We start from the raw sequence: 132500 nt of genomic DNA, 5'->3' as shown, positions 1-132500 counted from the left end.
TGTGGGCTTAATAAACACAGATGCAAGCAAGCTACATAAAATATTAGGGTCATTATTTATGTAGAGTATAGTGGAAAGGTAAGTGAAGAGGTTAATAGGGATGAATAGCCTAATATCTTCAGGAGAAAAAAAAGTCCCCTTACCACTTATGCGGTGGAGAAAAACACGCCGTATAAACCAAAAACATCAAGATCGTCTTCAAAGCATTTTTTTTTGCAAAATAACGAAACAGTCACAGTTTAATGGCAAAACACTCCCAGCTACACTCCAACAGAAGAATTAGAGAAAAGTATTGATCGCATAACGACACTTCTTTAAATGGAGTGACTCGTCAAGTCATCCATGAAACACAGGTAGTATTTCATATCCAGAGCAAAGAGAATAACCCCTAATGGTGAATAAACGAAGCAAAGATTCAAAGATGTTTTGGCGTCTATCAATTCCCTTTTTGCACTTTCAAGTTCAGCACACACCAGGTGACCAGCAAGCAGGACAGAGAGAGGAGGTGCGTGAAGGTGAAAAGTGGATGACAGCAAAGGAAATATATAGTCTGCCTTGGCTCAGCTCAGACACGGTAGCACAAATATACAAACAAACAAACTAAATAAAATAAGTATAGAGGTGTTAACATACACTGATGATGTCAGAGACTCAGTTAAAGTTACAGATATGTAATCAGAGACTGTTCATCTATCTCGGTCTATGTGTGTTTGCCAATTGGTGTGGGTTATATAAACAAATAAATAAATAAGTCAATTCTAAATCCTCTGAAAGTATTTTGAGCTATGACAGAGTTTCATAAGCATATATGAAAGCCCATGAGAGCCCTGCTCCAGGCCAGCCTCTCTCACACTTGTATGTAAACGCATTCCAGGCCATATCTCACTGTAGGGGTACTGTACTGATACTGTAAGGGTGTGTGTGTGTGTGGGTTTGTGTGTGAGTGTGTGTGTGTGTGCCATATGGTTCAGCAGAGCCAGACTCCAAATCATCTTCTTTCCATCCCCTCCTGAGATACTACAGTCTGGCACTCAGGGATTTAAGGTCATGACCGATAACCCAAGAAACCCTGGTGATCAGCTGCCCCTGCTCCTGCCCCTGCCCCTACCCCTGCCTCTGCCCCTGCCCCTGCCCCAGCCCCTGCCCCAGCCCCTCCACCACTCATTCAACATCTTTCTGTATGTAAGGCTGTGTGTAAATGTGTGGCCGTGTCCACTGCAATTAAATAACCCCTGCTAAGTTCTGCTTTGGACACATGACGCAAGTACTGCCCAGTGCTTGTGTGTGTGTGTGTGTGTGTGTGTGTGTGTGTGTGTGTGTGTGTGTGTGTGTGTGTGTGGTGATTTGAGGGCTGGAGTGGGATTTTCCATCCCTTCCCCCACGGCCATCTGCCCAACTGACCAGCACAGGACTGACCCACTAATCCATGCCTGACGCACACACACACACAAACACACTCACACGCACTCGGCGTCCCGCAGTAAGATTTATATTATGATATCAGTGTGCTTGATTCTGAATGACAAATATGAAAAATTGTGTTTGTGTTCATTGGATTTCTGTTCATTGGTGTTTGTGAAGGTCTAAGTGTGTCTGTATACTCTTGTCGCTCTCTCTCTCTCTCTCTGTGTGTGTGTGTGTGTGTGTGTGTGTGTGCACTGTTGTCCCTGCCCTCTGCTCAGACTCTCCTATGAGCTCTCCAGCTCAGCCTGATCTGTCCCGAGAAACTGACCTCCCCGCTGCCCCCACAGGTGTGTTATTAAGGCCAGATCACTAACCTCAGTCTCAAAACACTCCTACACACACACACCATTGGGATGAAACAGCAAGAAACATGCAATTGCGCTATATTGCAATATATACACCATCCTCTGGCCTTAACACTGTTCTACACACGTGTGTGTGTCCATTTGTGCATCCTTGTGTGTGTGTGTTTATCTATGTGTGTGTTTCTGCTCAGACTCTGCTGTGAGTTCCACGGCTCAGCCTGATCTGACCCAAGCAACTGACCTCCCCACTACCCCCACAGGTGTGTCCTTAAGACCAGATCAACCATCTTCACATTCAATTATAAGGAATGGATACAAATTGAATTACAGTTTAAAGTTGAGTCTCAGTGGGTTTAACACCTTCAGGCGCACACACTGTAGTACACACATACACACGGTATTAGCCTGAGTGTGTATGTGTGTGTGTGTATCTGAGTGTGTGTGTGTGTGTGTGTGTGTGTGTGTGTGATTGAGCTTTTCATTATTCCTCTCTGCTCAGACTCTGCTGTGAGTTCCACAGCTAAGAGTGATCTGTCCCAAGAAACTGACCTCCCCGCTGCCCTCACAGGTTTGCCCTTAAGACAACATCACTATCCTGAGGCTTGAGCACCGACACACACACACACATCTTATAAGGAAAGACATAACATCTGTGCACTGTCCTCAGGTGTATACATATATACTTATGTTCATGTGTGTCTCTCTAAGTGTGTAAATAGCTGTTATTCCCCCCTGTTCAGGCTCTCCTGTGAGCTCTCCAGCTCAGCCTGATCTGACCCTAGTGACCGACCTCCCAGGTGTGTCCACAGGTGTGTCCTTAAGGCCAGATCACTAACCTCAGTCTCAAAACACTCCTACACACACACACCATTGGGATGAAACAACTTGTGTGTAAATATTACCTGTTACCTGAGGGCTGTTATTCCCCTCTGCTCAGGCTCTCCTGTGAGCTCTCCAGCTCAGCCTGATCTGACCCTAGTGACCGACCTCCCTGCTGCCCTTACAGGTGTGTCCTTAAGGCCACATCACCATCCTGATCTCACACAATGCGGCGCACACACACATCATTACATACACACTGATAGAGTAGAGAGAGTGGAGTAATGAGGTGCACACACTTCACATGCACGCCATGGTGTGTGTGTGTGTGTGTGTGTGTGTGTGTGTGTGTGTCAGACTTTGAAAACTTTAACCTCCTCCTTTCTGCTCAGACTCTGCTGTGAGTTCCACGGCTCAGCCTGATCTGACCCTAGTGACCGACCTCCCCGCTACCTTTACAGGTGTGTCCTTAAACCTCCCCGCTACCCCCACAGGTGTGTCCCTAAGACCAGATCACCTACACCACACCACTTGTTTGTTGCTGTGTCACTGTTCATGTGTGTACATGAGTTTGTTTGTGTGTGTGTGTATGTGTGTGTCAATATGCGTGTATGTGTGTGTGTGTGTGTGTGTGTGGGTCAATATGCTTGTATGTGGGTATGCATGCATTTCTGCGTCTCTTTCTCTGTATGTGAAAAGCATTTCTTCCCTCTCTCCACCCAGACCCTGGTTTGAGCTCGGTAGCTGAGCCTGATCCATCTCCAGTAACTGACACCACTCCCACACTCACAGGTGTGCTCTAAAGCGCTTCTGTAGCTAACTAGCTAACTTCTGTAGCTAACTAGCCCAGCCATAGACTCCATATAGTGGAGTACCCATAGAGAGCTGAGAACTTTTGAAGCTGAACTTTTTTTAAGCTTTCCTGTCTTACTTAAGTTACACGGGCACATGTAGATTTGTTTATCATATCTTAGAGGGGCTTGAATATCTGAATGACGTGCACAAACTTTGCAGCAGGACATAGGGAATTGGGCATCTCGGCATCTCAGGGATTGGAGTATTAGTCCTTTTATCCGAAAATAAAGTTCAGAAACTGCTACAAACTCCCTTTGTGTGACATTATGTCATAGTAGCTGGTATAGATTTGTTTGTATGTGCTTAAGTTGGTTTAAGATGGTGACGTAAAGGAAATGACCCTCTAAACCAATAAAACTTTCGCTATCATTTTCCCCTGAAGATGCACCAGAGACCCTCCCACCATCTACAGTTGCCCCCCCCACAGATCCAACCACAACCTCAGCCCCACCCCCCGAACCAACCACAGTAGCCGACACAGCCCCTCCCATAACTCAGCCTCCGCCCCCACCCCCTACGCCACCTCCATCTCCACCCCCAATGCCACCTCCACCTGCAACCACACTCCTTGCTACTGTGGCAACTACCACAACTGCCCCTAGTGAGGCTACCCCCATTGTCACAACAACCCCGGCCACCCCAGATGCCCCAGAGCCAGTGGTAACAGAGGCCCAAGGTAAGGCTAGACCATAGATAGGATTTAGCCCCTGAACATCAGCTGTAGTAAAGGTGTCAAATACAGTATGGTGTAGTAGGTTGATGCTTATGAAGATAGCCTGCTCTGGTTGCATCAGTTAGCCGGCATTAGATTAGACTTAGCAGGAGTTAATGGCTTTTAAATGTGCTGCTATGTAGAACTTGTGACATAAATAGTGTGTAGAAAAGATGTAAGTTTTAATCTGTCAACAGTCATAATGTTGATATCACAATACTTAGCATTAGAGTGCATTTTGGGTATCACTTTTCTATACCACAGTGCATTGAGGATGTGGGATCTCTGAGACATTGTAAGGAAAGCCATGCTCTGCTGTCCTTGATATGAAGCCAATGCAGAGGATGTCTTCCTGTCAAACAACAGTCTGCTCTGGTTTAGACTTAGAGGAATGCCAGCATGGCTGCCGAAGCCAAACATGTTAGCGTCATTACATGCACTTAGACTTGATCTATTGAAGATGTTATGTGTGATCACTGGCCATGTGATCAGCTCCCAGTGATATGCTGATGTGTGCTTGTTGCTGGTTAACAGGAGTTGGAGGGCGCAGCTCATGCCATCAGGGCGCAGCTCATGCCATCAGGGCCAGCACATGCCATCAGGGCCAGCTCGGTAGGGTGGAGCTCCAGGGCTTGGCAGTCTACTCGATTAGTTTAGAGTTTTTTTTTGTGGAGTGCCAGTCTCAAAGTCAACAACTCGACAGGGGGACTGTGTGTGACCTACGCGCTGGCAGCCTTTCCAGGCAGGCTCGATCACATGACTTACCTCAGCATCTGCACGACTCAGCTGTTGGAGCTGGTGGAACAATGACGCAGTTTCTTACAATAACGGGCACAATCCAGGCACTTGACACCACCATTCAGGAGTGTCTGTCTAAGCACCCACCGGGAGAGATGGGGTCGCTCTTGTTTGTCTATGGCTGCTGTCAATTTCTTACAGTAGTGTTTCTCAACCAACAGTTTTTTTTAATAAACTACACCTCGTTGTCCTTGTCCCTCCTGCCGTCGCAGTCTCTCTGCCGCCTCCTCTGTGGTGTGTGATCGATAGATTCGTGTCATGCAGATGCAGACCTTTTTTCAGCCCCCTATGACTGACACCCAGGGTAATACTGCCTGATATATGTATCTCAGCTGTCACGTCTTGCAAACAGTCCCAAGGGACTTATTCGCTGACAGGAGACATAAGGGAGCTGTCATGGTTACCAGAAATGTACATAGCTTACCAGATAGGAAATGACATCACTAATAAGGATGGAATGAGAGTGAGGGAAATGCACTGAATGTAATGCTTATTGCGGTGATTTGCTGAGGCTTGCCCATGAAGTACGCCATCAATTTACTTACCCACAATGCACCAGCAAGTGTTGGTGTGAGTAGTTGTGTGCTGTCAGCATTTGGATGCTTGGATATGCAGAGTACATTTCACTCCCTTTTTTTTGTGAACTCTGGATTTCCTAGCACCTCTGGATTCCCAAACATCAGCAACCGAGGATGCTGGGAAACAGGAGGAGAGTACACCAGAGACTGGAGGTACAGGCAGCTCTGTGTATAATAAGTTAGTTATGTTTGGATGTTTTTGTGATAACAGATGTTTGTTCATTTATGTGCAGACAGACCATTTGGAGCTAACACAGTATTGAAGCACAAGCAGAAACAAACACATCAGCAAGTCCATCATGTCCGGTTATGTGAACATGTGTGCAGGTCTAAGAGAAATTAATGTTTGTGTTGGGCTCGAGTGCACATTCAGGCATTCTCTGAAAGACACGTAGAGACATATGCCACAACAGCGTTAAACATCAATGGCAAGCTGAGCACTTCTGCAGACTAAAATGGGCCTTTGTACGGGGAAAAATGGCCGTATCACAAGAAGCACCTGCAGTGCAAATTGAGACACGTTTTATGAGTGTGCGTCACCCATTATCGGGATGCTACAGTCTGCTCTGTCAGCCTCTCTGCTCAGTTCTTTTAAATGACTCAGTCTTTTGCCTGTAACCCAGTCCTATACACACAAAAACCCAGTGCTGACGTGTGTGCACGCGTGTACACGCAGATAACAACCTCCCGGAACCTGAGAAAGATGGAGTGAGTGAGGGAGAGAAGAGTGTGGAGCCTGTGGTCTCGGAGGAGAAAAAAGAAGAGAAAGAGATGGAGAAAAGAGAAGAAGGTATGACTCCTGTAGAGTAGTGTCCAGCATAGAGTCCTGTAGAACAGTGTAGAGATAACATCTGTAGAGATTTGCTGTTCACTGTCGGACCAGCACCTCACCCTGTAGATTTAATGAGAGTTTTATCGTCCCGATACTCACGTCTTACTGGTGCTTTCTGGGGGCCCCAGTGGGTCCTTCATCCTCAGAGGAGAAACCTAAGGAAGAGGGAGAGGCCTCAAAGAAGAAGAACAATAAATTGATTAAGGAGTCGGAAGAGGACAAGCTCTACACAAAGAAAGGTATTACTAGTGCAATATAGGTAGGCCATAGGCAGTAGACGAGCACTGCCATAGTTATGGAATATGAAATGGTAGTGCCTGTCTGGAACTAGAATGCTCTCTAGCTCACTCTAGAACTAGAATGGAACTACAATGCCCTCTAGCTCACTCTCATGTAGTTTGCATCAGAAGGATGTTCTTTACATACTAGAGACATGTACATTGTGCTCTGTTAGGTGTAGTGGCTTGTTGTCAACATTTCAACTATCACTAAATACAGGGGCACAGACGTAGAAAAGTGGCTTCAACCCCAACTAGTAAACATCCCTTGACCACTTCAATAACCATACTTTTACCCAAGTATTTTGTGTGGGAGTGGCTGTGTTTTTGTGTGTGTGTGTGAAAATAAACGAGTTGTATGTGTCTGTCTGTAGCTATCTTAAAATTCCTGCTCACAGAAGGGCCTAAACCTAAATTACTCAAAGGAATCGTTTATGATGACTTTAAAGGTAAGGTGATGTGAGTTTTGCAATAGCTACTTCAGCTGTGGAGAGATTTTATGGCTAGCTCCTCTTATTTCATCATGACGCACCTTATAAAATCAGACTTTACTCTTCTCACCTGTCTGTCTTCTGTCATCCATTTATGTCTCTATCTATCCATGTGTTGTGTGTTCTGTCGATGTTGGAAGGTAAGGTCCTCTGTTTTCCGCTTTTTTTGAGTACTACACAAATTAAGTGTACACAAAAGATGGCTTACCTTTTTTTTATTCTTTCTTTCTCTACAGCAGACTGTGAATGCTATGGCCACTCAATCCGCTGTAGCTACATCGACTTCATTAACATTGTAACCTGTGTAAGCTGTAAACACAACACCCGCGGCCAAAACTGTCAGCACTGTCGGCTCGGATACTTCCGGAACGCCTCAGCGGAGCTGGATGATGAGAATGTTTGCATCGGTTAGTCAGTTATCTGTGTCTGTACCACTCACCTGTTGTCTCTTTTTAATAATGTTTATTTCCAAAAGACATTGAATATGTTCTCTCCTTATGCCCTTCACAAGGTTCATAGTAACCTTGTTATCAGTGCAAGTATGAATAACTTAAGAACAAGTTGTTGGCATATTTTAAGATGAACTGTCACAATAGGACAGTTATCAAAACTGTGACCCTCACAGGCACCATAGTCCGTGACATAAAGTGCACCCTAAAATGTGTTTTTTTTAGCTGTAAACTGAATGATATGAATGAACTGTGATGAAACACAGCAATGCTGGTGCTTTTATAAAAATCTGCATTTTATAAGTTGAAAATAGCTCAATACGCCACCTACTGTTTAAAATCATCCCGAACCGATGCTTACGACCATTTGGTACTAATCCACATCATAAAAGGGGCAAACCGCCCTCACAATTGACATTTTTCAAAATGATGCAGTGGGTGGAATTAGCCTCAGAGTTGGGGGTGAACTTACACTTCAAGTTATGTACTTTTTGTCCTGCCATGGTCTAGCTGCGTTGACAAGTCAGGAAACTTTTAAAGAGGCATCACAGCCTGCCAATTATTTGGAGTGTGCTCAGTGCCTTGACTGCAGGGTTTGGACCCCCATGGCTTGTGGTTGTCAACAATAAATGTTTAATTGCTTTGAAGCACATGAAAGTGTAATCAAAGTTGTCCAATGTTAATGCAGGCTGCCTGGGTTAATATCACTCTTCATGCGTGTTTTGCAGAGTGTAACTGCAATCAGCTGGGCTCTGTGCACGACCGCTGCAACGGCACGGGCTTCTGCCAGTGCAAGGAGGGCGCCGGGGGAGCCAAGTGCGACGAGTGTCTCCCAGGGTTCTACTGGAGACAGGGCTGCAACCGTGAGTGCACACAGACACACACTCAAACATGGACGGCATGTCCAGCATGTTCCTCTCAAACACAAGAGGCCCAAATTACTGGTCTGCATAGGCTACTTACCTAGATAGTAGGAACACTTAATTTTGTTCCCATTCAAGGCATGGTGGCAAAAGTGATCAATAGGAACAGATCATTATTAACAATCCCATTCTGTCAGAAAGTGAACATTTTTAAATACTGTAAGTTCCTGTTTAGTATGGCCCTCTCTATGCACTGCTCTGGATTGCTACGTCCTTGGTGTCAGTTCCGTCAGGGCTGACTGAAGTACCCAAGCCTGACTGGAGCATATCTAAACCACGGGCAAAATGGCTTGAGCAGATCCCACACGCAGCCAAAATGCAAAGAAAGTCTGAAATGTCAGAGGTTTGCGTCAGAAGCTGGCCAGATGGCGTGAGGGGGCGGGCTCTCATGCATCCTCAGGAGAATGGGTGATGATGTCAGCTGTCAGTCACGTGAGAGGGAGTGCAGCTGCAAGACAGGTCAGGTGATGAGCAGTCGGGACGCAGCGCCTCTGTGGTTGAGGACTTATTAGACCCCCTTTGTAGCAATACAAAAAACAATACCTGCTCTCACAGGTTTGTTGTTGGACCAATACTACAGTATATTGTTATCACCTGAAATGCTGCACATGAAATATGACTTCAAGGCATTGTTAGAATCAATTGTAGATCTAATATGAAGTTTTCCTCTCCAGTTGGATGTGATTCAATCCACAGGGTCTTATGTTGTGTCACTAGGTAGTTGGCGTACAAAAAAAAGTGTACTTTGGCATAAATGAAAACTAAACATGCTGCCCTTTCTCCCTCCCATTTCCACAGCAAATGTGTGCGACGACACGCTGCTCCCGTGTCAGAATGGCGGCACCTGTGTGCAGAACCAGCGGTGTGTGTGCCCGTCGGAGTTTAAGGGCGCGCTGTGTCAGCAGTCTGCTTGCGAGGGGAACAAGAAGTGCAGCGGCGCGCCCACTCTGACCCTGAGCCTGGCAGCCGTGCTGTGCACCCTGCTCTACCCACTGCTGGAGGCCGCGCACTTTGGGTCATGAGCAACACTCTCAGACAGACGTACACGGAGAGACAGAGAGAGAGAGACAAAGACAGAGAGAGAGACATAGACAGATAGAGAGAGAGACAGATACAGAGAGACACACACACACATAAACAATTCAGCTCAGAGATGAGTCGCTCCACATTTCAAAGCACTAGAAGAGTGTGGGCGCCCTCTACAGGACAGGACTGGTGTGTGGGAGAGCTTCTGTAAAGCGGTTGAAACCGACCATTTTTTTGTTTCGTTTTTTTAATGCTGCTTGTCGTTGTCACAGGCTGGTTGACTTAACAGGGGGCAGGGGCTGGGGCCTGTTCCCAGAGCTGGATTTAAACCAGGTTTACTTTTTTTACTGAGAAAAGAAAAAAATTACATATATCAAGTTTCCTCCTCTTCTGTGGCAGAGTTTTATATTCTATAGTATGTAAACTGTCAGTCACAGCCAACAAACCTAAAAAAAATACTGCAATATTTATAAACATTTATATTTTAGTCACTTACTTGGCAATAGGAGTGAATGTTACCTCTTTTGGTCAAAATCTATGTTGACAAACAATCGGGAAGCACACTAACATGAAATGTATTGACATCCAACTTAGAGAAGATCCCATCTGTGAAGGTAACACTTGTATTCATTTACTTTTCTTTTTGTTTGGATGTGTAATAAAGGCACCTTTGATTCTCATATAAACAACAGCAACCAGGACTCTAACTTTGGACTGGAGATTGCACACACACACTTTAAAGTGGCTTCCCCTCGACAGACATGTTGGCTCCAGCCACAAAACACAGCAAAGCACAAACATCTGCATTTTCACAGTTGCTCCCTATAATCCTCCAACATTTATTCATGAAGGGACTTTGGAAGAAACACACATAATAATATGGAAGATACATTTACTGACAGTAGGACTCGTTAGCTGGGGAAGCCAGGTGCTGAGCTGCAGATAATGCTGCATATTGCAACGTTGGTCATTTTCTAAGATTATCATCCACTGGTAATGTCACAGCTGATGGGTATTTACAATTTGTTTGACCATTTAAGAATTACTATATATATATATATTCTCTATATATTTTATTGCCTACTGCAGACATAGCTGTATTCTTCAAAGCTGCGCTGTTTTCTTCCTGAAATGACTGGCTTGACAGAGTGAATGAATATGGGCTGGTTCCCCCCCCAAAGCTAGTTCCTGATTCTACAGTGTACACTTAAACCTTCAGTGACAATCATTCATTCATTCATTGTTTAAAAGCTGCCTTCGTGGGTATCCATCGTCAGAAAAGCTTGTAATCTGTAACGTTCAACAGTGAAATCTTTCATAAAAGCATACGTAAATCGTCCAGATTTAGTTTTTGAAAAGCCAAGCGCAGACACATTCAGTCAGTCATCGACACGCCAAAGGGAATGAGGGGTTAAAAAAAAAAAAAAAAAAACTTCTGGGCCAAACCAGTAACGGTTTTTCTCCCTTATACACTGTAACGGTTTGTCTCCCTTATATACTGTAACATTCATTCCCGTCGAGGAGCTCAGGTGTACCCCATTGCTCAGTAAGGCACATCATGGTGTGTTTACAGGAAACACCTACACTGATGAGCAGTGTCAAGCAAAGGGCACAGACCCAAAACGGAACACATTAACAAAACCAACATGGCTGCTCAAGGAAAATGAGAAAATGCTTCAAGGTCGAGTTTGGTCCAGCCAAAGAACCTTGAAGCTTTTTCATACCGTGTACCTTAAAAAAAACACAAACCCATTGGTAAACCAAGGTCAACAAGACCACTTCAAGAAATGAGAACATTTTCAACATGTTAGAAAACTTTACATTATTTCTGACCTACTACCACAAGTCAAGTTACGCAAACCACTATGCATGCTCGGTCTTGGCAGGTCTAAGCAAGGGTCTAAGACTAAAGAAATCAGAAAAACTAAAAGTACGTACAAGAGCTGAAAGGGAACTTTCTGGTTTAGGAAGCTTCTTCTGACCTGGTCAAACTCTTAAAACCTCTGATCGGACTATTCTCCAAGGCTACAAGACCCCTAGCATACACACACCGAGACCCCAAAGCGTCCGGACAAAAATGGCAGTTGCTAGAATTAAAATGTACAAAGACTACAACACCACCCATTCAGATGCAAATATTTATGTACAAATCAAGCAAATTTTGTCTATAAAACTACTCCCTTCGTGTCCACTTCTATAAATCAGAAATTTCCATCAAAGAAACTAAAGAAGGCACCAATCCCAAGCTGAGGTTTAGTGCTCCTGAAGCCATGCAGTACTAAAGTACTATAAAATGTGCTTGCCAGTGAGGAGCACCAAGAACCAACATTAATTTACATGCATATTTATTATATTTGCTATACGTTTGCAACAGAACACAAGCCCCCGATAAAATGGGGCCTACAGGCACCCGTAGTGTACGTCCCTGTTGAACAGCCCTTCTGTTTGGACAGACAGAATCGGCCATTTTGTAAAAGATGAAAAAAAAGAACACAGCGACTACACAATTTTACAATTAAAAGGTAGATAAAAACAATAACAAAAGTTTGAGTTTTGCAAAGTATGTACAGTTCGTATATACACAGTAGTTCCAGTGTGTTTATAAAAAAAAAAAAGAACAGGAAAGAAACAAAACGACACACTAAAGCCGGCCCTTCCTCGAGTATGAAGGGGAGCTGCTTCTTCGGAACGTGGAACTTGATGAGCCTGACCGGGAAGAACCGCACCGTGCTGGTGGCGGACAGGGTCGTTGTCGGTCACGTTCGTACGAGCCACGCCTGTCCCTGCCTGTCATTTGAGGCTGAGGCCAGGAGGGGGCAGCGTTCGAGCTGCTGCCCTGCAGCCTTGGGTCTCTGGGGCGATCTGCGGGATTCTGTCCCCTGGCCGTGGTGGTCGAGGGAGCGACCCTGGAGGGAACCGCGTCTGAGGACGTGCTACCGGACCTTGGGTCTCGAGGGCGGTCTGCGGGATTCTGTCCCCTGGCTGTGGTGGAGGGAGTGGCCCTGGAGGGAACCACGTCGGAGGTCGTGCTACTGGACCTTCGGTCTCTGGAGCGTTCGGTGGGTTGCGGAGCCCTGGACATAGAGCTGGCCCTAGAGGGGTTTGGGAAGGGGGGCGTGCTGTTTGATCGGAGGAATTGGGCTCGGCCGGAGGGGTGCGGAGGCCTGTCCTGTGTCCTGTGCGGGGGAGGGGAGAGGGCGTCTCGCTTAAAGACCTTCCGTGCATCGTTTTTAAAATGCTGCTCCTTTGTGGTTATGATGGTCCCACGGCTCTCCGCGTCCTCGATTAAAGCTTTCCAGTCGCTGTGTTCCTAAACAGAAAATGTGGAAAATGTTCAGAAAAAAAAAATATTAATAAAAATACATGTACAGTGATTATTTTTACCAAATAAAATAAATAAAAAGTATGCAAGGAATGCCATTGTTGACAGTGAATAGGTGTGTTACCCTCAGAGTACGCAGGTTCCCCAAAACGAAAAGGCTGTATTTGGCTCTGGTGATTGTGACGTTCATTCGCTGACGATTCCCTAGAAAGCTAACACAAAGAACCACCAATCGACTTTAGAAACACGAAATGAAACCAAAAACAAACATTTATTTTGTCTAGACTCTATCTGGTAGGAGAAGCGTAGCAAAGTGACTAAAACAAATACATAATGTTGCAGATTAACCATGACATATTAAGCTAAATGTTCCAGGAAATGTCCAACTAATTTGCATATTCAAGTGCATTTATGAAAATTCACCAAAAATATGCAAAAGTTAACGGAAGAAGGAAGGAAAGAGTAAACGTGGCGTGTGAGTAAGTAGACTGAGAGGAAGACAGAAAAGTGGAGAGCTAGAGATGAAAAAAAAAATGAGTAAAGTATGGAAGCCCGTTTCCGCCACGTTAAAAAAAAAAAAAAGAAAAAAAAAAAAAAGACTCCTCATTATTTTGACATAGTATCTCAAAATAATGAGATGATCTCATTATGAGATTTCATCCATCGCCAATTACAGTCCTCTGGCCAACAACATGGCTACAGGTGGATACAACAGAAGTGGTGGATGGCAGGGACCACGGACAGAGACCGTTCGTCTCTTGCTGCGTCAAATGGATGGTGGTGGCGTGAATCTCCGTGCACGGCACCGTCTGAGACGTAGAGTCTATGTCAGTCGTGGCCCGAATTATGTGTGGCACATAGATGGATGAGACAAATTGAAGCCGTATGGGATATGCATCAGTGGTTGCATTGGATGGGGATGGGTGGGATGGGTTCTCGCGAAAGATGATCTGGCTAAACACCCACTCAACTAACAGCGCCCCACGTCTTATAGCGGGGTATTTCATTGATTCAGTAATGCAGCATGGTCGCCCATTGAAAGTGAGATTGGATCACAGGACGGAGAACACACACATTGCTGCAATGCAAAGTTTTCTGCACGGCAGTGAAAACGCCATTTCCCCAGACTGTGTCACTCTAGGTCCAAGCACAGGGAACCAACGTATTGAACGCTGGTGGTGTACGTTGCGGAGTGAGTGTACTCAGTTCAGGATGGACCATTTCGACCAGTTAAAGGCTCACGGTCTCTATGATGACAGCTTCATCGACAAGTCATTAGTCCAATTTTGCTTCCATCCATCTATGTGCCACACATCATTTGGGCCACGACTGACATAGACTCTACGTCTCAGACGGTGCCGTGCACGGAGATCCACGCCACCACCATCCATTTGACGCAGCAAGAGACGGACGGTCTCTCTGTCCGTGATGATCCCTGCCATCCAACACTTCTGTTGCATCCACCTGTAGCCATGTTGTTGGCCAGAGGACTAATTGGCGATGGATGAAATCGGCTACTTCTCCGATGTCCGCCTTATTGCGTCTTCGCCACAGCTGATTCCTCTGAAGCGCTCTTTCTAGAGTTCTTTTACTAATATTAATGTTGTGCTCCTGAGATAAGAGCTAAAATGTCAGCATTTGTATACCTACGTCCGAAATAATCTTCAATAATCGAGTCCATCAGCTTATCTACTGTAATAATAGGCTGTAGCGCCTATATGGATAGGCTACAATTAGTACAATGACTGGTCTGGTCCTGTTGAGAAGTTCTCAAAATAATGAGATAATTATGTCAAAATAATGAGTTGTGACCTGCACTTTTTTTTTTCTTTTACGTGGCGGAAACGGGCTTCCATACCTAAAAAGTATAAAGTTTAGAAAAATGAAAAAGCTGACGTGTCCTTTACAAGACCTACGCAAACAAGTTACTACGTTAAGCGGTTTGAGCTGAATTAATTGCAGAAATTGGGAAGACGAAGAAAAGTTCGAATAACAATACAGGGCATTTCATGCACTGTAATAAATAAAAAGAAACCATGAATATGGCCAGAATTGCACGTTTCTATCCACCGTGTTGTGCAAATTAAAAAGAGACACTCTCCTAATCAAGGGAGGAGTTGTGAACAGCTGTGGGTTCAAAACTTGAGGTAGTCAGGGTAACGGCAATAATAATAAAATCCCAACAAATGCAATTTCCTGTGAATAAACCCGTTTCCAACAACCTTAGTTGCATCATACCCTGTGCAAATTGAGTTAATCCTCCCCCCTCTAGCAAATTGATTTCTTATTCAATTTAGAAGATTCTATGCCAGTTTCACCTCGGGATGTACTATTTGAATTGTAAAAATTAGCATTAAAAAGTTCAATGGAAATCCAGCCATTAATGTAAGTTATGTATCATGTTTTGAAAAGACAAAGTGTGCATATGTGCACAGATACAGCATACCTACAGAGCACAGCTAGTATGTGACCTAGATACATCAACGTTTAATCTCAGGCAGGTCATGCAGCATTGGGGAAAAAGATTATTCAAACTAGGTGCTAATGCTTTTGCATGAACATGTGCACACACTAACACACTCACCCAATAGAGCCCATCTCATTGCTGGCTCGCACGCAGGACACAATGATGCAGTCCATCTCTCGACCCTGAAAGCCATCGACTGTGTCCACAACCACCCTAAGGCAGCAGAAACAAAACAAAAAACAACAACAATTCAATGTAGATACACTAGAAAATACTCCCAAATCTTCAAAAAACCCAATATCCAAACATGTTGGGCAGTTTTTGGGATTGTGTGTGTGTGTGTGTGTGTGTGTGTGTGTGTGTGTGTGTGTGTGTGTGGCGGGTCTGACACCAACTTTGGTAGGTGGTTTTTTCTGAGGGCTTCGCGAATCCGAAACTTCTGCCCACTGTAGGGCGTGATGACCCCGATGACCCCACGAAGTGACTGGGAGTTAGGGCGGAGCTGGTACCTCTCCGTGACCAACTGAACCAACTCTATGGTCAGTTTCACTTCCTTCGGATTGAAATAGGAGCTGCCATGCACACACAGAATTTACAATATGAATCTACGCAACATATGATTCTTTTATTAAAATATTTCTTTTAAAAGGTGATGGCTTACTCTTTCTCCCTCATCTCCTGTCCATCAGTCACATCAAACAGCCTGTAGGACTCACAGGCCCAGTCACTGGAACAGCGATTCTGAGCGATCATTCTGAAAGTCAAACACACACACACAAACATTCAGTCTATTATTATTATTATTATTATTATTATTATTATTAAACAAATACAGTGTATGGACCAAAAACTGAACTACGACTGTGCTGTAAAATATGGTAAGATGCCAATGCAATCATTCATGAGTAGTCCACACTAAACTCTGTAGTATTACTGACCATTTAAAAGGCACTTTTTACAATTTCCTGAGGCATGTTGCTGGAGCTAGTTCGTTTTTAAATGACATTTATTCATTTTGAACACGTATGGTCACATGAAAGACTAATCGCCAGTCATTGCCACTAGCCGCTGAATCCTTTTCCAAAGTAATTTGCCGACATTGAAACATGTGCTTTAGGAGGACATGCTCTGACAGTATGGTGTGTGTGTGTGTGTGTGTGTGTGTGTCACCTGTCTGTCTTGAGTATGTTGTTGTAGATGTATTTGGAGGGGAAGGAACAGATGTCCGGGTGCATCCTGTATTGCTGACTCAGGAAGTGGATGCGTGGGGGGCTCAGTCGGTGTATACACTTGAAGAGCCGAGCCATCAGCGATTGGTCATACCCGAGCTCCTTCGCTTTCTGACAGACACACACACACCTTAAAATACCAACTGGCTTTTCCAAATATAAGGGTTAATCGAGTCACAAGGCAAAGGAGCAGGACAGCTATAACCAAAGTATAGGTGAATCTGTGTGGGGTGAGAGACTCCACTGATTTGCCAAATTACACCAAAGTCATTCTGTGTAAATAAAGGCATTTCTCAGATGAGTTAGTAAACAATACCTGGGATATGACTGTGGGCGGGAGCTGATCTGGATCTCCCACCAGGACAAGGGAGGGACAGCGGAACAGCAGTGGGATCAGAGTCTCCATCTCTTTGGCCTGACCTGCCTGTGACAGACAGACACAGACACAGACACAGACACAGACACAGACACAGACACAGACACAGACACAGACACAGACACAGACAGACACAGACACAGACACAGACAGACACAGACACAGACACAGAGTCAAACTGGGGACATGGCAGCAGTAGGCAGCCCAGAGCCAGTCCCTGGTCCTCACCTCATCGATGATGACGCAGTTGAATGGTACGCGTCCACGGCGACGGAAGGCCGACTCCAGGACGACGCTTCCGCTGGTGCTCAGGGTGCAGCAGATGATGTTGGCCTCTTGCAGTATGACGCGCTGCGTGTTCTGTTTCCCGCTTTTGCACTGCGAACAAGAGACGGAGCAGACATGCCTTGATCGGTTCAAAGCCAGCAGTGCTGGTCACAGACACACGGTGTGTTTGTTTGTTTACGAGTAGAGGCTTAGTATGTGTGACTCAAGTCTGTGACTTGGACTTGAGTCTCACTTGAGTAACCATCTCTGGCATGTACATGTCAATCATATCAGTGTGTGAGGTCAGTACATGTCAATCATATCAGTGTGTGAGGTCAGTACATGTCAATCATATCAGTGTGTGAGGTCAGTACATGTCAATCATATCAGTGTGTGAGGTCAGTACATGTCAATCATATCAGTGTGTGAGGTCAGTACATGTCAATCATATCCGTGTGTGAGGTCAGTACATGTCAATCATATCCGTGTGTGAGGTCAGTACATGTCAATCATATCAGTGTGTGAGGTCAGTACATGTCAATCATATCCGTGTGTGAGGTCAGTACATGTCAATCATATCAGTGTGTGAGGTCAGTACATGTCAATCATATCAGTGTGTGAGGTCAGTACATGTCAATCATATCAGTGTGTGAGGTTACCAGTTTCATTTGCTGACTGAGTCTCTCCCTCTCCTCATTCAGTTTTAGGTTTTTGTTCCGGAGTTGGGCAAGCTAGAGAGAAGCAGCAACAAGTTAGTGCTACGAATGAGGAACATGGTGATATGGAAAACCAACAGTAAGCAAAAACAGTCAAACACTTCCTAACCCTTGAGACACTGAATGAGTCTTGAAAATACCGCCGTTTACAGAGAACTGAACGAGAAGCGGGAAATTCCCTGTAGCTCAACCAGTGAAGCAAAGTGCTAACAGTACCAAGAACATGGCTTTGATTCCCCCAGTGAGCACACCCACAAAGTCGTTTTGGATAATACAAATAAATAAATACGTGTGTACTAAAGGAATAAATGTCATATAAATGTGAAATGTAACTGCAAGTAGTTGAATATTTGCTCAATATTTATGGTAGTTCAAACCAACCTGTGACCTACTGGAAAAGCAGAAGCACTTTATAGTAAGACCCATGTGAGGAGAGAATTGTTTAACATCATGGCTTAGGCAAGTCAGCGTCAGATGATTGAGTGAAAAACGTAATGTCTGTGGAAAGGTCCAGTGTATGTCCAACACTGGCATGTTCCAGTAAAAAATATTGCTTTTTTGGACCAAGGCCATGATGTGCTTTGTAGGACCAAGGCCATCATTTCCTGAGCTTCCTCCCCCCCTGTTTTCAAAGGGCTAGAAACTATTTGGTTTCTTAGTGGGAGTTACTCTTATCTGACTGTTGAAAACATCTCCTTTCTTGTTTGGAGGTGAGAGGAGTGGAGGTTTAAATCATTGGGTGAGGTCACTGCCTGATCTCAGCGATTTCTAGTCAGTTCTCTCTGAAACGGATAGAAAGACCAAACACACATCCCCTTACCTGCACCGGGTCTTTGGTCATGGCACACATATGGGTCAGGTTCTGCATGTTCTGCTCCAGTTCAGCAATCTTCTGCTCAATACCCTTCGCCTGATGTTGAGCTTTTTCTATACAAGAGAAGAGAGAAACATGTTGAAACAGAGCCAGGGCACTTTAGTTTGCAATGTGTGTAGTTCAGTGTGAGGAGCCTCACCTGTTCGACTCTTAGTTTGGCGGTCCAAACTGAAAGCCACCACTTCCGCACAGATGGTCCTTTCACTGCCCAGTCTCACTAGGTTAACATCTCCACAGTTACCTGCACAGACCAAGCAATGTTCATCACCTGTAAGGATATGCAGCCACACAATATGCAAGCAGCCTCGTGTGTGTGTGTGTGTGTGTGTGTGTGTGTGTGTGTGTGCAATGTGTACCTTTGGGTTTTCCATCTTTAATCTTTTCTTTGAAGAACACAATGATTTTTTTCATCAAATTGTCGACGGCAGAATTAGACGGGGCGCAGACGAGTGCGTGCAAATGTTTTTGGCCGGAGGGGTCCGCTGCACCAACCTACACACACACACACACAGTCATACACAAGGCTATTGGTCCGTGGCTGTAAACTGAGAGAGTCTGTCTGTATGTATACCAAGCATATAGGCACACTCACCTGTGACAGTCGGTGCAGCATGTTTACGATGGTGTCACTCTTGCCAGTTCCTGGGGGGCCGTGGATCAAACATATTTTGGGGGTCGGCTGCTTGCTCATCACCATGGAAACACCACAATCTATTGCCTTAGCCTGATCTACATTACATCCCTGAACCTAAGGAAAGATGCAAAAAAGAAACAAAGATTATAGATTCACATACACCTGCATGCATGTACCAAAACCTGAACGTATAGAAATGACGAGACGGATTCTTACCATGGATTCAGAGTCAAGCTGGGTGCTGGCAGGCAGGAAATTTGCATAGTACACAGTTGGTGCCAGAATTGTGCGCATTAGGGCCTTGTCATGCATGTGGCACAGGGTACTGAGCTCGCGCATGGCACTCAGCATACTGCCAATCACTTCGCACTTTACCAGCTGTTTGTTGATGGACAACACGTTGCCACATGTCTGTATTTTCAGTTTTAGCTCTCGCTTCGCACCTGTCCTCATACAACAGCCAAAAACAGAACATCACACTTACATTAACACGGGTCCAGCATCATCATACCTTTGGTGTGCTCTGCCTTGTCACACAGACAGACAGACAGACAGACAGACACACACCTACCTGCATAGATAACATTACTGCGGGCGACAACACCAAAGTGTGCTTGGCAATCTGGCCTGGGTTCATCGTTGAACATCACGTGACCGTATGAAGCAGTGTTTTGTGGGAGCCACAGGATCACAACGTCATCCTCTTTTGGGTATTGCTGTTGAGACTCCTCCTGGGGAGTCAGATTTGCTGTTTCAGACAAACAAACACAGAGTTCAAATCAACCAAACCTTTAGGCTCTGCCATTATTTCACAGACATTTGCAGACATTCAACCAACAACACTTGTTGGTGTGGCGATGCAAGGCAAACGCTGCACAGAAGTACATGCAGAATTAGATGCTTTAAAAAAAAAAAGGAGGCATTCAGTATTGATCAAATAAACAAAATTGAATTGAGTAGAGGGTGTTTTTACCAATGAAATTGGCATTGGTGACAGTGAAGAGGCCAGTATCCAAAGAACCGTAATCAACTGACTGAACTTTCAGATTCAATCTAATCCGGTCCTCCCTCAGCCACTCACTGGCCAGCTGTGAAGCAAAGCAGACAATACACTTTACAGAAGACACATTGCTTCATTGTAAAAAACATGAATCCCATTTTGTTTTACACATTCATGATGGCAATTATTACACACAAATCTTTGTGAATAAAGTTACCTATGAGTTATCTATGAGCGTGTAAATGGTTGGGCAATACATTTGAGGGGTCCATTTCAAACAATGTAATGCATCAATCCATGTAGAGATGGGTTTGTATAGGTAGTAATGCCAGAAATTGTAATTTTACAGTGACCGAGAGGACTAAGCAACTACAACAGGGAGAAGTTAAACCCTGTGTGGGAAACCTCTCTAATCAGGATCAAGGCCTAAAATCCAAGAATGATCAGTTAATTAACATCTTTCTGAAAGACAGTTCCACTTTATACTTTCACATTTGCTTTTCTGCACTTTCTGCAGGGTTGCTATGGTTTTGGGTACTGTTTCCAGAGTAATGAGCCATGGTGACAGATCACAAAAGCTTCTGGTTTACTCAAAATTACTTCCATTCTCTGGTTCAAACTAAATGCCTAAATGTTAAATCTGACCCTTTTGAGCTCCAAACTGTTCGTGGCAGTAACACTAATCTTGACATCAGTACATTTAAATCATTTAAATCTGAACCAGCAGATCAGCCTGGGACTATTTCAATCCATGAATCACAGATTGATGATGAATTATAGATTAGCATTATACTGCTATAACTAATCTTATTCCATGACTGAGAAACCAGCACTATAGATTAAGTACATTCTGAAGCCAACTCGAGATTCAGCCAACTGCAAACTCCTATCCAAGGCTACGTTTCTAAAAAGTATTGCTGAACTACGATGCTTTCCGGAAACACAGAGTTCAGGTACCACTCTAATTCAATCACACCTGATGCAACTAATCAGGCTCTCTTAAGAGATTTTAGATTTGAATACATATAGTATAGATGTTGCAAATATATGGACACAATATATGACAAACCTCTTCAAATGTGTTGGTAACCAGCAGGGGGAAAAATGTGTGGTAATAGTCCGGAAATGAATCGAAGGTCTTTGGCACATTCTTCAGTGGCAGATCACAGAGGTCCTCGGGGGGGCCAAACTGCTTGTAGTTTTGAAACCAGCTGTACTGCCACTTGAGAACTTTTGCCTTGAGTATGGATGCCTTCAAGTTGTGAGTGAATGGAGCCGGTCTGCCTGACGAGGTGGATGCTTCTGGACGAGGATACGTCTTATAGGTGGGGGCTGGCTGAGGAGCAGGCTTGGGGGGTGGCTGAGGAGCAGGCTTGTGGCATGGCTCGGTAATTTGAGGAGGGCGAGGTGGAGGTTTGGGTAGGGGAAGTAGCCTTAACTCAGGCTGAGCTGGTGGAAGTCGCTGAGGGGGTGGTGCAGGTGGCGGAGGCATCAGGGCTTTGTGGGCAACTTTTAACTTGGGAGTTGGGAGTTTCTCCATATCTTTAACCAGAGTGTCATTTCGTGAACTAGGGGTGTAGATCTTTGTGGTGGAAGGCCTAGCCCTCTTCTGACTCATAGGAGACATACCGGGCTTCAGGAACAATGAGTCATCACTTTGGTGCACGGTAGAGGGTGTCTGCACCATTGGAGGTTGGGGTAACGAGGGAAGCTGAATAGTCTGGTCTGGCTGGTCTCCAGGTAATGACTGCATTGTTGAAAGAGGCTCATCCTCATCAATGTCCATGTCCACAGGATCCCTCTGTGTGAGGAAGACCGACTGATCTTCATCATTCTCTTCATCAAACTGCTCCATCTGGGAGCACATCTCCATGTCTGTGGGATCCATTAGTGTCAGATTCCAGTTATAATCATCAAAATCATCATAATATTCCTCCTTATTATTATCGTTAGCCTCAGCAATGCCACCAATGGGGGTACCATCACCACCACCACCACCCTTAGATCTTTGGTCCAAGTCACAGCTCTGCATGTTTGCATCATCAGAATCACCCTTTTTCTCATCACCCTCAAGCTGGTCTGCCTCGCCGATACATGGTTTGGCTTTCTGGGCTTGTAGAGTTGGAGACAAGGGAGCGGAATGCTTAGTTGGAGAGGTTGCACTCGTTTTCTGTTGCTGATTACGGCTCTGTCTATGAAACTGCATCTCCTGGGATGCCAGCAGCTTTTGATTTTTCCCCTTTGCCTTGTGGGCGGGGGCAGGTTTGGCGGTACGAAGTCGTTTTACATTCTTTTCCACCTGCACAGTCTGGCCATAGCGGCGCAGCTGTCCCACACAGTCCAGGGAGCGCTGAGATAGGTCAAATGCCATCCTTTTTCGCTTTTTCAATCCCAGGCGCTCCACAGTCGACTCTGGTTCGGAGGCAGTTCGGACCTTCTTAGGAGGAACAATGGCAGGGGTGGAACTGTGAACACGGGAAGTGCTTGGTGCGTCAACTGTAGCTTCAACGTTTGGTACCTTCTTGGGAGGAACAATGGCAGGGGTGGAACTGTGAACACGGGAAGTGCTTGGTGCGTCAACTGTAGCTTCAACGTTTGGTACCTGGGCTACAGGGTGAGTGCCTCTATTCCATTTCTTTCGCAGAGGTTGTGCCTCAATGACAGGTGGTGGTAGTGGTTTCGATTTCTTTGAAGGAGCTTTTTGGGGTGCTTTTTGAGGTGCCGATTTGGGTTTGACAAACTCCGTTTCAAAGCCAGCACTTGAGGGGCTTTTGGAAGAACCTGCCTTGGGAATTGCAAACTCAAAGTGTGTGTCACCCCAAGCAGATGCAACGTCCTCCTGAGTCTCAAATTCAAAAACTTGCGATTCACTTAGATCTACATCAAAGTCACGGCCCGGGGACTCTACCATGTCCACCTGTTCCTTTTTAATCTCAAAGCCGGATGCCAGGTCATCTCCACTCTCTACACCATTTATAGAAGCCATGTCTTCATCTGAAATGACAATAACATTAACGTTGGATTCGTCCCAACTCTCTTCACCTTTCTCTTGTATTATGCGTCGCTGCATAACATTCAGGGGCACATAGTCGTCGTCGCTGCTGCTGTCCTCTTCTGGCCGGTGTGACTCCTGATAACTGTTGGAGGGTAAAGGACGAGGACTCTCCGGGTTTTTTTTCTCTCCTGAGTGTAGCACACGTGGAGCGACACCCTCCTCTCCTACCGGTTTCTTCTGCGCGATGGCCTGCATCTTGGGCAGGTTCTCATTGAGACAAGAACGAATAACCTGCAGTTTCCCAAGGTCAGGCTTCAGATTCTGAAATCCCACTGTTAGCTCATCTTTGATGGGTGTGGCATTAACAGTACAGTCCATGTCCCTCATAGGGGAACCACACAACACAGGATTTGACATTGGCTCCTTTTTGATGAAACTCAGAGGGTCTTGATTAGCAAATGGTGACTCCATTGCCACGGTCTCTGCTGGCGGCGTGGGCAAAGCAGACACAGTAGCTGGTGCTGTGGTGGCTTTTTTCTCTAAGGCTGCTACAAGCTGCTTAAGGCACTGCTGTAGTTCTTGCAGTTCAGGCACTGACAAACTCCACCCTTCTCTCCGTACAGAATCACGCAGATGTATGTTCAACTGGTTCAAGAAATAACGCGCACGAGGGTGTATATCAGAACCCAGACGGCCTCCCTCCTTTAGAACCAAGCGGATTACCTTCAAGCATGCTAGGTGGAGGATGCTGCTCATACTACTCAACGCTCCCCCTGCAGGTCGAGCAGAGCCCGTCATGGAGGAGGATGACACCGACAGTTCGCGTCTTCTGAATTCCCCTGCTCCGACATTGGCAAACACGGCACCTTTGCCAATAACTTTTACCCAGATGTTCGAGCAGGCGTGCAAAATCTTAATTTGTCCCTCAGTTAGAAGCATTTCCACCACATGGACAAGAAGGTAAGCAAAAAATACTGTGACCTTGTCCCAAACAGCATTCCTGGCAAACATTTGGCTGACTTGGTCACCCAAGTATTGCACCACCGGCTGTACATAGTGGATGCTAAGCTCATCCATGTTCATGACCGAACGCACAAAGGGAATGAACCACAGGAAGGTGCTGTTGTACAAGTGCATTTCCTGCCCCAGTTCCGTTTGAAGCACACCGACAAGGGATGCCATCCCTTTATACAATTGCTGGTCAAACTCCTCTGTTCGACCGCTCCTATGGGGCTGCAGAACAGAAAATGGAAGAGTTAGCCAGGAACGGAACTCTTGGTTAATGTATATACATCTATGCAGTCAGGTCAATATGACGTCTCATCTTGGTTGAAACTCTGCACTAATTTATTAGGGTGATAGATTATAGTCATCTCATCTAAGGTGTTGCACTTACCCGACTTAATTTTGGTTGAAGGAACGTTTCGTACACCATCTGACTACAGGAGACCTGGTGCTCATCATCTTGCTCTTCCTTCACGTTCACACAGCTGCGGCTAAGGCTAGGCAAGAAATTCACACATTCAAATTCACCAATTAATGATCCATTTAAACACTCGTTCATACATTCAGTTATTCATTTCATTTAAACATAAACCAAATCTTATAACTTGACCCATTTTCCCCACACCTGAATCCATGTCTTACTTTGATCTGATGGTTTGGATCTCTGATGTATAACTGGTGCTGTAGGTAATTGTATGGAGGGCTTTGATGGGTTCTATGTAACCCCAGATGTTAGGGCCCAGACGGTCTAGAATCACCATAAAACACTGAAGGGCTGGCCAGAAGGGGTCAGCAGAAGAGTCAAATTCTATAAAAAAACAAATAAAAATAAGAAAGTCTGTATTACTCTGAAGTGTGTGTTTGTTCAGACACAGAAAGTCGCTCTATTGATCCTGATAGCAATTTAGGCATCCAGTAGCTTAATATGACAATTAAATACATTTGCCTGTATAGATGAAGTAATACTAACTAACTAACTAAAATAAAAATAAGATGTTAAAGACTTAAGTAGAAGGTTCTGTACATAAAGCGATTGTTGATGCAGTAGATAAATAATCCCAGAGCCAATATAGCCAGTGAAATCAATCAAAAACAGAAAGCCCAGAATCAGTCCCAATATTCAACCGCTAGACTCCTTGGTACCGTGGTGGGAAACGCATTAATGAAAACCCAATAATTTGTTTGTCAAGAAAATCGACACATCAGTATAACCACCACAGTAGTCTGGCAAACTATTGAAATGATTTACACAACTGAAATGAATTAGATTATGCGCACTCTGTTTTAAATGTGTGTATAACATACATATTTGAGTAAAAGGTAGTAAATAAAAAAATAAAAAATGAGCTGGGCCTGGAGTTAAGTTACGAGGAAGTGTCCGGAAAGATTTAGTAAGATGGGAGGGATCTGTCGGATGCATAAAAAGGGAGTGTTCCACACTCTGCCCGACCTCTGAAATTCCTTTTTTTTTTTTCCCCCAGAGATTTTTCTTGGACTAGGTCAAGACTCTCTTTTTCAGATCTAGATAAAAATCACTTCGTTCTTAATGTTCAAGATCTACAAATTAGCCACTACAGTACATTTACCAATCTATACTAAACATGGATATCAGTGTGTGTGTGTGTGTATAAACAAACATAAGTACTTATAGAAGTGTGTACCTCTCCCTTCTCCCTCCATAGTATTGAGGATGCACTGCAGGATGTTGGTCTGTTTGTTTGGGCCTAAAAACAGCGAGTCCATTGCCTGCTTATCCAACACCGTTAACAACATGCATATACCTGATGAGGAAGATGGACAGACACACAAATGCACACCTCAGTTTTTCAGAGAAAGAACAATAAGGAAGACAAACAAACAAACAAACAAAACAAGAAATGTGCGTCAGGGAAGGGCTATGCTCTATACCCACCTAGCCAGTAGTTTTTCACATTGCTAGAGTCGTAGAGGTGCGAGGGCATGCGCAAGAGCTTGCCAACACAGGCTGAGGGTGGGTCAGAGTCCTCCAGAGAAAAAGAGATGCCCAGCTCAAGCACACAGAACATGCAGGCCAGAACCTCCTCCACGTCATAGAATTCATCACGGTCTACAGGACCCAACATCTGCGCTGTTCTGATTGCCCAGCTTCTGACCTAAAGAGAGAAATGAATTGTTACAAGGTTCCTCTAGGACACTGGGATTTAACTGGTTACCTGGCTGATCTATATAACGGACTACTGCTTAAATGCCATTTCTACAGACTTGTATTAAATTAATAATATTAAATGAATACTTGTACTTGCTCTTTGCACCAATAAGTAACTTCATTGTATATTTAGGTTGCTCATTAGTGCAGGTTATTGTGATGTTAAACACTGAACAGTTATGTTAGGTGGAAATTCACACTCCGTATAAGTATCTCTTTATTCAATATGCATATTGGGCTCACTCACATCTTAGCAGAAGAGAGAGAAGCAAAGTTAAAACATATCACAGAAGGTTTATATGGGCGGAAGTTGGCGTGACTTATGCCAACACACTATCTGGCTGAGATAACCACGCGGTGGGTTCCCATGTCCGAGGTCATCTTACTATGCTTATGGCAAACGTTTGGATGCAATGTTGCAATGTTCCAGATTTTTATGCACTGTTATGCAGCACATCTAATATCAATATTTATTGATCCCTTTGGTAATTGTAGACATGTTAAAGAAAGTATTAGTATATTTTATCATGAATGTTTTAGCTAAAAGGCTTGTTCAAAAATGTTGTGTGTAAAGTGTGTGTAGGTTGGATTTTGGAAAACACTTAGTGAGCCGAGAATGTGAAACCAGATGCCTCACGTGATGTTTTTCTGACATAAGGAGAAAGCTGGTTGTAAAATGACTCGTTGCTAGGCAGAAGTAGAATTCAGATGAACTGCACTAATCCTAAGTGTATCCCAGCATCCTGACTGTCATACTGTGTAAACATTGTGTTTGAATAAAAGGACTTGTTTTTAGCATGGCACATCAGACAGACTTAAGGTGTCTGTTCTCCGTCGGGGCCCTGTTCGTAAACAGTCCAGTTCACTTCCATGCTGGGTTGTGTCTTTAATCTGCTAACTAACTGTTGAGGGTCTTTTCCCTGACAAGACAATAAGTTAGATCACATACAGCCAGGGCCACACAGGGCCACTCTGCCTGTTTGTACGAGGAACTCATTAGGACAATGTTACCACAATGCCAGATTTAGAGAGTGAAAGGGTCCTCAAATTGACACTTCTGGATGGTGAGAGCAGATCGGCAATCACTATCCATTGGATAAGGGGGTTTGGGGATCAGGTATGCACATCAGAGATATCCCTAATGCCAATAATCAGTGGGGAGATCATCTAGAGGTGTGTGTGTGTGTGCACACGAGTATGTACCCTGTCATTGGGGTGCAGGTAAATGTCCTTAGTCTGCGTGCGTGCCTGTGTGTGTCTGCACGAGTATGTACCTTGTCGTTGGGGTGCACCAACAGCAGGTAAATGCCCTTATATTTCTCATTCATGCCAATGGTATCAGCTCTACAGAGTGCATCAAGACACAGTTCACCTGAAAATGTCAAAACGCACAGAACAAGCAGAAGAAAATAGTTAAGGCAGTGGATAACAGGTCACCGTAACTGAAACAGCCAGAAACATTTCATTCAAGAACTATTTATCCCCAAGATTCGATTTCTCAGTAGGTCCATGCTCTTCCTATTGTGTAGCATTCAGGCATGGGTCTTGAAGCAACTCACTTAATTTGTCGTGCGCCAACAGGTATGGAAACTGCAGAATCTCTGTGAAAGGTATTCGCAGGGCCAGTTCAAACTCGTCCATGGTCATCTTCGATACCGTCTTCTCCTCATTATCCTCCACCAAAAACAGATCATCCTCGTCAAGTTCATCCCGAGACAGCTGAGAGAAACGCTCCATCAAGCGAGTCGTTTCCAATGCCCAGAGGCGCTATTGGTAGATGATGAAGTCATGTCAGAATAAAGCATCATGACTGGTCATAAACACACTTCTATCAGATAATAAAGTCTAAAGAAGATAAAGTGTGAATTAAGACATTTTTACTTTATTTCAACAACTTTAAAATTGTTCACCTGAGGAGACAAAACTGAGGACTTGTATCCCTTTCATACAATCTGCCCACGTCACATTACAACTATCCTATACAACAAGCTTGTTTCCTTACATCGGACATTGGTTCCTTTAGGCCAGTCTATGTTTGCTTACCTTGTGCAGATGTGGCACCTGAGTGCGAGCAAGGTGGTACTGTGACACACACTCTGCACAGTTATTCAGGTCTTCTGTGGCAGTCTGGTACTCATCTGAGCTGAGAGAGCCGGAGACATACTGCTCCAGAAGTTCAACCACATTCTCTCGCTTAAATGTGCACCACAAGCATATTTCCATGACTAGAGACACAAAACACACCCTATTAATACAAAATAAGACAGCAAATATGCCTATGAAACATGACAGGATTAAGGCAAGCCTTCAGCCAAGACTGAACTTATGGGCCGAGTGGCCTGTGTCACAGGACCTGAATGCTCAAACTCCTGATTTAGCTGATCTGTTCTGCACTTACGACAGCTTACTTTCCCCTTTTGGTAACAGGATATCCTGTGGTCGCTGCCATCTCATCTGTATGTACCTTCACTTCCTTACCATTAGCCACCCCATCTACAAATGTAGAACTTATGGTTATACCGACTACAGTTAAGTGATATGGTACCATATGGTTCATCTAAATATACCCATGGCGTAGAAATTATCTTATTCTATTCAACTTCCACCATGGCTGAGTATTACCATCTTGGAATTGCAGTGTACCAATGATGGCCTCAAAACACTGTCATACACTGAAATATAAAGTAATTATTTGCCTCAAGGACATGAATATAACTATAATTTTCTAAAAACACAAACACTCCAACGTGTTTGTGTGAACAACATAAACATTGAAACATCAATTTCCATCATAGACCCAAATGACAGTGGAAACAGGATATACCCCAAACTTACTGTCATTACTGTAGTTTTACTTTTCTGGACAGTCCCAATCTAGCAGCACAGCATACTGAAAAACAGGCAACACAACCGATAAGTTCCTTCTAAAGTGGTTTGGTACGTTCCATTTTATTCCTTCTGATATTCTAAGGTTTCTTCGGGTCCAAGAGTCAGTACTTTTTCACCCCATTCGCAACAAAATAATAATATATCTGTAGACTAGTCCGTAGTTGCCTCCTCATTCGCAGCTCTTTATTCACTTCCGTCTAAGTGCACCCTAACATGTTTTTTGAGCTGTTGTCGTGGATGATTTGTAAATCTTTGGTTAGGCAAAAACTCTTATCTGAATACATTTCTCCGGGTTTAAGTGTTGAAGAAGTCAAGAACATCTTCAAACAACAGCTTCATTCGGCAGGCAGAGTGTGGAGTAAAAGGTTAAAGATTTATTTTTGCCTGAGCGAGTCTCGAGACATTTTTCATGCATCTGAAGGGCGCTTCCTATCAGACTAAATCATCCTTGTGCGTTGTGTTTTGATTTTTAGTTGGGCGCGAACTAATCGTGTCATATTTGGTCTGTTTCCGGCTCCTGCTTTTTTTTTAACAGCATGGTGGAGAGCGCTTTGCTCTTCCGCAGGGAAATAAATAATGGGATCCAAGACTCCCACGCATTTGACCCTGCCAAGCCCCTCTCCAGACCTCATTGCAGGCGACTACAAGGCATTTTAGTTGGAACGGAATATTTGAATAAGGAGTTGGGAAGAAAGAGCGAACTTCAGCCTCGTAGTAAACTTTCTAGATATTTAAGCTCAGTCCCTCGTGTCCACTGTATTACCAGCGCCAGTTATAGGTACATGCTGTGAAACCCCAAACAATGAAAGGTAGAGGGAAGCTTATGGCCACCAGCCTTTAAAGTCTTACGCACAAAAACAGTGTTCACTTCATAGCAACTACAGTTGACTTAAAGCGCTTCCAACCAAATAATCCAATTCAGTCCGTTAGACACCAGATTTAGCGACCACTAGGTTGGTTATCTCTTGGTATTATTAGCAGGTCAGCTAACTCATTTGCGTGTCATGTTGTTAACTTTGACAATATGTTATGTCTCCCGCTACAGTTGGCTTAATAGCCTAGTTTAGCTTGGCTTACAGTTAATTTAGCGAATTTAGTCGACCTGCGTATAACGTCAGCTGCGTGAACCTCGCTACTCTGTTCACTTGGATGTATGACTAGCAGTATCCAACACTGCATTTCATTTTCAGACGAATAATATAAATATTGCATACAAAGGAATATTCTTTAAACCAGCACACCAAAGTCTAATGACATTAGCTCCAATGTGTATAGTTAGTTAGCTACCTAGCTATAGACAGCAATACACTGCAAGTTAGCCAACTTTGTTAGAACACTGATGGAACTAAAGTGAAACTAATAACAAATATGCTATCATACCAAAATAAGACTGAGTACGTCAACATATACCAAATATGCTCCTCGGTATACTGCAAAAGTGCATGTCAATAACTAGGCTGTTTTACTTGCCTTCTCTCAAATACGCTAGCTGTCGATGTAAGCGTTGTATCCATGAGTAAAGTGAGCTACGTCTGTGCGTAAATAGGTCGCTTCCGTGTGACATCACATAGAACCAAGTAACGGTTGGTTGTAAGATTTATGGGATATCTACAAGTCCCACCCTCAGGTCCCACCGATCTACTGGGTTAGCGCCCATTGGTCATTGAGCGTAAAGTGTAGTTAAATGAATACACGTGGTAGTTAAGTCCATTTGACAGACCAGGTGAAATAAGTGAATTCCAATCATGGGATGTCGAGTAAATTCACATGGCAATAGATTACTTCAGAATTCAATGGTTTAAAAAACTCCAACCTGGGGCGTTTCTATTTATTGGTAAAATCAGGGGCTAAATCACGTTTTTTTTAAGGGAGATTGTGCGAGACAAAAGAGAACAGTTTTCTTTTTTATCCCTATAGCCTTTATGTATGTGTTTTATTCACCAAAGTGTGCTTTGGCAATAGGCTCCTGCTTCGTATGACTATGTCAATAAAGCACATCTATTTGAACGTCAGTAAATGTTTCGTTGGCGTCAACATAATTCGATACATTGTGTAATCCCACAATGATTTACTTTCGTTTTCTTCTTGAAATAACTAAGGCTAGATTGTTTATTTGTTTTTTATTCTGGGTGCACAAGTCTTCCAACTTTTCAAGTCAAGTTCCAGTCTGTTACACAGTGTGACACTAACCAGGTGGTAGTACTAAAGTACGTTTGACATATGCTACAAAGTCCTTCTATGATGTCTGTGAGCGTGATTTTCTTATTTATCCTATTTATTCTTTCGTCGTCGAAGTGTGCAGAATAGAGGTAAAATATGCAGAGTAAGGCCCAGGCACTCATGTGTGGAGGTGCCTCTGCGTGGTGGAAACAGGAGCTGACTGGTAAGTCAGTACTTAAAAAAAAAAAAAATGAGAAAGGGGTTTCGCCAGTTATTTTGGAATATTGGAAAACACCCTAAATTTGAGGTGTGTACATCATCAGCTCGCCACAATTATATACAAGCCACAAGTAAATACGAATATTCTGATTGGCTAAGGTGGATAACCACCTGTCCTCTGATTAGGAATCGTAATCAGAACAGATAAGTGTCCATTATTTGATTGGAAAAAGAAATGTTAATGTAGAAAAATCATGGTTGTAATACAGTGGTGTGGTAAACATGAATCAGTTTTCCAAAAACAAGTCTCATGCAGAAAGGCTGTGTGGAGAGACAAGTGTCTTGTAAGGTCAAGCAGAAAGGCCTGTTCCCAGAGATGAGGCTTGTTTACGAAAACAGGCCTACAGGTGCAGGCTGTAGGAGAGAGCCAATCATTCATAGAGGGGTCTCGGGATAAGAGATGCAGACAAGTCAAGGGCAAACAAAACCTCCCAAAAAGTTGTAAACAGGGTCTCTGAAACATTGGCAAGGACACCAACCTGCTCTCACAAGTCACCATTGTCTTAAAATGTTTCTCGGCAACAGGTGTGCAGAATATTCTGATTGGTTGAGCTTGGATAAAATGTATAGGTTTGAGAGAATATTCTGATTGGTTTAAACTTGGATAAGTTTTAGGTCTTTGAGTGAAAAAGCATAGTGTCGAAATATACCATTTAAAAAGTTAGTGCACTAGTTTTTTGACAGAGCTGTTCCATGGACCACTACTCAGATTGAATGAAAAGTCTGCAAGATTGAATAAACTTCAGTTCATCGCATTCGGTCTTCTGACTCTCATTGAAGTATCAACTCTAAGATTTGAAGAGGTTGTTTCGCTACAACATTAACACGTCAGAAATCACAGTGCATAAAAGAGCAAGACACACAGAGTTTTGCAGAGATGCTCCATAGACCACCTCGCGGTTTGACTAGAATGACAAAGACTGGAAGACTGGAATAAAATCTTCAGATCATCGTACTCATTTGTCTGCCAGATTTGGAATAGCAACCCAAGATTTGGAGCAATTAGTTCGCTGCAACAGAAGTTAGTTCATAGATGAGATTACAGATTAACGTTAGCTTCACCTGGTTCATATTTGATTGTCCCTCCTGAACAGTTTGACAAAAACAGAATGTTGCGTTACCATAGGGCTGAAGTGTAGGGTACACCTGAGACTGTGGCATTTTCACTGAATGGATAATTCAGACATCATCCTGAATAACTAAAAATAAAGTCCAACTCATGTTACTTAGCTTTTAACTCTTAACCACTTGTTAAATGCTCGTAAAACCGTTTGATAAAGAACATATAATCACAGTAAAGGATCCACAACTCCAATGTGGTGGAAAATTTGTGAACAGAAAAGCTCAATAAACAATGTATAATAACATGTGTGTATAATTAACAATCCATGTAATAATCAGAATAAGTAGAACATTCACACTGCTTAAATATAAGGCTTGGCACGGAGTGAGTGAGAAATAACTACACTGAGGGCCTGAAAGCCAGACAAACCCCCTTATACTGTACTTGGCAGGGTTCCAACCCAGAGGCCCCCTAGAAGACTTGACATGGTTTCTAACCCAATGGTTACTTAGGGTACTGTAAGGCAGGAATGGATCTTTGGAGTGGAAAAAATCACAGATGGCCTTCCTCTGGTAACTACTCATTTGGTCGGGTCTAGGTGTTGGTTTATGGTGCCCCCAACAAACATTCCAGAGATGCACTTCCCCGATTGTTGATCTTTCCACCCCCTGCTGAGACTCGTATATCAAACCTATATATGTCTCTGGTTCTCTCTCCGTGCTTTTCCATGCCGGGGTGAAACTAGGGGCAGAGAAATGAATGTAAGAGTGCTTAAGTGAAATATTGCATTGGAAGATGATTTCTTTATCATGTTTGAACTTATTTGAATGGTCTCAGTTTGAGTGGTAAAGTGGTGTCAGTCCTACAGCGGCATAGATTAGTCTTAACATGGATTTCAGAGACATGAGAATTCTGGTCTCTGTGAGTTGTGAAGTAATTTCTCTTCGGAGGGGCCACACCCCATCTTAAGGTGAGAACCCCCTCCATTTGTCTGTTAATGTGTGATTCTCATCACGGGAAAACCACTATCCATGTAAGCAGTTGTTAACCTTTACTTTATGTCCAAATTTGATTGATTATGTCATATATGATTGATGTGTACAGTGTTATTTGATTAAATTATGACCCCTTGTCATTTTGAAATATGAACACTGTCATTTTGACTAGACCATAACTCAACACAGGCCATCTGACGTTTCACAGAGAAAGTTTAAGGATAGATTAGTCTCGGCCTGGCAGGGGTGTGAGAATTGGCTGATAGACCCCTTTGTTAAAAAAAACAAAACAAAAAAAAACACTTGAGTAACACAAAGCAAGGCCAAACCCCTCTGATGTGGGGATTGTAAGTGATAAGAACAGTGGGTCCCAATCCAATATACATACACACACACACACACACACACACACACACACACACACACACACACACACACACACACAGAGTAAGAGATGAGAAAAGTGTTAAATCCACTTTGAAAAGCAACTGTGTATACACAACACATTCTGGGGCCACTGGAATAACTTCGATAGAACAAAAAAAAAAAGTCATCCCACTATAACATTACTAGAAATGAATACAAAATTAAAATCCCTCAAGAACAAAAAACCATGGGGCATAGATGGAGGGTACAATCAAATGCTGAAACACAGCACACCTAGATTAGGAGAGATTCAGGCCCATTTCCAGAACAATGGAAGGTGAGCCACATCACACCAATTCATAAAAAAGGTGACAAACTTAATCCTGAAAACTATAGAGGCATCTCACAAGGCTGCAATTTAGGGGAATTATTCTGTGGCATCCTGAACAATAGAATAACACAATTTATCCAGAACAATAATATCATAAATTCATCCCAGATAAGTTTTTCTCAAAACAACAGACCAACTGACCATATACAGTGGGGAAAATAAGTATTTGAACCCCTGCCGATTTCGCAAGTTTGGCCACTTGCAAAGAAATGTGTGATCTATAATTGTAATGGTAGGTGTATTTTAACAGTGCGAAATAGAATATCAACAAACAAATCCAGAAAACTGCATTTTATAACATTTATGACATTATTTGTATTTGATGCAGAAAATAAGTATTTAACCCCCAAGCAAAAAGCAAGAATTCTGGCTCCCAATGACCAGTTATGTGCCCAAGAAGCACACAGATTAGTCCTCATTAGCCCTAACAAGGTACACCTGATCTCAACTGGTGACGTGTATAAAAGAAACCTGTCCAAAGAATCATTCTTCACACCTTCAACCTCACCACCATGGGCAAGACCAAAGAGTTGACCAAGGACGTCAGAGATAAGATTGTAGACCTGCACAAGGCTGGAATGGGTTACAAAACCATCGGTAAGCAGCTTGGTGAGAAGCAGACAAATATTGGTGCGATTATTAGTAAATGGAAGCAACACCTAACAACTGTCAATCGCTCTAGGTCTGGGGCTCCATGCAAGATATCCCCTCGGCGGTATCAGTGATCATCTGAAAGGTGCAGAATAACCACAGTTTGAGTTGAGTTTTACTGGTAGATACTGACACAATACAACTTGCCCAACAGACAGTCAAGTACAGTCAAGCAAGCCGGAGAATGCATTCTAGTCTAAACAGAGGATGCTTGAACTTTTAAGGCCTAATTCTGTGATGTCACTTCTGGCCCCCTGCGCCGCCCACCTACACTGTCTTCCACTCTGCACATAGTTATAACACATGATTCTTGTGCTATTCTACTTCTGCTTTTTAAACTGCTGACACATGTATGTCTGGACACTTTCCTTTGTGCCCCAGACTTGACCACTTAAGATTTATCCTTTTGCTGCCCTTTCTCCTCTCTGGTCCTTTGTGCCAGTCTTAGTCTACTCTTTCCTGTCCGGCTCTGCTTTACTTTTCCCATGTATATGTTACTTGCTGTTTTCTGACTGCCCTTTTCCTGTGATTATACTTCATTTGATTAGATATGATATGATTAGATACATTTGATAATTTGATAATTCAAATGTATCTTACATTTCCCTCCTGTGACCTCATTTATGAGGTCAACAATTTCTCCAAGCAAAAGCCACTAAGAAGCCAGGTTACATGTTTGGGGTGGGTTCTCGTTTTACTTTACACAATTCTATCAATCACCCTCCTTTAGCATTCTAGCACAGCATAAGCAATATATTACACCTCCAGGCTCTACTCTGTCACCGGGATGCCTGCCCCCCTCACAGGTCAACCGCCCCCCATGGCTTGGTGAGACTGCCAGTGCTTTTATCTTAGAGGTCACCCTCAGAGCGAAACCTTTCAGTGTCTAAACCGTGTCTAAACAGTGTCTAAACAACTTATAAAAGTAAGTTATAAAAGTAAGTACTACAAAAGGTTAGTCTTATACTAAAATTAACTATTAGGTTACAGTTTTATACTACAATTAACTTTTGTAAAACTAAAAAAATACAAAATGCAATAGTACACCATTTTACACTAAAATCCTAGCACAATAGCATTATGAGCATGCACATTTAAGCAAAAATCATCATTTTTTTTTTCTTCTTCTTCACCCCCTATTCTTACAACTGACTTTCCTGCTGTCTACTCTCCCATTCTGCCTCTTGGGGTGCTCTCCAATACACATCTTCCAAGTAGTCGAACCAATCTGCTTGAGCATCCAAACACTGGTCGCAAATCATTTCATTCAACGTCATTTCATTCAGCATCTGAGCCACCACAGCTGCATCTGGTGTTATAGGGCCAGGGGGTACCCCATCATCATCAACCTCATCCTCCGGGTCCCAGCCACCAATTGCCCAATCCTCATTTATTAACACCGCTAACTTCTGCAATTTGGCCATCTCTTTGTTGTAAATGTCTGCCCACTTCCAGCACATCCAGCCGGCTCCCCCACCATATCCATACTTACAGTAGGGGTTGCCTATTGGGCAATCAGGTGTGTACGGGCCTTCAGGTTTTGTCCATACCATGTCATCCCATATCAGCCCAGTGTCATCCTTACTCTCCGTGGGTTCATCTGTCTCCCCTTGTCCATCTCCATCCTCCTTCTCTGTAGGGGAAATCAAAAGCCTCGCCTCCCCTGTCCCCTATTCTCCTTCCATTTGTGTTGCCTGGTACTTAGGTGGTGCTTCTACTGTGGAAAACTCCTCGCTGCTATTGTATGCCTTCATCTTTACTGCCCCTCTATACCGTGTTTTTTCTTTTTGTCTATCTTGTTCATATATGTCGTCCTCACTAAGCTAAGCACTCTCCTTGAACCAGTTCCCCTTTTGACCACTACTTCCCCTTGCTCTCAAAACTCTCCCTTTCAATCCTACCCGTTATGGTCATTCTGTCCTTTAAATCATCTTTCCCCTTTTGGTTGAACAGTGACAAATTTGCATGTCTGCCTGTGTTTTTCTGTCTTGGTTCTTCTCTTTTCTTACTTTCATCATCCTTCTCTCTACACTCCTTCACTCCCACTTTGTAGCTGGCCTTTTACTCTTCACAGTGGCTCTGGTGTATCCAAGTCGCTCGTTGTTACGACTGGGTGGTGATGTGCAGGACTCAAATGCACGACTCAGAACTCATACAGTAGATTGAAGAATAAACGTTTACTAGCAGGGTTCGGTACACAGGTAGGCAGTCCAATAGAAAGCAAACAAATCCAAACAGGGAATAGGCAGGAGAATAGTCGTAGTACAGGCAGAGGTCAGAAGCACGAGTAAATCAATCTCACAAAGAGAAAGCGCTAATCGCTGGAAACACGCGGGAACCCTAGGAAACACAATGAACATACCAGGTAACATGTAATTATGAAGACGCAACGAGAATACAAGGACTATATATATACACACAGGCAACAGATAACGAGGGACAGGTGAGAACAATCAAGGCGGGGCAGACAATGACACAGGTGGACTAAACAAGGGGAATTAACAGGACACAGGAGAAACCAATAATACAAACAAACCGGGTGATTGGGAACAGGTGAGGGGTGGAGACACGAACAACAACAAGAGGGCACATGGCATAGACAAACAAACATAGGAAAGCACATGGCGGGAACAAGGAAGCACGAGGACTAGACAAGGGAACAAACATGTGACAACACAAGGAAGACAAACTCAGAAATTGAACACGGACAGAACACAGACCTTACACTCGTTCAGCTATTTTTAGGGCAGAAGGAGTAGTTAGTGTAATGTTGATATGAACTGAATACCAGTGAATGTTGTTAAAGTGTAGAAAAACATACAATCTTTTAAATCAAAGTTTGCTGTTAGCAATATCACGTCTTATAATCAAACTACAACACTTCGGGCAATGTTCACTCAGTATTTTTGTGAATAAGGTTCTCCAGTCCCTTTTACCATATATGAGTCAGCCCTAGTTGATTCTAACCTATTTTTCTTAGAACCATCCCTATTCCCAGCGCAGCCATTAAATCTCTACCCATTTAATTTACTGGACATGTACTTGATACTATAACCTACGCTATGGTGTGTTTTTCCACTAACTTTATCAGTTAACATTGTTGCCACTGTTACAGTTTCTTGTTCGATGTGTCCTGAAGCTGACCTCGTTTTAACTACTTCTTGTGACAATTTTGTTCCCTTTTGCATACAGGCTCTCGTTGCTCTTTCAACTTCGACTAAGTTTAATTAATAACTTTGCACTAATAATCTAAATTCCCTAGTGCACCTCTCCGCTCCCTTTGAGGGATGCGGCACCCCTTATACTACCTTTATCATTTCTGCATGTGTCCAGTGTCGGTAAACATACATCATGGGCTCCGCACCCTCTACCCCTGCGGCTGGATTAGGCAATTCGATCATTGGATAGAGACTTTTCGGTTGGCCAGACCGAAATTCCTCATCCTCAAATCGGTCTGCACTTGTATTTTAGCAGTATCGTCATCATTATCATAATACACCCATTATATTTCTGCCTCTATCAGGCTGAGACGAGGATGCCCCCTCTCCCTCGTCCGCGTCTCTATAGGGAGGCGGACTTTGGTATTCTTCTTGCTTCCTTTTATTTCGAGTCCCTACATACTCATCATCCTCTTTCAGAGCTAATAAAACTTTCTTTGTCTTTTTCCAGCTTCTTTCTCTCCTCCTCCAGCTTTCTATTTTACATGCTATGTTTCTTTCTTTCGCTCTGAGCATCCACACTCCTACCAGTCTTAAGTCTTTTCTCTGTTGATTATTCAGCTTGCCTTTACGCTCTTTTCTTATTTTATCAGCAAGATGCTTTAATTTAGTCCATTTAAGATTTCCACTAAATCCATGTTTATGATTCCAACGGTGCAGTCTTTTTGTACAACCCGGATGTGCGTCTTCCATACATTTAGCGTCTCCTTTTAATGCTTTGGAGCTCTCTCCTCCACAACAATAGTTTCCCATTTTGTCTGCTTTTTAGGTTGTCGAGTCTCTTACTCTGGTTCCTAAAACCACTTAGGATTTGAGCCCCTGCTCGTTCTCTCTAAGTTCCTAGTTTTCTCTGTGTGTGTGTGTGTGTGCCTCTCTCTCTGGCCCCCACCCTCTCTGCTCTCACTGAGCAGGGAACTTCCTCTTTCTCTCCTCCATCTCATCTGTTGAACTTTGTCTCAACATTACGCAATCCTCTCTGCTTGGAATAGGTTTGTCTGCTTCGGAGTATCACTCCTTTTTCATCCATTCTAACACTATTTAGTGTTAACACTATTAGTTCCTGATTTTGTGTTTTGCAACTGCTTTCGCATTATTTTTCTCAAAATGCTCTTTAATATCTAGTATCAATTGACCTGCTGTTTTTTGTTTTGGGTTTATTTGTTCTGCCATGACTTAACCTGTGCGTGCGGTTAGATTCCAGTGATATTTCTCATGTACAGATATCTTGTGTATGTGCCTCCACCACTACCAGGCCCGTAGGCCCAAATTCCAGTAAGGTTAGAGTCCTCCTGGCGCCTGGGTTCTTAGGCTGAAGGACATTGATGGACTGTCATGGTCATGTATGTGTACGTGTGTGTGATAGAGATTGTTATGCATTTCATTCGGTTTACGTAGTGTATGTGTGTGTGTTAGAGATTGTTATGCATTCCATTCGGTTTACGTAATGCCACCAGTTAAATTAGCCTGTGCCCGAGGCTCAGGGGATCAGATCGGGGATCAGAGCGACTTGCAGAGGAAGGACGACCATCTCCTGGACCATCTCCCAAAAAAGACGGACCCCGACGACTCTCAGAACTCTGCTCCACTTAGAAATACTTAGACTCAGAAAAGTACTTAGTGATATTTCTTGTCTGACAATAAATATCTCTGCCTCTGATCCGAACCGCTCCAGCTTCCTTGATTGAAACAACCAACTAGACCACCCTTTAGAATTAAGTGTAATAGCCTAAATATAGAGAAGAATCTTACAGTGCTGTCCTTGTTTTCGTCTCTTGCCTTTCCGCCAGGAGACGTTTTAACGCAAGCCTAGGGTTAGATGTAGGTTTCACCAGTTCCAATCCTATTATAAGTCCCCCTAGTATTCTCCGTTTGATTTCTCTCTCTTTGGGTTCTGCACTGTTTGCCAATCGGGGTCGCAAATCTGTATCTATTCCACTGAATAATATATTGTTCAACTCCCCCAAACAGTAACGTCGGTTACAACTCTGGTAACGTGAACCTAAATTCACTTTCTTTCCACGTTTTTTGTTCCCAAAATGGTGTTATAGTCACCTCAATTATATCCGGTTATATCAGGTATGTTGGGTCATTAAGGCGGCGCTCTATCACACCGTATCTCCACGCTAAGATTTCTTCCGCCTGATCTGGACAGAGGCACTGCAGATACCCCTTGCCCAATCCAGTCACTACTACGTATTTTCTCACTATTTTAACTCCTGTTTCGTTTGGGTACAGTCTCAGCGTGTCACCCCACCATCTGTGTAAAGGCCTAATTTTTCTATGGTCACCACGGTTTGCTGGTGGTATCTCTGCTGTATTCATTCACAGGCTACTAAACATACATGTTTACCCTGTGCCCCACAGTTTTGTTGTTTATCAGAACCAGGCCTTTATAGCCAATTTAGGCCTTTTACAGACTTTTGATCAGAACTAGGCCTTAATAATCAATTAGACCTTTTCCCTTTTTTTTAAATTGTTTTCTCAACCTTGTTTGCTTGTCTCACGCTTCACCAATCCGGTGCCTTATTGTACAGTCTCCTGTACGGCCTAGGGGTTCATGGGCCCACCGAAGGGAATTGCAGATACACAAACAAGGTTTTACTAAACACACTGAGTTTGTCTGAATGATCCACTAACCCGGCTTTTTTATCGGAGTCTTGCGTCCACCGTGAGCTTACCCATTCAGACGTAACAAAGGTGTGTTATTTCAGTGTTAAACCAGTGCTATATCACTGATTTAATCTATCAGCTGAGTACTTCTGATCTTAATTTGACATTTTTTTCTCTGAAGACAACAGTTGTGGGTGTTTCTTCTATTGTTTATTTGCAAGTCACTTATCTTTTGAAAGACTATCTCTCACAAATGTTCACTTCTGTCCCACGGTTCTGTATAAAGACAGGAGCCGAGTGTCTGAAAACTCAAACTTCCTCCTGTTTCAAACACAGAAACACAGCGCAGTGCCAGCTGTATGTCTCTCTGCACTCAATTATTTCCCCCTTTATCCTATTTCACACATAAAATCCTCATTAAACACTCAATCCTTTAAAAAAAATTCCGTTACTCGCTTTAACTCGCGCCACTCGCTTTACACGCGCTATCCGTGCTTGGTCGCGTTACACGCTTATCCTTTACCTCTAACCCAGAGGGTGAGCACATCCGGGATGTAGGCTAAATTGTAGGTCAAGAGTAGGCTAACGAGCTCAGGTACTACTTCGATTATCTACTTCAGTTGCTACGCGGAAGGGTCAACCATGCTCACCCCCAGTTTAGGAACTCTGGTCTATTACGCAGACCGTACTAATCTCCCTCCTCCCTCTAAACCTAATGTTTAGGTAGTCAGGTCTATTACGCAGACCTACTAATGCTCTCTTCTTATTAAAACTGAAATCCACAAAGGCCTTGTATCACTATCCACCATCCACTCACTTGCTGCTTCCTTCAAGATCCAAGTTGACAGACAAAAACTAACTGATCAATATTCTAATCTATGGACAATTCAATTAAATAGGTTTGTCCTTACCTTATATTTTCGCAGGCATGCTTTTTGTCTGTCGCCAAAGATCTCGAAGCCACACTCTGAGCCTCGTGCTCCAGGTGAGGGTCTGCTGGTCTCCCCTCCTCAGCGTCGGTAGTCACCAATTGTTAGAGTTAAATTACTCTGTCGTGTTGTTTTGGAGAGGAACCACCATGCGAAGCAATTTGTTGTAACAAGGTTGAGTTTTCCTGGTAGATACTGACACAGACAGTCAAGTACAGTCAAGCAAGCCGGAGAATGCATTCTAGTCTAAACAGAGGATGCTTGAACTTTTAAGGCCTAATTCTGTGATGTCACTTCTGGCCCCCTGCGCCGCCCACCTACACTGTCTTCCACTCTGCACATAGTTATAACACATGATTCTTGTGCTATTCTACTTCTGCTTTTTAAACTGCTGACACATGTATGTCTGGACACTTTCCTTTGTGCCACAGACTTGACCACTTAAGATTTATCCTTTTGCTGCCCTTTCTCCTCTCTGGTCCTTTGTGCCAGTTTTAGTCTACTCTTTCCTGTCCGGCTCTGCTTTACATTTCCCATGTATATGTTACTTGCTGTTTTCTGACTGCCCTTTTCCTGTGATTATACTTCATTTGATACATTTGATTAGATATGATATGATTAGATACATTTGATAATTTGATCATTCAAATTTATCTTACACAACACACTACGCCGTAATGGTTTGAAGTACTGCAGCACTCGCAAGGTCCCCCTGCTCAAGGAAGCAGGGCCGTCTGAAGTTTGCCAATGAACACTTAAATGATTCTAAGGAGGATTGGGAGACAGGATGTGGTCAGATGAGACCAAAATCAAGCTCTTTGGCATCAACTAGACTTGCCGCGTTTGGAGGGGGAAAAATTAATATGACCCCAAGAACACCATCCCCACCGTCAAGCATGGAGGTGGAAACATTATGCTTTGGGGCTGTTTCTCTGCCAAGGGTACAGGACAACTCCACTGCATATAGGGGACTATGGATGGGGCCATGTAAAGTGGAATATTGGGCTTGAACCTCATTCCCTCATTCCCTCCCATTGAAAACGCAACCTTAAGGATTTGGAGAGGATCTGCAAAGAGGAGTGGACCAAAAATGTGTAAACCTGGTGACCAACTACAAGAAAAGTCTGACGTCTGTGCTTGCCAACAAGGCTTATTCCACCAAGTACTAAGTCATGTTTTGCTAGGGGTTCAAATACTTATTTTCTGCATCAAATGCAAATTAAGTCATAAATGTTATAAAATGCAGTTTTCTGGATTTTTTGTTGATATTCTGTTTCTCACTGTTAAAATACACCTACTATTATAATTATAGATCACACATTTCTTTGCAAGTGGCCAAACATGCGAAATCGGCAGGGGTTCAAATACTTATTTTCCCCACTGTATACAAAGCTTAAGTCCAACCTTATTCAACATATATATCAATGATTTGGCTACAAAGATTGAAAGATCTTCGTCCCCAGGTCTTAAACTTCTAAATTAAGAAATGAAATGCCTGCTTTTTGCTGAAAATCTCCTCCTACTCTACCCTAGTGCAGAGGCTCTTCAGGAAAGTCTGAATATTCTTAACTAATACAGTCTAACAAGGGCCCCTTCCAATTAACCTGGATACATCCAAAATCATGATATTCCAGAAAAGACACTCCATACCGAATAGTAATTACAGGATCACAACTGATGAACAAAAACTTGAACAGGTAAAAAAATATTGTTATTTAGGATTAATGATTTCTTCCACAGGCCAGAATGATGGTGCAATAAGAGATTTAACTGAAAAGGCAAGAACAACCTACTACATTCTAAGGAACTCATTACTAAAATATAACCATCCTATAAAACTCTGCTTACAAATTTTCGATTCACTACTGAAACCAATATTACGTTATGGGAGTGAAGTTTGGGGAACAAAATATAAAGACAAATTGGACACATAGAGTAAAAGCCACCCCGAATTATTCCATTTGGTATTTTGCTGAATACCAAACTGAAACAGCTAAAAGAAAGGAATAAAGAAAACTAGAAAATGCATTTCCTGAAGGAAATACCAGTGCATGAAATGCAAAAGTTAAGAAAGGAAGAAGAAAAGAAAGAAGAGTGAAAGGAAAGAAGAAAGGAAAGAAGAGTAAAAGAAGGAAAGAAGAGTGGGAGAAGGAAAGAAGAAAGGAAAGAAGAGTGAAGAAAGGAAAGAAGAGTGGAAGAGAAAAGAAGAAAATAAAAGTAGTAGTATACCTATACTTTCTGTCAAAAATGATTGATGGCCTGTCAAAGGTGTGATTGGTTGATGGCTCATGTCATTTGAGTGATTGACGGTTTTATCTATCAATCAACCAATCTGTCATTAGTATTAGGCCCAGAGTCACAACTATGATTTGACAGACGGGGTTCTGTATATGTTTAAGATATGTTTTTTTAAATACAACACATGAGTTTTAAACTGATACATATAACTGTTTTGGAACAAGGTTTTTAGAATACACAGGGCATGTGGCATACAAATTTGGTTCACTGTAAGGAAGAAAGTTGTCGAAGTGGTGATTTACCCCTCCAGACATATGTTAGTGTAGGTCTCCGGAGGTGGCACACACACACACACACACACACACACACACACACACACACACACACACACACACACACACACACACACACACACACACACACACACACACACACAGCGGAAGGAAGGAGGGTGGGGGTTATATGCACAAACAGGTGCACATGTACATTAGATCTGTGGCGTGAAATTATGTTTGGCGGGGAAAGAATATGGGGGCAGGGGCTTTTTAGACTTGACAGCCTGAGTTGACATTCATTCATTGTATTATAGCAAACTTTAACATGATGTACACATAACCCACATGGTTTGTTAAGAATATTCAGACTTTCCTGAAGCGCCTCTGCACTACGGGAGAGTAGGAGGAGATTGTCAGCAAAAATCAGGCATTTCATTTCTTAATTTAGAAGTTTAAGACCTGGGGACGAAGATCTTTCAATCTTTGTAGCCAAATCATTGATATAAATAAGGATGGACTTAAGCAACAGCCTTGTCAAACTTATTTGGTCTGCTCAAAATAATCTGTTATTCTGTTGTTGATTTTTACACAGCTTTTATTGTTTTTCATACAGGTCTTTAATGATGTCATACATTTGTCTCCAATTCCACTATCAAATAATTTTAACATAAGTAAATTGTGCCATACTGAGTGGAAAGCTTTGCTAAAGTCTATGAAAGCCAAATATTGTATCTTTTAAAAAAAAAAATTGTGTACACGTTCCTCTATGAGTGTATGTGATGAGTATGTATCGTCAGTTGTTCTGTTGTTTTGAGAAAAACCTATCTGGGGTGAGTTTATGATATGATTGTTCTGGATACATTGTGTTAATCTGTTGTTCAGGTGTCACAGAATAATTTCCCTAAATTGTTGCCTTGTGAGATACCTCTATAGTTGTCAGGATTAAGTTTGTCACCTCTTTTATGAAATGGTGTGATATGGCTCACCTTCCATCGTTCTGGAAAGTGGCCTGAAGACAGGATTAATTGAATAATTCCAAGATTGCATCTCTTAATTTAGGTGTGCTGTGTTTCAGCATTTGATTGTACACTCCATCTACGCCACATGATTTTTTGTTCTTGAGGGGTTTTAATTTTGGATTCAATTCTAGTAATGTTATGGCATCTAGTTGATTTAGCCTGTTGTTTTATCAACTGAGATTTGAAGGCTTTTTGTTCAGAATTTAGGTTACCTTTTTGTATAATTTTTCAAAATGTTCTGTCCATTTTCTACCATCAACTAATGGGATGACTTTGTTTTTTAAATGTATTGAAGTTATTCCAGTGGTCCCAGAATGTGTTGTGTATGCAAAGTTGCTTAACAAAGTGGATTTGATACTTTTCTCATCCCTTACTGTGTGTGTGTGTGTGTGTGTGTGTGTGTGTGTGTGTGTGTGTGTGTGTGTGTGTGTGTGTGTGTGTGTGTGTGTGTGTGTGTGTGTGTGTGTGTGTGTGTGTGTGTGTGTGTGTGTGTGTGTGTGTGTGTGTGTGTGTGTGTGTGTGTGTGTGTGTGTGTGTGTGTGTGTGTGTGTGTGTGTGTGTGTGTGTGTGTGTGTGTGTGTGTGTGTGTGTGTGTGTGTGTGTGTGTGTGTGTGAAACAGAAAAATCATGTCACTGTAGACTGCTTTATTATGCCCACACAGGGAATCGAACCCTGATCCCCAGTTTGAAGAAACCGGTATCGTAACCATTAGACCATGTGGGTTATGTGTACATCATGTTAAAGTTTGCTATAATACAATGAATGAATGTCAACTCAGGCTGTCAAGTCTAAAAAGCCCCTGCCCCCATATTCTTTCCCCGCCAAACATAATTTCACGCCACAGATCTAATGTACATGTGCACCTGTTTGTGCATATAACCCCCACCCTCCTTCCTTCCGCTGTGTGTGTGTGTGTGTGTGTGTGTGTGTGTGTGTGTGTGTGTGTGTGTGTGTGTGTGTGTGTGTGTGTGTGTGTGTGTGTGCCACCTCCGGAGACCTACACTAACATATGTCTGGAGGGGTAAATCACCCCTTCGACAACTTTCTTCCTTACAGTGAACCAAATTTGTATGCCACATGCCCTGTGTATTCTAAAAACTTGTTCCAAAACAGTTACATGTATCAGTTTAAAACTCATGTGTTGTATTTAAAAAAACATATCTTAAACATATACAGAACCCCGTCTGTCAAATCATAGCTGTGACTCTGGGCCTAATACTAATGACAGATTGGTTGATTGATAGATAAAACCGTCAATCACTCAAATGACATGAGCAATCAATCAATCACACTTTTGACAGACCATCAATCATTTTTGACAGAAAGTATAGATATAATACTACTAAGAAAGAAGTGTGAAAGAAGGGAAGAAGAGTGGAAGAAGGAAAGAAGAAAAGAAAGAAGAGTGAAAGAAGGAAAGAAGAAAGGAAAGAAGAGTGGAAGAAGGAAAGAAGAAAGGAAAGAAGAGTGAAGAAAGGAAAGAAGAGTGGAAAAAGGAAAGAAGAAAAGAAAGAAGATTGAAAGAAGGAAAGAAGAAAGGAAAGAAGAGTGGAAGAAGGAAAGAAGAAAAGAAAGAAGTGAAAGAAAGGAAAGAAGAGTGGAAGAAGAAAAGAAAGAAGAGTGAAAGAAGGAAAGAAGAGTGGAAGAAGGAAAGAAGAAAAGAAAGGGTGAAGAAAGGAAAGAAGAGTAGAAGAAGGAAAGAAGTGGAAGAAGGAAAGAAGAAAGGAAAGAAGAGTGAAGAAAGGAAAGAAGAGTGGAAGATGAAAGAAGAAAAGAAGAGTGAAAGAAGGAAAGACAAAAGGAAAGGAGAGTGAAGAAAGGAAATAAGAGTGGAAGAAGGAAAGAAGAGTGAATAAAGGAAAGAAGAGTGGAAGATGAAAAAAGAAAAGAGAGAAGAGTGAAAGAAGAAAAGAGAGAAGAGTGAAAGAAGGAAAGAGTGAAAGAAGGAAAGAAGAAAGGAAAGGAGAGTGAAGAAAGGAAAGAAGAGTGGAAGAAGGAAAGAAGAAAAGAAAGAAGAGTGAAAGAAGGAAAGAAGAGTGGAAGAAGGAAAGTAATTCCTAGTTATACAGCTGAAATGAGAGGGACAGAGAGAAGAGGAGTCTTGGAACCTTGGCGCAGGTGTCAGTGAAGCACAGGTGCAGGCCAGTTTAATGACCCTATTATGATGTCATAATGGCCCAATGTAAGTCAATGGGAACATTTGTATTCGTTTTTATTTAATATCTTAAAAAGTATAAAGTTTAGAAAAATGAAAAATACATAGCATAATTTGACCAATATTGTAGGAGGAGTAGGCTTTCAAAGGTTTTTTGATAAAACCGGGAATAACAGAAAATCTATACAACCGAAAATTGGCGCCATTGAACGTCGAATTCGTCTTGATCCAAGGAATCCAATGGTACCTCATTTTTGAAAATCGATCAAACGGTTCAAAAGTTGTGTATGTTAACAAAAGTCCAACTTTGACCCGTTGGTGTCGCTAGCGTGGTCTAGTGGGAGACATGAAACTTGGTGTGAGTAAAGAAGGGACTGTCCTTAATGAGTGTGCCAAATTTCAGAAAAAGTTACCATACGGTTCTAGGGGCTGCCATTGACCCCCATGGTACAAGAATAATAAAGCCTACAATAACAATAGGTTTCCTCCTGACGGAGGAATCCTAATGACTCATATTGCAGCATGAAACAATACGAATCCTTTGTAATCAGCCAATGGAATGTCCAGGGGTTAAGATCATCAGCCTTTGGACTAAAAAGTAACAACTCTTGAGTTTATTGATGAGTTCAAGGGGAGGGGGAGGGGGAGGGGACAGGGGAGACCTTGTTTACAAGGTTCGTTTACAGTCGTTTACACGGACACTAGATTGCCTGAATCCGGAGAGAAATGTCTGATGACATGATCTCCGGATCGACCATTCGTCTACACGAACAGGGCGGATCCGCACACTGAATCCGCACTCTTTCAAATGGGGGTTCCAAAATGTGCAGATTCGAATCTGTCCGTGGATTGGTGTTCGTCTGCACGCCGATCCGCACCCTTTCTAATCTGAATGATGTAATTGCCCCACGTGATCGCCTCACAACCTCTGCCTGAACCCTTATTAACCCCACTGCGTCACTTCATAACAGCCACAACATAAACTAAATGTATATGATGTGCCGCTTTTTTCGTGACTTACATTTTTCTACTGTGCTTAGTTGTTTGTATTGGGATAGTGTGTGTTTCGTGGTCTTACTTAGCCAGTTGGACCATTTTTGAGACCAGCCAGAACAACGGACACAACCGGCATTATCTAATAACTGGACGGGTTGCCATGGCGCAGCGAGTGTGGCAGCCTGTTTTAGCAGCTCTACAGCTTCCAAAAAAAATTATAATAAAAAAAAAGTCTTCCTATTACCTTGCTGCTATTACACGTGAATTTCCCCAACGGGATTAATAAAAGTTTATCTATCTAAATCGATGTTGTTAGGAAAGGGATGACATTAACAAGCCACTTTAATCTATCACTGTTTAATCTATTTGCATCAGACCATTGTACAAAACCGGTTTTTACAATAGCCTATATGAGCAAATCTGACGTGAAAAGATTTGTATTATAGACGGAAGTTTCAAAACGGTCTATAATAAAAATGAATGTTACGTTAGCTCTAGTCCTGTCAGACAACAACGATAGCTGCTTGCGTAGCCTACTAGCTAGCGTTAACGTTACTTCAGAGCAGGGACGTGCACATATAATCACACAGACTGTATGGAGAACTGAGAAGAACAGGGGGCCTCATTCTCGAACATTTTCTGAAGTTTCTTCTGAAATGTTTCTTACGGACTTCGGAAAAACAACGTAGGAAAAAGACCTCCGCTGGATTCATGAACGCTTGAAAATGTGTTCCTACGCAGCAGAAGTGTTCTGAGCTGTGCTCCCCTGGGAGAATTTTCTTAAAATTGAAAGCGCGTTCTCGTGCACCTGGATTTGCATACATACACGCTCCACCACCTTCTTATAAGGGCACGCAACCGTAGTGACGTGTGCAGTTGGAATCGACCGAATCTACACAAAAGCAACTTGTAAACGAGTCATGTCAAAGCGGAAAGCGAGCACTTACAGTAAACGCAGATCTAACTTCACCGGTGCAGAGGTGGAGGTATTGTTGCAGGATGTAGATGTGTCCATTCTATTCCACTAAAGCTATATCAACGCGATTGAGTTTAGTGCTTATTTATTTATTCACTTACATTTGCAGTGTTCGTGTAGACCTTTTATTTATTGCCTCGTAGAATCATGACTATAAATGTGAAACATAATTGTTAATGATACAAATCTCTACGGGGCCATCTTGTGGTTTTTTTAAGGAATCGCATTTGAATAACGTTGGATAACCACCTGTCCTCTGATTAGGAATCGTAATCAGAAAAGATAAGTCCATTATTTGATTGGAAAAATAAATGTTAATGTAGAAAAATCATGATTGTAATACAGTGGTGTGGTGAACATGAAGCAGTTTTGCAAAAACAAGTCTCATGCAGAAAGGCTGTGTGTAGAGACAAGTGTCTTGTTAGGTCAAGCAGAAAGGCCTGTTCCCAGAGATGAGGCTTGTTTTCGAAAACAGGCCTACAGGTGCAGGCTGTAGGAGACAGCCAATCATTCATAGAGGGGTCTCGGGATAAGAGATGCAGACAAGTCAAGGGCAAACAAAATCTCCCAAAAAGTTGTAAACAGGGTCTCTGAAACATTGGCAAGGACACAAACCTGCCCTCACAAGTCACCATTGTCTTAAAATGTTTCTCGGCAACAAGTGAGCAGAATATTCTGATTGGCTGAGCTTGGATAAAATGTATAGGTTTGAGAGAATATTCTGATTGGTTCAAACCTGGATAAGTTTTGGGTTTTCAATTGGTTCGGTTTGGATACATTTTAGGTCTTTGATTGGAAAAGCATAGTGTCGAAATATACCATTTAAAAAGTTAGTGCACTAGTTTTTTGACAGAGCTGCTCCATGGACCACTACTCAGATTGAATGAAAAGTCTGCAAGATTGAATAAACTTCAGTTCATCGCATTCGGTCTTCTGACTCTCATTGAAGTATTAACTCTAAGATTTGAAGAGGTTGTTTCGCTACAACATTAACAAGTCAGAAATCACAGTGCATAAAAGAGCAAGACACACAGAGTTTTGCAGAGATGCTCCATAGACCACCTCGCGGTTTGACTAGAATGTCAAAGACTGGAAGACTGGAATAAAATCTTCAGATCATCGTACTCAGTTGTCTGCCTCATTGGAATAGCAACCCAAGATTAGTTAGAGTAATTAGTTCGCTGCAACAGAAGTTAGTTCATAGATGAGGTTACAGATTAACGTTAGCTTTACCTGGTTCATATTTGATTGTCCCTCCTGACCAATTTGACAAAAACAGAATGTTGCGTTACCTTAGGGCTGAAGTGTAGGGTACACCTGAGACTGTGGCATTTTCACTGAATGGATAATTCAGACATCATCATGAATAACTAAAAATAAAGTCCAACTTATGTCACTTAGCTTTTAACTCAACCACTTGTTAAATGCTCGTAAAACCGTTTGATAAAGAACATATAATCACAGTAAAGGATCCCAACTTCAATCCATGCTTTGGTTGACTTCCTTGAAGTAATACAAGTAAACTCTCCAAACAAGCACATTAGTCCACTCTCTTTATGTTTTTGCTTTTATTTAGCTTGATATGAATGACACAGAGAAATGAATAGTCTTAAGAACTACACACTCCCAAACTCCCTTTACACAGCCTGTTTCCCAGCCTCCATCTCTGGGTTATATAGGCTCCACAGCACAAACACAGCTGCGATTCACCTGAGGTTTGGGTATATTTTCATTAGTTTAACTGTCATCTTCAATTGGTGTCTACTTTTTGTTACCAGTAACTCTGGTACATTGAAATTGTGGGTCCACCTCAAGGGCTATACTTTAAATAATAATAATAATAAAAATAAAAAAGCTAAAACATAAAATCATAATAAAAAAACAAAATCACTATTCCCATCTGTATTATTTTTTTTTTTAATGCAGTTAAACATAACTCCAACTGTCTTTTATTTATGTATTCCTGATGTATTGGTATGCTACCAGCAATATGGAATGTCAGAATATTATTTACCAATCTCTTAGAAACCCTTGGGGGGTTAGTAAGATCTACAAACAAAAGGTGTTGGGTGGGGGGGTGAATCCCCAAGTTCATCCTCCTTGTGCAAAATGACAGGCAGTGTGTGTGTGAGAGTGTGTGTGTGTGTGTGTGTGTGTCTGTGTCTCTGTGTGTGTGTGTGTGTGTGTGTCTCTGTGTGTGTGAGTGTATCCATGTCCTTGGTCTTGCCAGAGAAAGCAATAGGCCTAGATTTTTAAGGACTGCTTAAAGGACAGACTACGCTCTCCCATCCTCAACAGCTGATGTGTCAGTGTTGGCGATGCAAGTTTCCCTATCACACTAAGGTCTGTTAAGTCATTACAGGCTCAGGACAGCTAAGAGAGGCCTTTCTGTCCATGACATAGGAGGGTATTAAAAGGCAGAAGCATATCTCCTCAAACCTCTGTTGTGGTTGTTAATTTATGGTAACTTTTTCACTATCATACTTGTATTTTCTGTTCATGTTACATTATTTCATTACTAAACTGGTTTTATACAAGGAGAAAGAAAACCAAGCTATCTTTTCAAAACCTTCAACCCCAACCAGGAGCCAACTCACAAAAGTAATCCCCCCCCCACCCCAAACAGCTCTCCTCTATTTAAAATTAAAAAAATGTCATGCTATAATAACTCCAGGCTGTCCCTAATCCCCACCCTCACATACAAACAAAACACACAGCCCTCAACCCTTACATACTTATTGGTGTGGTTCTGACAACTGCATTAATGGTTAAAATATATATTAAATCACTTTTTCATTAAATAGTTTTTGCCTCTTGCACTGTTGGCATGCATCAGGAGGGGGAGGGCAGGGATGGGACGAGACACTGCTTGCTGGCATGACGACCGCACTCAGAACAGACAACAGGTCCTGGCAATGTCTTTGGTCCCTCTGAGACCACCCGGCCCCCTCTGTGTCTCGAAGAGAACCGTCCTGAATAATATACTCCAGTGTGGTTTTGTTTGTGTGTACATGTTTTGTGTTTGCTTGTTGAATGAGAATGTGTGTGTGTGTGTGTGTGTGTGTGTGTGTGTGTGAGAGAGAGAGAGAGAGAGTGAGTGTGTGTGTGAGTGTGTGAGAGTGCGAGTGTAAGAGAGTGCGAGTGTGAATGCGTGTGTGGTCCTTAATTCATAGAGAGGAATGCAGGAAATCACTGAACTTTAGTCCCAAGTTTTCGTTGTCTGTTTCTGTGAAGGGGAAAATAAAACATTATTGCACAACATGTACACATATATATATATATATGTATATTGTATAAAGGTTGAAATGGGTCACGTGTTAAACCTGACAACTACATCTTAAAATGTAACATTTGGACCTCTTGTCTGAATCAAAATCAGACGCAAGTGTCTGTCCTCACCTGGCTTCCGAGCGCGTGACTGTGTACTCGAACCACAGGATATTCGGGATAAGACTGGTGTCCCTCACCAGGAAGAATTCTGAGATGGGCCTACGAGAGACAGGAACATCATCAATGTAAGAATATCTCCACACACATAAATTCATACCGTCATGAACAACTGAAATAACATACTAGAGTATAATAGACATTTTCTTTATTATTTCTATTATTATGGTGGGGTTGCAGTACAGGGATAGTACGGTTTCCTTGAAGTTCAGAGTCCCTGAAATATATCTTCATTCAATATCTTGTGTGTAAAAAATAAATAACACAATGCCAAAACAAGTTGTGGCCAAATCTGTACCTGTGGTTGGAGTGTGTGATGTGTATTATGTGTAGTGTGGTGTGTATTGTAAGATAAATTCAGTTCAGTACCAATGTATTAACAACTTATTCATATTAACAATGTATAGGCCTATTTACCAGTACACAAGTATGCATTAGGACACAGTGTGCAGAACAGTGTAGCTACACATACAAAAAAGTCTGTCTTTTAAGTCCAGATCCACTGAGGTTACTTCCTGGGGGCCTCCAGGTATACGCCTCTCTGGGACTGTATATTCTGCAGCAATAACACATCATTTCTGGGTGACAATCATGGCTTTGTGAGCACCTCTACTCCCTTCTACAGATGGTCAGTTTATCTGTCCTGCACCAAGCCAAGAGGCCACTGACTTGACCTTGTCCCAGCCAGATAAACTGAAGCAGATGACTTTTCTCAGGCTCTGTTCTGCACACTGTGTCCTAATGCATACTTGTGTCTCTATATAGACATTGTTAATATGAATAAGTTGTTAATAAATTCATACTGAACTGAATGTATCTTACAGTAGTGTGGTGTGTATTGTGTGTAGTATATTATGTGTAGTGTGTATTGTGGTGTGTAGTGGGGGGTATATTGTGTGTAGTGTGGTGTGTATTGTGTGAAGTGTGATGTGAAGTGTGATGTGAAGTGTGATGTGTAGTGTGATGTGTAGTATGTGTAGTGTGATGTGTATTATGTGTAGTGTGATGTATATTGTGTGTAGTGTGATGTATATTGTGTGTGGTGTGATGTGTGTAGTGTTTTGTATGGTGTGTGTAGTGTGGTGTGTATTATGTGTAGTGTGATGGTTACCAAGCAGCAATCCTGGGGAAGAGTGGAGTCAGCAGCTCCTGGGTGATGAAGAACCAGACCACAGCCACCACACTCCCTATTACGCCCCCGTAAAGCACTTGCTTTCCGGAATGGTACAGCAGGTACACCCTAGAAAACACGCAAAACATACACGTATGTATATGTATATCATATATTTATATATACCATATATATGATTCTAATGCAATCCCAGAGGATTCAAATGCATACACACACACTTTTGACTTTCTCTTACCTGCTGTAACACACAAACAAGGCTATGCTCAGTAAAATGATTGACAGGATGTGTCTCCACAGCAACTCCACACATCTAGCATTGTTAGTCTGATGCATTCTGGAAATCAATTAGAAAGCAAGTGTTTATTTAGAATTTTGTTTTTCAAATAAGCACTTAAACACAAAAAGGAAAGTGATCTAAACCTACTATGGATTTAGATCAGAGTCAAACAAACAAAAAATGTTAAGGTCTACCAATAAGGCCATCATCACCTTCACCATTACCTCAAATTACATCATCATATAATTTTTTGCCAGTATAGAGTGAGTGCACTCAAAAGATTATTAATGTTTTTGATAAATACTTTTTTACTATTTATTGAAACTATTGAATATTGCTACAACGACATTTCATACGTTTCTGTATATCAACTGATTGTGTAAACCACACTTTATAAACGCAATGTACATGTAGAAGAAATCGTAAGTGCAGCCATTGATGCTTCATGACCATTTTCATGAGGACCAACAAGAAGGAAAGTCCTGCAGATTTCCTTTCTGTATTTTCTAAATGCGGCTTAACAATGTTGTATTACAATTCTTTAGCAAAACATTTAACTAAAAAGTCTGACAGTGCAAAACTATACCCCCAAACCGGCACAAGCTTTCCCTTAGCAGTAGGTATATTGACTTAAGGTATATTTAAGATATATAAAAGGTATATTTAAGATATATAAAAGGTATATTTAAGATATATTTTCAAACCAGATATAGTATGAGACAATACAGTTTATACCGATATCATTTGACGTTGCGTTACATAACCTGTCTCTTCTATAAAGCCGTGCCAGTTTTTGCTTCTCTCCTCTCACTCTCTCTGCGCAACCTGTCCACCAGTCTCCCTATGCGAGGGTCCCTCTGGACTCCTGAGCGGCCAGTGGCGGCAGTTCTATATTCCACTGTAACCGTCGACCGGCATATTTCCATGAAGGTAAAAAGCTAAACAGTATTCAAGACTACTTTATACCCTTGTCAATAAAGTGAGTAGACAGTAAGTATGTGTATCTATGTAACCATTTGGAGAAATTTTTATTTTTATTTATTTTTTTTTTTTTTTACATAGTACCGGTGTTAACCCCGCGCAAGTTAGCATAATTGGCTGTTAGCTAGTGAAGCTAACATTGTTTGTCCTATATGATTTCTGGTCCGTATCGTCCAGCCCTGCTGCCCAGTTGTACAGATACAGATGATAGAACAGAAGATTTAACAGAGCAGAAGGTCTTTGCAAAAGAGCTTAAAAACTCACCTTAAATAAAGAAAAAGAAAAAAGTAAACCACAAAAAACCAAATGAACTGCGCATGACTGGATGGCATGCCATACTCTGTGTTTAGGGTTGCATGGGCACCTGGGGAGAAAGGAGAGAGACTGTGAGCCAAACAAACTCTTCAATGTATTCATGAACACAGATGTTTTCACCGATAGATGATTCGATCTGTAGGTGAGGGGCAGAGCATCTTACCCCCACAAGGGCGTGGCTCCTGCAGGATGTGTTTCAGTATCCAGTTAAGCCCCTCATTTAGGATCAATCCCCCAAAGAAGGAGATCTACAGACATCACACATGTATTATTGAAAGAAAAATGCAGTCAAGATAGTAGACTGTACAGGTCACATTTGCTCTTTGTAGTTTACAAAACAACAGACTGAGCCAACATTTTGGGGAAATGACTTACCGTATGTAGTTCTCGCTTGAACACTATGAGTGTCACGAAGCCCACCAGGATAGCAATGGGTAGCAGGCTGATATATGCCAACACCTTTCCTATCAGATCACCTGTGAAGACAAAGAGCTGTCAGGTGGGCCTACTGTACCACAACACACTAGCCATTTCAGGACAGTAATGTTCTTTCAATGATCAGTTAAGCTGAGTGTTGGAGGCCATGATGGAGATGGGGAAATTCCCGGGCTATGTTCCATGCCAGGGACATACCGCCCTGAGTCAGTGTGACCCAGGAGAAAGGGGGTAACAACATGTTGTTGAGATCGGAGACATCTGTCGAGTATTCAAGCACCAAGCACTGAGTATTCAAGCACCACTCCCATCTTGAGAGACGCCTACATTCACAGGCCAGACAGGCAGAAGGGAGGTGTGTGCGCTAGAATGTCACAAAACAGGACCATAATCAGGTTCCTCATTACACTCGATTAGTGCGTGGGAAGTCTACATGTTCAGTTCAATTTCACCAACACCCCTTTAATACATCACAGTAACATTTAGTCATTTGGTAGGTGCTTTCATCCAAAAGGACACACAACACAAGCAAGATTATGTTGTAGCGAAACAACCTCTTCTAACCTTAGAGATAATACTTCAATGAGAGTGAGAAGACCGAATGCGATGAACTGAAGTTTATTTACTCTTGCAGACTTTCATTCAAATCGGAGTGGTGGTCCATGGGGCAGCTCGTCAAATAACCAGTGCACTAACCTTTTAAATGGCCTATTTCGTCACTATGCTTTTCCAATCAAAAGCCTAAAACTTATCCATGCTCACTAATTGCCAAAACATCTTTCAAGATGCCGAGCAGCTGTGTCCTTATCAGTAGTTTCACCCCTCCCGGTTATGATGTCAGGGCTCTTTCTTAGGAACTTCTACCTGCTCTTTGATAAATTCCGCATCCCCTTATGCAAAAACCTTTTAATTAATATTTGGCTGTCTCTGAAAGCCTGCACCTGTGGAAACTGTGTGATCTTGTTTTGAGAAAATAGGCCTCTCTGTTTGGCCTGACCTTCAACCCTACACACAGGCCTCTCTGCCTGGCACACAGGCCTCGAAGACTGGCCTGACCTAATAAGACACTCACCTCTGCACACGGGCCTCATGACGCTTGTTGTTGCAAAACTGCTAAACCACACCACTGTATTATAACCATGATTTTCTACAGTACATTCAGGCCATTCATATGTCTACTAACTTGGGACACCATCATATGTCCCTGGTTTTGTTGACACCTTACTTGCAAAAAAAACCCGGCATTTTAGGGTAGATTTGCACTTTAATTTAAGAATGTACAAACAATGGTAATCCTAAATCCTTATAGGCACCTCTGGGTAGTAAAGGAATGATGCTTAAAATCATGTAGGCCTTCTAGAGAGTTGGTGCAAAAAGTTCCATTAAATGCAACCTTAGCAACCTGCTAGCTAGCTTAGTCTGAGTTACTCAGCCGTTAGAAGAAAACGGCCATCAAGGTTTTTATTTTAGACTAAATGGGTAGCTAACTAGTCTAAATGTGATGGTTTACCAATGAAGTAGTTGTAACGTTTACATTAACACAGTTATCATGATTGCTACGGACTTCTAGGCGAAGATTGGCACTACAGCTAACGATCTCGTCAATAGTTTGTTAATAGTCTGTCCCACCCTAGGATTTGTCCCGAAGTTGGTACAGCGAATAACATTGTTGCTTAACAGTCAACGCGGGGTTGCGACCAGCCGAAAGGACACCAAAGTGCACCACGCGCCAGCGTAAATGGCGTCATTTCTGGCGTGCACCTCCATGCACAAGGACGGGAACGATCACCAGGATCCTCACGTGAGACACGCCCCAGAAGGAGCGCTAACAACTGGAGGTGCCCGCGCGGAGCAGTGCACTATTGCCCCCGCGTTGACTCGCCATTCCAGGATTCACCACAGGGGAGGGAGGGAACCGTTCACTGACCACCCCACTGACAAACACCATGCTCTGTAATGCTATGGAGTGGGAATAAATCATACGGAAAGAAATGTACGGAAACTCAGTCCGTGGAAACATACACACGGGGAAAAACTAATATTCAAACCATTACAGAATCCAATTCCGTAACCATAGTGCATTAACCATAGTTCCGGTTCCGTAGTCGGTGCTTTACATTGGCTCACTAGCTTGCAGGCTAGGACTGTAGATTTAAACATGCATGCTAACTGGCGCTGTTCTGTTTGAGAAGAGATATTCAGTTCAGTAAGAAAGTGTATACACATGCATCGAGATGGACGCACAACTTTTTTTGTGTCGACAGTTTTCTATATTTGGTCGTTAGCTGGTTAGCAGCTAAGAGTTTACAGTGGTTTCCCATACTATTGTTCCACATTGCGCATGTGCTAAGCACAGAACTTGGCAGCTGACGTTACATTCAATGTGTTAAGAAGCGTAGCCACGGATGATGGATACGTCTTCGCGTAAAACGAATCGAGGGAAAAGATCAGTATGTTTGCCAAAGCTGGAAGTTCTAGGACAGTTAAATGCGATATATTTCATTGGCTGCATATCAGCTTCTTCACATACTCATAAAACATTAAACGTAACTGAATCTGGATGTACTACTTAGCATGCTAACAGGGACAAACAAGTTGTACATTTTGATCAGTATCATGTTGCCTTTCTTTTTGATCGAAGTGTGAAACGACAATTTTTTTGTATTGTCTGAAAGCGCAACCACTCAGCGAGAGAACCACTCGTTTCTTTTGACAGAATAAAATTGCACTACTCTTCAGAATCCACTACACCAAGAATGACTTACACTAGTTGTTGAAAATGCCATCCCCTTACACACAGGGTTGGATCTAACATCCACAATACCTTCAGCGCTCTGTGTAGTGTTAAGTGGGATATGTAAAAACAATGAAGGCATCATAATCTTTGACAGTTGATAAACAACCAAATAAACTGGTTAAGAGTAAACAGCATCTGCCACGACTTCACATACATTGATATGTCGACCTGTATTTGTGCTGAAATCCTTTTAAAAGCAGACGTGGGGATGATATCCCGATCAAGCCCATTCCCTGCGGACCAATGCATGCACTGTTCCCTATTTCTCACTATTTGGCAACTAGCAGTGGTCGTGTCCATTCAACCGAAAAACACAGCGCGGCGTGGTTACAGAAAGCAATGCATTGCACACGGATATAACTGGGTTCAAATACTGGTGAAAGACATAAAATTGCCTTACCAGCAGGATACTCAACATGAGTTAACGATATTGGCCGCCATCGAGGTGGTGCCGAGCACTGTTCTTCGGCCGCCATCTTACCCGGACACCGGGTAGGGGGATTGACAAATGAAAATGTCACGCTGAAGGACATCCAGCCAATCACAACACACAGGCGCGGTCATGCTATTCAATCATTCAGCATGCAGAATCGGTATGAAAAAACGCATGCACAAGAACAACCGCCAATAAGAGAGGTGTCGAGGTGGGGGGGCCGTCCAGTTGACTGTATCATGCATGAGTACTATACTGCCAAAAAAAAAGGCTTATTTTTTTAATAAATTAAGTTTGTGAGTGGGTTTGAGACCGTTTTAAATTAATTTCACATGGACAATCTAAAATAAAAAATGTGCACATTCATTTAAAAATGTGCTGTCTGCCATGTGTGCGTCGGAGACCCTGTTTACAACTCTTGGGAAGGTTTCGCCTGTCCTTGACTATCCGCATGCCCTATGCCGAGACCCCTCTATGAATACTCGACTGTCTTTGTCAGCCTGCATCTGCAGATACGAACTGTACGTAGGCCTTTTCTGCCTGACCTCACTGGACACTTGTCTCAGCAAAGTTGCTCCATGTTCACCACACCACTGTATCACAACCATTATATTTTTCTAAAACAGTACAATGGATTGTTACATTCGCTAAACAACAGCAAGTCTCTTTTTTTAAAGCTTTTTTAGAATTTTTTAACAAAGTAGCGCTGCCATCCCCTGCCATAGCACTAACAATGTTTCTCTCTCTACATCAGTGATTTTTCTGTCGTAGCAAAACAACATCTTAAAATCTTAGAGTTGATATTTCAATGAGAGTCAGAAGACCGAATGCGATGTTATTCAATCTTGCAGACTTTTCATTCAATCTGAGTGGTGGTCCATGGAGCAGCTCTGTCAAAAAACTAGTGCACTAACTTTTTAAATGGTATATTGCTTCACTATGCTTTTCCAATCAAAGACCTAAAACTTATCCAAACTGAACCAATTGAAAACCCAAAACGTATCCAAGTTTAAACCAATCAGAATGTTCTCTCAAACCTATACATTTTATCCAAGCTCAACCAATCAGAATATTCTGCACACTCGTTGCAGAGAAACATTTTAAGACAATGGTGACGAGTGAGAGCAGGTTTGTGTCCTTGCCAATGTTTCAGAGACCCTGTTTACAACTATTTGGGAGGTTTCGTCTGCCCTTGACCTGCCTGTTTCTCTTATCACGAGACCACTCTATGAATGCTTGGCTGTCTCCTACAGCCTGCACCTGTAGGCCTGCTTTCGAAAACAAGCCTCATCTCTGGGAACAGGCCTTTCTGCTTGAACTTACAAGACACTCATCCCTGCACACAGGCCTTTCTGCCTTACCCTACATGACGCTTGTCTCTGCACCCGGCCTTTCTGCATGACACTTGTTTTTGCAAAACTGCTTCATGTTCACCACACCACTGAATTACAACCATGAATTTTATACATTTCCAGGCCATTTTCCTGGATCATTGTAGCTTCCAGGGTCAGTGACTGACACTCTCGCAGTCTTCCCCTTCATGTCCAGCAGCCTGTGTTTTTAGTCCTGGCACCATAGATGTAGGCTCAATCACATAATTATCAATGCTTTCCACAGAAGTCATTGTGAGTTCAAATCCTTGAGTCGGGGTTAAATGTAGAACTTTTTTTGCTATTATTCACATTGTCCTCTTTCTCAAAGGTGCTAGTAGCTCTTACCTATGTTGGTAATATTAGCTTCATGGCTGTCATTTGCCTCTTCAGCCTAGCTTTCTGAGCTGACAGAAAAAAGTTGGCCATTACATTATGATTTGAGTCTAAAGCCCTAGCCAGCTTATCATTGCTTATATTTTATTTCTGGGTTCCATGGACCATGTGCCCCCCTAGCATCTGGGCCCCAGAAAGCTTTCCCCTTTTCCACCCTTATGGGCGGGCCTGTCTCCCCCACGTTCTGCGTCACTTAAAGGTTCAGTGTGTTGTTTCTAGGGGTATCTTTTAATATAAATTCATAATAATTTTCATCAGTGTATAAATTACCTGTAACTACTAATTGTGTTTTCATTAGCTTAGAATGAGCCCTTTGTATCTAATATGGGGAGGGTCCTCCCCATATTGCTGCACCGCCATGTTTCTACAGTAGCCCAGAACGGACAAACTAAAACATTGGCTCGAGATAGGGCTTTATGCATTGTTATGGCATTTGACGGCCTGCACACACACTTGCTCAGGGAAGGGTATTCTGCTGGTTGCATTTCAGCAACACCACTGCTATATGCCAATAAAAAAAACTACACACTGCACCTTTAAGGACAGAAATAAGTGCAAGGATAGTCCCCCTAAATCAGGGTTCAACAGACAATTCCTTGCACTCAGAACACCATACAGATTGGTGTACAGGGATTGTCCCCAAATTGTACAGTGGACACTAAGGAAACCTGGATAACTTGTTTTGAACTAATTTAGGTACCAACCCAAGATTCACAAATAGGTGGTGTCAGAGGTAATGATCATGTGGGCAAACTTTCCATCAGTATGTTAAAAACATTCTGCAGTTCACGACTCTGCAAGGCATTGTTTAACCAGTTTCCTCCAGGTGTGATCTAGACAGATTAGGATTGCACAAGTACTTCGATCTGACCCAAAGTCAACTTTGAACCCATGTTACATTTTTTTTTTTTGTTATCTTATTCAAACAAGCTATTTTACTTACGTAAATACTGTAAATTCGCAGTGATTTTTTCTCTCTGAAACTGTGACAGGACTACGTATTATTGCAAGTGAAGTATCTGTTGTTTCCCCTTGAAATCCCTCAAGATTAGAGAATAATCCAAAAAAGTTAGCAGGACCCATGGGTAGCTTGGGAGAAGGCAGGAGTATATATATATATATTTCATTATGAAAACAACAAAATATCATTTCATGAAAATAACAATGTCAACATTTTGTCCTGGCATTGTTGAAGAAAAAAGGAATACAACAAAGGCATTTGCATGATCCTTGCATACATACACATATCCGGGAGGAAACACTGCAGATCTTTTCTTCATCTCATCAACTGCAACCTATGCGTATCCATGCATTTTCAAATGTAACATTCGGGCAACCTCTAAAAAAAAGCCTTCCAAATGATGTGCCAGTAAGGGAAAAGGTACATAGGCTTAATTTGGCGTCGCTGACAACAAGATCACAAGAACCGATGGAGGGAGGAACCCTACCAGGCTAACCTGTGGAGTCATGCTGGCCTCTATTTGGATTCCCAGCTGCGGTTACACCAGTGCTGGGCAATCTCTGGAGCAATTATGCAAAACTCCAGAAAGAGGTCAATTTACAGTAAGGTCAAGTTTAAATTGTCTTAAGGGTTAGGGGAGTTCTAGTTTTAGACACAGACTTTATGATCAGAGCATAGCCTATTGCGCATTCAACTTAACTGATGCAATTCTCTGGTAACTCCCAAGCTCTCTCTCCTCACCTGATAAACTCGTGGAATTACTTTATATACAGTATATACTCTGAGTGCAATCATCAACTTGCTAAAACTGCAAATTTTAACTTAGCCTTTAAGATTTCAGACACATTACAGGCTTACCTATGCCAATAAAGATTCAACACAAAATAAAAAAGTAAAATCACATAAAATCACACTGTGTGTGGTGTTCCTACTTCATAAAGTGCAAAAAGGAGCAGAGGCCAACCCAGTGGATGTCAGCAAGAAACACAATACAGATCAAAAGGCATTTTGGGGGGGGGGGGTCAAATTAAGACATCCTGTCAGAAAAGATGTTTTGTATTTACAGCTAAGCTGACCAAGTCTACGATGACAGCAGCTATTTTCAGAGGCAGAGTGAAATGCTCAATACCAGGCCTCATGGTCTTACTCCCCTGTCCCTTAAAGTAGACCAAAGCTGTGTGTGTGTGTGTGTGTGTGTGTGCTAGCTATAGGACACCATGTATGCAGCGCCCCCACACAGTTGCTTCAACCACAATGTTCAAGTGTGACCGCCTAGTGAGGGGGTGTAGGAGGAAGTCACAAAGGGTGCCTGTGAGGGTATGTATGTGTGAAAGTGGGGGTGTAAAAGAGAAACGAGTGGTGACTGGTTTGACTATGTGCGTGTGTTAGCAGGTGAGTGAGATAAAGAAAGAGAGAAAGACAAACGTGAAGGCAAACACAAACTAGAAAGAAAGAAAAAAACAGAAAAGACATAAGTTGTGAGTGGGTGAGGAAAAGATGTATAGGAAGAATAGGTCAGACCAACTTTAAAACCTCGACCTTGAGTTGTCACAGCGATGTGATTGCCTTAGTGAGCTGATTTAGATTCAGAAGAGGGACACACACACACACACACACACACACACCGCATTGGTGAGAGCAGATAATATAAGAACTCATCACTTCTCACACACACCACAGCTACTCCCCAGGGACCTCAATTTATTCTGGGGGATAAACGTCCCTTTCGAGAAAAAAAATAAAAAATAAAAAAAAAACACCCTCATGGGATGGATAAATAACCAAAACTCATTCATTAGTAATCCATACCTTTCACACCGTTACTTTTCAATCTGGCCAAAACTCAGGATGCGGTACCCAACCACCCTACACCCATCCATCTTACACCATCATACTACTGCATTCAGTGATGTTCTATGCAATAACACAAACAAATATACATTTACACACACATAAATACACGACTGATAATATTAAAACCGATATTCAAGACACACATTTTGACATTTCAAAACTTACAGATGAACACACACTATTTTGTTCACACCCTCAAGTCTATGAGTGTGACTCGTTTGTTTGTGTGTGTAGGCAAGGGAGCAGGATCAGATGTCAGTCTATCAGTTAGGCATAGTTCTCAGGTACTTCATCTACTTCAAGAACAAGGGATGACTCCGTTTTTTAGGGTAGGGTCTATCATAACTGTGCAGATCTGGACAGGTTGTCCAGTTTGTAGGGCTGGTTTAACAGGTCCGGTTTGCTAGGGTTGGTTTAAGGTAAAGAGTCCAGAGCTGGTTAAGAAGGTTTTCAGAACTGTTTTCTTTGAGGGCTGGGGTGGTCCTGGCTGCAGAGGTCGACCTGAAGCCCAATTCAGTAGGTCTACAACACAGATCCAGTTAGCAGAGCTGGTTCTGGGGGGTCCAGTATGCTGTGCTGGTTTAGAGTTATTGTTTGCACAACCAGTCTGGAGGAGCTGCAGTAGGCCAGGACCTCAGTCCTGCCCTCATTCATGTGTGGGGTCAGAGTTCACCTGTTCAGTGTCTGTGTCTTGCTCCAACGTTGAGCTATGTGTACTGTTGCTCGGTAATGCACCGTTGGATGCAATCAGGCTATTGATACCCAGGTAGCCAAGCAGGATGTCACTACGGCGATGCGAGAGCCTGAGGAGGTCTTCGGCCAAAGAGGGACAGGAACTGAACCGCACTTTGTCATGATCGAACATGTCTTTGAGGTACTGCTGAACTTGTTGCTGTGGACGTACACAAACATAGGAGACTATTGGATTGTGATCATGATTAGAGAACAGAAAATTCATCTGCATGCTTTGCATTTCCTTAAGGTCATTCATTCACCCACCTTTTATAAATGAGAATGTTAATGATAATTGTGGCTTAACATAACAAGCACACATTTATCTATGAGTGTGTCCTATAAAAACCTCGTAGTGGATAGGAAAAATTATTTTTAAGCCATAATACATTTTTGTAGTAATTGCGGTGTGACTGAAGTAAAGCACAAAGCACATTTAAGTTGCTGTGTACAGATTTTCTATGAGTGTGCCCACAGGGAATTGGAACCCATATAATCCCATTTTCAGAAGAAGAAAAATCACAGTGTCCCATAAACCCACACTAATGCGCGTGCGCGCGCACACACACACACGAGTGCAGCTGCATGAAAGTCGGGATGAGGGGCCCACCTTGAAGATGATGCACACCTCACTCAGGTGCTGCCTGGGCCCCAGAAACCCAAAAGCAAGAACTGGACTGACGTGTTCCGAGATACAGTAGAAGTGAGAGATAAACCCATCGGGGACCTTGACGAACACAGACACATACAAAGGAAATGTAAATGTCACACTGATACTGAAAGGTCAACTAGGGTCATACCCACGTTGATTTTAAGTATGAAAGGGATAACCCGCGTTGTTTGAGGGTTGATTTTGGTATAAACAAGCACAATCCAGGATGCTAACAAAAAGGGCGGTTGAATCTCATTAGTTCACTTAACTTGCTTAACCAGCTTGATTGTTCTCTCCTTTGTACATCGCTTTGGATAAAAGTGTTTGCTAAATGACTAAATGTAAATGTAACTTCATTAGACCGTCTTAAGTAGCCTCGCTCCTTTTTCGTAGGCTACAGAATGTTGTAGACTAGTATAAATTGGTAATCGTTTCACCATATTTCACCTAAAGAGAATTATATCTTACAGATTACCAACAGGTTGCTAATGTTAGTCAGATATGCTTGCTAGAAGAATAATCTAGAGGTAACGTTAGAGCGACGTTAATTTATAGAGAAAGCGATCTTCAGTTCAAAAATAATAATAATAACAACAACAACAATAAACCAAGACCAGCCTTTGCTGTAGTTGTACACAATTTAGTATACTTTTATTTGACGTCTAACACTGCTAGTCATTATCTGAGGTTAGCTTCATATCAGAGAGTGTATTTAAAGTGTAAGTTCACCCTCAGCTCTAAACCTAACTCCACCCACTGCATCATTTTGACAAAAGATGAGAAGCGGGCAAAACGTAGAGAGGTCACAAGCAGTTCACCATGTCAGCATCAGCCTTGCAAGGTTCAGGATTATTTTAAACAGTAGTGTAAGATAAATTCAGTTCAGTACGAATTTATTAACAACTTATTCATTTTAACAATGTATAGGCCTATTTACCAGTACACAAGTATGCATTAGGACACAGTGTGCAGAACAGAGCCTGAGAAAACAGGGAGTCATCTGCTTCAGTTTAGCTGGCCGGGAACAAGGTCAAGTCAGTGGCCTCTTAGGTCTTTTCACCTCCCTTTGGTGCAGGACAGATAAACTGACCATCTGCAGAAGGGAGTTTATAAATTATTATAAATTTGTACTGAACTGAGCGTGTTGAGTCATTTTCAACCCATAAAAATGCAGATTTTTTTTTAAATTGCAATTTTGTTAATACCCTGATAGCAAAAGGCCAGTGGACAGAAGTTGGTAGTCCGCTGGCTATTTGCTCATTGGTTTTCGGGGGGTGCGCTGGTGAGTTACAGACAAAACAGCCCACTGTTAGCCACTGTTAAAATCGTGATGCACACCGTTACAACTGCTTGTATCTGGGTCACGGTCACAGTTAACACAGTTGGCCTTCATTTCATAATTAAATTCTAAAAAAAAACACAAGTGATTGTGTAGCCTCTCCCCTATTGTCTTCATCATCTGTTAAAGTGCATTGGGCTGGACATTTAAATCCCCTCCCATCCGTCAGTTAGTTAATACATAATGCATCAATCCTGGGTTGTGATCCAGTTCCTATGTGAATTGCCATGACCTGGGGATGTTGAGGTAGATTACCTACTGCCTTGGCCTGAATTTTTCAAACGTGAGGTCTAAAAACCCTGGTCTGACCCTGGTCGTTCGTTTGAAAGGAGTATGACACTGTATAGAGAAGGTGTGTGTGTGTGTGTGTGTGTGTGTGTGTGTATGAATGCCTTGGTTGTGGTTTCCAACCTCACATACTCACCATCAGTAAACGCCTCTTAGCCTTCAGCACGGACCAACAAGCAGTGGACAGCGCCTGCAACAGGGAAACACACACATGCTTCATTACCCATCCCATCACTTTAATACTACACCAATAATCTATCAAATAACATACTCACATGATTCATTACCCATCCCATCACTTTAATACTACACCAATAATCTATCAAATAACATACTCACAGTCTCTTTAAAGCTATCCGAGAGCCAACGGTTCCTCAGGACAGCGACAACAGATGAAGGGGGGCTCTCAAGGTCCTCAAAGGCATCCATCAAAATGAAGTCCAAAACAATGTCAAAGAAGTTCATACACACCACCTGCACACAGAGGTAAGCAGATAAATCAAGCAAGATAAGGAAAGCATTGTTACGACATCCAATACACCAGCTCTATCCCTATCTGTCACAGGACAAACACAACATGTTAGCATATGACACATATAGCACTTGTAGGGCAGTGTATGGAATCTGTCATATATTAGAAAGGCATCCTGGACAGAAGGAGTGCACTTAGAAGCTACACCGAAATGAAGATGGGGACATGCCTCATTAAGACCTGATGGACAGCTGAACTACAAGACAGTGAAGTGAAAAGAACGAGACGGCACTCCATAAATCCTGTTCAACTCCATCTCCCCACGGTCTTTTCAAGGCACCACGTGTTATAATAATAAGAATAAAAATGCTACGTCACATTTATATAGCGCTTTTCACAGTTCTCAAAGACGCTTAACAAAAAGACATAGAAGAAAGGTAATAAAACACGAGAAAATTATTAAAAAACATGGGGGTGTGTCTCTGCATGAGACGTAATGCAGTGAGGCCGTAAAAATGAAACAAACATGAGAGCAAAAAGTAGAAAAAAAAACAAGCACTGACCCCTCGCCCCTCCAACTCCATCTTGGTAGTGGGCCAGGTCTCCTCCCTCTGGGTGTACAGCAGCATCTCCTCATAGTTTTCCAGGAAGGCCTTTGGACTCTGTAGACATGGAAGTGGAAAGAGGGGGTAAGGAATACCATCACGCTCAGTGGTGGGACCCTTGCTTTTCCGGTTGTACAAATTCCTTTTTATAACATAATGATTTTATAATGTTTATTACATGAAACCTCTTTTGACCGTCTGTTGAAGTGAGTGACATTGTAATTTATCTCAAACATATGGAAGAAATGACCTGAAGATTACAAGCTCTGAAATACAGGAGAAGTGTGACAACAATTGTGTTCTGTCGTAGCACAACTCACAAATACCTAATCAAATACCTACCTACCTTATTTGATTATATACATATTATTTATATATACACTATCATTTTAGTGATCCACTTACATGCTGATGTCACTGACTGCATAGACGTGTGTGCATTGTATAGAGAGGCAGAGGAATAAAGACAACGGTAGAGAGAGAGCGAGAGAGAGAGAGAAAGAAAGAAAATAAATAATGGTAGACAGAGAGAGAAGGACCAAGTGAGTCCAATAGGTCACCTTGTTGGCTTTGGCCATGAGTCCAGAGATCATCTGTTTCCCCGTCTCGATGAAGAACGTGCGATGAGTCTCATCAACAAGGAGAACCTACACACAAACCCGGTGCCAGATGGTTTTATACCGTACATTTGCATACAGATATAGATATACTAACACAAACAAAGAGAAATCTAGTCTGCTAACCTCAAACGCCTGTCTGATGCAGTGCAGTTTGGCCAGAAAGTCATGGTCACTGTAGCACTCCAACAATTCAGTCCTAGGAAATAAAACAGACGCTGTGTGATGCTTTCATTCTGAATACCTAGTGTCGACATATTTAGGGTCTACATTTCTGGGGAGCCATTGACATGGCTGAGGGTCTCTACGTGTGGACGGGGTCTCACCTAAGGGACCTGCAGACCACCTGGTCCTCACGCACTAGTGCCAAAGCCTCCTCATACAGAGCAGCTGGTCGCAGGGGCTGATACACACATTCCTGTAGAGAATCGAACCACTACACACACACACACACACACACACACACACACACACACACACACACACACACACACACACACACACACACACACACACACACACACACACACACACACACACACACACACACACACACACACACACACACACACACACACACACGGTTAACTACCGAACACATGCATGTCACTAAACATAACAAATCGGTATAAATAACCTAAGAAGGAAAATAATGGGGGAGGGAGCGATAGATGGAGAATGTTTAAGAGCAAACCTCTGCAGCAGAGAAGAAGGATTCATCTGATGCTATTGTTGTGGCGTCGTCATCATGTAATCGACTCGTGTTCTCAAAGTTTGGCAAAATCAGTGTTCCTTCACTCTCTGCAGACCGCACAGAAGTCGGCACCCACAACACACACACACACACACACACACACACACACAATACCACAAACCAAATCAGTATTGTAAAACAAAAGTCTGTGATATGCTTACTTTGCCTGTGTGTGTGTGTGTGTGTGTGTGTGTGTGTGTGTGTGTGTGTGTGTGTGAGTGTGTCCACATACCCAGATCAGCAAGCAGACTTTCAGGAGGGATGGTGGAGCCAAAATCCTCCTGCAGGTTGTAGGCTCTGTGCAGCAGAGTTTCGAGCTTCTGGGCAAACTGCGTGTTCCGCATATCAGCCTGGCATAGACCAATTAAAGACACACACCCAAAGCTAAGCACCAGTCAGCATATACACATAACAGACAGGATCTATAACACAAGAATACTAGCCATACATTAAATACATATACCTTCACTGCACTATAGAGTCCTTCTACAACAAAAAGCACTGATTAATTACAGCTGAATATGTTTTATGATTTCCATATCATTATGCGACTATACTCTATACTATTGACACTTTCAATCTTGCATCTTTAGCTGGTGTAAGCATGCAGCCAGATGATATCGCTGGTTATAGAATCATATAGAAGTATATGGCTGTAAGTTATGGAGTGTGTTTGTGGGTGTACTACATGCACGAGAGAGTATATGGTTTCTGCGTGCGTTTGTGTGTGCGTGTGTGTGTGTGTGTGTACGCACGCAGTATGTTTCCTTCAGGGTACTTCTCAAAATTACAGCAGGAGAAGCCAGATTTGCATATTTGTGCTACTGTGAAGGAGCAGGGTGAGTGTGAAGGTTTTCTGTGGGGAAAAAAAGTGTTATTTTGTGTCATTACTGTTGGTGGAGATGGAAGTGCCTTTGCTGCCCCCTGCATGGCCAGGCTGCTACTGCTAGATGAGTCATTCCGTGAGCGAGATCGATGCCGGATGTTCAAGGCCAACTCCCATTTCTGCAGAGCCTCCTCAAACAACTCCATACCTGGAGAGAAAGAAAGACAGTTCATGTCTTAAAGACAGTTCATGTCTTAAAGTTTTTACTTAAACGCTGTGCGAAAGACAGTTCATGTAGTTTCACAGTTGTTGTCAGTGTAACATCTCGACTTAAAGTTTTTAATTAAACGCTGTGTCTCTGCCATACATACCAATGAGGTAAAGGTTCTCTGCATTGACATCCTCTATATTGACTCCTGGCTCTTCTGCTAGAGCTGCCACCTCCAAAGGCATTGACTGACTGGGCGAAAGGTTGGGAGAAGTTGGCACCCGCATCTAACAGACAAATGAACTGTGTTACGGAGTGAGTTTGTACATGTTGTAACGCAGTAATATAACGCTGGCCCACAAATTCTACCACATTTGACAAGCTAAAGCATGCGTGTGTGGATGTCAGTGGCTAATGCTACCACATTTGACAAGCTAAAGCATGTGTGTGTGTGTGGATGTCAGTGGCTAATGTTACCACATTTGACAAGCTAAAGCATGTGTGTGTGGATATCAGTGGCTAATGTTACCACATTTGACAAGCTAAAGCATGTGTGTGTGGATGTCAGTGGCTAATGCTACCACATTTGACAAGCTAAAGCATGTGTGTGTGGATGTCAGTGGCTAATGCTACCACATTTGACAAGCTAAAGCATGTGTGTGGATGTCAATGGCTAATGCTACCACATTTGACAAGCTAAAGCATGTGTGTGTGTGTGGATGTCAGTGGCTAATGTTACCACATTTGACAAGCTAAAGCATGTGTGTGGATGTCAGTGGCTATGTGACCTACAGAGGTACTGTGCTACTGACTCAGGGGGAAGTGTGTGTGACCTGCAGTAGAGATACGGTGGCATTCAGTGAGTGTGATGGTGTGTGAGGAAGTGTGTGAAAGAGAGAGAGAGAGATTGAGTGTGTGTGTGTGTGTGTGTGTGGATGTCAGTGGCTAATGTTACCACATTTGACAAGCTAAAGCATGTGTGTGTGGATGTCAGTGGCTAATGCTACCACATTTGACAAGCTAAAGCATGTGTGTGTGTGTGTGTGGATGTCAGTGGCTAATGTTACCACATTTGACAAGCTAAAGCATGTGTGTGTGGATGTCAGTGGCTAATGCTACCACATTTGACAAGCTAAAGCATGTGTGTGGATGTCAATGGCTAATGCTACCACATTTGACAAGCTAAAGCATGTGTGTGGATGTCAGTGGCTATGTGACCTACAGAGGTACTGTGCTACTGACTGAGGGGGAAGTGTGTGTGACCTGCAGTAGAGATACGGTGGCATTCAGTGAGTGTGATAGTGTGTGAGGAAGTGTGAGAGGAAGTGTGTGAAAGAGAGAGAGAGAGAGTGTGTGTGTGTGTGTGTGTGGATTTCAGTGGCTAATGCTACCACATTTGACAAGCTAAAGCATGTGTGTGTGTGTGTGGATGTCAGTGGCTAATGTTACCACATTTGACAAGCTAAAGCATGTGTGTGTGGATGTCAGTGGCTAATGCTACCACATTTGACAAGCTAAAGCATGTGTGTGGATGTCAATGGCTAATGCTACCACATTTGAAAAGCTAAAGCATGTGTGTGGATGTCAATGGCTAATGCTACCACATTTGACAAGGTAAAGCATGTGTGTGTGGATGTCAGTGGCTAATGCTACCACATTTGACAAGCTAAAGCATGTGTGTGGATGTCAATGGCTAATGCTACCACATTTGACAAGCTAAAGCATGTGTGTGGATGTCAGTGGCTATGTGACCTACAGAGGTACTGTGCTACTGACTGAGGGGGAAGTGTGTGTGACCTGCAGTAGAGATACGGTGGCATTCAGTGAGTGTGATAGTGTGTGAGGAAGTGCGAGAGGAAGTGTGAGAGAGAGAGAGATTGAGTGTGTGTGTGTGTGTGTGACCTACTGAAGCAATGCTGTGTGAGGAACTGGAATGCTTGCTTGGTGCCAGAGAGGAGATGCTGCTCACGGCGTCCTGGCTGCGTGTGCTGGGGCTCATAATCTGTCGCCCGGGCAACGGCCCTACACAAGCACACAAAATATGATTATTATTATATTACTATAATAATAATAAATCAGCTCTCAACCACACCCTACCATCATAAAACACAATAGGCAAGAGAAAGTGGTGTGCTCTTAATAACAATAATAATACAAGCCAGTAAAGCAAGTCTATATATTGGAAGGCTCTTCCAAACAATGAAAACAGTACTGCAGTCCAGGTTGCTTTCTTTATAATTAAATGACAACCTAAACCAGAAAACTATCAGGAACATACGCTTGGTATAGTAAGGAGAACCAAGTGGAAAAAACAATGGAGAACAAAGTGTTTATCAGCACAAGTCATAACATCTCAAACAAATCACCTCCAGGAAAATAACAATGCATTGTATAAAACATAATGTTAGGAGGCTCTTGGTTATGGCAAATCTCAACTAGTTGAACGAGAAATGGTGCTCGTCTTGAAAAATCATTTTGACTAAACCACCACTAGCTATGCTGACCAGGATGTCCGATTCTCACACGCTCTGAACTTTCTTGCGTTCCAGTGCTGTTAACGCCACTCAGATCTCAGCAGTACTGTAATTATGTTAAACACTCCAAAATGATTCAATGAACCAAGGCCCTTTTTGTTATGCCCAACACGCTGAAATCAATTCGGCCAAATCACATTCACACTTCAGTCACAAGTAACAGTAGAAGATTTTATCGGCAAGTGACTGTCAGTGGGTTGCAGTGCTCCATCATCAGAACGGATGCCTTGAGATCTCAGCATCATAACTTTGGTAATTCCATGGTCTACTAGTTGAGCTGAAGGATGCTAAACAATTTAAAAAAAGCGAGTCGACTGACCTCTCTTCAGGGAGGTGGGTCGCCCCGAGCGCAGCAGATCCGGGATCGCTACCGTCTTTTGGGCGTCTTTGGATCCCAGCTGTTTCCTCTTCCTGCCACGGCGCTTCATGTGGTGGGCCGTCAGCGCCAAGGCAACGCTGCCCAGCGCCGTGGCGAACAGAACCTTCTTCAGACTTGGAGAGAGCCGCAGCTGAGAGAAGATGGACTGAAAGAGGGGACGATGGGGCGGAAGGAGAGAGTCGAGTGGCGTGGCCATGAAAGGGAAACCGGGGGAGCCGGGGAATAGAGGAGATTACAGCAAGGTTAGAAAGCGCTGAGGTGAGAACGGGAGAGTGTGAAAGAGAGAAATTACATGGATGACTATGATGATTCATTAACACAACGGTAGCTACTTCGCACATCAAGGATGTGTGTACCAGACACATGGCCAATAAAAAACAAAGTCCATATTTGTGTGGCTGTCTGAAAAAGGCATTTTTGTGTGTGCGTGTGTGTGTGTGTGCGTGTGCTCACCTGGCCAAAGGTTGAGTAGAGGAACACAGGAATCTCTGCCACAGTCATGGCCAGAGCCTGCATGATAGAGATGCCCTCAGCTCGTCTTAGAGACATCTCAGCTCACGCCTACCCTTCACTCCTTCAGGCCTGATCCCTGATCAGTTGGGATTCAGCTAGGTTGTCACAACACTGCCTGTGGCTGTGGCTGTGGCTGTGGGTGGCCACTTCTCCCTTCCCGATCAGGACGTTGCTCCTCACTGGGCCCTTGCCTTCATTTTACCACTACTGTTGTTCCTAAAGAGCAAAGAGACAGCTGTAACTATGTGTGAAACAACAAAGAAGAAAAACTCAAGATGAGTTTGTACGAGAGACATATAGATGGACCGTATACTGAGGTGAGGGACCAGACAGGCTATGCAAGTAAGTCTGTATGTGTATGTGTATGTGTGTGTGTGTGTGTGTGTGTGTGTGTGTGTGTGTGTGTGTGTGTGTGTGTGTGTGTGTGTGTGTGTGTGTGTGTGTGTGTGTGTGTGTTTTAGTGAGATCATCAAGGCCTGTTTATCAAACTGTCAACATCAGTAGAATAGAAAGAAAATTAAACTGAATAAAGGAATATAGTTGCTTTTGCTAATTGTGGACTGAAACTTGCTGCTTTGCTCTGACAACAATTTACTTGTTGAGCTTTTGTCTACACTTGTGCAGATGAGGAATGGGATATGGTGCTTTCATAGTGAATGTAGAAACTTTAGGGAAACACAACTTCTTTTCACCACTGTCATCTGATGCGCAGTGGCCATTGCCTGTGTGTCAGCAGTTTGAATCTGATATTGAATTCTGTCTGTTGGTTAGCAGTGTATGTACTGGGGCATGAATGATATGACAGCTCTGAGTACTCGCACAACCCAACGAAGTAGGCCTGACCTATCTCCTATCTCTCTCTGAAAGGATCCTATGGCTAACACTCAAGAGTGTTAAGCGCTAAGTACTTGCCGGTGTAGATTTGACCAGCGTGTATTTTGCCTAAGTTCAGGCTCCAGAGTGTCGCACGAATCTAAACGCAGTGCTCTTGGCAATCTGAAACAGCTCAGCAGCCATTCATTCGTCTCAGCAAACAGTACTGTGCACGAGCTCTAAAAACCTGTTCTGTGCATAAGCCCTGGATGGCTAAAGCATCTTAGGGCAGTATGTAAGGCATTTTGGATCGCAAACTGAACACTTGCAATATCATTCAAGGGTTTTTACAGTCTTAATTGGGATCAATGGACCAATATTATTTAATAATCTAATGATTACAATTACTCTAATACATATAATAATCTAAATTGTATTATATGATAGAATGCGTTTGTTTATGTTCCCCAAATTTAAAATTTATGTTTACTTGCATTCGAGAAACAATTTGTGGACTGTGAAAACTAGATGTTTTATTCTTATCTTGGTAATAGTGCTCTCAATTTTCTCTTACCTGAGAAGAGCAAAAATAAGAGCCTTACTGAATCCCAATGGGATCAATCAATGGGTACTAAAAAAATTAAATAAAATCGTGGCTAAAAACACAAATAAGAGGAATTTGTTTGTATCGCTTCCTGCATGAGGCCCACTGTCCCCTTTCCATCGCCCACTATGTAAACAGTTAGTTACTTTGATGTGCAATAAGCATTCCAATGTATTGCTTGCCTGTGAGTTCCATGGATAAGTGACAAACTTCAACAGCTGGAGGTGACAAAGGGACGCTACAGCACTAGAAAATATGATGGGGGCAATGGGATGATCTCAGGTGGCTCAAAGGTTGACAAGGTGTTCTTCCTAAACTCATCTTCACTACCTTTTCATCTTCATGTCTATTTGATATTTTCCACTACAGATATGTGCGTATTGGGCTGTAAAATATCCTAAACATGAGACCACAACTCTTCCACAAGCCATCCGTAGTAACTTTACCACAGGATTGGTCTGACAAAAAAGAAAACAGTCACACGTTCTGCACACAGGACTCAAGATTAAGAATGTATTTTGCCCTGCCCATTTGCCAATGTTATCTAATGAGCGTTGTGCACATATATTTCACCTAAGTGGAGTGTTTATTTCCTTGTAATGACCTTTAAATGAGACATTACAGTGGCCTCTTCCACCCATCTGACCTCGCTTTGGAGGTGTCTGAAGCAACAATGTCAAATGTCTGGCCATAACTAAATGTAACTTAATGATAATGGAAGAGTTTACAACTCTTTCAAGGAGACTAGATCATCTTTCCCTACGTATCTGAGAACATTCTCCTTCTGATATCGTATTGGTCCAATGCAGCATGTGTAAGCTTTTCTTCTGTCGACGCATACTGCTCCTTTAAAAAAAAAAAAAATCTACACTAAGACTAAATAACCCATTCCAGTTATGTCATTGCGCTTAATGTTATAATGCTGTGTAAACGGAACGATCACAGGGCATCTGCACCTAGTAAGGTGCTCGCAACAGCAAAGATCAACGCAATGACATTGGCACACCAGCTAGATAAAGTTGGCTAGTAGCTAACGTTAGCTGTTTAAAGCACAGACAAGCGATTAGTACATGTCTGACCCCTTTTGATGTTGTGTAAAAAACACTAAGGGGAACAATCCAGGTATGACCGAACCTCTGTGGGCATTAACTATCAAAGTTAGCGTGCCATCTAACCTAGCTAGCCACTAACCTAACGTGGGTTTCTAGTCGTCAGTTGGACCAAAGTCCTCTCTGGTTGGACATCTAGCTTAGCTTGCAAGCTAGAGGTAGATAATCGACACTAAACCATCATGCCAGTCGTTATTCATCGGCCACCCATTTCGGTATTCACAATGTTACACATACAAATGCTACATATTAAACTATAAATGCTCAGTTTTTAATGGGGGACTTGTCTTGCTATGCTAGTTAGCTAACTGAGCTAGCTAAGTTTTCTACTAGCCACATCACGTTGCCTCGCTAATATAACTAATGATGCTATGCTCTCTGCCCGTCCAAGAACACTATGCTACGCTACGTCTGTTTGCCTTCAACATAACACAAATTACTAAATACAGATTACTCACTTCGCTGTCCTGTTCATCTAATACAGTAGAAGGGCATCATCCTTCCCAGGGCTTGTCGCACAACCTGTGATTCCAGCTAAAGAGGTGAATCCAAGCCATACAGTCTACTCGTTGACAGATTCCAGTGTCTACCAATGACTGTTCGGTGTTGCAAGCATAATGAAGAAAAAAATCTACTGAATGACCAATAGAATGCAAGATGGATAGCTTTTGCTTTTCCCTCTTTGAATGAGCTGTGCAACAGCGAAACGCTTGGCAATGCATCAATTGACTTCTCTGACCTAGTGTATCTATAATTACATACGTACATAATGAACACACATATTCGCCTTTTATGAATGCTGCATTTAGTTATGTGACTTTTTTGCAAGTTAACTGACAGGTAAATAAACTCAAACAGAAACTGAAAGTAACTGAACAAAAGTACGAAATACATGAAATATGAAATAAATACACAAACAAACGTGGTCAAAGTTAATTGGATTCAGTGACACCATTTGAAACCATTTTCAAAAAGCATGCGGCCAGTTTTCAGATAAGATGATACTGTAGTTATTGTTGGACCGCAGTGTATTATGGGAGAACTACACTGCGACTGTTAGCCTAAATTCTAGGAATATGTGTGTTATATTCACCTGTAATGTGTGTGGTTTATGTGCAAGCCTTCATGTTATGATGTTAATGTGGTCGATACATATGACTTGAAGTGCCAACCGTGTTCGTGTTATACAGATGCCGTGGTTATAATGGCTGGTCGAGCGATGAGAACGGTGTGCAAATAGCACCAGAAGACAATCAACATTCGAGAAAGCGGAACAAGAGGAGTTCACACTGCAAGCATTTGATGCGAGTCCTGCGCCCAGAATGGGTCAGAGAACACATCCGCCTGAATGCGGAACAAGAGGAGTTCACACTGCAAGCATTTGATGCGAGTCCTGCGTCCAGAATGGGTCAGAGAACACATCCGCCTGAATGCGGAACAAGAGGAGTTCACACTGCAGGCGTTTGATGCAAGTCCTGCACTCAGAACGGGTCAGAGAACACATCCGCCTGAAATCTCCCCGCTCACTTGCTTACATTGCTTGATGAAGCAGAGCATGTGGAATATGTTCTGTGAGCCACCAGACATCAGGTACGGCAGGCGTACGCCACCGTGGAGACCTGCGAAGACAAAGTGGTGGGGACACGACAAGCGGAGGTAACCGACAAACGGTGATACCCCAGGCGAAGCCCTGGACAACAGAGGAGGCGAGACAACGGCTGCTACTGGTGCGGGGAGCCTGGTCATGTGGCCTGCCAATGCTTGGTGCCCGGACCTGGTCATGTGGCCTGCCAATGCTTGGTGGCCGGACCACAGATCGCACCTCAGCAGCTGGCGTTAAACCAGTAGAGGGTGGCCCAATGGGAGGATCATCCCATAATACACTGCGGTCCAACAATAACACAAGTCCGCGTAGCGGAGTCCGAGCTACGCCACATAGCCCCCTCCAGGCGGGTTACATGTCCTCATAAACCCCATCCTGCATTACAAAGTCCCAAAGATGAGCAGGAGGCCTGCGAGTACGCCCTAAGTGGTTCGATGGCATCCTCGTTGCAGGCAGAGATGTTACAGTCCCAGTGGACGATTCCCCCACAGTCTCTATTTCCCCACTGAGGGCGAGCTAAAGGCCGGTAGGGTGCTAGGCGGTCACGGTGGAGGACTACAGTTCTTTTACGCCCTGTTAGCTGCACACGGTACACAACATCTGACAGTTTAGCTAAAACAACATATGGCATCAAGGCAGCGGGTGTGCATCCGTTGCTCTCCTGAACTGCGCTCTTGTACGCCCACAGGACCATTAGAATGTGGAGGTCCCAATCTGCCTGCCGATTGCCGGTGATGGTCAACTGCTCCGCCAGCGTTTTGTTAAAGCGTTCCACCAATCCATCGCTCTGGGGGTGTGGTGGAGTAGTTTGCATCTTCTTTACTCCCAGCAACCGAAAGACCTCTTGGAACACCTCTGCCTCGAAGTTCCTCACCTCATTCACCAAGAATTTTGCTGTTGTTGCGGCACTCTGGTCGGAAGTGGCGTACGCCTCGGGCCACTTGGTGAAGTAGTCCATTGCCACCAGAATGTAGCGGTTATTCCGCTCGGTGACGGGAAATGGTCCGAGGAAGTCCACGTCGACTCGTTCCATGGGTGCCCAGACCTGTTACCGTTGGAGCGGGGCATGGGAACGCCGCCCGGGTCCTTTTCTGGCTGTGTCACAGCAATGTACGTATTGCTCGGTGTCGAGGCGGCAACCAGGCCAGTAGAACCGTGACCAGAGCAGGTGTAATGTCTTTGAGATGCCGAAGTGGCCTGTCCTCACAGCGCCGTGGTTCATCCGCAGCACCTGGCCACGTACACAGGGAGGCACCAGCAGTTGCAGTGTCTCGCGCTGTCCAGATGGTGTCTGCCAGCGGCAATACAGCAGCCCTTCTCGGAGGGTAAAGTTGGGCCACTGCGAGTACAGCGTTTTGGTCTCTGGATCCAGAGCGGAAACAGCAGACCACTGTGGACGCTGCCCCTTCCCACTCGAGAACGGAGCCTGGCGAGGACAGGGTCTTGTTCTTGCATCCGCTGCAGCTGTTGTCTGTCGAAGACCTCCCACTCCTTCAGCGGTGACTCTTCCATCCCGTAGACTGGTATGCAGGTTGCAGGTTCGATGAGAGTTCCAGGCTCTTCGTCAAGGGCTTCGCCGATTTAGCCAGCCCGGTACATCGACTGACGCAGAAAACACAGCCCTTCGACTGGAGCGAGGACTGCACGAATGCATTCGACAGGCTGCGGGCAGCGCTGGTGGAGGCACCGGTGTTAGCATTCCTCGACCCCACTCGCTTCTTCCAGCGACGTGGGTGTTGGGGCAGTGCTCTCACAGAAAGGAAAGCAAGGAGAGCAGGTAATCGGCTACTTCAGTGAAGCCCTCGACAATCAGGTCACGTTGACCGTGTGTTGCGACGGAATGGCGCCAGTCTGAGCGTCATGAGAGGAAGAGCACGCCGACAGCTGAGACAACGCACGACCAGCATCCGAGAGAGGCAAATGTCCGCACAGCCAACACCGCGGACACAGCGCCGGCCACAGACAACGAGTGGGAGGTCTTGACAGACAACAGCTGCAGCGGATGCAAGAACAAGACCCTGTCCTCACCAGACTCCGTTCTTGGGTGGGAAAGGGGCAGCGTCCACAGTGTTCTGCTGTTTCCCTTCTGGATCCAGAGACCAAAACGCTGTACTCGCAGTGGCCCAACTTTACCCTCCGAGAAGGGCTGCTGTATTGCCGCTGGCAGACACCATCTGGACAGCGCGAGACACTGCAGCTGCTGGTGCCTCCCTGTGTACGTGGCCAGGTGCTGCGGATGAACCACGGCGCAGTTGACCATCACCGGCAATCGGCAGGCAGATTGGGACCTCCACATTCCAATGGTCCTGTGGGCGTACAAGAGCGCAGTTCAGGAGAGCAACGGATGCACACCCGCTGCCTTGATGCCATATGTTGTTTTAGCTAAACTGTCAGATGTTGTGTACCGTGTGCAGCTAACAGGGCGTAAAAGAACTGTAGTCCTCCACCGTGACCGCCTAGCACCCTACCGGCCTTTAGCTCGCCCTCAGTGGGGAAATAGAGACTGTGGGGGAATCGTCCACTGGGACTGTAACATCTCTGCCTGCAACGAGGATGCCATCGAACCACTCAGGGCGTACCCGCAGGCCTCCTGCTCATCTTTGGGACTTTGTAATGCAGGATGGGGTTTATGAGGACATGTAACCCGCCTGGAGGGGGCTATGTGGCGTAGCTCGGACTCCGCTACGCGGACTTGTGTTATTGTTGGACTGCAGTGTATTATGGGATGATCCTCCCATTGGGCCACCCTCTACTGGTTTAACGCCAGCTGCTAAGGGTGCGATCCGTGGTCCGGCCACCAAGCATTGGCAGGCCACATGACCAGGCTCCCCGCACCGGTAGCAGCCGTTGACTACACTGCGACTGTTAGCCTAAGTTCTAGGAATATGTGTGTTATATTCACCTGTAATGTGTGTGGTTTATGTGCAAGCATTCCTGTTATGATGTTAATGTCGTCGATACATATGACTTGAAGTGCCTACCGTGTTCATGTTATACAGATGCCGTGGTTATAACCAACTGTACTTACTGTAAGTGTGGTGTATGTGTATTGATTGATGATTTGATAGCAGTAAAGTGTTGAGAGCCAATCAACGACTCGACCTGATTCTTGCCTTCGTCACAATACTCTTCAGCATTATTAGGCCTATAGCTAGATCTAAATGTATAGTCTAGCTACATTGTGGAAATTCATTTGTGAAGTGAGTTATAAAAATATGTTTTTAACAAAACTGCTAAAGAGTTGGAAGATATTTGGTCTGCAATCTAACCAGGACAATTTTGCCGTTTTAATGTTCTAGTGCTGTTGCATTTCATTCAGCTTTCAAAAACAGCCTGGTTATTGAAATACCTTGTTTATTGAAAACCTTGTTAATGATATAACAATCATTAATTGTCTAAATCAGACTTTTGGTCATATGTGGTCTATTTTTATGCAGACCCTTCAATTCATGGGTCATGGGTCATGGGTCATGAAATGGTGATGATGGATAAAAAAGAGGTAGTGGTCAGAAGATAGAACTGCCGATCAAAAAATATCTTTAATTTGTTTGTTTGCTGAGTAGAATATTCTGTAATTTAAATCCTAATTTAGATAGGCTGTAATACTTGAATCCTATCAAGGCTATAGATTATCTGTAAATCTGCTTGTATTATCCTTTCAACGAAGTATTTGAGCGTACATATGCCCCAATAAAACTCCGATTTATTGAGATAAGTAAACCCACATCTTGCGAGACGGTGCAATCCAAATCGGAGTATAAATTTAACTGGTTGGAGGCAGAGGAATAGTGCACAAGGAAACGAGACTGAACAGGTCTTGTCTCCACCCCAAGTCTACCGATCCCAAAAATGAGGAAGAGGCACTACTGCACTTCCACAGTAGTTTTACCGTCTTGCTGTTCATGTTAGGCTGGCGTGCTATGTTTCAGATTCACCAATGTTTTTTCCCTGCATTTAAATACACCGCAGTGTGGCTTCATCACCATGACGCAGGACCGCTCCAGTCCCCCAGTACGCAGATGCGGAGAGACGTGAAGCAGGCAGGCTCCCTGATGTGGCCAACAACAGAGGGATTTATCGTTATGTCGGGGTAAGTCTGAAAAAATTATTAACGTAATCGGATAAACTCCATTATCCGATATCTTAGTACCCTTGATCTCGACGTTGATTTGAGATGTGGCGGCCATGTCTAGACAAGCTGCTCGCGAAATGATAGCCCAGGCACTATAGGAACTGCCTTCCATCCTCTCACGCTCAATACTGAATGTTTTGTCTACCATTTTGCATTCAAACTGCTTATTGCTTTACAGGTGATGAACAACGATTTAATTTCTACAACTCTTTTTTAAAAACGAAGAGATGCCCTTCAATTTCTAAATAAGTTCTCATAAATGACAGTATGCATTCGGTCTGCAGTTGTCTCGTAGCCTTCATGTTAGGCCGGTCATCGTGTGGATTCTAAAGCACGGTCTTTCAGTGTCCTAATGATCATCATGCCGAACTGAGGAAAATGCCATCATCACATGAGCAGCATGAGGTGCATGTTTTGAAGCTGACTGATCCGATCTCTAAACGTTCTCTGTATTCAGCATTTCTTGTTCTTTTCCTCCGATAACTACGGGCTAATGTTCTCGTCTCGTCTCTCTCTCCTTGACATAGGGAAGAAGATATGAAAATGTGATTGTAATTTTTTCTCCAATGGAACTATGGGATTTATTTTGGTTGACAAGGTGAGGAATGTAAAGCTTTTGTTTGCTAATGTATGTATCTATGTGTATTTATTTAGCCATTAAATTATTTATTTAGTGGCTAAAGTCTTTGACTCAACGCTGTCGCATTTTGGCTCCTCTTGATCTTCAAAACATGAACATATGGAAAGGTCTAAAATGAAGTCTTGTTTGCAGATATTTTAGAAATTGTTTTGGTTAGTAGCCTACCATCAAAGCTGAAACAACTAAATCAATATCACATATGCCAATCTTCAAATAACTAAAACAAAGTAGTTAAAGACGAGACATTACAGAAAGATAGTGTAGTAAGCAACATCACTATATTATTTGAACATTATGTCGCTCACAGAAGTGCTAAATGTTGTTGTATAGAGACAGCAATATTTGTCAACCCACGTTTTTCTTGCGATGGCTTGCAACACAACACAGCCCTAGGGTAACGCACCACTGAACATCCCTGTGCTTGTTTGATTGTTTCCATGGTAACAGCAGGGGCATCAGAGTCAGCGGATGGTTGTCTTCGGTGCCATCTTCCTCCTCACAACACTGCTCATCCTCTACAGCTCCAACAGCGGTAACCAGCTGTACGGTGCTGTAGGGGTAGGGAACTATCACTATGTGTCCAAAAACACAGACCTAAGAAGATGGGCCACAAGAGATGCATACGTCCCAGTCTATGGAAACAAGGTGAGTTTCAGGCCTACATGGAGTGAGGGATATCAGAGAGGCAGGAAGTGATACTCAAAATGAAATATAATAATAATATTAAATATTATTACTAAAATGAAATATGTATTGGAGAAACATCTTGCATCTGAAATGATGGACATGAATGAATGAATACACGTACAGCGCTTTCTAGGTAGGTCTATGTCTGTATATAACCGCCTTCACATATGCTTTTGAAATATTAATTACTAGGTTACTATAGCAAAATGCAAACCGGACATATAATCTTTACCAGGCCAAGAATGTTATGTTTTTCGGTGCAGTTTGTTTTTGTTTTTGTCAATTTGTCTGTCTGTGTGCAGGATAACACAAAACCTACCAGTCCGATTTCCATGACACTTGGAGGAAAGGTGTAACATGGGCTGTTTGTGTGTATTTGCAGACACTCTTGCTGCGCTGTAGCCAGTGTGCCCTGGTGACCAGTTCCAGTCACATGCTAGGCAGCGGAGTGGGTCCTGAGATCGACCGTTCAGAGTGTGTGATTCGTATGAATGACGCCCCCATCTCTGGCTTCGAGAAAGATGTGGGGAACCGCACCACCCTGCGTGTGGTGGCACATTCCAGCGTGTTCCGTGTGGTACGCAGACCCACCGAGTTCCTCAACTTGTCCACTGACATGTCCGTCATCTTCTGGGGCCCACCGACCAAGATCGGGCGCGAGGCGAAGGGCACTTTGTTTAGGCTCATCCAGAGGGTTAGTGCCACCTACAGGAATGTCTCATTCTACACCATCACCCCCAGCAAGATGAAGAAGTTTGACTCGCTGTTCCAGAGAGAAACTGGCCGAGACAGGTAGTTTTCATTTTCAAGTCAGTGATTTACATTATTTATTTTTAAAAATTTCATGTGCTTTTTTTAACTGACTGTCTGCGCTGTTGCAGAGAGAAGTCTCGCTCCTGGCTCAGCACCGGCTGGTTCACCATGGTGATCGCCATCGAGCTGTGTGACAATATCAAAGTCTACGGGATGGTGCCACCCAATTACTGCGGGTGAGGAGACACATCTAAAGCCTGAACTCTGTGCTATTCAGTTCTGTTGGAATACAAACATTACATAGCGACCATCTGAGGGCCATCTTGAAGATTGTGTGTGTTTCAACATTAGGCAGTGATCTCTCCTGTGTGAGGCAGCACTGACAAGTGTCAACAACAGACCATATCATCGGTTTGTTGTCTCTGGCCTTGTAATTCCTGAAAGCACCACTCAATTACAATGTAATTACTAACTGGTGGGTCAGGATGCCTGAAAGGAGACCAGGCTTCCCTGAAGTGACATTGATGAGCATTGCTCATCTGCCAAAAGTTGATCCAATTTCATCTTGAACCAGTGCCACCTCTCTTGCTCTACGCATGCAATGTCACTCACTCTGCTGTTGAATCATGCCAAGAGAATCTTCCTTTTCTATATCCACCACCACTTGCTCGTGGGATTCCCATTTTACTGAGAAGTTATGCAGCAGTGTGTGTGTGTGTGTGTGTGTGTGTGTGTGTGTGTGTGTGTGAGAGAGAAAACAGAATTGGCATGTGGTGACGAGTGTGGGAAAGGAAAGCAGTTCATGTGTGTGTTTGTTGTTAAGTGAAAGGCTCCAAATCAAGGAAGAGTTTGAGGTTGATGCTGATTGTGCGGAACAGACAAGATCTGCCATAGTTATTTTGAATTGACTGCAACATTTCTCTGTATATATCTGCATTTCAGACGGAGGCAATCCAAGCGCATGCCGTACCACTACTACAAGCCTCGCGGACCGGACGAGTGTGCCATGTACATGCAGAACGAGAAGGGTCGTCGTGGAAACCACCACCGCTTCATCACCGAGAAACAGGTGTTTTCACGCTGGGCAAAGCTCTTCAACATCACCTTCTCCATCCCCACCTGGTAAAAAATTAAATACGGAACCAGCGGGATGGCAGGATTTTTTTTGGAACACAATCTTAATGAATGTCTCTGAGGGGAGAGTTACTCAAAAGAGAAAGGTACTACCAAACAGAGATTTCACTGCAGGAGCAGGCCTTCCTCCTGCGAGTAGAGGGGTATGGGGTGCTTTCAAATTCTCTGAGAAACGGTCTTCATGGTAACCATCTTTGCAAGGGGGCTTTGGGGGGATCTGTGGCGGCTCCTAGAAATGTTTTCTATAAATCTGACACTTTTAAGGTGGGTGAGCTTGACAAATCCACAATTCCTTTTCAAATCCACTTTGAATGTTCATTAATCCATCTGAGCAACAAAACACTAAAGAAAAACATCAAAGTTGCTGTCACTCAGTTTTATAGATGGAAAATAGGTATGTGAAAGAATGTGCTAAACCTCTCCACAAAGCACAACTGTAAACGTGTTTTGTAAATATGTGAAATGCTAATTGAATGATTTAAATATGTATTTTTACATGTTTGTAATATTTCTCTTCTCTTTGCCAAAAGAAACCATGACTACTGTAGAAGCAAAAATGAAAACATTGACCATTATGTCGCTGTGAATTTCCTGACCCTTGTAAGATCTGTGTTTTTGGTCTAAATAGACGCTGGGTTTGTATGCATCAGTGTTACCATGGCGATACTTTCCTGGAATGTTGCTGCAGCACTGGGCTCTCCTTGGCTTTCCTGACTGATGTAACCTTAGAGTAAGGCACCTCTGTGATTCAGTATTAAGGTCAATTTGTTGGTTCTCCTCATGTTTCTACTGTGTGTGTTTGTTCCTTGATATGAGAAGAGACTTTGGGGATTTCTCCGGCATTCGTGTATATGAATGACCTACATCAACTATTTCGTTAAGAACAATGGACCTCATTCTCGAATGCAGTTAAGAAAAAGATAAGAAGAAATTTCGCCTTCATGAACCCCACGGGGATCTTTCTTAAGATCTGTCTTACGAAGTTCGTAAGAAGACATTTAAGAAGACACTTAAGAAAATGTTTCGAGAATGAGGTCCAATGATGGTGGCACAGTTCATGGTTGGGTAACTATTGTGGGACCTGTTAAGAGTGAGGAGAGATAAGGGTGGCAAAAGATTGCATGTTTGGACAGAATACCTTGAAATGAACAGTGCAGTAAGAATATGTTGCACATATGTTAAATAATTTGGCTATAGGCTGGGATGTATTGCTTAGTAGTATTAGTAGTATGTCTATACACCAATTTCTTTTTTTGCACACCAAATGATGTCACATCCTTAAAATATATTCCAACTGCCTCCTACGCTGGACTACAACCGAGATTCACTGCCGCCAAAAACTGAAATAATGGATGATGATGAAAACTGGCTAAAGTCAGAGAGCTTTAGGATTAGATTAGCTGGCAAATCTTGTTTGGAACCTCTGCCACGCTGTCTTGGAAGAAGACATTATAGCATTATGTTTTCATCACCGCATTAAACTTAAATTTTGCTGAATGCTAGCGGGATGCATCCCCTCAGTCTCTCCATCGGGTATCAAGAAACAAACAACACAAGCCAGACAACCAAAAAGAGATAAAAAAGATGTCAGTGTTATGTCATTTTATCCGTTTCTGAGAAGTCATTGGTTACTTATTATTTCATGCTACAGGTCTGCAGATTATTTTTCCAACCAGAAAAATAGGAATACACTATGATTATACAGATGCTCTGGAGGGCCGACACTGGCAGAACTGCCCTTGAATAAATATTATGGGAGCTTGGCTTGGTGAAATGGGCCGGGGCCTTTGTGCTGCCTACTTAAGTCTGCCAAGAGGAATGTAAACTTGGTTCACTGACCTTTGCTGTATTGCTTGCACATAGATCAAGCTCGGAATGTTCTGTGGTACATCTGATGAAATAACACTTGTTTCAAAATCAAACCTCTTGTTCGTGTATTTTTTTTTTGCTTTGTGGTTGTGAAACTACATCACCAAGGGACACATGGTAGTTGATAGATTTTGTCACATATACAGAAAGAAGAATTTCTGGAAAGAACACATTAAGAACTCTAATGTATGACATGAAACACACTTGACCAACACAAACATTTCATATAATTTCCAATTACATCAATTAAAAAACCAAGGGGTTGAAAAATATGTGTTTTTCTAGTAAACCCTAACCAAACAGTAAAAGGCTGGTCCAACAGGGATGATTGCCGGCTTAAAGCAACTGTGTAAGGCAAACCGTGGATATCAGTAAGAGGTTATTATAAGCACTTTCTTTCCTCTAAAAGAGGAATAAAGGAATTAGATTATTCTTCTCTTGCATACCAACTTCTCAGACAATCATCTAAAACTGTACATAGTCCTATTGTGGAAGCTTCTAAACCTAAAGTATACAATGATAGTTAGTGGGCGGAGCCCTCTAACAGCTCAGCTACGGCCAATCCCCTTGCTGCACTGCAGCCCCGTGAAGAATTTACCTATCCCGGCCCCTCCAGAGCGGGGCTACCCTACTGAAGGATCACTAACCCACCAATCAGCTGCCACCATGAAAAACTGAAGCTTTAAGCACAGCTGGAGCCCAACGTTAGATGGCTCTGCCGATACTTGTATAACGAGTTACATGCCCAGTACCTACCGTTATAGTTCATATGGGCTCTATCCTGTTACAGCTCCGCTACTGCCATAAGGCAGAGCCAGATGAGTCAACATCCAGCTGCGTCTCAACAATGTTCCAGAGGGGATAACACCATCTAGAAGCCATTTATAACTCACTTAATGTCAACTAACCGCCAACTTCGGCCTCATGTCTGCAGCAATGTCTAACACAGTGTCAGAAAGGGAACCAGTCGTTATATCCCCTGAGATAACATCTAATGAAAGGGGATTGCGACAACCATGAAGCGGCAGAACAGATGTCACTAACAGAGGCACTCTGAAACAGTGCCACAAATGCTGCCATGTCCCTCGTCAAGTGCGCCTGCAGCCCCCTTTACTGCATATGCGACCACAATAGTGCCACACAACCAATGTGATGACTGCTGTGGTGAAACCGGTTGCCTGGCCACCACTGTACAGTAGCACACAACCAACTGCTCTATCCTATGAACTGCTGACATGTGCTACTAAGTCAAAGCCCTCGCAGGACAAAGAGGGTTCAAACTGCCATCCTTTGCAGATACATGTGGCGGAGATGAAAAACCATTCAAATCACCCGCCTTGAACTAAATGCCGATGTAATAACCTTTGGCATAAAAGCAGGGTTAGAATACAAGACTGCCGTGTTCGCACTCAGCATAAGGTATTGTGGGCTAACTGATAATGCACACAAATTACTGACTCTATCTACTTAAGTCAAGGCCCCCATTTGCACAAGCGTCCTTTGCACTGTCTGAGTGGTCACAGAAACTCCTATCTCCATTGATAACCACTGTGCTAAGCCTGAAGCAAATGCCCATCTGTTTTCCAGAACTTGTGCAAGTAGCAAGCTGTCCGTGGTGTTATTTTAGGAGAATGGCCACTGTAGCTCGTATTAGTGGTACTATGGCTGGTTCTATACATCCTGATTACTGCTGCAACTGTGTTTGACTGATTTTTAGTTGGGCACCGATCTTCCTGTATTCCTTTCCTTCTTTGTGAAGTCTCACAATCAGATTTTTCCAATTCATCTCCATGTGAGAGACATGCAGATAGACACAGCCCACAGGTTCAAAATAGAGAAAGGTCTTCTGGTGTTCACAGGTCATTTTATTACCATGTTCATGCAATTAGGCTTATTGAAAATCACATGTGTACTCAATCTTGTTTCAATGATCACAGGTTTTTCAAACTTGTGTCAGTGAACACAGGTGTATTCAGTTCTGTTGCATTGAGTTTCTACTTTGAGGCCTGTATTTCCAATTATTTTAAGTATTTGTTTTTGATTCGTCGTAAGAGGAAATACTAAGCTTATCAACTTAGAAATAATGCAATGATTGAGAGGGGGTACAGTTTTGAATCATTTCACATTGCGTTGATATTGCACATGGGTCTACTCACTTCTGCTGTATATTGTAATGCACAGGTACCATGATTCTCATGAAACTCGTTCTATCCCCTCTCCTTACCGGTATCTGATTATATATTTGGGTGGTTCATGATGAAAATCATAATCATTTCAGCCAGAGGGCTTAACAGCACACCTTGTTTTCCAACATGATCTGAGTTGAGTCCTTCAGAGGTTGGAAGTAGAGCTCTGCATGTGTAACACACTCTTGGTTCATGTAGTAATAACTTGGCACCAAGGCTAAACAAGGAACACGCACCTGCCAGAGAACAGTTTAAGCCAAATAAGACAAAAAAACAGGGTAAAAGGCAATCTTCTTATAACCAACCCATTTTAATCAGTCGATCAAAAGATGAATTGGGTATGTAGTTTTAGTGTAAATCTAAGAAATATCACAGTTATTTGAACATTTAGTGCAACGAACACACCCTTCCACTGATGCTCTGTTCAAAGTCACTGTGATGGCAGAGGTGTGTGATTTTTTATAATCAAGTTCTTTCCCTGGCAATTCAGTCGGTATTCAGAGGCACCTTCACGCTCACTTACTCGTCATATACACACATACATTCCCTCTGGACCAACACCTTGCATTCCAATTACTGAAAGAAAGTGTTGCAGTTAAAATATTTTAAAATATTTCTTTGTCCAGTCATTAAGCGCCCAACATCCAGTACAGGAGCAGTGTGACTGGGAGAAGGGACAATATGCCCCACCACCTCCTCTTCAGATAAGAAGTCGCTTCTTAAAATGAACTCCTCCCAGTCTGTAGGCATTAAATGTAATAATCCAGTCGGCTGGAGATCACCTTGCAGCCCTGAGTGGCAAAGAGGCGATGCTCTTTGGGGAAATAGTTAAGATCTTGGGCCATGCGCTCCACCACTTCCTTGTCTGGCTTCATTTTCCTGGCGACCATCTCAGCAAGGCCACACTGAACCACGTGCTTTTGCTCCAGAGGCAGGAAAGGCACATAGACGTCCACCAGGTGCTTGTCAATCAAAGTGGCATGCCAGAAACCGCCTAGGAGGAAACAGGGTGAAAAAACGAGAGAAAAGCCAAGAGGTCAATTTTCTCTCATAACTCAGTGGGAAACAGAGAAAGAAAAAAAGACAAAAACAGGACAGTAAAAAACACAAGATCAAAGACCTGGTCATGACATTGAAATGGAATACTTAAATGAGAGAGGGTCCAACTGAGCAAACACGTGTTTGGTACATCCCTGTATGCATTCCCTCTGCTGAGAAAATGACAGAAAAGAAAGTGTAGCGTACTCTGTTTGTTGTTGAAGACCGAGAGGGTGATTGCCATCTCCAAATCCTTCAGCTCGATCTCCTCTCGCTCCTGACCCGCGTTCCAGAAGTTCAGGGCCACCTCTGCGATCTTCTCCCCCCCTGCATTACTGCACATTACGCACACATGGAAACAGAACACAAGCATTTAGCAAATGAGGAGGCCATGCATGTTAAAGTACGACTCGCTCAACACACATTTTTTAATGTCAACCAAATAAAACTACAACTGACTGTACTTTTGCCCTAAAGGTGTATAGTCAAAGATTTTGGAGGAAGGTCCTGAAGCCCACGCACGCATGCTGCCTTGGCTGGCAGACGACTGATCCTTATTATCATTTCCTGAATGGCACTGTATACTGGCTGGATGTAAGAGAGACAAAACATTTGTTGGTCTCAGAATTGTAAGTAACTGAATATGAAAGAGTGCCTTATTGTGAATCAACATTATGGACATCATTTGATTGCAGGCATAAGCTAAACGCGGGTACAGCTGTCTAAATTGTAGTATACAGACAATTGAACTGGTGCCATATGGTCAGCATAGTCCGTTAACTTAAACATATGGAGCCTTTGTCCAGAGAGCTGGACAAAGGTGCAAAAAAAAATTGCGAATAACTCACAAAGTAAAGGATTATTTATATGCATGCATATATCTGTTACAAATACAATAATTACTCTATGTCTTTACAAAAAAAACTAAAGAAATACACATATTACAGTGTGCTGTGTATGCATTTGTATGCATCATATTTCTTAACTTGTACAAAAATTATTATTCATCAGAGTGTTTTCTCTTTTCATAGAATTTCCCCATCATGCATTGAAGACTGTATTACACAGTTTTGAAGCATCTCTGCCTTGAATCGGTGTGGAGGACACAGAGCTTGGCTCTGTTCTAGCTGTGTGTTCTAGGTACTCAAAAGCTTTTCAAGTAAAGCGCGGAGAGATGTGGGTTCTAGGTGACAATCTCCAATGGCAATGGAGCCAGTCTCCCTTAACCACGACTCTACAGGATCAAAATAAATATGATGACGCTATTTTAAGATATAAAAACAAAAGGGGTATAAAGAGCAATTTAGCCATCAAGATTTCTGATTCTCACATTCTAAATCTGCAGAAGCTGCCTGTTCACAGTATCCAAAACTTTATTTATATTTCATCCAAACAGATAATTTCCTCTGTTGACATGAATTTGAAATCATTCACCTTCACAAGACAACTGTGTGGAATACAACTCAAATGTGGGCGAAACCATCTTCCAGGCTAAATGAAACCAAACTCGAGAGAACTGAAGTTTAACACACCTGAGAAAAATGAAGATGGCCTGCCTATAAGAAACCCCATCCAGATTATCGTAGTAGTCCAGGTATGGCTTGATGCTGTCGATCAGGCCAGGTTGCATTTTGTCCATCTCATCAAAAATAAACATGGAGCGTGGACACTTTGTGACGTTCCCTTTAACCCACATCTGTAGCTGCTCCTATCCACAAAAAAAACATTTCCATCAATTTGGTAATTACATTTGAACATGAAGCCAGCACTCAACAAGTATGTCAGGACCTTTGCGGAGGTAAACTCAATGCTTGCATCACTCCCTTACTTTGTACGTTTCCAGATGCTTCTGGTGTTGGAAGTGTGCCGTGGCTGTGAACAGATGCACAAATCCGCTCTCCATGCCCTTGTGGTAGATGCTCTCAGCAATCAACTGGCTCATCAAGTTCTTTCCGGTGCCTGTCCAGCCATGCAGAGAGAGGACCAGGGGTTTCTTGGGGTTCGGGTTTTGCATGTATCCGGTCACTGTTTTCAGGACTACCCGGGATGCCACATGCTGGCCAAAGAGCTCCTTGTTCAAGGCCACCTCCAGATCTGCGTGAAGAAAATTAACACCACACCTCAGATACTTTCTTTTTTGCAGTCATATCTTTTGAAGTCAAGATAATATGGTTATAGAAGAACAAAGAGAGGCTAATGATGCAAAACCACCACCACCAAAAACACACACATTTGAATTTATAGCATTCACATCTAACGACTGTCTCAATGAATGAAACCAGGTACAGACATGTACAGACATGTCCTTACTCTGATGCATTCTGCAGCTCTGAATAAGTAATGAATTTAAGAGGTTTTAGTGTGGAAACTTTGTTAGAATAAAAATGTAAATAGAAGAGTACAAAAAAAAGTAGCACAGGTCGAATTTAGCTTTTCTTCTATTACGGTTTGATAAGAGAACGACAGAACGCAGTCTTTCAAACCGAAAAAGCCACAGCTATAACGGGCATATCGCATTTCATCACTGAATGAAAACTGAAACTAAAAAAAGCACTTTCATTCTTCTATTACATCGTGGCCTTTAAGGCTGCACTGTTCAAAACCATCTAGTCTCTACAAAACACAACTGGTAACAATGATCGTTTCGTATGAACTTACTAGAAGAGTTAAATCTGATCCAATTCACATCGCACGTTTCGTACAGATATTTATACAACTTATTCCCAAAGTAACAAGCCCCGGCTCCAATAAAGCTGGTTGATATTGGTTCGAAGGCATCCACAATTAAACTTGTTATCAAAATACAGCTCAGAAGTGTCATGCACATGTGTCCCATTTTCGGAGAGTTGTGAAATCATTTATGCGTACATCTAGTCAATATTGACAGTAAATGTAGCTAGCTAACAACACTGCCTTGCACCTCTCGACAACGACAACTCAGCGACTTCAAGGTTCACTTCCTTGTCGACTTGTTACGTCTATTTAAAGCGCCGGAGATGGATATTTGACTGTCTCTGGATATTTCTAAACTACATATAAACTATAACTCTAAATATCCGTATATTTCCATGGGATATCTGAGTATAATTTATTTTTGTGAGTAAACCGGTCTATTAAAAAATGTGTAAGTTTGAAATGAATTGTGTGTCCCAAGCCCATGCCTAGTATCTTAAGCATGTAATGCTGATTCAACATTCAAAGCAGTGGTATTATTTTAAATGTTGCTATATGTAAAAGCCATCTATTTCAGAAAATAAAATACCTATGAGACCAACGAACCAAATAGCTTCCTGATATTGAGGAAGGTCATGTTCATTTCCGTAACAAACGCAGACAAAGCACAAACTATTCTTATCTCAGCAACAATCACCTAAAATCAATTAATCACATGTACTGCAAAACAGTCCCATTCTACTCACGTGTCTTATTCAAGGAGATCCACTCTGGCCGACAGCATTCATGGAAATAGTAAATCAAGTTTGGATAGCTGGCAAGAAAGCCAGTGAGAGCTGCTGCCATGCCCACAGCTATGCTTGTACTGATGGGCTCCATCGCAGCTGCTACGTTAAAAAACATCCATACCCCTAACGCCGAACATAATTTCATTCTGGGCCACCGGATATCTTCTGTCGACTATGTACCTATGAAAAGTTGGCCGTCAGCACGTAAAGAAAAACACCGTAAACTGGCAGCAACTTCTGAAATGTCTCAAACAAACGAACACTGCTCTCCAGTCGATGTTACTAAAGCGCATGGCTATGACGTCAGTATCAAAGGTCCAACGTAAAATCCACAGGTGGTAAATTCCTACCCTCTGCCCCCAAACATCAGATTACCGACTGAATTTTTGATTTTACATGCCTGAATGTTTTTGTATTTGCAGTTTATTTTTCAAAAGTCATGTTCATATGCGTCCGTGGATTTGATCATTTAATACAATATATGTAATACAAAGAGAACATGCATTCTATGCACAATACTACTCAGTGCTGATGAATGACACCACAAAGTAAAGCACACCACACTCTAGTGGACTTCAACTGAAAGTCAGCCAAACCTAAAGTTGAAAAAAATGGTATGACACATTTAGCAAGTAAATTTCATTTTTTTTTTAATTATAAACAGAACATTCTCAAATATAATACATGCCACTGCCGAAAAGACTCCAAGAGTTGCTGAGATGCATCTGGTTGTACACCTCCACACCATAATTCTTCTTCTTCTCCACGGATTACAAGACGTGTTCTCTGTGAGGATACAGACACTCCCAGAGCTGGTATTGCACAACAGCAGCTTTCAGAGGTACAGTTCATGTAGCCAGGCTCTGTTAGACCAACAGCACAGCGTTGATGCAACCATCGTTCTCTGGGTTGTTCGTTACCTGGGCATATTTACCTGAAACACAAAATGACTGATAAGACAGTGCAACACCACAACTTGACCACCGCAATTTGAACAAAGCACATGGTCCGTCATATTTAAATGAGCTACTCCTATAATACCCATCAGCGATCATCAGCAGACATGCACACACCAAAAGCAACACCGAATGGGTCAATCTCAGCCGAAGACAGTTGCACTCACCCCAGATGACCTTTCCTCCTTGTGTGACAAGGCCCAGCTCACTGACGTTGACTTCAACGACTGTTCCCTTTGTGATGACCCCTAGTGTTGTGTAAAGGGGCGAGGAGGGGTTCTTCTTCACGCCAAGGATAGGCAGACAGAATGTGGCCTTAAGCTCTGGGTGCGTCACGTGACATTTTTTAAAACGAAGACCCTGTGTAGGAATAATAAAAACAAAACATGCCTCAGTCTAGGTTTACCAAGTTTGCAGGTGTGAAACCTGTGTGTATAGAATCAAGTTCTTAGAAGACTCTTCTCAACTGCCTGCTCGGCCATGTTGCGCAGAAAGCACAAGTGACTAACTGTCTACCGACAAAACTCTACTGAAGATGACGCAGAGTGAGTGAGTCTGTGTAGAGTCTGTGTACCATGGGCCGGATGAAGCGCTCATATTTGGGGGGTTTCCGTGTGAAGCCGTCTCCAACAAAGGTGACTTTGGTCACCATCCGCTTCCAGGCCTTCTTCTGTCGTTTGCCTGTCCGCACCACCTTCAGAACCTCCATCTCCCCTTGTGCCCGCACCTTTGGCAGTGGCACCTCCCATTTACCCTAGAATCATGCCAATGCAGACGGAGGGCATCATTACTTAATTCACAAACAATGTCATTGACATGTCTCATAATACTAAAACTCACAGCGCACAAAGAACCATAATATTTCAGTTAGTTACCACATTATTTTCTGTTAACTTGGGATTAGAGTACCCAATACCAGTGGGAGATTGAGCAGACCAATTACTCTGAATGAATACTCACAGCTTTCTCCTTCCTCTTCTGTTTAATCATGTTGGAGAGGACCTTGGCACGGGACTGCCCCTCTCTGTCCAGCAGGTACGCTGGCACGGCTCCCTCAGGCGTCTTCTCATCATCCTTCTGTTTGCTCTTTCTCTGTTCGTGCATCTTGAGGCTAAAGCGTGCAGATGACCACACAAAAATGAATATGCAAGAAACATATATAGATGGCACCTATCCATGTATATAGTAAATTCTACATTTTTTATAAAAGCTAAGCCTTTGCAGGAAATATATACAAGCTGACATGTGGCTATATGGCCCTTTCACATCAGGTTTTCGTCACGTTCACCCACACAATGTTTTAATTATTTGCCTCTGAACAGCCATTACAATCTTATGCCAGTCGGTTGTGACTACGGTTGTCAGAGTGTTCCCTTATCCCATTCCGTTCTCATTAACCACTATGTTACTCACGTCTTCTTCATCTGGATCTTCTCAGAATGTCGCTGTTTGTGGTAGAGTTTGGCCTTCAGACCAATCATCTTGCGTGCCTTGTGTGAGCGTTCATGTGCCTCACGGCTCTCCTTCTTCCGCTTCCTCTCATGGTGGTCCAGCCGATAACCATGGCGTTTACGGTGCAACTCAATGTGTTCGTTCTGAGGCTGGAAACAGATAAATAAAAAGATTATTTGAGCTCTGCATCAGCGGGAAAAAAACAACTACCTATATGGTAAATCTAAAAGGGTAAATCAATAACAGAAAATATCTGAGGGCATATTTAAGTGACTAATGGATGATACGTTATATTTCTGTTAAAGCTGACTGTTTTCGCAATATTTTAGCTAGCTGGCTTTAGAGCCTTAATGAAAAAATGAACACTGATGCTTGTCTGAGCCCTGTTATTAACACAAACTGATTGTACTGACCAAAAAGACACTAAAGCAAAGTCTGTTTACTATAACAAGTTAAGTTAAAATAGCTAATAACGTTTATAGCAGCTTCAATGGATGTGTGTTAAACACAACTGAGCTCACTTTACAAACACAGCTCTTGAGATGGCTCAAAATCTGTCATGATGTGAGTGTTGCTGGGGAGTATAGGTAAAATGAACTACACAAACAATTCTGTCACATGCAGTAACACACAATGAATGCCTAATCAACAAAGTTCCTTAAAAGTGTCCTTGCTTTGATGAGTCTTTTTTCTTTCTTTTAAAATCATACAAATGAGCCTAGATACTGATAAGGCCATGCAGAGGTAAAATCCCGGCATGCATACTGATGTATCTCAAATCTACTTTAATTGAATAATTAACAAAGCTTTGGTAACATTCACAGCTTTTATGTGTGTTGGCCACGAGAGAGGTTGACGTCATTCCCTATGTGATTAACAGTCTTCATTTACAATGTTGCATTGTTTACACCAGACTAATAGGAAAACAAGTAGGCTCATCCCTGCGGTTTCAGCTTTATTACAAATATAGACGTTTAATCACTGTTACAAGAATTTTAGCTAGCAACAATTATAGGTAAACAAAACACCCGTCAGATTGGTTATCTATCTGAACAGTCAATCACATGAGCTAACTTGCCCCATATGGTTAGACTCAATGACTGGTTCTATTAGTCCACTTCACTCTAAGGCTTTTGCATGAAGATCCATAGATAATAATATAATAATAATCATGACGATATAAATCGATGTACGACAATCCATTTGATCAAAACACGCTTGGAATTAAACCAAATAGAGAATGTCATACATGAGCACTTAGCATGCCACCACGTTTCACATGATAGCATGTTTAGCTAACTACACAAGAACGACGTTTTGGATTGTACCCATGATTATATTTCCACTTACCATGTTTACTGTCGATGTTTACGTATTCCAACAAGGGATGGAAATATTCTGATGTTAAACAAATGTGTTGAGGAATACTACTTCTGATATTATTTTTAAAGGCTCGGTGTCTGATGTTTTCCACCGGAGGCCTTTGCATGAAAAGGAAGTGTTACATCCTAAAGCGCCCGAGTGAAGAACTGGGACCGCCCCTTGTTTTTGAGAAAAATCGTTTTGAAACAGCTGAAATATAGTTAGTGATTTATAATACGGGTTCAAAATACCCAATTTGACACTGTACATTTTAATGTATTGATATCATCAAAAGAACAGAAACCAATGATACCAACGGAACCCAATGTTTACATCGTTTGTTTGTGGGATGGATTTCAAAGAAGCACACACGTGGACATGTCTGAAAAACTTGCCATGAAGGAACCAGGGCCACTTTCGAAAGAGGTTATTGTGTTGTTTTAATACTTAATATAATATTGTTGAGTATGAAGAAACACTTCTATAATTGTCTCTACACTACACTTGTTATAGTTGAGAGTTAGGGGACTGTACAGACAGAGTATGTTTCTCCCCTTGATGATTGGCTCCGACGTAAACACGTTTTCTAAGGACTGTAACGTTAGCTTTAAATTTAAGTACATTTTACGGTCTGTTCCAAACACAAATATATTTTTCTTTATCACAGGTCCAAGAACGAGTGGACTGGAAGAAATGGAAAGAGGGACGTGAGTGTGAAGACTTCCATAATGTCAACAGCGTTACTGATCTAGTGCTGCTAAAGTGGTCACTTGGTTATGAATGTGCTCTTTCTGTCCGTCATAGGGAAGGAGGAGAAGCGCAGAAGGAAGGAGGAGAAATTGATTACACAGATGGAGAAACAGAAGATGAAGGAATTGAAGGAAAAAAAGGCTCAGGCAGAGAAGGAAGAAAAGAGTAATGGTAGGCATGTCACGTCCACTTCCAAGACATTAATGCGTCATAGTTTGTCATAATCAGCAGAAGGTCCTAGGTTATTCCTGAAATTACAGCTATATAATATGTATGTCTTGTGTTCTGGACAGCTGAAGCTTCAAGATATTACTTATAAGTATTGTTCATCATTGTCAGGTCGCTCATATACATTGAGTGTGGCACTGCCGGGGTCCGTCCTGGATAATGCACAGTCACCTGAGCTGCGCACGTACCTAGCAGGGCAGATCGCTCGTGCCTGTACCGTCTTCTGTGTTGATGAAATAGTTGTGTTTGAGGAACAAGGAGAGGACGTGAAGTGAGTGTCATTTTTTCCCACTTGAGTATTTGTTTTGAGGTCTTTCACATGCGTCAAATATTCATGTCCAGTACAGACCAGAAATATTCTTAAAAGTAATTGTGATTCAGAAGTACTTATTTTAACCTTTTATAAATTACCATCATTAAAGAAACACTGAGGGGGAGTACAAGGGTGTTGGAAAGAAGGGACGAGCATGTGTCCAGCTCGCACGCATTCTCCAGTACTTGGAGTGTCCACAGTAAGTAAACTCACCTAAGCATATTCTTTTATCCCCACAAGTTTCAGTGAAACACACACACACACACCATGTAGGCTATTTTACAGACATTTACCTTTGTTTTATAAATATACCTCTTCTTCTGTTGTCAGGTACCTGAGGAAAGCGTTTTTCCCTAAACATCAGGATCTACAGTTTGCAGGTAAGGCACCCTTTTAGTACCTCCATATTCTCCCACATATCCAAATGTGCACACACATGTATGGTCTTAATATATGTGCGTGAAAAATGTCTGTGTCTGTCTGCAGGTCTCTTGAACCCTTTGGATAGTCCTCATCATATGCGTATGGATGAGGGGGCGGAGTTTCGGGAAGGACTGGTTCTTGATAGGCCTTGCAAGGCAGAAAAGGGCTCATATGTGGACTGTGGCATGAGAAAGGTGTGTGCATTTCTAAGATCTTTCTGTAACTTAAAATAATTACTGTATTTTGTAACTAACTGCAAGCTGTGTGTTTTTGCATGTGTGTGTGTTTCCCACTCTATGTAGGAGGTTCGGATTGACAAGCAGCTTCAGCCCGGGTTAAGAGTAACAGTGAAACTCCACAAGGATCAGGAATCGGGTACATGGCTTAATGATTTGTGATTAGCAACCAGAGTTGTAGGATCTGTGGGATCTTTTCGTCCCTTTCTCTTTCTTCCTCTAGGTCAACTCAGTGTGTTAAAACCAAATGACGTGCTTGCGTGTGTTGCAGGTTCTAAATGCTATAAGGGTCTAGTGGTGGCTCCCCATGTTCCTCGCACAGAAAAAGGGCTGTATTGGGGTTATACTGTCCGACTTGCTTCCTGTCTCAGTAAGTTGGCACAACGTTCATCATGTCAATCCTAAAATTATACTCATCTGTATAGGAAATGATACTAAGATGGTTTGTCTAGTTTACCATACCTACTGGTTTACCCCAATGTTTTATCTGTGTATGGTATGTAAGGGAATTGGTCTTTAAAAAGTGCCGTTGTTCTTGTATTGTGTACAGGTGGTGTATTTACTGAATGTCCTTTTAAGGAAGGCTATGACATCACTATTGGAACCTCTGAAAAAGGAAACAATGCAGACAACGTTACAATATCCCCATTCAGGTAATCCATACTACCTCTCTGTTATATTCCCACAGGCCTCCTTACACAACACATAACATAACATAAACCCTTCACACAACCAACCAATTTGCTTAAGACACTATACGTTTAATGCCACAAACTCCTTCAAAGAAAGGGTAAAACTGAAATGTTCTCTTACATTCTCTTTGTCTGCTCTCTGTCCTTTAGGCATATGCTTGTGGTGTTTGGTGGGTTGTCAGGTCTGGAAGCTAGTGTCGAAACTGATGATAACCTGGACGTTTCTGACCCAAGTTCTTTGTTCAACTTGTACCTCAACACTTGCCCCTCACAGGGTAGTCGCACCATACGGACTGAGGTGAGTAAGAGCAGGAGAGAAGATTAGAGGAAGATTAAAGAGTATCAGTGGCAAGGGTATTTAAAAACGAAAAACAGTACGGATGCTAAATGGAGAAGGGTTATGAGGGGGGACATGTTTGCTAGAAGAGAAGATATGCTGCATGAGGTATGCTGTGTCAGTGGTAAGGAAGATGGCCTGATAGTCCTGTGAACGTCCTAATCTGGACACTGTATACCATTTTTTTGTTTGTTATATCACCCAATATGCCATCCTGCTCCATTGAAATGCCATTGTGACTCCTAAAATATTCATTATGCTCCAGATATTTAATCTAGACTAGATGGTCATTTGCATGATTTCTTTAATTCTGTTTAATTCTGTGTGTGCTTTGACCCTCTTCTCATGCTATGCTGCTTTCGCATTGTTTACAGGAGGCCATTTTGATCTCGCTGTCGGCATTAAGACAGAAAATTACAACAGTTTTTCCAAGTTCCTCTGATTGATGATCACAGGAATGGGCTTCAACATCTATCTTCTATCCACAAAATAACGTCATGGACCAACACCTTTTTCAAAACAAAAGAATAAATATTCCCTTATTCTTGGAAACTTTCATATTGAATGACTGAGTAGGGGGGTTGGGGTGGGGGTAAGGATGCTGCAAATATAAATGAAATATAAGCCTCTGAGTATGCCATATATATATGTATATAACATTTGGTAGTAGTGGTGTTAAATGATACCTCTGGTAATACTATCTTTCCATGAGGAAGTCTAAGATGTCCATATGTGTTATTTGTGTCAGAACTGTCTTGTGTTCAGATAAGCTTCAGTGCATCAGTGTACTAGTTACACCTGTTGCAAGCAGTAAGCAAAATTAGCCATCTGTGTAACTTCTATGAGACTTCACCGCCATCCATTAGTGAGCTGTGCAGGCAGCCAGGCCTTTTCTTTTGAAGACTCCTGCATGGTTCATACAGCTGTTTAAATAGCTGTTAGGTGGTCACATTGCCCAGGAGAGACTTTTTTCTCAGGGTAAATGATTATTAGAGGTTTAAAAACAGCTTTAAATATGTCCTTGAATTAATAAGTCGCTGATAGATTGGTACCAGAACAGCACTCACAGGCAATTGAGAATTCTTATGCAGAAGAGTTTAATGGGGTCATGCCAGATTTTTAGACTTTAATTTTTATGACAGGGGTCGGGTTAACACAACTCTTAACATCTCTGCATGTCTGTTTTTGGCATGGTAACATGCTTGTTGTTCTCCAGCTCAAGCGGTGTCAACATGTCACTGTGTCGGCTCAGGCATGTGTGCTGTGTTTAGCTGGTAATCATGTAGTCATTTATCTCCTCAAGATCACATGTAGTACTTTTGCACCTGTCAGTGGATGTCTACATACGATGAGAGCTGAAGTATTGTCTGTGTATCCATTTGAGATTTTATTACCTGTACCATTTAGAACCGCAACTCAGTGGAGCTCCTTGGGTTCGCATGGTACTTTCACGTCAACAGTAAAAGTTGTTATTCAGAGAATATTTCTGACAACCTTAACTTTGGTGAACCCATTCACACAAGGATAAACATAATAAACAATTCCAAACAATCATCAAATCCTCTTGCCCATCTGGGTATGACATGCAATAAAAGCAGGAAAATTGACTAAAGACCTGTATGAATTTGACTGACTGATCATCTTGTGGCCATTTTAGGTCCCAGGATTTTCATTGGTAAGCCAGTTGCAGCCCTACAACTGATTGGCCTGGTCACGTACATTCTTCATATTAACCAGTTGTAGTGTAGCAATGTCAAGCATGTAAAACTATGTGAGCTGGCAACAGGTGTGGACTATACCTTTTGAATGTTTAAGACATTTGAGCTGATTTACAACACACGGTCATATTATTTATACATCAGTTGAAATGATGTATCCATGAAGAGGATGTCATGAAGCACTGTGAAATAATGTGATCATTAACAGTTCATCATTCAACTGAACATAACAGAAAGTAAAACTCATCAAACAGATATGGTATTAAAATGTAGTTCCTTACCTAATTCTGTTTACAAAAATGTTAAATGGAAAATCCAATGATGCATATTAAAGCTGTACCAGTCATATTCCCCCAGAAATCTGTGTATGTGTGTGAGAGAGTGGGTGGATGAGTGAGGGTGTGTGTGTGTCTGTGTGTATGTGTGTGAGAGAGTGGGTGGATGAGTGAGGGGTGTGTGTCTGTGTGTATGTGTGTGAGAGAGTGGGTAGATGAGTGAGGGTGTGTGTGTGTATGTGTGTGAGAGAGTGGGTGGATGAGTGAGGGGTGTGTGTGTGTGTGTGTGTGAGAGTGGGTGGATGAGTGAGGGGGGTGTGTGTGTCTGTGTGTGTGTGAGAGAGAGTGGGTGGATGAGTCAGGGGTGTGTGTGTGTGTGTGTGTGAGGAGTTTGTGGTAAGGTGGGTGGTGTGAACATGTCATGGTATCCTTACACTCATACAGGGAGTGGAATAGCACCTGCCCTGTGCTGGATTGTTGAGATTTCATGACGTGAAGTTCATCCAAAAGAAAGAAGTATACACATACAGGCAGAGGGTGTCCGGTGTCTCATGCTATGTTGTGCGTGTCAAGGGTATATTCGTCATTTTAAAGGTTACTAGGGTCTTTAAAAAAAACAGCATTCTTTCTCTTATTCTTTCTCTCTAGCTACATTTCTTTCTGTCTATATTTAGAGCTCTCTTTCACATGATACGCACACGTATTTTCATGGGTTATTCATTACATCACTACTGTGACAACCTTAAGACTGGTTCAGTCTTACTGCAGCATACTTCACGTGTCAGACATGCTAGAAGGTGTTGTGGACTCCATTTCAAGTTGAGAAAAGATATCTTAAGGCTTTGCAACTGAGAGACTGACTAAATTCGTAAAAAGGATCCTCACTATCCTTGTGTTCAGCACTTGAGGACTTTTTCCCTCTGGTAGCCTTGGGATCAGTATGGGACTGCCCCATGGTTATGTTTCTTTATGACTTTGTGACCTTAATGACTGGGGGGGGGGGGGGGGGGAGTATGTGTATGTGTCCAGTACGCGGGTGATGATATTATGTGAGGCATGATGACTGACGAGGGACAAGGGACCTGATCATCAGCTCGTCAGGACAGGAATATCTCACCTCCAGCATACACAACACAAATGACCCTTCTGACCCCTCTATCAACATCTTCCTGACAGATAGAGTCCAGGACATAGTGTTATCCACAAACTCTTTCTCCCCGTCCTGTTCTGTTTTCTGTTCCTGATGTCCAAAAATATCAAATACGTAGGTCTCGCCAGTCCAGTTCTCTTCTGTCTGCCTTTCTGTATGCATGTGTGTGTGAACTGTCGTCAGCTGGTCGTGTTGTTTTAACTGCTGTTCACAGGCCTTTAAATTCCTCAGTGACATGTGATGAGAGAGAGGACACGAGGGGACGGAGACGGCAGGACAAAGGATAGACGGCGGACTTTGCAGTAAACTGTGAGACATGGGGGTGTACACACAAAATGGGTAAGTAGTGGTTGTTTAAGAAAACTCAAGCGAATGTATTTTGACTATGTCACATTTTAACGCAAGAACCTGTTGTAATATAGATCTTAATGTATTTATACTGTATATTGACTTGTTAATGCAATGCAAGACCATATAAAAGTGGTATTCAGTTTTATGAAACATCAGTGATGTTCATATGATGTAAAATATTGGTGCATGAATGTTGTAACATATATTTGATGAAACTGGAGAAATTTGCCTTTTTTACTTTAATGGTCGGATTGCGTTTAAACACTCAACCTCCCATGAAGTATGAAAATAGCTGTGGCCTGACAAATTTTGTTGACTGTTGAGCTTTGTATTTGTTTTTTGTTTTTGGTTTGTGTGCAAACATGAGTAGGGGAACCTTGGACTCTTCAACTCTTAATAGCTCACTACACCCTCAAGGTACTCGTATACCTGCCAATCAGAGCAACAGAAATCCCAAACCTTCACATTCAGACGTGGTGTATGTAGGTGAGTCATGGCCACTGAATAGTCGTTATGAAAATGAACTGAACACCCGATCATCATCATATCTGAATCCTGGAATGCTTTGGTGTTCATGATGACTATGTGGATTTGTCTGTGTGTGTGTGTGTCCAGTGGGTGGATGGAGTAAAGATGACCCATTGTGTCCCGTCGAACAGTTTTGCACTGAGTATAACGAATGGAAAATGACCAAGCCCCTCATGCATCAACGTAAAGACGCAGGAGTGTGTGCTGTCGACAGGTTTATCTACATGGTTGGCGGGGCAGATGAAATTACTTGTTTTAGCAGCATGGAGAGGTGAGGACACACACACACACACACACACACACACACACACACACACACACATACACACATCACTTTTTTGAGGACACAGGAGGAGGTTGTGCATTTAGGAGGAGAACATAGTAGCTGCTACAAAACCGTTGAAACAACACAGGGGGCTGGGAGGCCAGGAGGCCTAGAATGCGTCTAATTTAGACAACCCTAAAGCATGTGTCATGGATACAGGGGCAGGCTGAATTCCAGGTGACAGGTGGATGACTTGGGGAGTTCAAGCAGCACTTCCCATTCGACTCAACAGATTGCTTTCTATTAATACTCACCGAACATGCCTCACACAATCACGCACACGTAATGCATACCCTCATATAAAATGAAGAACATTGCTTTAGAACACCAATAAAATCTTTTATTGCATGCCATAACATACTCCCTGGTGTAATTGTGTGTGTGTGTGTGTGTGTGTGTGTGTGTGTGTGTGTGTGTGTGTGTGTGTGTGTGTGTGTGTGTGTGTGTGTGTGTAGGTATGATCCTGGTCAGAATGTGTGGAGCAGTGAGTTACCTTCTCTCTCCTCCCCAAGAAGTAGAGTGTGTGTTTGTGAGATGGACGGATGTCTAGTATGCATTGGAGGCTTTGACGGACACACACACCTCAATTCAGTAGAAAGGTAATACACACACACACACACACACATACACACTCTCCACATTTCCCCTATGGCCTTCCTCATGGCCACAGAAATGCAAAATAAAAACACAGACACAGAGGACAAAATGTAGACTCTTCCTTTTTGTAGTTTATTATGTCAAATCACTACGGAAAGAATGTTAATATCGTCCTACGGTTAGCTGAGCTAAACTTGACGCTCAAATGTGTGGCCTTTTTCTGTGTCTGTGTCTGTTTATGCGTACAGGTACGATCCCTCCCGTAATGCCTGGTCTAAGCTGGCACCTTTGCAACACAAGAGGAGTAGGGCTACAGCTGTGGTTATGAATGGCCAGCTCTATGTCATAGGTGGAACTGACGGGAACACAACCCTTGATTCAGGTGCAGATACAAACAAACATCCTATTCCTATTTCAGAGAGAGACAGAGACACAGAAGCAATACTCACATGCAACACAATAATTCAGAATAGGTTAATTTGTAATTAGCTGTAATTTGTAAGTTTGTAGGTATGTGTGTTGGTGCACACATGAAAGCTTGTCATGAACCTTCGTATATGCCTGTGTACATGTATGTGCTACATGTGTCTGTTTTCTGTGTGTGTGGCAGTGGAACGCTTCAATCCATCAGACGGATGCTGGGCTCTGTGCCCCCCACTAAGGACCCCACGTGAGGGAGCTGGTAGTGCCGTGTTTCTGGGTCGGATCTACGTGGTAGGGGGGCGGGATGACCTGGGTCTGCCACTTAAGACGGGTGAGAAGTATGACTCGGAGTCCCTCCGCTGGACCCCTGTTAGACCTATGAATAACAAGCGATGCCAGGTTAGTAAGATTGCACATGTGTTTATACATTTGTTCTCTCTGCACTGAAATGAATGAAACCCCACAGGTTTACAATACTCTGGAATGGACTGGTGAGTTAACATGTGTGTGTGTGTGTGTGTGTGTGTGTGTGTGTGTGTGTGTGTGTGTGTGTGTGTGTGTGTGTGTGCTAGGTGTCATTGTTGGTGTTCAATGACTTGCTGCTGGCTGTGGGAGGATCTGATGGAGTCTCTGATCACAAGACTATGGAGGCCTATGAGCATGAAAATAACTCCTGGAGGTAAAATAAACAAGGGATTGACACAGCAAGACATGTAAAACAAGATGGAGAGAAACAGAGAAATTTACAAAAAAAACTAAAGTTTACAGTTTTTTTTCTTCTTTTTTTTCCCCCTAAACTTTTCCATCAGGCACTTTGGAAGCATGAGGTCAAAGCATCCCGGTGGACACGTAGCTGTGCTGAAGGCCAGTTAAGAAAACTGGACAACAGTCTCACAGTGGAGTTTCTGAGAGACACAAGCAGGGGTTATCTGGAGTTAGTAGGTTAAAAACGCATAAACAGGGACTATGTGGTCAATTTACCAGTTACAGTATCATTTCTTGTTCTATGTCACATGATACAAACCACAATTATGCAGTACAAATACTACATCCACTTAAATTAAAAAAGAGCCAGGTGGATTTAACTCACTGAAGGTGAACTGGTGTGACACATTTGTCATTTTAACTCTGAAGATGAAACAGTAAGTTGTGTATATGTTCGTTATTAATTCTGTTATAAAGAGACTGTACTGTGTTTTAAGAGTAATTCATGTGAAGTTAAGTCTTATTTGGCTAATGTCACTGTTTTAATATGAGTCTTGGAAATGGAGGCTATAGAGTGGCTTAAATAAAATGTTTGCATTGAGATATTAAAGTGGGTTTCTATGTAGGCCTACACCATCCACCAGTTTAAATGCATGCACTGTATCACAACATTGCTGCTCCTCTCTATTACACACCCACCACACACACAAACACACACACACATGCAATCGAAAGCATCATCTTAATGTGAATATTAATGTTGCCTAGGGCTTCACTGATCAACATGGAACACATTACAGAGATATTCAGACATTGCTAAGTGAGCATTAGACCTTAAGGAATCTGAGGCACAGATAAATTGGATCTCTAGGTTATTGTTCACACAAAATAACTTAGTTAATGGACTGGGCAAAACAAGGAAAGGTGTTATGTTTAATTTGTTCCTAGATGTGTTTCTTCAAAGTGAAGTATAATGCTGATGTGGTTCAAGTTTTTTGAAAGTCCTGTCAGTAAACTTTATCTTGCCCCTTTGATATATGTCCCTATTTTTATATCAGACCATACAAGAAGGGCTTTTAAAATGTTCGAATGTACGTCGATTATGTTAAAGTAGACAGCTTCTCGCCTATGGAGGATTATCGGGGCCATAAATAAATACATACATAAATACATAAATAAATACATAAATAAATAAATGAATGGTTAAATACTTGGATAAATACATAATTAGATAACAAAATGAATAAAATGAGACACTAAATATATAAATTTTACATGTACTCGTGTGTATATATATATATATATACGTTTTCATGTGTTCACATTTATTTATTTATACTTACATTTATTTATTTATTCTAACATTTATCCACGGTGTAACTTGCTGCAGCAAAATAAATCTGTCGTCCCCCGTCACCAAGTCAGGGGGCGGGTTAAACCCTCTGATTGGTGGTTCAACTTGAATTGACTGCTTTTGACTAATTCAAGATGGCAGCACCCGGTGCGGATTCAATAAATGTTGGCTGTAGCTGAGGAGATGGAGGCAACTGACAATTCACATTGTTTTTAAAATCATATTGAGGGCTTCGCTGAAATTATATCAACGATATTGGCTCTGACTGACATAGATGAAAATGTGTTCACGATCCTCAGCGAGATGGTACAGCAGATGATGCTGCCGAGTGAGACGATACAGGCAATAAACCCTGTAGGTGGCTGGAGGCTATGCTAAGCAGAGTTGGTTAGCTGGTTGTTCAGTTAGTAATGCTTTTTTTTGGTTCCCCTGTCTTGTTGCTCCAAAGTCCTGGGTCTGAAACACTTTACTGAAAAATGTAAAAGCATGAATCTGGCCTTAGCCATCTAAATAACAGCCTGAAGCTAAACCTCTTTGGAAGACTGAGTATTGCAGAGCAGTTGGACGAAGGGTACCGAATTGGCATTCGAAAACATGTATCATCCAGTGTTTCTGAATCTATTTTGCTCTAAACCTCTAGTATAATCCAGTGTTTCTGAATCTATTCTGCTCTAAAACTACTGGTATAATCCAGTCTTTCTCACTCTATTCTGCTCTAAACCTCTACACCCTGTGTTTTTTTAATCTACTCTGTTTTAAACTTCTTGTACACAATGTTTCTGAATCTAGTCTACTCTAAACCTCTACTACCCAATGTTTAAACCTCTGGAACCCAACCCAATGTTTCTTAAACCATTCTGCTCTAAACCTCTCATGCCCAATTATACAGTTTGTTGAGAGTTGTTAATGGGCAGTGTTAAGCACTGTGTTTTCATTAAATAAATCTTTGTTTTTTAATATATTCTACTCAAAACCTCTTGTGTGTGTGTGTTTTTTTTTTGTTGCTATTTAAACCGCACTGCCCAACTGCGCCCCCCGAAAAAAAAAAATCACCAGCCGCCACTGACTTTTACTACTAGAAATACTACTACTACTAGTAGTAGACGAGTTGAGGGCCTCTTCAATTAAGGATGCAGCCTCACGCAGCAGCTGAGGGTATGTCTTCTGGGACATTCTGGTATCTTGATTTATTTAAATAATGCTCAATAACTTTCATTAAACTAAATCTGGCGCTTGGCATCCATACCCGCCAAAATTCGATATCCCTCTGGATCGAAGAGAGCTTGATCGACTGGTTGAGCCTGCCTTGTGTTTAATACTGTTCATTCACCAATCAGAGGGTTTAACTCGCCCCCTGACTTGGTGACGGGGGACGACAGATATATTTTGCTGCAGCAAGTTACACCGTGGATAAATGTAAGTATGAATAAATAAATGTAGGTATAAATAAATAAATGTGAACACATGAAAACGTAATATATATATATATATATATATATATATATATATATATATATATATACACACGAGTACATGTAACATTTATATATTTAGTGTCTCATTGTATTCATTTTGTTATCTTATTATGTATTTATCCAAGTATTTAACCATTCATTTATTTATTTATGTATTTATTTATTTAGTTATGGCCCCGATAATCCTCCATACTCGCCGGCCCACAAGGAGTGCTCTCCATTTATTGTTGGCTACACTAACAGGAAGTGACGTAAATAAAAATGACTCAAACTCCGGCTAGTGGGGACATTTTGAATTGACCAAAGTGAGACGGCGTTCGAAGGAGTCTGTGATAAACTTAAAAACTTAAGGCTGTGATTGCAACTGGCTTATGCAATCTTGATGTTTGATGTTTGTGCGAAAGGAGAAGATCCAGTAGGATGGTGAAGAGCTTAGACACTTGAGGGCTTTTTTATTTCCCAGGTAAGCTGGCTAATAATCGTTGCTATGGATGCTAACCACCTAGTTAGCTGGCTAGCAGAGCTAGCTGGGAACCTATATTTGCCAGTGATTTCCTTCCATTGCTAGCCTTCCATTTTGGAAGTATTTCTCAATCACCGACAAGTGGTCATAGTACAGAGTTTTTACACCAAGTTTCTTAATTGAGCCCAATAACGGGGCCTTTATCACATTTGCTGTAGAAATCTGAGTTGGAACTGGGCTCTAGATTTCAAAGTGGTGTAGTAGGTAATTGGTTAACGTAAGCCAAGTGTTACTCCAAGGCCGCTGAAGACTAGCATGCTAGCTAGCTAGGCAGTCAGCTAAAAAGAACGAAGTTGGCTAGATAGCCAGTAAGGTAACTGGGCTTTGGGATGGCGAACTAGCTAGTTGTACATTTGGTAAGGTGGGGGGAACTGTCGCATAGCTAGCCTGTAACCTACGGAGAGTGCAATTTATGCTGCTATATGCTGGTTTGTCTAACTTGTTACCAGTGTCGACCGTATTTTGGCCCGATTGAAGAGACATCGCCATAAAAGCGTTAGTTTACTTATCAGTTAACGTGTACTAAGCCCAACCTGTCCGTTAAACTCGCGCCTCTAATGTACGTTTCATGGTGGATAACCTCTATGTAGTGCTCTGTCGAATCACAAGTGCCTGGATCGGAGCTTGAGTAGCTGGCTTGAGTTACAACGTGCTGCTCGCGGCAAGGTCCCGTCTGCAACATGAGCGCGTCTCGGAACAAGTTCGCGTGCAGACGTGAGTGATGTGCGGCTGGCGATAGTGTTTACAGGTCACGACATTAGGTATTCGAGTCTGGCCTTCTTGAACTGTAATACGGCTACCACCAACGCTCAGCAGAGGGATACTGTCGAGGTATCCGACCTAATGTGCGAGTTGGGATACCCTGTCACCTATCCTACATAGACATGAACTGTAGCAGCAGCGGGAGGAGGATGTAGACTGAGCTTGACAGATCACTCTCTTGGTAGTCGACCTCATGACCTGCAGCGGCCAGGTACCTCAAGCTTTTTGCTAATAATTAGTAAACCACACTAAGTAGCCTAATTTAAACGCGATCTTGAGATTGAAATGCGTTATATACACTTATTGGATTCTCTTATGATATGAAGTATCATGGAATACCAGTCGTTTTGATGCAGATCTCTTGGAGTACATGGAGTTCACACTCTTGACAGTTGTCTATGTGTTGGTGCTGTTTGAATCCCAATAGTGGCTGCTCTATGTGCGCATATTAATGCCACCCTTCTTTGTATCCTCTCAGAGTTTGAACGGTATGCATGGTGTCTGTTTGCTCTGTTGTAGGCTGCAGATTCAACTGCTAGGTACGATTGTGGTATTACTTAAGTCTTCATCTTAACATTGCAGTTGGATGCTTGTGTGAAGGTCTGTGCTGAGACATGCTCTGTTGTGTATCTACAATATCTGTTATAAACAAATGATAACTTCCGCTCTTTCACTGAATACTGCACCACACAGTGAAGGCCAGATGCAAGCACTGATTGAGTCTTGTCAGTGTTTACTCTCCCTAATGTGAGTTTAAATTGTCCTCTTGCAACCAATAAGACTGGAATCTTTCCTGATCATTCCCTAACTGGATTGATGTCAGGCGACTGCCAGTGATCTGGCATGATTGGTGCTTCATCTACATTGTGTAAATCTACTTTTACTTGTCAATTTGCATCCCTAACCAGGCACAGTTGGCACTTGAATCAGATGGCCCAGAGGGCTTGGATTAGCAGAAAGAGGTGTCGTGTAATGAGGTTGTTGTTCAGCTCTGCGGGAGACAGGCTAGCTACAGGATGAGTGCTGGGTGGCACTGCACTACTGCATCTGTCTCGTCCCTGTGTGCCCAGCCATCTGTGGGTGCTGGGTGGCACTGCACTACCAGATCTGTCTCGTCCCTGTGTCTACAGGATGAGTGCTGGGTGGCACTGCACTACTGCATCTGTCTCGTCCCTGTCTGCCCTGCCATCTGTGGGTGCTGGGTGGCACTGCACTACCAAATCTGTCTCGTCCCTGTGTCTACAGGATGAGTGCTGGGTGCTACTGCACTACTGCATCTGTCTCGTCCCTGTGTGCCCAGCCATCTGTGGCACAGTGTTCCATTTCAGGCAGTTAGCCTTGGAGGATCATTCGCTCTTAAGCGAATCCATTCGGGAGCATCCAAAGACTCACCTCACAAGATGAACTTGCCTCTGTGTTGTGGTTTTGTTTCTCTCTCTCTCTCTCTCTCTCCTTGTCCTGTTTCTGCTTTTCTGCATTGCACCACAAGGCAGGATTTAGATTTTCCACTTCTAGGCCTCTGTGCCAGTGTAAGTAAAGTCATAGACTAACCACATGCAGGCAACATGCCTACCTGCTTTCTTTCCTCAATTTACTGTTTTGGCACAGTCTCTGGTTTTTTGAAGTACAAGTGCTTATTTTCATTTCCACACAATATAGGCTAAAACAGTGAAATGCATACCTATCAGACCACTTAAATTGTGCACAAGATGAACTTGGATAGGTTATTTCATCAAAGGTAAAAACTGTAGGTGTTCTAGTTCTGTATCGTATAGTTCTGTGTTGGCATTTGAATGTATAAATAGTAGATGTTTTTGCATTGACAGGTGTCTCATTTATGTGTCCATAATACATACATTGTCATTGTGTAGGCTAGTGAAGTACTGTAGTGTTGCATTACTTTACACATGGTTTACCCTTGTTAGAGGTGCTCCTGTCTGTTTTTATTCTGCATCTATGGAGACATAGTTCAGACATCAACTACTTTTGTTTAGTGCAAAACACAAGTTGTTACTGCTGATCTTTAGTGGGCTCTTCAAGGTGAATGTGAATTGTAGTGGGCTCACTTGTGTCCATGTAGGCTAGACATTGCCTTTGTGAAGTCTGAAAGTACTTAAGCACGTTTGATGCTTTGGAGGTGAAGCAGCGGTTGTTTTGTCTCAAGTACAGGCTTGACAGGAGTCTCCAATGTTAACTACTAGATCAAGGCTAGCCACTGGGGGGAGACAGAAGTCCAAGAATAGCATGTATTTTCAGACACTGATTATCTAGTGCAGTGTCTAGAGTGAAGAGATGCTAGTTTTTCTTGGATACCATATGCAGTATCCTACTGGAACAGATTGTAATTGTACCTCTCAACTTTATCTTTTTTATATGTATGCAGCTATAGTGTTGGAGGGAGATCTTCCTAGTTACAAGACAGGTTAAACTGTAATGATGGATCAAGTGGTGCAAGCATGGTGGGTCTAAGGCCCATGTCTCTAAAGTTCACATTTGAGGGGGGATTTCGATGTGTGTATAGTATAAAAACCAATAGGCCTGTGAATGTATGTGTGTTGTGTGTGTTGTAGACGTTAATGTAGCATATAGCCCCTGTCTATAAGCTTGTGACTCTGGGATTTGTTTTAATGTTTAGTACACAACATCACTCTGTGAATAGTGCCGAATATACGTGGGCTCTGTCTTTGAGGCATACTAATAAGATCTGATGATCTGTTTGGCAGGCAAGCTCGCACCACCAAGAGCCTGTCTCTGAGACCCTACCCCGCACCCCGTCGAGGATGGCCAATCAGGAGAAGGATACGGAGACACTTCCTGAGTGCAGCACGGAGGACACGCCCGTGAAGTCCGAGACCACCAGCTCTCCGCTGGGCGAGGAGGCGTCGGCGGCGGGGGACACTCTCTCGGAGAGCTGCTCGGCGGGACTCCTGTCGATGCCGTGCCTGCTCAAGGACCTCCGACCCCAGAACACCGGCGGCAGCACGAGGCCGCGCGCGCACGACGAGAGCGACTCCTCCCCCTGCCTGCTGTCCCCGTCCTCCTCCGGTCACCTGGGCGACTCGGACACGCAGTCGTCGGCGGAGGAAGGCAAGCGCGCTCTGGGCACCGGCGCGGTCGTCGCCGGGGACACGGCGGCGACAGGCAGGAAGTCCCGCCGCTCGCACTCAGAGAGCGACACCCCCAACGCTACCATGGCGGCTAAGAAGAACCGGTGCCAAGAGCGGCAGGCGAACGGGCGCGTCCGGGTCCGGGGCCACCGGAGCCGGCTGCAGAAGGAGCGCATGCGCATGCGCAGGCAGAAAAGGGAGGCGGCCGCGCGGCGCAAGCCAGACCTGCTGCAGGACAGCAGCACGTCTGACAGCGACATCACCGCACAGTCGTCATCATCGTCGTCATCGTCATCATCCTCAGATAATGAGCACGGTGCCGGCATCAATTCACACACACCAGGTAATGCCATGTGGACACCTACACATGCACCTGCACACGCTCCAGTTAATAGCATCCTCACACAAAAATCTAGCAATTTAGCTGCATTTTTAGTGCACAGTCAATGAAGGGCTAGTTAGAATAGGCTATGTTATAATGCCATTGTGCACAAATATAGACGAATTTTGAAAACTCTGGCCATGTCTAAAGATATTATACCCAGCTACGAGACAGAGGTTAACAAGTTTAGATCTTGCCCAAGAAAGTGACAGGGAGGGTGTGCTCTATTTGTTTCTAAAAGAAATATCATAATTCTGTGAACTCACAGTGGAGGGTAGTGATAATTGGATAGCTTTCCTATGGCCATGCCTGACCTGGAAAAGCAAATAAATGTCAATCATTTCCTTGCCTTTAGATATCGTTGAGTCTATTTAGAAAAATTGGGGAAGTTGTGAAGTTGTTGTTGTTATTATTATGAGTGCTGAGTTGTTCTTGTTGTCTTTAGTATCTTGTGGAGTTCTCGGAGTGCAGCTGCTCTGCATAGAGACTGGGAGTCATTTGGTTTCAGTGACGCTTCTCTTTGCCTTGTTTGTGTGGCACTTTGTTCATCAAATGTCAATACGCTTTTTGATTACCAATTGTTGACATGATGTCCTTATCAGACACTGAAATGGCATATAGCTAGTGTTCACTATTGAATTGCTGTTAGCCTAAGGCCATTTACACATCAAGCTGGCAATGGAAAAAAAAACGAGCATAGCTTAAGGCTGTCTGCTTCATTGTCTGGCCGTGGCCTCTTGTCCATTGAAGTTAGCAGCTCTGATGCTGGGAGTGCTCAGTCGTGCTCAATCAAGTTCAATTGGCCTGACAGCTACTGTGGCAAGTGCCAGTGTTGATTGAGACAGGCTGAAGCATGGCTGATTTCCAGGCAAATCAGCTGCTTCCTCAAAACTGTCTTTGCTGTTGATAGACTTATCAAGTGTCCTTTCCTCCAAGGCACATGTTTTATCTAAATGGCATCTTTGACATCTGTCAGGCCTGATTATCATAGCTTTAAATGGTGGCTAAATCCACTAAGTACCATTTTGTTTCGTTATTTTCGTGAAATGTTTAAAAAAGTTTTTTTTTTTTAGTGTATAACGACATTAGTCATGTAGACTGCATCATACAGTACGACACGACACACAGAAACTAAAAACATACAATAACTGAGTATTTTTCTGAGGTAATGATTTGTTACCAGTAAACAAGGGAACCCATGCTCGAAGGCCTCATTAGCTGTTTGTAAGTTTTTTTTTTTTTTAAATCTTTTTTTTTTTTTTTTTTTAAATATTATTTTTTTTATAAATGTATGCTTTTCCATGACCTTTCATTTGGTACTCACACTTGCTAGTCTGTATCCTCGTCCTTATCTTTTAGTCCTTAGCTTATTAGTCTTCCCTCCAACTCAGAAGCCAAAATACATGATCTAAAGAAGTGAATAGTGCAAATTTAAATAGTGTATATACTTATACATGCATCCTGATCTTGCTTTAACATAACACACAAAAATATATATGCATACCTAGATCCATGAAATGGGATGGCAGTCTTGAATATTTGAAAACAAATGATGCATACTTTCGTCAGGGACCTAAATTCTTCCCAGGGATTGGACAATTTATATCACATGATAAAAATGGAGCTCCTTGATTGGCCAAAGAGTTTGTTCTCGTCTCAGGAAATCAACGTGGTGTACAATCAGAAAAAGATCATTTTCAGCTCTCATAAATCTTACCAGTTTTTTTTTCATGTCTCAGCCACCCATTACACGTTTGTTGTTCTTTGCTACACCTTATGTTGGTAGCATATCCATTGCACGGATCGAGCGGAATCCCCCTAATGAAAACGTAACTTTCTGTTAAGATGGTGCCTTTAACATTCTCACTAATTTATCTGGGTTGGAGGCACCAGAATTGAACAACTGACCCCTTAATATAGATAATTAGCTGTAGATTTAGAATATCCAATAAAACTCATTTTTTGAGACACTCAACTGATTTAGTTGACATGCCTCATATGGAGTCAGAGGTTATACTTGGGGTTAGTCCATACTCAAAGCCCTTCATCGGCACTTAGAACTCAAAGGGTTTTCCAGGGTTCATTTATGTACCCATCAGACGCAAGTCTTCCATGCAGCTTGTCCAGTCAGTGCAGTGAAGCCTAAAGACAACCCACACCGTGATCACTGCGTTGGTCTCAGCCACTGCTACTTTCTACCATCCTCTGGAGAAGCACTCGACGTAAGATTGAATAATTCCATATATCAATATGAGGGGCTGGTTTAAGTCATTTGGTTCAAACAACATTATGACCCCTACAGCTTTTTGGTTTTGTCTGGAACTGGTGTTTATGACCCCCTTAAATTAGAGAGAACGCGTCTGCCTTTCCCACTGGCTGCCCTGGCTATACACTGTGGGGTGTTGTGCTCTGGAGCTCCAGCCAAAACATATATCAGCAAGATACATCAGGTAGCAAGCTAGCTAGCTTACTTCAGTGCCAAGTGTGTTGTGTTTGGTGTCTGCAAGGCATGTCATGGTTGGCTATAAGCTGGTTGAGACTAGTTTTGGCAAAACCGCATAGTCTCTAGTCACTATATAGCGTTGTACTTCAGGTTCGAAAACCCTGTGAAAATGTAGGAACAGGTTTTACTGCAGTGTTGTGAACCGTCTAACCGCTACTTTTAAATTAAAAGCATAGATAGGGTAAACGGTGATGTGGTGAACTGAATTCGTTTTAAGCCATTCTCCCAAAGGTATTGTACTTATTTTATTTCCCTTAGGATATTTCCCTAAATCAGTTAGGGTGAAGTCTGGTTGTTTTGTAGATGCAAATTGAGCTAGTCTGAGTAGCGCATCCTAATATTCTTTGCATGGTCACAAGCATGTTCACAAAGCCATAAAGATGATCAAAATAATTGTAAACACATTTAAGTGAGATTAAAAGTTAAAAGCTGTTGTTGGTTAAAGTTCTGCTTGACCAGAGATTTGTCCATAAGATTGTTTTCATGTGATTTTGTATGTGGCATATTTGGCATATGTCTACAGCATGTCCCAGTTAAGTTTGAGCCACTGTCGTCTTGGCGGGAATCATTATCCATGAAATCCTTTTTTGACACACGCACAAACATAGCATGACCTCCGTCCGTTCGCATGTGTCCGCCTGTGTGTGTGTGCTCGTGACGTGTGACGTGTCTTTCTCGGCTTGGCCGCTGTCTTTAAGCTCGCCGTCGCCGTCGGACAGAATATTCCCGAGCAGCGTCCCACGGTAGGAGCCTCCTGGCTGAGGGCGGAGCCACCAGCAGCGGACTGGGCGGAGTCCTGGAGGAGGCGCTGACTCGATTCGCCGTCATGCAGCGGCAAACGGAGGAGCACTTCCGCGTGTGGATGGATCGCCTGGCCCGCCTCCACTCGGACAGCGACCAATCGGAGAGCGAGCAGGGAGGGGGGCGCGGCCGTCAAAGTTCCTTCCTTCCCTCGTCCGAGTCCCAGGAGACGCTGGCCGCCTGGCGCATGGCCCAGCTGAGCGCCAGCGTAAACGCTACCTTCCCCACGCAAAACGCCACGTGCAGCGGAGCCCCCGATTCTGTTGACCCCAACCTGCTGAATGTATAGAGGAGGACTCTCTCCCCCACATACTCTCTGCCTCCCAACTTTATCCTCCACCTCTCTTTCTTTTTCTGTCTCCCTTTCTTGCTCTTGAATCTCTCCATTTCCCACATCGCAACCCCTGCCCTGTCCAACATCTTTAGATGTTTCTTTCTTGCCCCCCTCTCCCCCCCCCCATCCCTCTCTGAGAGCATGTGCCTTTGAGGTACTCAGGAGCTTCTGACTTTTTGTTAACTTGTGCACGGCGTCGCTGACAAAAAAAAACTAACAAAAACAGATCCTCTTACTGCAGTATGCCAGCAATGCTACGCTATCGTGCCACTTAACACTGGAACCCACTGATTGCCCAGGAATTGCCCAGCAACGTCTCAGGGTTGCTTTTAGATGTGTTTGAAGAAATTGTTTGTTTTTACGTTGACAGTGTGCTTTTAGTAACGGGTCAGATTCTGAATTGGTTGTCGTTAGGTATGTTTTGTTTTTTTGTTTGTTTTTGGGTTTGAGTTGTATGTCCGATGTTCCTTTGCTGTAACTGGTAACCTGCATGTGACAAAAACAGAACAAGCCAGCTTAGCTTGACTTTCACTCGTTCACAGAGTTAGCATTTATGTACACAAACAACAGCCACGCTGTACTCATGAATGTGGTTAACACATTTGCTGTACCCCGTTTACTATTTACATTTGTCTTTAGATACTCAGACAGTACATGCACGCCTACAAGTGACCATTTGAAGATTCACTCTTTAACAAATGACCAGTTCATTTTTAAAATGCTTAAGCTATGAAAGTTGCTTTACTATGTTTTTTTTGTTTGTTTGTTTGTTTGTTTGTTTGTTTGTATGAACGGACTGAGTGCAAGACTACTTTCTAAGTGCTAACAAACATTAGGCTGTCTTTACACCTTTAACAGGGAGCTTAGGGTATCTCTCTAATTGCTTGTCAACGTCAAATATCTTTAAACTAGAGTGCCTGTTTATTCGAATGCCTGTTTACATTAAATACATACAAGGAAGAGTGAACCTCTGTGTGAGTGTGTTTCAAAGGCTGTTCTGTAGTGAAACAAGACATGAGCTTGTCTGTCATTGTATATCCTTAATGAAGATTCTACAAGTAAGCCTGCTCTTGTGGTATTAAAGCAGTGATACCTAAAGTGTGGGGCTGGCCCCTCGTAGGGGGGTGGGGGGGTGAGAAACTGGGCATGAAACGTAACAACCAACTACACTTTTTGTAACCCACACAAATGTTGTATGTCTGTGCTCTTACAGTATAGTAGCCTATAGCTAAGCTATTTGGTGCTGAGGTTCTAGCCTACTTTGTACATTTAGCCTATATATTATTTATTAACGCAATTCAGAACTCATTCAGAATAGCATGTAGAAGCTATTTACCTCATTTCAAACAAATCGGCCATGAGATGTTGGTACGACAAGCTACAACACGTTTCCCTCTGTTTCTCTGGCATTGTTTGTTCTATTTTCAAAATGAATTTTCTCTTCAAATCTCTCCGTAACATTTCTAAAATTAAAATGGTCCTCTTTCACCTGTTGACGTTTTCAAATCATTCAACCTTTTGCCACTTGGGAAGTTTTCACTCTGCTTGGACCCCGATGATTGGTGCTGTATTTTTTATTTAATTTTTTATAATCGTCAAAGGGGGTCATGCCATGAAAAGTTTGGGAACCACTATTGAAGGAAGAGGAAATTATTTGTTAACATCATTTAAACAACACCTGTTCCCTTATGGAGGATTCGGCATAAGTGCCCAAAACACCAGAATTGGAGTTAAATGTGAGTTTATTGAAAAAGATGAAGTGTTGTAAATGAAGGTTAAATTAATCCAATGATGAAATGTAAACACTTAATTTCAAATGCACTTCTGCCAGGTTGTTAGTTTGTAAAGTTTATTAAATGCTTTTGCAAATCACAGAGACATGAGGGCTCAATTTGGCACTACTCAATACTTTTGTAAGTAAGGATGCACTGATACCAGTATCAAGGCTGCGGTCAGGAGATGTCTCTTTTTTGCTGCCCTATCAGACCTTCCTGCTGGAAATAGTTGGGTATGGGAAGTTGATAGAATACCGGAGGAAAACTGTTAATTAATAATTATTACACAAATGTAAGAACTAAAAAAGTGCTATCGATGCAATCCTATTTGTGAGCCCACTTAAAGTGGCTAGTTTATTCTTCATGTGGAACAGAGAAGATTGTTGGTACCAGTTAACTGAAGTCAAGCCAGCCTGTTGTGGCTTTTGTAGAGTATTATGTAGGAGAGTAATCTCCTCATGTGCTCTAACATGCCTCTGTGTGTCGAGCACCTGATAGGACAGTATGCAGTCATTTGTGTTCTGTTTGATCAAGTGTAACATTTCCTTGTTTGTTGAGTAAAATGGCGGAAATATAGCATGCGGAGAACTGAATTAAATAGTCGAGTGTGTATGTCACTGCTTTGCCTCCTTACGTAGAAACAGGGAAGTAATCTGGGAGTAATGTGTCTGACAGGTCAACAGGCGGCTAGACACAGATAATTAGATTGAAATGGGTTTAAGCCTGTCAGCCATGCTGTGCCAACACTTGAGGCTGTGGTCTGAGGTGAGTCGCACTATAATGCACAAGATTTGCAATTAAGTCATTTTAATAGCGAAACCTTTTTTAGAAAGAGTCATATGATGATTACTAAAAGAACAGCTTAAATGCTCCATGTTTATTTGAGTAAATATTAACTAGTAACTTGTAATTGTGTGTTATTACAAAGAGTTGCCCACTCTCAGCCAACCATTCACAAACAACAAAAGGAATTTACGACCTCTAAGCTCAAAAGGATCTGTGCAACAGGACAGAGGAATGCTAAATTAGTTGGGTGCTTGAGACGGAGGGTAGCATCACCGGCTAAGGGCGTAATTTTCCTACTAGATTTGATTAACGCTATACTTCATCACCTTTAACTGTGACTAGCTACTAGTTGTCTAATACTAGATAACTAGCATAGCCGATTGTAGCCAGTTGCATTGTATCTGGTGTAAATCAACCTGTAAATCTATGCCCCAGATTAAAATGAGTCATTATTATTTGCAACCCTGTTAGTTAGCTTGTGGTGTAGCTAATAAATAATTAGAGGTAAGGCGGAGATATGCTTCTACGACTGCGCAGGGCCAGCTCTAGCCCTTTGGTTGCCCTAGGCGAGATTGAGTTTTGCGCCCCTATACTATTCTACATTGCAGTTCAACAATAAATGTTGCATGGACAACAAACACCAGAATAGTTTCAGAACGTTTTCTTTTTTATTATTTTAAATAATTTATTACACACTCAAAGTTAGAAATTAAGTTAACTCCATAAACTGTGCAAAACACTCTTAAGCACCTGTAAGGACATTTAAGCAAATTATGACCCTCTATACCCTAACTATACCCTCTACAAACAAAAGTGCTTTTATGGATACTGTACGTACCACTACAAAATATCTCAAATACCTCACTACAATTCTTCCAGTCATTTAGGCCACTCCTAATGAGGTGGTCATTTTTCTGTGAAAAGAGCTTGCAGCAGAAGCAATACAGAGTATTGTTTTTCCTTGAATATACAAGCCAGCTTCTCTTGATTTTCTCCCCATTTACTAATTTCCTGTAGAAGTGGTTGTGGTGGCAGCTTCTCCCATCATCTCTTTTTGGAAATGTAAAGTCTGGACTGGTCTGGTATGGTCCTCTGCAAACTAACTCTGTCCTTACCGGATCACAGAGGGCTGGCCAGTCAGCAGGATCTATAGGTTCTCCCTGGATAGCAGGAATTGTGGAGGGTGAGGTGTCTGCAGGCGGCAGTGTAGTTTCACTGGTGCCCTGACTGCTTGATGTGGTCCTGGATGTCCCTTCACCTTCACCTGTATTCAAGCATATTGTATAGCCAGACAAGCGGTGTTTAATATAATAAGTGAAATGATCATGAATGTGGTTGAACTTCTTTAAGAAAACATGCTATTGTATTTATTACATGCTAACATGTTTCTTTTGTACTTTAAAGTATGGATGTGGCTTGAATAAATACTATTAAATAGACTCACCTGATGCAGGCTGTGTCGGCCATTGTACAAATACATTTTATCTGACCATGTAACTTGTAGTAGATATATTACAATTACTGCCACAAGGCTAAATAATACTAGGCTACTGATTACAATTAGTAGTATTAATGTGATGTGATAATGAAAGTAATAATTGCTAATAATAATAACAATAACAAAAACAGCAACAGTAGTACTATCTAGTTGTGTAGGCTACTTACAAAGTTCAGAGGGAGGCGAATCAGGCGTCCTTTCTACAGCGGCCTCTGCAAAAATTGCCTGAGTGCATCTGGCCAATTTAAAACAAAAATAAACAAAAATTTTAGTATATTCCTGGGGAGGAACTGTACAGAAGGGTGAACACCACCACTATCCCCAAAATGGTTACTGTGTGTGTATGCACCTGCTAGTTGTGAATTCACTAAACAGAACTTATGCCATTTATAATTAATGTAGACAGGAACTGTACTTTTCATAACTAGCATACGTTATCCAGATACTGGTCTTTTGACATTTACATCCATGTAGGTTATCAGTGAAGTTACGTTTGCTAGTAATAGCCTACGTAGCAAATTAGCAAAGTAACAGTCGCTAGCTAGCTATAGCTAGCCTAAGTGACAGCAATGAAACGTCCAATATTAGCGAATGTCACGTAGCTGACACGCTCACGGCTCACCCCACCCTGGCAGTGTGCAGGAGCCCTCACATAACTAACGTAACGTAACTTAACGCAACGCAGTCGCTTTGACACAGTCGTGAACCTTTCGAAGTTCTCCGTCGGTTGGAGGGTGTCGCAAAGCAATTCACCGCCGGAACAGTAGGGGGCACGACGTTTTTTTTCCAAAGACCAGCCAATCAAATCGCGATGCTGAGAAAAAAAAGGATGGCAGACCAAACTCTGTAGATTATTGTATTTGTAAATAAAAGTTATGTGTTTGACTTTTTTTTGCTTAGATTTTTTAAAAGTTACAGAGAAAAACACTGCAATGTAAAAACCCCGTTAGTGTAACTGAAAAATACATCTGAGGCGATTCGCGAGGTGTCTGAGCCAGCTATCTAATGTTAGCATGCTACTACCCACAAGATAAACACAGCCCTGCGGTCTCCGTTACTTTGGTGGATAGTTAAAAAATTTGGGAGGTGTACGTCAGGTCACGGAGAGGTGCTCGGAGGGGGTTCGCAAAGACGCAGAGGGCTCTCCGTGTCTGCGAATACGGACGACCATAAATTAGGCTGTGTAGAGCTATCGGGAATAGCAACTGAGGTTTAACCAAAGGGAAATCTGTAATTATTAGAATCAGTTCTTCTCCTATACCTTTATATCAAAAACATCAAGGAACGTGTAGTTTTCAACAATAATGTTGACCCTTGTGCAGTATCACTTAAATGTCAAATGATTCAAAATTGAAATGGCATTACTTCAAAAAATACCATCCCCACAGTAGGAACTCAATGCAACAAAAGTCAGTCCACCTTTTATTGCTGAGATTCAAATTTTTAGTTTGTTTGAATAGTTTGTATGTCCTCCTTTTATATTTGATGACACTCCATCCTCCTACCATTTTTCAGAGACAATTTTGTTCAGCTGCTCTTTGCTGGAGGGGTTGTGTTCTACTTTTCTTCTTTAGAAACTCTTGCTTGAATTAGGGAGTATTTGGATTGTTATGTTGGAGTCCTCCTCTGCAAAGCCCCTGGAGATTGGCACTCCTTGTCATCCAATATTTTGGTATAGCCACAGGCATTCATGATGCCATCTTTAAACATCGTCTCGCCAACACCTTTTGCAACACTGTATCACACTCCCCCCTCCGTGTTTCACTGTCAGGACTATGCATTCACTGTGGCAGTCTTGGCCAGGTTCACTATGCATTCACTGTGGCAGTCTTGGCCAGGTTCACTATGCATTCACTGTGGCAGTCTTGGCCAGGTTCACTATGCATTCACTGTGGCAGTCTTGGCCAGGTTCACTATGCATTCACTGTGGCAGTCTTGGCCAGGTTCACTATGCATTCACTGTGGCAGTCTTGGCCAGGTTCACTATGCATTCACTGTGGCAGTCTTGGCCAGGTTCACTATGCATTCACTGTGGCAGTCTTGGCCAGGTTCACTATGCATTCACTGTGGCAGTCTTGGCCAGGTTCACTATGCATTCACTGTGGCAGTCTTGGCCAGGTTCACTATGCATTCACTGTGGCAGTCTTGGCCAGGTTCACCATGCATTCACTGTGGCAGTCTTGGCCAGGTTCACCATGCATTCACTGTGGCAGTCTTGGCCAGGTTCACCATGCATTCACTGTGGCAGTCTTGGCCAGGTTCACCATGCATTCACTGTGGCAGTCTTGGCCAGGTTCACCATGCATTCACTGTGGCAGTCTTGGCCAGGTTCACTATGCATTCACTGTGGCAGTCTTGGCCAGGTTCACCATGCATTCACTGTGGCAGTCTTGGCCAGGTTCACTATGCATTCACTGTGGCAGTCTTGGCCAGGTTCACTATGCATTCACTGTGGCAGTCTTGGCCAGGTTCACTATGCATTCGCTGTGGCAGTCTTGGCCAGGTTCACTATGCATTCGCTGTGGCAGTCTTGGCCAGGTTCACTATGCATTCGCTGTGGCAGTCTTGGCCAGGTTCTCGCCAAACATGCTGAGCCCCATCTGAGCCGTACTCATTTATCTTGGTCCATCTGAACAAAGAATGTGCTCCCAATATTCATCAGGCTTCTTTTTCATGGTCTTTAGCTAAGTTTAATCTTGCATTTTTGTGCCGAAGGGCAAGCAAGGGTTTTTTTCTTTCTTTCTTGGATGCCGTCCATAGAGGTTGATGTCATGCAATGTCTTTTGAACAGTCTGAGCGGTCACAGAAACTCAGATTTCCATTGATAACCCCTAGCACTGTAATCTGAGGCACTTGCCTATTTGTTTTTCAGGATTAGGTTGTGTTAGTAGCGCGCTCTCTGTGGTGTAGGATGGCCGCTGTGGCTCTGATAAGTGGTGTCATGGCTCGTTCTCTACCTCCTGATTACTGCTGCAAATTGTGTTTTGATTGATTTTTACTTGGTCACCGATCTTCCTGTATCCTTTCCCATTTTTGTGAAATCTCACAATCAGTTTTTTTTTTTTAATCTGGTAATTATTTTCCTTGTGGATCCATGATGCAGATACACAAAATTGAGAAAGTGCTGGTCATTTTATAACCGTGTTCATGCCGTTAAGCAAATTGGAAATCACATTGTGTACTCAATCTTGTTTCAATGATCACAGGTTTTCAAACTAGGGTGACCACAGGTGTTTTCAGTTCTGTTGCATTGAGTTTCTACTTTGAGTATTTGTTTTTAATTGTTCATAACAGGAAATACTCAACTTGTCAGCTGAGAGGTGATGCAGTTTTGAATCATTTGACATTTAAGGGCTATTGCACGGGGGGGGTTGTTGTAAGCTGTAACTAGCTGTAAGCTAGACTGTATCCAACTGCACTGTATCTGGCGTAACTCACCCAGATAGTCCCTTTATGACGGGGGTTACTTGTTATGAAGTATCAAAGCAGAATTTGTAACCCTGTTTGCATCCCTCGTTTGTTTGTTAGCTTGCTAAGTATAGAGCGGGAAGCATAGTCTGTAATATCTCCTGTCAGAGATTTAGCCCACCACACACATACTTTTTGAGCGGAGCTTTTGTGTTCATTGGTATTTTGTGTTTGTTTGTGCAGTTGGCCCAGAGGTGTTGGGGCATTATGACGTGTCAGATACCCACTCCGAGAAGGAGCTTCCATCCGCACCCCCCCACTCACTGCCCCCCTCAGGTCTGTGTCCATGGCGACCGCGTACCATGAAAAGTAACCTGTTGCCAGACCATGTTTGCGTAGAAAGTTTTGGCCGTAAAAAAAACCCAACATTTGCATTCAGACCTCTCGTCATTGGTGACGTTTTTTGTGTTTCATCACATCATGTATGTGATTGAACGGACCTAGCTTTGGTCCCACAGGTGCTTCAAAATCTGACTGCCAGTTTTATTCAGACATGGCACGTCTCCATGCAAAACTATACCCGTTTTCGTCATCGTTCAAAATGATTGATGATCAGTAGAAGAGTAGGAGAACAAACAAACCATAGTCTTAGTAATTAGTTTCCATGTTTTTGTTTTAACCAAATCTGGTTTCATGGTAAGCATCAATTAAATCATAGCTTATATACATATATTGTTAGTCTCAAATCACCAATAAAGCATAGGTTATATTCATAAATCATCAATAAATCATAGCTTATATACATATATCGTCATTCTCAAATCATCAATAAATCATAGCTTATTTACATATATCGTCAGTCTCAAATCATCAATAAAGCATAGGTTATATTCATAAATCAATAAATCATAACTTATATACATATATCGTCAGTCTCAAATCAATAAAGCATAGCTTATATACATATATTGTCAGTCTCAACCTAAATACCAAATATGAACCCCAGAGATCATAGTTTTTGTTTTATTCTCCAATGCTTGAACAGAGATGAACAAAGCTACATGGATGAACAGTAGTTTTGAAAACTGCTGTTTATTTTGCACAGTTACAACAGCAAAGCACTATGGAATGGAGCTGAAGTTTTAATATCTGTACATAATAAGTGTAAACGTCATGTAATGGTCTGCTTGTTTCAGGTGAGGCCGAGGCAAAGCCTCCTAAGGTGAGTCGACCCTCCTCAGACAGCGAAGTGGAGATTGTCGGCGTTCAGGAGAATCCCAGGTACACAGACACAGAAATGAAATGCGTAACCTTGGAAACCTTAATGAGGAATAAAAACAAAAACTAATAACATATAGGATTGTATGGAACAGTTATAGGAACTTGTAAGTCCTACATTTCTACTGCACACTCGGTCATATGCAGTGCTCTGTCATAGTGTGGTCATCCAATAGTGATTTCATGCATATGACACTTATCTTGTGATTTTTAGCAGTCATTTCTTTAAATGTATTTATATTTGGTCATAACATTTGAATATGCATGAGACTATTGGAGCTTGAAAAAATATAATTTATAGCAAATGCATTTTTTTACCATGCAGATTTTTAATAAGGGTGTGCTGTCAAACACGAGGTTTATTGCATAGGACCCCTGAGAATTTAGTGATTTTTTTTTTTTTTTAGGGTACCGAGTTAGCCACTGCTATCATCGGATATTAATATTTCAACACTGTATTATACATGACATATTTGATACATATCATCTTCCCCGTTGTGGCTGCAGGTTCCCTCGTGGAGGCGTCATAAAGTCTCTGTCCTCCTGGAAGACTGGGGCCAAGCCCACGTGGAACACAAACCCTAGCCAGTCCGGATGGGCGCCACCTTCAGAAGTGGTGGATTTGACACTGGAGGAGGACAGACAGAGATACCTGCTGTGACACATACACACACACACGCACATACACACACACACACACATACACATACACACACATACCCTTATACCTACTGTAACAGACACCCTCAAACACACAGAAACCTGCTGTAACACACACACACACGCACGCACGCACGCACGCACGCACGCACGCACGCACGCACGTCCCTGGTCACCAACACCTGCAGTTAAACCCACAATGTTTGTATAGTCCCATAGATTGTAATGGGTCCACACACTACATATAAAACACACATGGAACATAGACACAGACACTGCTTTGACACCACACACACTTACACATAGACGCTTTGAGGTGTGTGCACTGATCAATACTAGCCTGCATCCTCCTTATCTTCCTTTTTACCCATGTCAGGTCTTAGCTAATAAGCAATATGATTGTGTGTGTGTGTGTGTGTGTGTGTGTGTGTGTGTGTGTGTGTGTGTGTGTGTGTGTGTGTGTGTATGAGAGAGACTGAGTGAGGGCCCCATAAGAAGCTGCTGCCTGAGGAATGTATGTTAAGGTGTGTGTGTGTGTGTGTCTGTGCGTCTGTGAGAGAGACAGAGGGAAAAGGATATATACTCTTAAAGAAGCTGCTGCACGAGGTGTTTGGAATGCAGAGGCTCATGACGATGAACTTTTGTAGTCGCTGCTGCACTTTAAGGATTTCACAATCACGACTTCACAATCATGGTCACTCGTACACACCCGATCCTGTTACCTGTAAGGGAGGTTTCAGCTTGTTCTCACCCGAAAGAACCTGAATGGGTTTCAAGTGTGACTCAACGATTACATTCTCCCTCATTCACACACACTCACACACATTCACACTCACACACTCACACTCACACACACACTCACACACACACAGGCACTTCCTCCTGAAGCACAGGTGCCTGTTGCTCTAGCCCTGGAGATCACTAACCAGATGATTTGCCCCTTTTTAAATTATGTACACGTTCTATTTTCCTGGTACTCACACTGTTACTGTCATATTAGGCATAGTTTTGAGGGGCTCTAACAATTAGACAGCCAGCTGTCTAGCTGAAAATGTTGGATGCCAAGCTTCCATGGGGCTTTTTTGCCTTTTATTCTGCCTCCAATGGTGAATGGACAAATTTAGTTTGCATTAAGACTGTGTGTTCTGTTGATGCTAGATCACATGACCACGTCTCTGTGTGAATACTGCTGCAGCATTAGAGGGCAGAGCTGCACTTGGACTTTCAGAGGCATCACCTGTACAAACAGCTCTGTGTGTCTGCAGCGGGAAGCTCAATGGAAGTATGTTCTTAAAGGGGAAAATAAGGATGTGGATCTTTATTTTGTATTTTTCTTTAATCATTCAGAGATTGAAGCTCAGCCAGAAAGCACTTCAACATTTAATTTTTTTTTTTATTTAAATTTTTTTTCTTCATGTCAATTCTCATGGAAGGCACTATTTTGCCTTATCTGACTGTGTGTGTGGTTGCTAAATAGGGGTTGCAAATACTTGCACCTGCTTATGTGAAAATCCTGATTTATGTGTACTTGTTTCATGTGTGTTCCTGTTACGCTTGTGGGTACCGGTCACTCAGACATAAACTCATGTGTCCCCCCATGCTTTGTCCACAGTCCATCATGTTTTCATTCTGATCCCCCACAGACATTCGAAAAGTGATTTAATTGTGCCAGTTTTGTTGTTGTGACTGACGGGACCGTGAAAAGTCACAGTTTCTAAAGGTGTTTCCTGAGCATTTTTATACATCGTGGCCCAAAAATTCAAACAAATCCAATAAAACACCTGGTACAAAGCTATAAAATGCACACGCACATTTGGAAGTTCTCCATCATGATTTTCAGAATTACAGAATAACTGCAAGTTTAGGAGCCTTTAATTTTAACAACAAAAAGGGCATAACTATCTTTAGAACACATCCGTCACTCCTTGCCTTGTATGGCAGTGTCAGTGCTGACATCCCCAAAAAAAAAAAAAAATTTGTTTCCATCACCTATATGTATGTGTAAGAGTATTCAGTCCTTCACACTCAATAATGTATGGCCCTGCACCGTGATTGGCTGGCGACATCCAAGCTCTGATGGGGTATGAGAATAGGAAGAGGAGGAACGATGGACCTCTAAAGGAGGGATTAAGAAACACTGGTACCACATCAACTTGGCCACACACACACACACACACACACACACACACACACACACACACACACATACATGTGTTATCGTACGCCAGTGTTTCCCACAGGGCAGCAATATTTATTTATGTGGTCAAAGTCTTTCTTGAGAGGTATTCCTGTTTACATGAAGTCACGTTTCATGTAGTATTTCTTAGATGTGCTTAAGTGACACATTAGCCTGCTTTGGCTGGCCAGCCCGAGTCGATCCTGTGTGTGTGTGAAACCTACTGACCACCTCATACACATCTGATGACCTCTTAACACACAGACGGGAGTTCTGTTGCATCCCATCATATACATCATTATATACATTACATGTGTGTTACAGCATTAAGCGCCTCTCTCACACACACACACACACACACACAAACACACGTGACATCCACCACTGACTGAAGGAGCGTCTCTCCCTGTGCCCCCCCCCCCCGTTCCCTCTGCTCCTCCCCCTTTGTCAGTGTTGGGAGGAATGTTTATAATATTCTCTTGCTTTTGCAAGCCAGACTTCCTTCAAATGACAAATATGATGTAGAGAGAAATGAAACTATTTTAAAATAAATTAATAGTTATTTAAAGACTGTATCTTGATCTCTTCGTGTTTGTGTGTGTGTGTGTTCATCTTTAACATGCTTCACTGAAGATAATGACAGAACAACACATTCTTTTCGAAGTTTCTAAGGAACTTCAGCTTTTCGTTTGAACAGTAAACTATGAACCGGTAAGGTAACCTCTGTTTCCTGTGCACACATCAATCCCATGTACTTCCTAACAAATGTATCACAAACTGCCTGCCTGTCACTACACTATGGAACCGTTGCCCCAGCCTCGCATCAGCCTTCAGGTCCATGGGTTCCGCATCCCTCCTGTTTGAGGACAGACGAGGCGAGTCAGACACTGGTGAAATAAAATGACCCAGGGTAAAGATGGGTCACTCCTTTATTCCTTACAGCCGCTCATGCAGACATGCAGACCGTCACAACATTCAGTTAATCATGGGCCCTCTGCTTTTCTACACACACACACACTACTGATGGGGGTGTAGCTTCTAAACCTGCGGTGGCTCTGCAGTGGTGTGTCTGCTTGGCCTGGCACTGCTGGTCCATATCTGGCAATCAGTTTTTACTGTGATGTAAGTCCGGTAACCCTGAGCTGAGAGTCAATTGGTCAGGGAGATCTTTGTATTTAGACTGTCTATCTGTGATTAAGGTAAGACAGTGCTATGGAGAGAGGAAGTGGTGAGACAGACAGTGCTATGGAGAGGAAGGTGGAGAGACAGACAGTGCTGTGGAGATGAGGACGGTGGTGAGACAGACAGTGCTGTGGAGAGGGGAAGGTGGTGAGACAGACAGTGCTGTGGTGAGACAGACAGTGCTGTGGAGAGGGGAAGGTGGTGAGACAGACAGTGCTATGGAGGGGAAGGTGGTGAGACAGACAGTGCTATGGAGGGGAAGGTGGTGAGACAGACAGTGCTGTGGAGAGGGGAAGGTGGTGAGACAGACAGTGCTGTGGAGAGAGGAAGGTGGAGAGACAGACAGTGCTGTGGAGAGACAGACAGTGCTGTGGTGAGACAGACAGTGCTGTGGAGATGGGGACGGTGTTGGACGGTGTTGGAGACAGTGCTGTCCTTGTAGAGGATTCCCAGAGCCCTTCATTTGGACCAGTTCTATCAGGGTTATTTTTGAGGTAATTTTAGATTTGTTTCCTGTGTCATTTTTGCCCATGCCCGAAAACTCCTTGTCTAAGGGAGGCACAATGAAACGAGTGAAAGGTTGTGGAATGGCAACAATAGGCAGTTGGGGATCACTTACATTTTACAATTAGCAGACACCTATTTGAAGCACTGAAGAGAACAGCTCACTCATTGGCCCATGCTCTCCTAGGCTGCTGAAGCATGGGAACAACAGTAGTTAGCACAGCCATTAGCAATGTACAGTATGTGTAAGGCACTTTAAGGAGCTCAACTTCACCCTGTTTCAGGATGTTAAGCTCCCATCATCCACGCACTTGTGTCTGCTAGTGCTCATAGGATTCTGAATCACAGGTGCAGCACTTTGTAACATCGTGTCATTTTTTTGTAATGTCAGTAATTCAGTTTTTATTCGATTTTGGAACTGGTGTGTGTGTGCGGGCGTGTCAGTATTTGGGACGTGTGTGTGTGCGGGAGTGTCAGTATTTGGGACTGGTGTGTGTGTGTGTGTGTGTCTGTGTGTGTGTGTGTCTGTGTGTCTGTGTGTTTGTGTGTGTGTGTGTGTGTGTGTGTGTGTGTGTGTGTGTGTGTGTTTGCGGGCATGTCAGTATTTGGGGTAGAGCACTCTGCGTGTCTGTCCGTCCGCCCGATTCTTGTCCAGCCACATCCCGCACAGGAAGCTGGTAGTGACGGCGTTGGAGGTGTTGGTGACCTCCACACGGTCCAGCAGCCAGCTGGAGCTGTAGCCCTTTTCCGTCGTGCTCCACAATGATGTGGGTGAGGTCGCCCATGTCCAAGCAGCTCCAGTGTGAAGTGCTCGGTCCGGCCGCGCTCGAAGAGGTTCCGCATGCGCTGTCGGAGGGCCCGGCGGCCCGAGTCCCCGTTGGAGCCGAAGAGCGTGATGAAGACGTTGGCGTCCGTGCCCGCCTCCTTCTCGTCGGCTGTCATCACAATGATCTCGTACCTGACTGGGATGAGGCTGCGGGCTTTCGAGGCAAAGCTCTCCACAATCTTGGCGCA

At 42.8% G+C, this 132500-nt stretch overlaps 11 protein-coding genes across 30 annotated transcripts in view; 5 read left to right on the top strand and 6 right to left on the bottom strand.

Moving 5' to 3' along the window:
* The window catches only part of LOC105911060 (netrin-G2), a 29637-nt gene extending 19421 nt beyond the window's left edge, over window positions 1-10216 (top strand). The window contains exons 6-20 of one of the 11 annotated variants that reach the window (XM_031578096.1): window positions 1683-1751; window positions 1961-2029; window positions 2269-2337; window positions 2510-2566; window positions 2707-2775; window positions 2981-3082; window positions 3312-3380; window positions 3826-4119; window positions 5613-5684; window positions 6208-6321; window positions 6492-6602; window positions 7016-7090; window positions 7372-7539; window positions 8310-8444; window positions 9303-10216. In XM_031578096.1, coding sequence (XP_031433956.1) covers window positions 1683-1751; window positions 1961-2029; window positions 2269-2337; window positions 2510-2566; window positions 2707-2775; window positions 2981-3082; window positions 3312-3380; window positions 3826-4119; window positions 5613-5684; window positions 6208-6321; window positions 6492-6602; window positions 7016-7090; window positions 7372-7539; window positions 8310-8444; window positions 9303-9526 — 1697 coding nt within the window. In that variant the 3' untranslated portion in view covers window positions 9527-10216. Of the gene's footprint in view, window positions 1-1682; window positions 1752-1960; window positions 2030-2268; window positions 2338-2509; window positions 2579-2706; window positions 2776-2980; window positions 3083-3311; window positions 3381-3825; window positions 4120-5612; window positions 5685-6207; window positions 6322-6491; window positions 6603-7015; window positions 7273-7368; window positions 7540-8309; window positions 8445-9302 lie in introns of those variants that run through there. The other 10 variants (XM_031578097.1, XM_031578095.1, XM_031578099.1 and 7 more) reach the window with 10 other exon arrangements.
* Window positions 10217-11654: 1438 nt separating this feature from the next.
* Window positions 11655-42184, bottom strand: setx (senataxin). 5 transcript variants are annotated; one of them, XM_031578091.2, is made up of 26 exons: window positions 42134-42184; window positions 29436-29490; window positions 28644-28825; window positions 28160-28367; window positions 27875-27972; window positions 26328-26547; window positions 26077-26196; window positions 25058-25223; window positions 24807-24912; window positions 21485-24643; window positions 20389-20503; window positions 19987-20163; window positions 19632-19858; window positions 19374-19529; window positions 19138-19273; window positions 18921-19022; window positions 18728-18834; window positions 17851-17922; window positions 17153-17302; window positions 16865-16972; window positions 16490-16659; window positions 15981-16073; window positions 15715-15891; window positions 15437-15532; window positions 12977-13064; window positions 11655-12840 (listed from the first exon to the last, which is right to left on the bottom strand). In XM_031578091.2, the coding sequence occupies exons 3-26, from the start codon at window positions 28821-28823 to the stop codon at window positions 12172-12174; spliced, it is 6900 nt and encodes a 2299-aa protein (XP_031433951.1). In that variant the 5' UTR covers window positions 28824-28825; window positions 29436-29490; window positions 42134-42184; the 3' UTR covers window positions 11655-12171. The 5 variants fall into 5 exon arrangements, with proteins under 5 accessions (XP_031433951.1, XP_031433950.1, XP_031433952.1 ...); XM_031578090.2 differs by lacking the exon at window positions 42134-42184 and adding an exon at window positions 30960-34400; XM_031578092.2 differs by lacking the exon at window positions 42134-42184 and adding an exon at window positions 30870-30937.
* Window positions 42185-52900: 10716 nt separating this feature from the next.
* dolpp1 (dolichyldiphosphatase 1) lies at window positions 52901-59757 on the bottom strand. The gene is made up of 8 exons (XM_012839851.3): window positions 59596-59757; window positions 56339-56439; window positions 56127-56211; window positions 55913-56012; window positions 54626-54724; window positions 54370-54498; window positions 53211-53300; window positions 52901-53037 (listed from the first exon to the last, which is right to left on the bottom strand). The coding sequence occupies exons 1-8, from the start codon at window positions 59726-59728 to the stop codon at window positions 53001-53003; spliced, it is 774 nt and encodes a 257-aa protein (XP_012695305.1). The 5' UTR covers window positions 59729-59757; the 3' UTR covers window positions 52901-53000.
* A 2723-nt stretch (window positions 59758-62480) lies between these two features.
* miga2 (mitoguardin 2) lies at window positions 62481-77260 on the bottom strand. Its single transcript, XM_031577681.1, has 16 exons — window positions 77113-77260; window positions 74069-74344; window positions 73556-73760; window positions 72609-72724; window positions 70866-70989; window positions 70560-70702; window positions 69901-70018; window positions 69609-69715; window positions 69241-69350; window positions 69041-69113; window positions 68858-68944; window positions 68256-68354; window positions 67560-67694; window positions 67357-67410; window positions 65552-65668; window positions 62481-65101 (listed from the first exon to the last, which is right to left on the bottom strand). The coding sequence occupies exons 2-16, from the start codon at window positions 74162-74164 to the stop codon at window positions 64856-64858; spliced, it is 1830 nt and encodes a 609-aa protein (XP_031433541.1). The 5' UTR covers window positions 74165-74344; window positions 77113-77260; the 3' UTR covers window positions 62481-64855.
* Window positions 77261-81865: 4605 nt separating this feature from the next.
* Window positions 81866-87525, top strand: LOC105911082 (alpha-N-acetylgalactosaminide alpha-2,6-sialyltransferase 6). Of its 2 annotated transcripts, XM_031577412.2 has the most exons (7): window positions 81866-82347; window positions 82674-82794; window positions 82917-82987; window positions 83477-83674; window positions 84099-84508; window positions 84598-84705; window positions 85412-87525. In XM_031577412.2, exons 3-7 carry the CDS (start codon window positions 82964-82966, stop codon window positions 85593-85595), a joined length of 924 nt encoding a protein of 307 aa, XP_031433272.1. In that variant the 5' UTR covers window positions 81866-82347; window positions 82674-82794; window positions 82917-82963; the 3' UTR covers window positions 85596-87525. The 2 variants fall into 2 exon arrangements, with proteins under 2 accessions (XP_031433272.1, XP_012695313.1); XM_012839859.3 differs by lacking the exon at window positions 82674-82794 and having other exon boundaries at window positions 81867-82347.
* A 1968-nt stretch (window positions 87526-89493) lies between these two features.
* tor1 (torsin family 1) lies at window positions 89494-94465 on the bottom strand. Of its 2 annotated transcripts, none has more exons than XM_012839910.3 (5): window positions 94116-94465; window positions 92525-92790; window positions 92229-92404; window positions 90904-91031; window positions 89494-90652 (listed from the first exon to the last, which is right to left on the bottom strand). In XM_012839910.3, the coding sequence occupies exons 1-5, from the start codon at window positions 94300-94302 to the stop codon at window positions 90408-90410; spliced, it is 1002 nt and encodes a 333-aa protein (XP_012695364.2). In that variant the 5' UTR covers window positions 94303-94465; the 3' UTR covers window positions 89494-90407. The 2 variants fall into 2 exon arrangements, with proteins under 2 accessions (XP_012695364.2, XP_012695365.2); XM_012839911.2 differs by lacking the exon at window positions 94116-94465 and adding an exon at window positions 93355-93656.
* Window positions 94466-94790: 325 nt separating this feature from the next.
* On the bottom strand, window positions 94791-98072 carry nsa2 (NSA2 ribosome biogenesis homolog (S. cerevisiae)). Its single transcript, XM_012839900.3, has 6 exons — window positions 97916-98072; window positions 96527-96714; window positions 96074-96224; window positions 95688-95867; window positions 95281-95473; window positions 94791-95091 (listed from the first exon to the last, which is right to left on the bottom strand). Exons 1-6 carry the CDS (start codon window positions 97916-97918, stop codon window positions 95024-95026), a joined length of 783 nt encoding a protein of 260 aa, XP_012695354.1. The 5' UTR covers window positions 97919-98072; the 3' UTR covers window positions 94791-95023.
* Window positions 98073-98156: 84 nt separating this feature from the next.
* spout1 (SPOUT domain containing methyltransferase 1) lies at window positions 98157-101458 on the top strand. 2 transcript variants are annotated; one of them, XM_031577409.2, is made up of 12 exons: window positions 98157-98353; window positions 98595-98634; window positions 98732-98848; window positions 99017-99176; window positions 99328-99417; window positions 99549-99598; window positions 99705-99835; window positions 99944-100016; window positions 100149-100247; window positions 100428-100530; window positions 100720-100867; window positions 101281-101458. In XM_031577409.2, the coding sequence occupies exons 1-12, from the start codon at window positions 98234-98236 to the stop codon at window positions 101350-101352; spliced, it is 1203 nt and encodes a 400-aa protein (XP_031433269.1). In that variant the 5' UTR covers window positions 98157-98233; the 3' UTR covers window positions 101353-101458. The 2 variants fall into 2 exon arrangements, with proteins under 2 accessions (XP_031433269.1, XP_031433271.1); XM_031577411.2 differs by lacking the exon at window positions 98157-98353 and adding an exon at window positions 98399-98500.
* Window positions 101459-104048: 2590 nt separating this feature from the next.
* On the top strand, window positions 104049-107581 carry LOC122133367 (kelch-like protein diablo). The gene is made up of 8 exons (XM_042709457.1): window positions 104049-104388; window positions 104771-104886; window positions 105016-105199; window positions 105709-105852; window positions 106099-106232; window positions 106461-106672; window positions 106846-106952; window positions 107083-107581. The coding sequence occupies exons 1-8, from the start codon at window positions 104366-104368 to the stop codon at window positions 107144-107146; spliced, it is 984 nt and encodes a 327-aa protein (XP_042565391.1). The 5' UTR covers window positions 104049-104365; the 3' UTR covers window positions 107147-107581.
* A 2476-nt stretch (window positions 107582-110057) lies between these two features.
* On the top strand, window positions 110058-127657 carry c12h18orf25 (chromosome 12 C18orf25 homolog). 3 transcript variants are annotated; one of them, XM_012839895.3, is made up of 5 exons: window positions 110058-110270; window positions 113816-114542; window positions 125930-126022; window positions 126883-126967; window positions 127472-127657. In XM_012839895.3, exons 2-5 carry the CDS (start codon window positions 113873-113875, stop codon window positions 127623-127625), a joined length of 1002 nt encoding a protein of 333 aa, XP_012695349.1. In that variant the 5' UTR covers window positions 110058-110270; window positions 113816-113872; the 3' UTR covers window positions 127626-127657. The 3 variants fall into 3 exon arrangements, with proteins under 3 accessions (XP_012695349.1, XP_031433545.1, XP_012695347.1); XM_012839893.2 differs by lacking the exon at window positions 125930-126022 and having other exon boundaries at window positions 110059-110270; XM_031577685.2 differs by lacking the exons at window positions 125930-126022; window positions 126883-126967; window positions 127472-127657 and adding an exon at window positions 117783-120294.
* A 4427-nt stretch (window positions 127658-132084) lies between these two features.
* LOC105911057 (lipoxygenase homology domain-containing protein 1) overlaps window positions 132085-132500 on the bottom strand; it is a 45821-nt gene continuing 45405 nt past the window's right edge. Inside the window, 3 exon segments of the mRNA XM_042709440.1 lie at window positions 132085-132234; window positions 132236-132280; window positions 132282-132500. The exon segment at window positions 132282-132500 is cut by the window's right edge and continues 67 nt beyond it. Coding sequence (XP_042565374.1) covers window positions 132085-132234; window positions 132236-132280; window positions 132282-132500 — 414 coding nt within the window.

This window comes from Clupea harengus, chromosome 12 (genome assembly GCF_900700415.2).
Source record: "Clupea harengus chromosome 12, Ch_v2.0.2, whole genome shotgun sequence".
NCBI lineage: Eukaryota > Metazoa > Chordata > Actinopteri > Clupeiformes > Clupeidae > Clupea > Clupea harengus.
This window is presented reverse-complemented; position numbering and strand designations above follow the sequence as displayed.

Coding starts and splice junctions, on each gene's coding strand:
- setx (XM_031578091.2), bottom strand. CDS start 28,823: ATGGAAATATGCTTGTGGTGCACATTTAAGCGAGAGAATGTGGTTGAA. Junction 20,504..21,484: donor TTACCAACACATTTGAAGAG/GTTTGTCATATA, acceptor TTTGCTTCACAG/CTGGCCAGTGAGTGGCTGAG. Junction 20,164..20,388: donor CACCAATGCCAATTTCATTG/GTAAAAACACCC, acceptor TGTCTGAAACAG/CAAATCTGACTCCCCAGGAG.
- dolpp1 (XM_012839851.3), bottom strand. CDS start 59,728: ATGTCCTTCAGCGTGACATTTTCATTTGTCAATCCCCCTACCCGGTGT. Junction 56,212..56,338: donor TCAAGCGAGAACTACATACG/GTAAGTCATTTC, acceptor TGATGTCTGTAG/ATCTCCTTCTTTGGGGGATT. Junction 54,499..54,625: donor TTGTTTGTGTGTTACAGCAG/GTAAGAGAAAGT, acceptor CGTGTTTTCTAG/GGTGTACCTGCTGTACCATT.
- miga2 (XM_031577681.1), bottom strand. CDS start 74,164: ATGTCTCTAAGACGAGCTGAGGGCATCTCTATCATGCAGGCTCTGGCC. Junction 70,990..72,608: donor CCTCACACAGCATTGCTTCA/GTAGGTCACACA, acceptor TTTGTCTGTTAG/ATGCGGGTGCCAACTTCTCC. Junction 69,114..69,240: donor GTGGTCTGCAGGTCCCTTAG/GTGAGACCCCGT, acceptor TTTATTTCCTAG/GACTGAATTGTTGGAGTGCT.
- LOC105911082 (XM_031577412.2), top strand. CDS start 82,964: ATGGGATTTATTTTGGTTGACAAG. Junction 83,675..84,098: donor TCCCAGTCTATGGAAACAAG/GTGAGTTTCAGG, acceptor GTGTATTTGCAG/ACACTCTTGCTGCGCTGTAG. Junction 84,509..84,597: donor AGAGAAACTGGCCGAGACAG/GTAGTTTTCATT, acceptor GCGCTGTTGCAG/AGAGAAGTCTCGCTCCTGGC.
- tor1 (XM_012839910.3), bottom strand. CDS start 94,302: ATGAAATTATGTTCGGCGTTAGGGGTATGGATGTTTTTTAACGTAGCA. Junction 92,791..94,115: donor GATCTCCTTGAATAAGACAC/GTGAGTAGAATG, acceptor TTCTTCACGCAG/ATCTGGAGGTGGCCTTGAAC. Junction 91,032..92,228: donor GCCATCTTCATTTTTCTCAG/GTGTGTTAAACT, acceptor CGTAATGTGCAG/TAATGCAGGGGGGGAGAAGA.
- nsa2 (XM_012839900.3), bottom strand. Junction 96,225..96,526: donor AAGATCCAGATGAAGAAGAC/GTGAGTAACATA, acceptor TGCACGCTTTAG/CCTCAAGATGCACGAACAGA. Junction 95,092..95,280: donor AGGAGGAAAGGTCATCTGGG/GTGAGTGCAACT, acceptor TTTGTGTTTCAG/GTAAATATGCCCAGGTAACG.
- spout1 (XM_031577409.2), top strand. CDS start 98,234: ATGATACCAACGGAACCCAATGTTTACATCGTTTGTTTGTGGGATGGA. Junction 100,248..100,427: donor CCGACTTGCTTCCTGTCTCA/GTAAGTTGGCAC, acceptor TATTGTGTACAG/GTGGTGTATTTACTGAATGT. Junction 100,531..100,719: donor GTTACAATATCCCCATTCAG/GTAATCCATACT, acceptor TCTGTCCTTTAG/GCATATGCTTGTGGTGTTTG.
- LOC122133367 (XM_042709457.1), top strand. CDS start 104,366: ATGGGGGTGTACACACAAAATGG. Junction 104,389..104,770: donor GGGGTGTACACACAAAATGG/GTAAGTAGTGGT, acceptor AAACATGAGTAG/GGGAACCTTGGACTCTTCAA. Junction 106,673..106,845: donor TGAATAACAAGCGATGCCAG/GTTAGTAAGATT, acceptor TGTGTGTGCTAG/GTGTCATTGTTGGTGTTCAA.
- c12h18orf25 (XM_031577685.2), top strand. CDS start 113,873: ATGGCCAATCAGGAGAAGGATACGGAGACACTTCCTGAGTGCAGCACG. Junction 114,543..117,782: donor CATCAATTCACACACACCAG/GTAATGCCATGT, acceptor GCTGTCTTTAAG/CTCGCCGTCGCCGTCGGACA.